The 140,618-nt window shown below is 54.0% G+C and overlaps 4 protein-coding genes across 13 annotated transcripts; 1 reads left to right on the top strand and 3 right to left on the bottom strand.

Annotated features, from left to right (window-relative positions):
• Nucleotides 1–428: 428 nt before the first annotated feature.
• ZC3H18 (zinc finger CCCH-type containing 18) lies at nt 429–49,358 on the bottom strand. Of its 9 annotated transcripts, none has more exons than XM_056360750.1 (20): nt 49,206–49,358; nt 48,490–48,577; nt 39,877–40,478; nt 35,881–35,965; nt 32,946–33,094; nt 32,561–32,653; nt 31,804–31,961; nt 30,153–30,185; nt 28,451–28,577; nt 26,999–27,297; nt 15,621–15,821; nt 14,445–14,570; nt 12,767–12,868; nt 11,154–11,297; nt 9,222–9,374; nt 6,965–7,083; nt 6,150–6,346; nt 4,892–4,988; nt 2,463–2,559; nt 429–1,128 (listed from the first exon to the last, which is right to left on the bottom strand). In XM_056360750.1, the coding sequence occupies exons 3-20, from the start codon at nt 40,462–40,464 to the stop codon at nt 930–932; spliced, it is 2,967 nt and encodes a 988-aa protein (XP_056216725.1). In that variant the 5' UTR covers nt 40,465–40,478; nt 48,490–48,577; nt 49,206–49,358; the 3' UTR covers nt 429–929. The 9 variants fall into 9 exon arrangements, with proteins under 9 accessions (XP_056216725.1, XP_056216723.1, XP_056216721.1 ...); XM_056360748.1 differs by having other exon boundaries at nt 6,959–7,083; XM_056360746.1 differs by having other exon boundaries at nt 6,959–7,119; nt 28,460–28,577; nt 49,206–49,357.
• A 2,062-nt stretch (nt 49,359–51,420) lies between these two features.
• On the top strand, nt 51,421–53,352 carry CIDEC (cell death inducing DFFA like effector c). Of its 2 annotated transcripts, none has more exons than XM_056360769.1 (6): nt 51,421–51,439; nt 51,861–51,933; nt 52,108–52,249; nt 52,342–52,491; nt 52,648–52,832; nt 52,960–53,352. In XM_056360769.1, the coding sequence occupies exons 2-6, from the start codon at nt 51,884–51,886 to the stop codon at nt 53,144–53,146; spliced, it is 714 nt and encodes a 237-aa protein (XP_056216744.1). In that variant the 5' UTR covers nt 51,421–51,439; nt 51,861–51,883; the 3' UTR covers nt 53,147–53,352. The 2 variants fall into 2 exon arrangements, with proteins under 2 accessions (XP_056216744.1, XP_056216746.1); XM_056360771.1 differs by lacking the exon at nt 51,421–51,439 and adding an exon at nt 51,701–51,787.
• Nucleotides 53,353–54,752: 1,400 nt separating this feature from the next.
• On the bottom strand, nt 54,753–89,732 carry ZFPM1 (zinc finger protein, FOG family member 1). The gene is given in 11 exon segments (XM_056360888.1): nt 54,753–55,637; nt 55,639–57,536; nt 57,722–57,871; nt 58,014–58,109; nt 58,448–58,672; nt 58,806–59,018; nt 60,846–60,948; nt 63,237–63,370; nt 72,743–72,832; nt 74,744–74,875; nt 89,513–89,732. Coding segments are annotated over 11 exon segments (3,402 nt in total). The 5' UTR covers nt 89,553–89,732; the 3' UTR covers nt 54,753–55,316.
• Nucleotides 89,733–94,434: 4,702 nt separating this feature from the next.
• Nucleotides 94,435–114,900, bottom strand: ZNF469 (zinc finger protein 469). The gene is made up of 2 exons (XM_056361046.1): nt 114,615–114,900; nt 94,435–110,209 (listed from the first exon to the last, which is right to left on the bottom strand). Exon 2 carries the CDS (start codon nt 110,020–110,022, stop codon nt 97,234–97,236), a length of 12,789 nt encoding a protein of 4,262 aa, XP_056217021.1. The 5' UTR covers nt 110,023–110,209; nt 114,615–114,900; the 3' UTR covers nt 94,435–97,233.
• Nucleotides 114,901–140,618: the final 25,718 nt, after the last annotated feature.

Genomic DNA, 140,618 nt, shown 5'->3' on the forward strand with positions numbered 1-140,618 from the left:
GGCCCCTGCTAATGCTTAACACCAGTGGGATACTGGTTTAACACTGGGCTGCAGGCTGGAGGGCCCACAGGTTCACAGGGGGGGTCAGGGGTGCCGTGCTCCCCCCAGGAGAGACAGCAGCTCTCCCAGCTCCACAGGGCTCCCGGAGAGCAGGAAAAATTAACTACACAGCCCAAAGACAGGGACATGCGCCTTACAGCAAGGGAGAAGGAGGACAGGGGTGCAGAGAAGCGTAAAAGGAAGAACTGGTTATCAAAATACTTTATTTCAGATAAATCCCTCAAAAAAAAAAAAAAAAAAAAAAAAAAAAAGAAAAAAGAACCCTCCTTGTTAGACAGACATCCCCACAACACCTTCAGGGCTCCTTTTAAATCAACTAAAACAATCCGATGCTTAAAATAAAAGACAGGTCATTTTCCCAATCAGACTTTAGTCAAGAATATATATATATTTTTGTTCCTGGGGTGGGAGGGCAGGGGGAGAAGGTGATGTTGCCAGCAGTTCACAGCAGTTTTCGGCTCTCTCATTACACAGTATATAGAACTGCATTGCTGAAGACACTCAACACACAGCAGGGCTAACTAGGAGAATACAACTCAAGGCTAGCAAAGAGGAGAGGGCAGAGAGAAAGAGAGGAATAGTGAGAGCATCCGATGGGGCTGGAGTCCTCTGTGCATAATTTACATGGAACCGGCACCGGCAGAGCCAGGGGCTGGCCCCGCTCGCCCTTCAGGAGCCGGAGCGAGTCGTCACGGGTGTCTCAGGTGACAAAACTTCAGTATTTTTTTTTTTGTGTGGTTTTTTTTTTTAAAAAAGAATCGCAGCCAAAATAAGACAGAACTGCAAAATCCCAAAGTGGCCGCTTTTACACTATTTATAAAAACATGAACAGTCACTAAGGGGCAGAGCGGCGCTCCGCGCACGGCCCACTATACTTTCCCCGGGATTTTGGCCCGCTTGCGAGCGATGGCATCTTCCACCGCCTTGAGCTGCTTCAGGAGCTCCTCCCGTCGTGACAGGGTGCTGGACTTGCCTGCCTTGGCACCCGTGGGGCCCGGCTCAGACGCTTTGCCTGGTACGCTCGTGACTTTGCTGGAGCTCTTGGACTGCGGGGAGAGCTGGCGTTTCCTGGCAGGGAGAGAGAGAGGAGAAGGTGGTCAGACGGTGCTCACCGGCAGCACGCCACGCTGGAAACAAACCCCATTGGCGTCTGCTCCAGTAAGGAAGAATCGCTCGAAGGGCCAGTGGAAGAATGAGACACGAGGCCTTGGGTTGGAAAACTGGCTGAAACAGTAAAAAAAAAATAATAAAAATCAGCTGCTCCAGGGGGAGCAAATCCATTTGGCTGCCCTAGAGAAACTTAGTGAGTCCTTAATCGCCTCCTGCCTGGGCACAGGGCACGTCAAACCCACCACACGACACTGTCAACTCAAACAGCAGCAGGCAGAAGAGGGTCAAGAACCAAGGGCGCAGCCACCACCACCGGTCTGGAAAGCTGAGGTTCCTCTTCTGCTAGAAAATAGGACCTCAGGGCCTGAAGGACAGGGCTGTGGCAGCCAGGGCTAGGTTTTGGTTTGGGAATATTCTGATACACAGAAATTGAGGTTCACTCGTGCCCCAGGCTGGACAGAGGGGATGACACAAGTCCTGCTGGCCACGGAACACAGGGGTGCTGGACAGGGCTGTGCCCGTTTGCTCACAGAGATCCTCGCAGAGATGACACTCGAGAAATGCAGAGCAGCGCTGGCGGGCTGTGGGCAAGGAGGACAGAGGAAGCTTTAGGTGTGCTGCGGAAGGTGTTCCACAGTCCTTCAGCCAAAGGGCTCCGAGTGGAGCACAGCCCAAGGCCCCTGGAGCTACACATCCAGTTCTGCAATGGGATGTTCCCAGCACAACAGTGGGTACAGGCTGCCAAGAAATTGGACATCAGCTGGTCACCTGTCACCAGAGGGGATGGAAAGGAGCTAGTCACTGTTCAGCGGCCACATTTTAACGTCTCACAGCAGCAAAGTGAGCAGCTGAGGATATGCTGGGCTATCCAAGCAGGGGAATCACACACCTGAACCAGGTGCCACAAGGAGCTCGGCAGCAGAGCGAAGGGATTGTACTTTCTTTCTCACTGGCACTACGCAGCGCCAGCGAGAGGCAGAGGCACTGGCGTGACTGAGCTTGCACCTAACCCAGTTGGCTCCTCTTGCTGGGACTGACCTCAAGAAAACCCCCAGGCTCCAGCTCGTTTCTGAGCTGGAATGGCTTAGCCGGTGGCTTCCGCATGAACCCCTGAGCACCTTTGGCTCCTGCCCAAGGAGCTTCGCGTCCTTCCTCTTGCTGTGCCTCCATGGCAACTGGAAACTACGGCCAGAGTGCCTCAGAGCTGCCCCAAGAGGAGGGACTGAACCGCTGGAGAAGTGTGGGCCAGGCTGGGCCTCACAAGAGACCCATGAGAACAAGCAGGCACTGACCTGTCTGTCTGCGCTGGAGAAGGTTTCGTGTTCTGACCTCTCTGTCGCTCTTGCTTGGGTGAAGAGAGTCTCCCAGTTGCCTTCCTGTCACGAGAACCTATCAGGAGAAGAAAAGGTGAGATGTTCTCCTGCACTGCCGAGGTACAGGTCGCTACCTTGCTCAGCGTACCGTTTCAGCAAGCGCATGGACACTCTCCGCAGACAGACCAGACCATGCCAACAAAAGACCAAGTCCGACAGCAGCCAGAAAAGGAACCTACTGCTGTGCATCCCATCTTCGGGGGGAGCAGAAAAGCTAGCCATGGCTGTGCCCCATGGTCAGCTGTACAAACCATCACCCGTGGGGAGCCGCACCGTCCCGTCCCTCACCCTCGGGCTGCTGGAACAAGGCTCCTCCACTGCGCTTTCAGGCCCTGCTTTGCTCGCAAACCTGCAGGGCAGGGCTGGCCCTCACAGACGAGCTCGTGCTCCATTATCCCTTGGCAGATCATCTGGTTTGCGCGGCATCCGAGCTGGCTCCGTGCTGGCCAGGTAACAGGGTGTTTTGGCTTTAAGAGTGCTGGGCGAGTGCAGCTCTGCCGCTTTTGGAGCTGGCTGGGGCCAATCCACAGGTGGCATCACCCCCATGTTTGTTCAGCACAGACCGAACTGTCATGCCCTGCTCAAACAGGCCTGCTGTGGGGACTTGCTGGTGGTGGGAAGGCCACTGGGGTCCTGCAGCAGCATTATCCAGCTTTGCTGGGTTTCCCAGCTGCCGCTATCCCAGCACACAGAGAGCAGCCGGCATGCTTGCAGGGCTCTCTGTGAGCCCTGGGGATGAGCAGAGCAACACGCCCTGCTATACTGCACCAGGTCGGTGATGCTAGAGCCTGCTGACCTCACTTTCAGCAGCACTCCAGACAGTAAAGGTGCTCAGTTCCTCGTAGCAGCAGCCGCCTGTATGTGTCGGGACAGCCCTCTGCTCCTGAGGACTGACACCATGAGAAAGCCGAGGCTGCATACGCTGCAGATCTGATCACAGCAAGGTTACAGAACAGGGACGTGAGACTTGTGGCACAAACACCGACCAGCTTTGTGCTGGGACACTGAAGCACAAGCTGCACGCTGGAGGGTGCCTCTCGCTCAGTCCCAATTCAGTCAGGGGTACACTTGCCACTGGGAGGTGAGGCGGAGTTGCCTTCAGGGCTTGTGCCCCATTTGCTACTGCTTAAAAGTGCTTTATAATGTATAGACAACAAATAAAGTATATAATTGCATCTGCATCTATGTATCTATAAAATCAGCACAGTTTGCTAGGTCGGCCCATTCACTTGTCTGCAGCTCAGCAGTAGTTGTGAACTAGATCCCAGTGAACTCCAACCTCACCCAGTCCCTTCCATGCTGCCTTTGCAGGAGTCAAATGCAACCAAGCTATTAGCACAGAAATTTTTTCTGGCTGGCACCCAGAGTCAACAAGATACACCTACAGCCGAGACAACAGGGAAAACAACATCACGTGTCAATGCTGGCTTGTACGTCAAAACCACGCAGCTCTGGCCGACTACTCCCCCCGCTTTGTTTTTCAGTGGCGACAGCAAAGGCTGGAGCGTGGCGCTGAGGTCCCTCTCAGTGCGGCTGGCTAGCTCGATTTTCCCAGGTGCTAAGCCTGCTGCTGAGGGTTCAGACGCAGGAGAACACCTGGAAAGCCCGTGTCTTTCTAAACATAAAGGGCAGATCAGATTGTGTCACACACAAGTGGGGAAATCGTCTCATCTCGCAGGATGGGTGACCTAGCCAATTACTGCATCCATCCCAGAGCCTCGGCAGCCCGGGCTCCCTTTCCAAGCACTGCCACAATCCTGTCTGTCAGGAGGACTAAGATCCTTTGGGATGCACTGAAATAGAAGGCAGAGGAGGCTTCAGGATACAGCATGGGGAAACCCTGTGACTTCCACAGCCACCTCCAACAACATTACTAGAGAAGAGGTGGCTGCTGTAGGATGGATCGTACCTACAGCATGGAGATGAGCGTGCCATCTCCAAAGCTAGGGTGCTTTTTTTTTTTTTTTTTTTCCTTCTTTTTCTTTTTTTCTTTACAGTAGACTTACACAGACATAGTGGAGCCAAGGTACTCGCAATGTGCACCACAAGACAGCTAGGCAAGGCCGGGTTTGGCCTGCCCAGGGTTGACCTCACCTCGCTTACTTCACAAACCCGAGTGTCTCACCTCAACCATGTTTTTGCAGCAGGCCAGCTAATACGCCTGCGTTATCTGGTGGCAATTGCACGCTCTGAGGTTTTGGAAGGACACATGCCTGCAATTAACCTCTCCAGTGAGTGGACTCTTGCAGCAGAGACTTTCACAGGACATTTGTTGCTCGAGCACTGCCTCGAGCAGCAGAGCAGGAACCCAGCCAGGCCAGGAGTCCCTGGGATGGCTGATGTCTCACCTCTGTCAGGTGACAGGTTCGCCCGTTTGGCTGGAGGAGAGGTCGGCCTGTCTTTGTCTGCTGGCTCGTATCTCTTCCTGCTTCCTTTGTCAGCTGCCTAAAACGGAATTAAAACAGACAATGGATCTGAACAGCCACTTCCTTCTGGGGAGGGAAGCAGGCAGAGATTTTTGCTGTGATGGGTGCCCGCGATGCGCTGGCTGGCTCATGCAAGTGCATCTCCTGTTAAACTCCCTTGTGTACACCAGTCTCAGCCATCACTGGCACTATGCAATTCCCCTACCACCCATCCTCTGGCACCAGGACTAATGGTACGCTCTTTTCAAAATTGTCAGAAACAAGAAAACAGCGGCATTTTGTAGAGTTTTCTTCAGCAGCACCAAGGATAGCAAATGTCAAGGAGGCATCTGGAGCCGTGCCTTCTTCCAGGATCTGACCATGCCAGCTGGTAGTTATGTGTAACTGCACACCCCTCCCCACGGAGCATGCTTCAGACTCGATAAAGGCGCCTCACGTCATAGCACAGGGAAGTAGGGAAAACTGCAGCCTCAGACTGCACTGGGGAATTTGGACTGTCAGAAAAAAAACACATTAATGCTTCAAAACCAGGAACGTACCCACGTGACTGGGGCCAACACCCTGCTCTGGCACAAAACCCCATGAGGCCAAACTCTCCCACATGACCTGGACTGCAATCTCAGCCAAAGGCACCAACCCGGGGAATCTGGCTCAATCGTAAAGAGGAAAAAAATCAGGCTCCCTGCGGAAAGTGCGGCTTGCAGCGGACACCCCAGAGAGGCAAGGCAATCGCCACTTTTACCTCCTGACTCGGTTAATGCCTTGTCAGCAGTTCGCTCCAGAGCGGGCAGTGGGAGACGAGCTCTCTCGGAAGCGTGCGGCAAGCATGCTTTCAGTGGGCAAGGCCCCAGCACATGTGGGACTGCGCCACGCACGGCTTTGCCTCGGTGCTCTGGCTGCAGCCCTCGACAACGCGGGGAAGAGCCCTTGAAGCTGCAGCAGGAATGTGCCCCAGGGGAGCCGCCAACACAGTGCCAAGCTCAAGCCACCACAGGGTGTGTGCTGCAAGACTGGTTCTGTCTGCCGCCCTTCAATCCCACCTGCAGACCTACCCAGCTGAGCTCATCCCGACAGCACGGAGCCTGGAGGTCCCCTTCCGCCAACCCCAAGCCCCAGGATCCATCCTATCCACTCCCTGAATTCCCTGGGTGGAGGGAATCGCACCCCTCCCACTTCTCACCTTATTCAAGAGCGTCAGTTTGATCTCTTTGTGAGCGCTGAAGCCCCCCTGCTGCGACTGGGGGGCTGACGGCTGCTGGGTCTGGAGGAGCTGCTGCGATTTGCTCCCCTGGGTAGGCTTGGCTGATTTCAAGAGCTGAGCAGGCACATCCCGTTTCCGCTTCTCTTCTTTAGCACTGTCTTCTTTTTTTGACTTTCCTGTTGAAACCAGAGAGCACAGGTAGTGACTTGCGAGCGATTCCTTCCACCTGCCCTCCCTTTGGAAGGCAGGGCAAGAGGATGCTGCTCCAGGGACTGGAAAAGCCCACACCAGTTAGCACAGCTCGTGGCCCCCAAGGTTAAAAGATTCAGGAAACCAGAATTTCTGCAGGGAGGACACTTAACATAAAAAACAAAGACAAAAGGCTCTTGCTGCCAACTCTGCTACGATCTACAAAGAACAGAGCAAGAGCAACATGACACTGGAGCTGTCCAGAAGATTTAGCATCATCTCATGAATGTGAAAGAGAACAAGGTGAGAGGTGGAATCAGGCAGAACTCCCAAACAGGAAAAGGGCATCTTTACAGCCAGACATGCAGGTATGGAAGGACGCAAATGTCTATTTGCTCCACAGCCTCCCTTTCTCCATGGGCTCACCCTCCTCAGGTGAAGCCTCTGGGCCTCCCTAGTCTACACCAGCCTCAAGCATCAGCCTCCGCTCAGCAATTTTCCTGAAGCTCACAGAATCACCAAGCAAGCTGTATGCAGGTCTCTGCTCCCCCCCTGTTTTTCCCAGGACCCCTTGGAAAAGAAAGTAACAAACCAGGTACCTCTACCTTTCTTCTGCTGCGCTGGGGTTGGGGATCGGGAGCTGGCTGAGGAAACAGGACTGGCCAAGTCCGCGTACATGTCTTCAGAGTCGGCGCTGCGTACAGAGCTGCTGCTGGAGGAGGCACTAGAGACAGAAGAAACGCTGCTCACGCTCAGGGACCTGGAAAGAGCCAACAGGCCGTTACAGTCACGAATGCAACAAGAACCAGGCAGCGGTGAGACAGACACCTTTGTTTCAATTCTGCTGCGTGGCTGGGATGTCAGAAAGCTGCTAAGGCAGGCAATAACCAGGAAGAGACAAAGGTTATGTGTGTCCTTGGGTACAGACGATATGAAAAATCCCAAACATGTTAGATGCAAGCCTAGAAAATACCGTTTATGTATAAACAGGATTAAGGCAACATGTAAACAGGTCACACTTTCCCCAGGTAAATAAAAAGTGAAAGTAGGGTGTGCGCTATCATATACGGGTCAGTGTTACGGCTCAGGTCAAGGGTTCCCTGGCAATGTTTTTGTTGTTTGGCTCACATTTATTGATGGAGGCTTTAAAAGCCCTGGAGTCCTACAGCCCACAGCTCCTGCCCAGCTCCCCAGGGTACAGGAGAGCCCAGCTGCCTGTTTTGAGCCTGTCACGACTGATAATGACAGGGAAGATGTGCGTAAGATAGCAATCTTCTAATAGTGCCTATAAGATGGCTATCTTCTAATGCATTCACAACATTAAAATTGTCAGACAATCATTACATTAAGGAAGACTTCCTACTGAGAAATGTACCAGACAAAAACACACGGCTACGCATCAGACTTCCCTTCAGGGGCATACCACCACCGCAGCTTTGCTGCACTGAAGCGGCTCCAAAAATCCCAGCTAGCTGGGACCCAGCTGGCAGCGCAGCCCCCGGCATGCAGGCCCTGGCGTACACCGACTACATGAATATTCAGGCAACCTCTCCAGCAGGTTCCGCGGGCCGCATGGCTTCTGTGCTCCAGCAACTGCCCTGCCAGCAAGGTCCAGGCTTCTGCATGACCGAATGGGCTGCGGCAGCTTCAGCACAGGCTAGCCCTGGAACAACCGCAAACTACCTGCTGGCACCCCGACAGAGGTGCGTTCCGAAAGGTTGCATGGACTGCTGCAACAGCGACTGGATGAGCCAGACACTCCTTCTGCAGGAAAGCTCCTGGCTACGAGGTTGTCCCAGCAGACATGGTTTGGGCACACATTATGTTTCCTATGCTTCCTCCTTTCCCACACACCCGTAAAAGCTGCAAGCACAGCCCCAGTGCCACACAAGCAGCACCTGGGACCAGTTTTTCCCATCTTCTCCTCTCGGGCCCTGTACCGCAGGGCAGCGCAGAGCCAGCGTGCCCAAGTGCTCTCTGAACCTCTTGCATCACCCCTACCTGATCTGATGAATGTGACAAGCATGTAGTAAACAAGTTTGTATTTCCGTAAAATAATGCGGATGTTGAACCCTGGAGTTTCATAGAGTTCAGATACGTGAATTACTGCTGGTCAGAGCCAAGTCCTACTTAATCCACTAGTTTTATGCTACAGGTCTACTTTTAAATCTGCATCACGGGAAGCGCTGTGTCTCAAGGCTGCCTGTGAGGTTTCAGGGATTCCTGCACCTAAATAAATGCAAAAAAATCTGAATGAAGGACTTGAAAGAAGCTTATTTCATGACTTTTTACTGGAGGGAGTTAGCTGTTTACAAATCCCACAGACAAACAGCCATGTAACTATTCACTTGGGGCTCAACACAAAAGGAACTGGCCAGGCAACTTTGCCAGCAAAGTAGAAATATCATTAGCTGGGCCTTTTAGGTATTTTCTGACCTACCTCTCCCAACAGACCAAGCATCTTCCCTAAGGACATTCAGTAACAAGAGGTAGTAAAGAGGTTTGGAAGAGAAAAGCTCTATAGCCTGAAACTGTTAACTCGTAAATAAATTAGGATGTGAGATCACCCTAGGTGTAAGATGTTTTGGTCATCATTTAGGTAAAAATGGGCAGTTTGGCACAAACGACAAATTATTTCCTTGAATAAGCCACAAGGACACTACCAATGTTGTACTGCTGTCATGATTCAGGACTTGGGATTTTACCACCACACAAAGAAATAATCTTGTTTCATGTCCTAGTTATCTATAGCTTCTGATACTTGAAGCTAGCGAGAGCGTTCACAGCAAGAAACCACAGCAGTTAAGAATAGTTATAATCTCCTCTTACTTCAACAAAGGTTATGAAGGGTCGAGGCTGTACCTGGATTTCCTGGACCCAGACGGGGAGTGGGAGACTGAGGCAGATGATGATCTGGAATGAGATCTGGAGAGAGAGCGAGACAAGGACCTAGATCGGGAACTGGAACCGCTGTAGCTGCTGGCACTTCCACTGATGCTGCCGCTGATAGTCCGCCTGCAAGACAGCAAATGACATCCTCACCTCGCTGTGCTCTGCTGTGAAACGGGGTTAGAAGAAACTGTTTAGGGATGGTTCGAGCATGATGCTGTTGTCCTGTATTGTATACAGGACTGGCGCTTTGCAAATGTAATTGTTTCAGATGTTCTCCTCAACCTTACATTCCCGGTCCTGAGGAAGCACCTGTTTTCTGAACAGTAGCTGTCTTCTGCAAGACTCAATAACGCCAATGAAAGCCAGGCAAAGAATCAGCTGAAACACCTTAATCCTGTACTGGTCGCAGGAGTAAATGCTTCCTACAAAGAAAAATTGCTAACTGCGTAACACAGTGGGACTACATTGTATTTCAGGCCATAAAAATAACGATACACATTTCTGACTAATACACCAGTACTAACACAAATAGAGCTGTTCTGTCATTTGCACAGCAGGGAGAGTGTAGGGCAGTGGGGTTTGTGTGGGTATAAGTGTGAAAAACAACAACAAATCAAACCCCAAGACTGGAATAAAGAATAAGGGAAGGTGGCTGAAGACATCCAAGGTTATTATTAACTAGTTAAAGCAAAAAGGGAACTAGAACTGATGGAGTTTCTAGGGAAAAGAAATTGTCATCATCAATTTTCACTATGGAGACATAACTGCTCAGCCCAGGCCTTTTCTTTAGCTACTGTGAAGAAACAGGAGACTTAATCCCACGCAAACTTAAGAACTGACATGGGATGAGTCTGAAAAACCTGAAAGGAAAACAGAATTACAGCCGTCTTCAAAACACATTGACGAAAAGCATCATTCAATGATCCAAGAACACCTTCCTGCAGGCATAAAACATTCTCCATCTCCCTGTGTGCTCATAAAAAGAGACATTTCTAGTAAATACATTTCTTACACAGAGAGCTACTGCTTCTATAGACACACAGGTACCATAATTATTTCAAAACTTCTAACGCAAGAAGAATGCATGATGAGTTTCAGCTGTGCTTAGCTGACTGTGTCCCTCCAAGAACAGGCAACGTTACCTGCGTTTATCCTGTAACATTTTTAGGTACAGTACAATAGATTAAGCCTGATAAATGTATTTAAATACAGACAAGTGCTCCTTGTTTGAAAACCATCAGAAGCCCCTCTCATTTCAAACGCAAAGGGAGAAGAAAGGCAACAAAACCAGCAGACAGACAGAACAAGTCACTTGAAACATTCAAACTAGTCACACTGGATGAAGCCAGGAAGAGCAGGCGAGCCGGCAAGCTGTGTACTGGGAACAGCAGAAGTCACAGAGTTTTTCCTCCTCTCCTCCAGTGGTACTGCTAGATGCTGACGACCCAGCTCCTGGTACCACACAGAAAAATACTTCCTGCATAGCAGCACACGTTTAGAGTACACAGGGTCCAAACCCATCACCACAAGCTCTGACCCTCCGACACGTCAGATCTGCTCTCTGGACTAAATGCAACTCTGCTTCCTTGCTGCGTGGCCTCCGCAACCAGTGGCTCTCAAACATGCCTTTTTGTGCGCTGCAGACCCTGCCTTTTAACCCATTTCATGTACTCCCCTTGCTTTATCTCCCAACCAGCCTTCAGAGGTAGGAGCCACTGGCTGTGGCAAGTCACCAGCATTTGCCCTCAACTCCTTCCTTCTCTTCCCATCTCCTTTCTGCCCCGGGAAATGTATTTCTCCTTAATATCGAAGAGCCTTTGTAGCTGATGCTCCTGACAGAACCCCAGGATTTGGTCTATCTTGCAGGAGATCAAGCCTCACTCCACCCCACAGCTCTCTTACCTCCTGGGTGGAGTCCTTGTCTGACGTTCCTTCCTTCTTGCCTCTCGGTTATCCCCTGGTTTGGCTGGCTCTGGTGCAGCTGTTGTGATTTTAGTGAGCGGCTGAGGGACTGGAAGGGCAGCTAGCTTCTTCACAGATTTTTCACTACAAGAATTAAAATTTTTATGTGTGTGATCAGAGTCAGTAGGTACAGGCCACAGACATTCTCGAAAGCAACAAAATGCGCTCATGTTTGTTGTTGACTAAATATTATATAGATATGATTACTGCAGCTACAGGCACTTGGCTATTTCACTGAAACACTCTCAAACAACATGGATTCCCGCTCCCCCCCAAAGGGATCTGTTATCCATATTCTGCAAGTCCCCTTTTCAGAAACAAGTTACTAAACAACAGCCAATTTTGGAGACTTTCAACTTGTAAATTAACTAGTGAAGTAGACTGTGTGAAATCGCCATTTCTTATCCAATTGATTCTGTGCATTTTTATCCAAAAGACATACACCTAGTTAAAATCCGCCTGTCAAGCTTCAGAATCAAATGCACATGGTTCATGCAAAAATTCTCTTTTTCACGCCATCACAGAGATCAGCAAGGTGCAAAAGAGCTGCTCACTTCTGGGCTCAGCTCATTACTGCTCAACAACCCCAGCACTGATGTCACGCCTACTGTTAACTGGAGAGGAGGCGTCTGTCTACATACAAAACCAGAGACTGTTAATTCCTCCTCTTGGGCTTAAGAATATCCGCATTCAACCCCTGCAGAACACAGGATTAAGTGCATGCAACATTACGCAGCAAAAACAATCCCCACACTAGTGCTGGCTGGTGTTGTGTGTTACCAAACCAGCACTGCAATGTGCACTAGAAGGGTGTAAAGACATGACTGCACACGGAGAGCATGTCCTTAAAGGGTTGAACCCTCAGAGTTGAGAAGAAAAAAAAAAAGTGTGCCAATAAAGGCACGAGGAGTGTGGCAAAGGGGACTGTCCCATATTCTGGAGAACTCAGGGGATTCCCATGGTGTAATTTATTTGCAGGTCACCTTAAGAGGTGACATCACTATGGTGTTGTGTCACCCTCCAACATAACCATAATTTACTACGTATTACACGAGTTTGTGAAACAGCAACTTCAAGTATTTTAAAAGAGCAGGAGCGCTGGCATAATCTGCCAAGAACAGTTTCATAGCTATAGCGCTGTTTTAATTTGCCTCCGATGTTGTAAGTAGATGAGGCTGAACCATTTCTTTATTCTAAGGCTGTGCATTAACTAAAGCCACAGTAGAGGAATGAACTAAATGTTCCTATAGCTCCTGTATAAACATACCTGCACACACAGAATGTTTAAACAGGAAATCATGCGTGTGTTTAAACACTCACGTATACATATAATACTTAAGGATATTTGTACAGTTTAACTTGGATTTAATAAGTAAAAATGTCATCATTTAATTAAATATGCAAAGCTAAGCACTCTTCTACGCAGGTCATATTTTGCATATTCCATGTCTTCCTTAAATTGTCAGCCAGGTCAGAAGGGTCTGACTCGGGGACTAGGCTACTGTTTGGAGCCTCTTCTGCACTGTGCTATCAAAGCGGAGAGGAAGCCTTACCCTTTACCGGCAGGCGGTAGTAACTCCCCCTTAGCCTTCGCAAGCGGCTTGTGTGGAGACGGTGTTGGAGAAGGAGATGGCGAAGATGAGAAGGACCGCGATCTAGAAACGACAGGATACAGCACTCAGCTCCGTCTCTGGCACTGCCGAAGGCTTTCCGTGCATTTAGCCATCACTCCCTCCTTCAGCCAGCAACTGCACCCCAGGAACTAGTCCCTGTGGGTCTGAGCTTATCCTACTTTTGTACTTGGACTCTGTTCAACAAAACTAACTTCTGTTACCAGACCAGTGGTAAAAGTAGAAAACAATACAAAACAACAGGGTCGGCTGCAAAAGAAGCACTCTCAGGTATTCCATACCAACACCTGAGGTTTCTCCATACTCTCTGTATTCTCTCCTTAGGGAAAATGTGTCTATTGGGAAGTAAATAGGATTTTGACTTGCAGGTTCAGCATTTATTTCAACCTACTTTATGTTCCTGTTAACGTCTAGTGCAGTTTATCCTTTAAACAGCAGAAAAAAACCAAGAAAAAGAAAAAAGAAAAAAAGAAAAAAAGAAAAAGAAAAAACTTGGGAGAAAGACACAAAAAATACATCTAACTGGATGCCTGCAATTTCTGGAACACAAGGAGAAAAATCAAGCAGAGTATATCAAAGCTAAGATACCAAAGGGCAAGAGCCCTGACATCAGGGCTGCCCAAACTGACACAGCACACCAGATGCTGGTGTTCATGATTCACCCCACTGCCAAGACTGTTTTGCAGCCTAGTACTTCAGAAAGCCAGACACCTCAGTGACTTGCTTTTTCTGAAGAACAGTTAGGCACCGGGATGTTCCTCAATCTCCTCAACCTCAATCTAGCAAAGAGGCATGCTAGTCAAAGCGTGTCACCGATGTCTGGCAGTGTCCTCCAAGGAACTGAGCCCGAGATGAGGTGGATGGGGGAAGGTCAGCCTGCTCCCCACAAAACACATACGTGCTTGTGTAGAGATCGGCTCCCACCTGAGCCTTTCCTAGGGGGAACCACGTCTCCAAAAGCGACACTGTGCACTCCCATCAACTGCATGATCCACTCCGGCTATCTGTGTGATTTCAGCTCTAAAGAGGTGCCTACCTAGGGAGCCAGTTCTCCTACTATGCATATTCCAGACTTGGGAAACTATCTGCAGGGGCAAGGAAGCAGCAGAGTAATAAACATGCCTCTGTTTAATCAGCATGGGACACTGAACTGCTACTTTGAAGTGTGAGGACTATCACAAGACAACTGCTTTAATAAAGAAATGTGATTTGCCTCTTTAAATAGAATTTCCAGCGCAATAGAAGAGAGATGCCAGTAACTTCTTCCAATCATAAAATGCAAATGATGGAAACATTTATCTCAGCCAGGCTTCTACAACTGTTCAGCTACCACAGGCATGGGAAACAGCCCAGCCACAACAGCACGGTACTCGTGGGTGCCAGCACTGGGGAGAGGAGGGGGTGGCTGACATATCTGCTTCGTTCAACAACCAAACCAGCAGGCTGCCTTGCAGTCTATCATATTTCCCTCGCTCAGGAAAGTGGTTTGAATGTTTTATCTCAACAGTTGGCTATCTGCTTTTAAGCAGCAGCAAAAGCAGCTGTTAGCAAGTGTTTGGAAAACAGTATACCATTACTTTCAAATCCAAGGAGCCATTACCTGGACCTGCTGCCTGAGAAAGAGCTGTGTCTTGAAGAGCGACTAGAGTAAGAGCTGTAAGAAGATGATCTGGAACGAGATCGCGAGGAACCTGAACCAGAATAGGTGGATGAACGAGAAGAGGACCTGAAAGAGAAATATTAAAATTCAGCACCTCTTGAGAAGTCCTCTGAGACCAAGGTCTTGTTTCCAGTACACTCTTACCCAGTTTTCAAACAGTGCTCCAAAAGCTACCTGTCTTCTCCTCGGTGACCTGTCAGGACTACAGCCTCTCCTCAGCCCCCCCCCCTTTTTTTAGAGAAGATCCTGTTGTAGCTACCCACTCTGTACCCTTGAACAGGCCTCTGTTCCTTTAGCTACTGATCTGCCATCCCTTTTTGGGAACTCCTTCCACAAGTTTTTATGCCTTTGCACCAGACAATGCCCTGATAGGTCAGGTCACACAGAGGAAAACAGAAAAATCTCAGGTGCAGTGATCCCAGAAAGAAAAGCTATCTACTTCAGGAGGGCTTTGCTTTACAGATCCGTATCTTCAATTCAGCATGTTCCTCATTCCTCTAATACTTTCTTCCCACCTCTTTTCAGTAGCTTCAAGTTCAAGCATTTAAAGAAAATAGATCCAGCTTATGCCTCGGCTCTCCTAGATTCAGGGTACTTCTTTCTGAAAGGTGGTTTTTATCTTTCACCCGTTGGTTTCGAGCTCCACTGCAGCCCTCTAAGGCTCTGTCAAGCCTTCACAACCCCAGTTTTTCCCTAGCAGCATCAGCATGCTCTTCCTGGAGTGGGCTCACCTCATCCCTCCAGCACTCCTAGAGCGAACAGGCTCCAATTTTTACAGCTTCCAGCTCCTTCCGCTCCTATTAAGGACAGTTTTAATCTAGGTGAGTTACTAATCACCTGGACTGCACCCAGGTCTAATTTACCTGAAGAGTGACTTTTCCAAGGACCTGCCTTTTCTTAAGTCTTCCAGAGATCACTCATAGCAACCACAATTATGTGCCCCCTTTGGCTTCCCTCTCACTACCTATATGCTGGTGTCCATAGCTGTTACTGAGCAGCAAGCCTTGAACTGCTTTCCCAAACATCTCAGCATCTTCCACTGACAAGAAACAGTGTGTCAGGAATGTGACATGACTAACAAGGCTCAGACGTGACACGCTCTCTGCCTTCACTCACCTTGAAGAGCCAGAAGCAGATGCTGAAGAAGCAGAGGTTTTTCGGCGCCTACGTGCACGGCTGGGAGAGACAGACACACCAAGTTTCTTTTTGGGGGACTTGGATCGGCGCCAAGGGTCCTTCCATTCATCTGCTCTCTTTGACTGAGCGGTTGTAATTGTGGTTGCCTCCTTCTCCTTCTTTGGTGGCTCAGGCTGACGGCTGGAAAACAAAGAGGAATAAGTAGCTGGGATATATATATTTTTTTTTATTATTTTTTTTTTAATATAGTAAAACTAACAGAAACACAGGCCAGGAAAGATCTCAGAAATTCATCCTTCATACCAGCACTAGCTCTTAACCTCCACTGCAGGATACTCAACATCATTTTGGAGCGATGAAGTGTTAGAACACCTATCATTTTGTACATCAGTGACTGCAAGCCCATCAAAACAGCAGTACCTGCAAGTTTCATGAACTACTTTGTTGCACTAACCAAGCAGTGTGACCTGCCAGCTGATTTCATCTTTGCCTTTTGGCCTCCAAGGAGCAGACACAAGCACACCTTAAGAGGGAAGGGTATGGGAAACCTGGTTCTTCCTACACCTGTGCCAAGTAGCTAAAGCTGGAGCAACCCCAACCTGGTAGGCAGCTCCCAGTGCAATGAAAAAAACTAAAGAGAGCTAGACTAAGGACAGATTTTAAGCGTGCATCTGAAACGCCGGCTCAACACAGCGAACTGCTGCAACCAACCAGCAGGCACCAAGAGAAGAGATTCAGCCTGAATTACTTCTACAGTTCCCTTATCAGAACATCACGTGGGACTGTGTCACAAGTCTCACCACAGCCAAGACACATTGATCTACTTGTAACTCTTACAAAGGGGATGGTTACCTCATCAGCTGAGCATAAAGCAGTTCCTAACGGCTGTTTTATGACTATTACTCTCTAGGTGTTTATAAACACTATCAAACATGTGCTCTCCTGTTGTTAACCATGAAGATCTGATGGTCAGGCTACGTACCCTCCATCTCCTCCCTTCCCTTTTAAGGGCTCCATTTGTGTTTCCCCTTTTTCTTCGGTTCTCTGGGCTTCCCTTCTCCTCTACAGCTTCCTGAAAATAATCCAGGACTAACTTTTCAGCATGTGCACCACAGAGTTCCTTAAGTATTCCAGAATGAGTTTCTTCAGGCCTAGACTTTATTGCCTCTCTTATCTATGGGTGATTTAACTTGGGATTTTTCCTCATCCTTACTCTAACCTGCACCTGACTGTTCGATTACCTGCTTATAACCTTCTACCTTAGGTTTCAGGCAAAGTTCGTGCTTGCTTCAAAGTTTATGAAGTCTGTTGTACTCATCAAATTACCAGTACGATGGCGCGTTTATTCCTTTTCTCAGAATAATGAACCCTCTCACTCTGAGAACTTGGGGGAGGAAAGGCATCATCCACAGCTGGGTTCAGCCTGTACCACCCCATTAGTCACACGACCGAAGCAACCACTCCCCATGCAACTTCCTCTACCTTTTGAGATAAAAAAGCAACCTCCGAGTTTTCTAATAATTCTACGGACTGCGTTTCTTGCCACAACACTTTTTCAACAGACAACAGGATAATTAAAGCCTTTCGCTAGCAGCCTGTTCAGCCCTTTGAAGGCCTCACCAGTCACTATGAAGTCTCATCTCCTCCTTGCTTAGCAGTATTAAAACAGTCTCAACACACTTAAAACTCCTGTGGCCTCTCACCTCTTCCCTGACTCCAGAACTTGTCAACTTTGAAATCCAGTTGAGTATCTTGCTCTTTCCCTATCTTTGCTGATACAGCTACAGCAATTTTACAATTCGTCCCGCATCTATCCCAGTATATACAGAACTTTATGGAAGGAGAAACCCTTCCACATTCACCTCTCCCAGAAATCTCACTCCAGCTTCAGAAGAGGACGCTTACATATTAGCACACAAAATTGCTGACTGCCTGGTAAGAGTCCCAAGCAGGGTTATGGCTCAGCATTATTCACCAGCACCTTCACTTCGCATCATCACCCTTTCCAGCACTGCCCTAACACACACAATTTAACGCAGCGCGTGTTATTTGCGGTGGGCTGGTCTAGTTTTCCATATTACAGCCACAACTATATCTGAGTATCTAATCATGGAGGAAGACCATGACTCTGAACATGGGGCTGAGATAAGACTGGACCTCTTATTTATACTCTGATAACACTAAAGTCACAGCCAGGGTCAAGCTCTCATTCCAGCAGATATAGTACACGTTCATTTTGAAGCCATCTTGACCTCTGGAGTATCTTCAAAGCAACCAAGTGCAAAGCAGGAAGAAAAAGAAGGTTGGGAACAGCCTACACACCTCGCATCAAGCAGCAGGCTGAACAGCTGCAGAAGGGAGGAGGACACCACGTGAGGATGCTCATGAACACCACCAGAGTTGGTCCCCCTCTGGTGCCCCAGCCTGCGTGCTTTGGGAGATGCAGGGGGAATATTCTGCTGGCACAGGCAGGCAGAGAGGCGGTGTCCACGTCAAGACCTGGATAAAGCCTGCTGAGAAATTTTTCACTGCAGCGTCCAAGGTGACAAACGTGAAAGCCAACAATTAATGAATGACCTCGTCCCTCTCCAGGCTCACCTCTCTCCTGCAATACTGTTCAGACAGAAAAGTCTCCTACAGAATTTATTCTATCTCAACCCCCCCGTGACTTGCTCACATTGACCTCCAACAGCAGCACATCCTGGGAGCTGGACCTCAGCTCCAGCCCCACGTGGGAACAACTTACGCTGAACTCCACAGCTTGGGTGCGAGCTTGGAGCAAAGATGACTATGAAAGCAAATCTCATTACTTGCACCTATTACCTGGTTTGATGCAATTCTCTCCCGATGAAGTCACTTTCTGGAGGAAAGGTTTTTTTCCCCAGGAAAACCACAACAGAAAGCCTCATTTCTGAATATGCTCTTTGACTCAGCAGCAAGTAAGTTAGCATACTATAACCAAGAAAGAAAGATGATGTCCATGTCAGGACATTTTCAAAGTCTTTCCTCAAGAGCTACCTGTGTGCCCAACGTGTAGCATCATCAAATAAACCTGTTCAACTTAAAATGAGGGACTGGTATCTGATGCCGCTTGGCTCATCTCCTCCAGTGGAATCCAGGAGTCAGAATTGAAAGCAAGCTGCCAAGACCTGCACCATCCACCTTAGACTAACATCTCAGTTACAGCCTACACGAGTTTCACCAAAGAGACTATTAGAAGTGAGCAGCTCATGAAACAGTCGGTGTTTCAGTTGAATTTTACTCCCCCATACTGATACCGCGCAGTTGTTGGGATGAAAGCGGAGGAAGCCGTAAGGCTGGCAGAGGAAAGCCCACTGAGAGGAGGCAGGCAGCCTGTGGCTCCCAGCCCAGATCAGCCAGGAAGGCTGCCCAGCGCTACATCGCACACGATAGCTGCTCCTGGTGCTGTGCTGCTGGGGGGGTTGAGCGAGGTATTTGATCCTGAGAAGGGGGAGGCTTTCTCCCCACTTTCACTCTTACAACTGGGTAATTTTTTTCCTTCTCATCTTGTGCTGGATCTGGTGTTTGCTGGAGCTCTCCATGTGCCGCCTCTCAACTCCTTAGTTCAATAGGGAGAGGAAAAAAAAAAAAAATACAAGGAGCTTGCTGCTGGGTCAGTGAGTCCGACCAGCCCTTGGCAGGGTTTGAAGAGCCGCCGGTGCTGCCCCACGGTGAAGAGGAGGGAAGGAGAGCAGCCTGGCTGCTGTGGGGTGCGCAGCCACGCATCACTCTCAGCCCAGCACAGTTACCCCAGCCAGTGCAGTCCCTGCTACAGGCCAACATCACATGCTTCAGCACACTGAAAAAGCCATATGCTACCAAAACGTACGTGTGAATCCCTGTCTCCTTTTTCACTAAATCCCGACTTTTAGGAAACATTTCAAATATCTGAGAATTAACTCCCAAATTAGGTAAGCCTATGCCACAAGGTTAAAAAGAAAAAATTAGAGGGAGTAAAAGAGACTGACAAGACAGACCGATCAAAAGCAGCTTAATTTCCTTCCAGAGCCCTGAGGAGCAGCATCCTGCGTCACTAGGGCACGAGCAAGGTCTGCAGAGCTTGGCTATTTCCGAAGCCCATTTTAACCTTAAAATAACTAAATGCTTTATTTTCCAGAACGAACACGTTAATGCATATTTGGCTGGAATTTAATTACAGCAATCAAGCGGAGAACTGAAGCTGAACGTGGCTTTGGCAATGAGAGGAGGAACAAAGGCAGCTCCAGCTGGCAATGCAAACCACAGCGTAGGTCAGCCAGCTCCCAACCGCACGCGTACCGGCTCCCAAATAAACCCCATTTGAAGCACGTCACGGAATTCAACAAGAATTTGCAGTGGGAAAAGCAGAGCCGCACAGCTCAAGTTTTCCTCCTCATGTATTATGCAAATGATGCCAAAGCATTTATAATTTTAGAGGGGAAAATAAGCTTCTCGGGGAAAGTGCTTCCTTCCTTCCCCCTCCCCGTGGGACGCTGCTCCCACAGGTAACGCAAACCTTATCACCCATGGTCACCGGTGACGTCAGCCTGGCTCCAGGGCTACTGTTTTGGCTGGCAGTTACAGCTCAGTTTTCTGAAAGAGGAAAGTCCACTGATGATTTAAAAGCCTTTTCGTCTCTTGCAGGAAAGCAAGTGTTGCGTCAGCAGCACCAGTATGAGTTTTCCTTCGGTGTCACTGGAATTTTCCAGAGGAAGTGGACTCGAGGAACAACTGGAGCCATGTGCCAAGGCAGTTGTGAAGGGATCTGCAACTACTGCAAAATAAACTCCAGCAGCGTGCATGCACACTGGGAGATTTTTCCCCGTCTCTGCACAATAAAGTCACTCCTGTGGCTGGAGGGGGACTGTAGCTCCCAAAAGCCACCTACGTGTGACTGTGAAAGGAAATGCTGAACCCTGGAGCCGGTGCTGATGGATCTTGGTGAAATATTAGCAAAGAATATGCTTTTCTCAAGATGTTTCGATCTAAGGCAGAGTTATCAGTCATGTAAAAAAAAAAAAAAAGAGCGAGAGAAAAAAGATTTCTTCAAAGCCTGATGGGGAGAGGCCTTGAAATTAAATAGTGGAGATACAATCTGAACCTACAGTATGAAATCATCACAGCAGGTAGATAAACATATCTGAGATGTGATCTACCCTACGGGCTGAGCATTTGACGCCTTGAGAGCCTCCTCTAAATGAGAGGTACCTGTGTGCAGCGATTCTGCCCCAGTCTTTGCCATGTTTTAATAAAACCCAGTGTGGGAGATCTCTCCAGTAATTCCATCTCTGAAAAGCCAAAGAAAAACACATTCCTTGAGATCCACATCTGAGTCACTCAATGCCCTTCATCTTGATTTACGGTTACAAAACCCTTCTCCTTTTACTGTGGAGGCAGAACCTCAAGAACCATGAAGACTAACGAAAACTCTAGTCAACAGAAATGCTTTGTTGGAGAACTTTGAAAAGTTCTGCTGATTCGGTTTGCGGAAAGCTTTTATCATCACCAACTTCCCAAATGAACTGGGAGCATAAATGAAAGCAAAGCTGTCTAACCAGGTTCCATTGCTCTGCCTGGAAGCTGCACCACAAAAAATGGGGATGTAAACAAGTTGTTATAATGTTTATCATCACAGCGTTACCATACAGGGCACTCGACTACAAGCGAAGAACTGCAGAGCTGCACAAGGCATGTTCTATATGTGGGGAGAAGGGGAATCCTCTTCCAAGGAGTGCTGTATAGTGTGGCACCGCAGGCAGCATGGCAGACTTGATGTGTGCAGAGGAACAGAGGTCCAGCTCCAGCTCTGGCCGACAAGCCCCGTTTCAGCTTGGGAAACCCAGTGGCCTGGGGCCATCTGCTTCTCCTCACTCACTGGACTCCAAGAAGTTGCCCAGGGAAGGTGCAGACACACCTGGAGAGCAAATCTATGCCTCCTGACAGAGGCCGCTTTTCCCCCTCAGTACCTTCTCATGGATGTAAGGCTAATTCAGAGCGCTCCGGGGTCTTACTGATGCCTGACTTGAATCCAGGAAGAGCACACAGTTGTTTATCCTGCCTGCTCTTCCTCCTGTGGCAGGACAAACAGGAACAAATGAAGGTTTTCTTTTTAAGAAACAACATTTCCACAGGGAAAACCATGAGAAGACAAAAATCCATCGGCCTACTTCATCTTTACACAACAGGATGAAATGTTATTACTACGCCCACCAAAACACCTAGCCCCATTAGAGCAACCACTGCTTTCATACAGAGCCCGTACACTCAAAAAATAGGGAGCAGATCCAGCCAGCGGCATGGGGAGACCACCGGAAGCTGTCAGGAAAGATGACAACAACCCAGGAACACTTAGAATTACAGATTCTTCCAAAAAAGTTCAGTTGGTTTGTGATCACACACATACACAATCATGAATCACTCAATTTGCATTCCCTTACTTTTGCCACTCCTTTATCAACTTCATTCCAACACTTTTCAACTTGTAAGCCCTGGGTAACCTAACATCAATTTTAGACTCCAAGTTATCCTGTTCCATAACGTGCTCACCCCCCCAGAGATTAACAACGACCCATTACAAAACTTGAACTAGCATGAGAAAGCAACGCAAGGGTGAACTCTGCCAAGGGAACACAGAACCTTTTGTCCCAGGGTCTGCAGCATTACAGAGCATCTCACAACGCTACTGCCACCTCAACAGAAGCTGGAAAGCAGCACAGCGCTCCTTGCTGGAAGGGTTTTACAAAGGATTTATGATTTGCTACAGAATAGCTGCCCTTTCTGACATTGCTTTAAATTTTACAGTGTCCCTACTTGCAGGTGTTATTTTTATTTTTTAATGGCTGCATAAGTGCACTCCATCAATAGCCTTTAGCCCAGCTGAAGAAAACTTCCTTCCAAAAATTGTTGTGTGTGCGATAATCACAGGACAGCTTTGGAGCTGCTGTCACCTCCTGTCCAGGCTCTGGAACACCTCTGAGGACAACTGCCACCTCCTCCTCACCCTACTTGGCGCCCACATTCCACAGAATCTGGGGGTCTGTATCACGGGCGACCAACCTTATCTGTGTGGGAACAGCTTTTAGGTCAGACTGACGGACAAACTCCCTCGAGAACTGGAGACGACACATTTCTCACCCAAAGGTTCATTTTGTCATGCTGCTTCTCACCAGGGCCCACAGCATTCCCTGCAGAGGAGACCCAGGCGGGCAAGAAACCAATGCCCGTGTCAAGGACCTGCAGCACGGGATTGCTTCCTCTTCTTCCTCTTCGCTTGGTCAACCACCACCTTGCCAGCCAACAGGGCAGCGATACAGAGTCTGCTGCCCTTGCCAGTGGGTCCAGCTCCTCAGTGCTTTGGAAATACAACCGCTAACAGGTCCCACAACACAAACTACATTGCTTAACGTGCTCCTGAAATGATCCCATTTGCTCAGGTAACTGTGGGATAGAGACCTATGCAACAATAGAAGGATTAAAGCAGGTTACTGTTGCTGTATGTAGGGCTTTTGCTCACACCTAAAGGCCAGCAGCCTAGATAAGAACATCTTGCACTGCTCTAAGTTTCTTCAAATAACATATTTCATGCCCCTTTTTATCCCTGAAATGCTTTGCACAACAGCGAGCTACACTGGCAAGACGGAGATATAAAGCAGAAATTTTGCACTCAGCAAAATCAGTCACAGCCTGGGGCATCAGAACTCGTTCTGGAGATGGGGAGCACGAGGACAGACAGCCAAGTTATCCCTCTAATTGATCATAAAGTGCCCTGGCTTGTTTAAGTGTTTGATGCCTGAGGAGGGGGAGGCACAATTTTACTAGCATTGTGATCTCAGATTATAAACTTCTTGGACTGCTCATCTTAACCTTGGGAAAAAACCAAAACCCAAAGCATAAAGGAGCAATTGCATACTCCTTCAAAAAAAAGTCCAATCCACACATGATGATCCATCCCTACTTGAACCCCAAAATGCTGCAGCCTCTTCTTTTGAAAGGTTCAGAGAGAAACATTTGCCACTGAGTCCATCAGGGTGTACAACCTTTGTTAAATTCTAGTCTTCCTCATCTGCAGCAACCAGTGATGCCAGGCAGTCCTCTGGCTTCTCTGCGTTATCAGCCTCAACTGCTCTGCTGTTGTTCAGAGATCAGATTAAACCTTTCTGCTTTCAATATAATGGAAAGGGAATTTGTTTTCATGTTCCCGGCTCTTTGCTTTTCAAGCTTTCATGCCTTTCAACGCTGCATTCTGTATGTCACAGTTTGTTCCTTCCTCCAGCCTTTACTCGAGGGAGCTTGTACACCGATGGACAGACCGGCATCTACCTGTAATTACAGACATCCTCAGCTCTGCCTTTGGCAAAGCTCGCTGCCGGTTGCACAACCTCTGTGGAGCAGTTTTCCAATCTCCCCAGCTCATTAGTAAGTGAAGAGCAGGGCTGCGTGGGCTCCGGCTGGAAGCGGCGCTGCCTTTGGTGCAGGAATGTTAACGGGCAGCTGCCTGCAGCCTGGTGCGAGCCAGCCCCCATCGCCTCATGACGCCTGGAAAGGCCGGACTTGCCAAAAGCTGGGATCTAGCAATTAGGGAAAGCCCAGAGTCTATTTATAGACCCGCAGGTGAGCACTGTGCCACTATCGTGCCCTGCTGCCCAGGAAGTGCGAGGCAATCACAAGCGTTTTGCACATTAAACCTGGGAGCTATTTAACCCCAAGGTGTCAAACCTGACCCTCTGGAGCATGGCATGAAGGTATCTGGAGAAAAGGTGAGACGGCTCGAACTGCCGCACCACCACGAGGAAGTACAGAGCCTGTCAAAAAGGTTGTGTGGGACAGAACGGCACTGCCCAGAGCCAAGTCACACCGTAAGTGCGACGCAGCCTTCTGGGGAATGCAGCGTACAGAAACCCAAACTGCTGGGTGAGGGACATCTTCTCCAAAGGAAAGAAGTTTAATTAAGCTTTCACTTTTTTAAAAGCTTTTTCAAAACTTATTTCTGCAGTTTTATTTTCTCTGCAAACATCCATACACCTGTAAAGGCTGTGGTAAGAGCACTCATGTTGACACAGGTTTCAGCAGCGGGAACTCAAGTCCCACTAAGAGTACTTGGAGAGCTGCCTTCAACAGCGTAGGGCTTTGGGGTTTACTGGTAAGTACTCCTATTAGTTCCACTCTCCTCTAAGGGGAGATACTGTGTGTAGGTGCCAACCTAAGATTCTTTTGGGGAGATTTTCAAGCTTTCTGCTCAGTGCTAGTTCCCTATTCAACACAAAAATTACGAACACTTCTTGCCATCAGCTTTTAAAGCCTTGCACAAATGATGCCAAAAGCAAAAGCAAGCCCTGCTTGCTGTCCCTCCCTCCCCAGTGCTCTGCCTGACCCTGCAGTCATCAGTGCTTGCACTGCAGGACAAGCCTGAGGACACTTCCAATAGCAGATTCTCCATGATCTATTTCAGAAAGAATAGCAGACTTAAAATTAAAAAAAAAAAAAAAAAAAAAAAAAAAAAAGCAGCAGCATATCAATGACTATTTTTAATCTACTGAGACTTATCTAAAGATGCCTATTTTGGAGATCCAAGAGGCATCCACAGCTCCCTTAAAAGCAGTGCTTATGTCAGAGATGGGGGAGAAGCAGGGAACCCGTATCCACAAAGCATATAACGTCACCACACTGTAAACCCCCCATCTCTCTGCTCACACAGATGGTTACGCAGGGTGAGATGGATCTAAGATTGGCCACCATGACCACCACTCCTATTCAGCAAACCTTGGGCAGCATTAATAGGAAAAGCTCTCCCACAAAGCCCTTCCTCATGACCCAGCACAAGTGTCAAGGGAAGGAGTAACCAGCAGCCTCAGCCTTGTGCACAGTGTCCTGGTGACGGTGACTGTTAATGACTAACAACCTGAGCTGCCCATCAGCTGATGTCACTTTCATCATCGTCATCACCTTCATCACGTGGCTCTGCACAGCCAGATCTCTTCCACCACTAACCCAATGACAGCACAAACCAACAGCAAATGTGGTAATTAAGGTGCACAAATTATGGTTGTAAGTGAAGACTATAATTAAATATAGTATATGATTAAATGTATTCCTATAACCACTCTTGACACTGCCACTGCACCAGAGCACTCACAAAACACCTTCAAACTGTTCTGAAACTGTGACCCCCTCTTGGAAAAAAGGGTCATCATGAAAAATCAGCTTTCCTTCTAGTAATACAAACAAAAAATTATGTCAGATTGAAGACCAAACTCTGCTCTCACCTGGAACTACACAATTCCACATGGCACCTCATTCCTGGCCTTCTTTGCCCTGTTCTTTGGTAAAACACATTTTCCTCACAATCATGATTCTTTCACGTCTTCCTCTAGTGCTCAAAAACCACCGTAGACACCAGGCAGGAGGCGCTCGGATATGCCCTGGGAAACAGCTCCCCTGCACCCCTCTTCGCCCCAACACGCACATAAACACGCTTGTGTATCCACATGTTCAACACGCTGTCAGAAGGCTCCATCTGCGACTCCTTCCAAGACACTGACGCTGCTAATCAGCTTTCCTGCAGATGTCCTTCAGCAAGAAATGTGATACTTTTCCCCTTGCGACATTAGAACTTCCCATAAAACAAGTTCTATATTCAGCTGTGATATTTATACAGTGCTTTACAAATACGCCTAATACACAATATGCTGGTAAGCCACGGCACTTAAATAACTGAAGAGAAATAAAATAGGATTCACTTTTGAAATTCTTAGACTTTTAGTCCGTCTGGTTCAATTTTCTCTTTCACACTAGTCAGAACCAGGATTTTTAGAAAAAATGAGCAGTCAGAGGCAAGGAACACGACCGCCACACTGCAATTCCACTGTTAACACCTGGCAGAGGCTCATTTCAAGGCATACAACCCCTTCACCTTTCTCAGCCTCCTTTTGGAGTTTTACTTAATACTGTCCATGAACTCCCAAACCAGGCCTGGCTCTTGTCAAAGGGCATTTGTCAAGACCTCAAAGGGAGTCGCCACCATATGCAGGACTCTCAGCACTGCGGACACTCAGCCAGCCTCCCGAGAGGTTCTCTAGCCTCACGGGAACAGGGACAAGCTGAACATCTCCACATCTCCAGGCCAGGGGACAGACTGCTCTCCTTCCAGAGTCAGGTTATGCACGCTGGGTTCTTCCTGATGTTTTAGCTCCACTTAGTGGCCAGCAAGGCTCATTTAGAGTTTCCTTCCTCTTAAAACTACCACTTCAGAGTTGTGGATGGAGATCTTCCCCACTCTGATCAGCGTGAGCCTGGTTCTTGATCCACAGCTAGAACATCATCAACTGAAATGTCAAGCCCGAATTCCAGCAAACACCTACCTTGGTAGCAGTGGGGACCGAGGCTTTGGTTTTTCTTTCTCCTTTTCACGGTCCCTATCCCGGTCCCTGTCCCGGTCCCTGTCCCGGTCCCTGTGCTGCCTGTCTTTTTCATCTCTCTTCACTCGTTCTCGCTCGCGTTCCCATTCTTCTTTCCGCCGCTGGCGCTCCTTGTCACGCTCCCGTTCCCGCTCCCGTTCTCGTTCCCGCTGCCGTCGCTCCCGTTCCCGCTCTCGCTCCCTCTCACGTTCCCTTTCTCGTTGTCTGTTCTCTCTTTCCCTTTCCCGTTCTCGCTCTCTTTCCTTTAAAAAGAAAAGGGAAATCATTGTGACACTGTGGTAGCATCTCCTAACAAAGCGGGCAGCTGAGTTTCAAAGTCTTGGACAATAAGCAATTACATACACCCTCCCATGTTGCAGCAAAGTATTGAGATAAATAATCTGGAGCTTGCTGGCCACCACTGCTCGCTGAGCAAGCACAAAGTGGAAAAGAACAAAACACTACATCATATTCATCACAGCTGTAATTTTCAAAAGCAACATTCAAAGATTAGTTTGGCTTATTATGCTTATTAAATAAATGTATTGATGTTTACAAGTATTCACTCTGCTAATCGTGCTTATAATAAGTTAATTAACTTTACAAACAAGCACCATGAAAATAATTGATGGTGCATTCAACAATAGCGAGGACAGGCTTCAGTTTATGCACTGCTTCTGCAGAGCAGCAAGGTCTTTCAGCAAAAGGAAAGCCACTTTTTGGTGGATTTGACAAATACCACTGAAAAGCTCCCTACTGAGCAGGATTTATTATTTTTGCCACTATTCTCAAGGCTCAACAGTTTGCACAAGGGCAAAAGGAAGCGGAGGGGAAGGGTTCGTAGCCTTATTTTCACTGAGCTCTGTAACTTACAGCTGTGCAACACCAACCAACTGCCTCGAGGACTTTAGCAACTGGCTGGGTGCTTTCCTCACCTGATTCAATCAACTGATCTGCACCTCCACCAGCGGTGGACAGTCATGCCAGAGCCTCTGTACACAAAGCACACCTGTCCAAATCTAATCTTTTTCATCTGTCCCAATAACTAACAAGCAAAACCATTCCTCAAGTCAGGCTAGTTCCTGGAAACTCCCTCCCTCTCCAACATTTCCAAGAATGGCTGCAGAATGGCCGTAAGCACTGCACAACTGCCTGGACCGCAGAGCAGCAGCCAGGGCACGTGAAGAGGAACCACCTTCCCATCTCAGACATGCTGCTGCCTCTACCGCACTGAAACAGAACATCCTCCCATCCCTGCACCAAGAGTGTGTTCTGTGTAGTAATTAAATCAAGATGTAACTATAACATTAAACATCTTGAAGAAAAGTCCCGTTTCAACTACTGCACTGGAGCCATGACAAGCGCCAGAAGCACCTGGAACAAAGTTGAAAGGAAAAGCACGGAAAGGGGTATTACCTTACTTACTCTGTAGTTACGGTATGGATCTGGGTCTGTATACTGAACCCTGAAATTCTCATACTGCCCACCACGCCAGAACCGTTCTATTTCATAGTCATAATAGGGATCTGTATAAGGATCAAGCCTACAATGAAAAACAGGGAAGGTTAGAAAGGGAAATATCACCTTGTTGCCATACAGAAACGCTACATATTCTACGTCAGGTCTTAGTCACTGTGCACTGACAAGAAAAACCACGTTCAATGGGGTGACCATACAAAGTAGTTTATTTTCTACATATCCCACAGTCTTTTTTAAGTGAAGCTTATCAGAGAAAAGCACAAACCTTTCTTGATAAACACAAATAAAGAATGCTACAAACCACACTCAGCCTTCAAATCAATGTGGTAAAAACGCAGAAACACCAATTGCTTTTTATACCTACTTCAAAGCCGTGCAAATGTAACAGAACATGTTTTGCCTCATTGATTTAGGGCTGCATTTTCTGTCCATGCACACACCGCTAATCTCAAGCGCCCTCACATCAGAAGTAGAACGGATGGTGGTCTCCTACTCCCCTGCCACCGGAGGAGGTGACGGGTGCATTCCAATGCCACCAGCACAGGACACAAGCTGTTGCTGAGCTTTCCACTGTGAAAAGCTAGCTTCAGGGGCAGGCCAGCAACACCTGCCCCTACACCTGGAATTATTCCATGCAATGAAGGTAACAGCACCTGCAGCTGATATTCTCCAGTGGAAAACAGGTGCTGGCCCCCCAGCACACAAATGAACTGGCAAGCGCATAGCACACCCTGCTCAACTGCAAAACAGCAATTACTTCTAGGGAGGAAAGGGATTTAAAATCCACCCTCCTTAAATCTGCAATGTTTCCTCCATTTGAGGATTTCTATTAACATTAGTTGATGGTTTTAATTCATACACTCAACAATATCCAATCCCTGCCAGCCACCTGGAGTGAAAATATCAGATCCACTGTAAAGATGGAGAGGTGGGTACAGGAAACAAGAAACTTCCAGGGCCACAGAGGAGTCAGTGGCAGAACTAAGATAATAAAGCAAATGCTCCCAAATTCCAGATTGTCCATAATGAGACTCTGACTTGCAAGTAAGAGGAGTAAAGGGCCCACTTCTGCATTTTAAGTAGTGCCAAATAATCTAAAAGAGGCTAAGAGGCAAGTGCTGCCCTTCAAGTCAAGTGGCTACCTGCATTTCTTTCAGTGCTTTTAAATGGTTTAAGATTTCTATTTTTGCTGAAACAGTAAGTCAAGGGAAAGAGTACCAGAGATTCTTGAATACAGATTCAGCAACAAACTTCTGATGCCAACCAGACAACAGTCTGGATTCAGTGACATCAGGTGTTCTAGGAGACACAAAAAATCAAGCTACACCAAAAAGGAAACTACTTTTTAACACACCCTCAAGTCCGAATCTCCCCATTCCCTTCCTGTAACATTTGTGGATTTTTGTTCATTTAAACAAGCATCACCGCTGTGCATTTAGGTAATTCAGTGCTTAAATCCTCAGACAAATAACTGGTACCACCCAAAAAATCAAATACATTCACTCAGTTAATAAACTGCCCACCACACCTGATAGGACAGTGGTCTGTGGCCTAGGAAGTTTTAAAGAAGTGCAATGGAGAAAGGAAAGGAAATATTTTCTTACAGTTGCAACAGTACTGGAATCAAAGACCTGCTTACCCATAGTTAATGTTTTCTTTGATGTCCACCTCCCTATAGTTTTTCAAAAAAGAAAAAGGGATTCATGAACTATTTAGACATCTTCATATGTCACAAGACAGTCCTGAAAGCATTTATTAACATCCCATCTGCACCACCAGTAGTTAGTTTGCTGCAAGGTGTCAACCTGTGCAATAAGGTGTGTGCGTGTGAGGAAAAAAAAAAAAAAAATCACCATTTTCTAGAGTTTACAGCAGCAGCAGCTTCGTAACTTTTGCCTTTACACACAATGAAGATATTTTAATGCCAGTTTGCTTATACATAAAAGTGCTTGAATTTTCAGGAATTTAATTTTTTTTATTACTTCTGTTTAACACTGGCTACATGCAACACTTTTTTCTTGACTATATGAAAAACAAAGTCCTGTACCTAATGCAATTCCTGCATCAGTGAGAGTGGCATAAAACAACTAGAACGCTGATGCTAGTTTTCATATACAAGCGTAAATTAAAGGTACTGCATGGTCAACCCACAGAGCACTGGTGATATGTCCCAGGTGCAACTGAAAATCTCAGAGGAACAGAAGACCAAGATACAGACTTATTCCTACCCAGGAAAAAATTAATATGGGGCAACTGTTCTGTTTCAGGCTGCAGAACTGAGTACATAGCTTCTTTTTTAAAATGAGGAAAGGAATTGCACTCCAGAGCAAATCAGACTACTGAAAAAAGCTTAAGCTACTCCTTACTCCTTTTCAGAGTATTTTTTTGCAATTCATTTACTCTAAAATAAGATAGAACTAAGCCTTACAAACATGTTCTCTGTGTGAGTGGAAATATTGCTGCAATCTGTACATGTAGGAAGAACAGAGGATGTATGAGCAAGAACAAAACAGAGATTCACCTGTATTCCTGCAGAATACAAGCCTCTCAAAGTCTTTTTCCATTCCATTTCTTGGCTCAAGAACTACTAAGCAAGTTTCCCAGAGCTGACTGAATCACCCTCACACCTTCTCCAGCCATGACAGGAGTGTGTCTGAGGTCTCCCAACATTTTATGTGTTACCTCCTTAAAAAAACAAGCACCTGAACACTTAAGTTTGGTGTGTTTGTTTTGGCCTAGGCTATGCCCTGGCAGCTAACAGGTTTGCTTTCTGACCAGCATCTTAGTGAACAGTTTACCTGGGACTGATCAACATGTTTAAGACCAGCTGCTTTGCCAGGGTATTGGCACATAAAGACCTAGCTGCTCGAGACAGTACAACTGCGTCCCTGAAGCTCTTGGCTGTTGAGCACACTCCAATTCTGCAGCCCCAGCTTTAGCATTTTAAAACTCACATGGGTTGGAACAAGAAAAACAAGAGGAAAAACTGTCGGAAGAATGCACTGGTGTGAGGTAAGCAACGCCCAACTAACAGCGTCCTTGAGGGACCAGTATGCCAGTGACATTGAAGGCAGAAAGGTTTAAAGACAACTGTAAAGGAAGGTTGTGTTGAACCTGAGTGAGTGGAGGCGGCTCAGCTTTTAAACTGGTGTACCTACTGCTTCATGGAAGCTGTTTCCATTTTCTGAGGTGAGCATTCCTCCAGTCTGGAGGAACAAGTTAAGACCGCCATAATGCACTGCATTTCCCACCCATCTATTCCATGTAGCAAAACCAAGACTGCATCTTACGCTGGATCTCTGACATCTCTGGTGATGCGGTAATTCCAGTCACGGAAAAACTCGTTTTCTTTGTCAAATTCACGCTCGTCTTCTCCTATAGTCACAGTGAACCTCTTCTCCTCAAAGTCAGGCTCCTGCTCTTTTCTCATAGTTGCCTTTTTCAATACCTGCCATAAAAAAACATTGTAAAGGGAGAACATTTCTGAGGCACAGAGAAATTGCAGTAATAAAAATCCTTCACTTGGAAGTAACCTGCCCTTCATCTAAAGCACCCTTCTTCTGCCCAAGCCTCATGAAAGTGCAGGACACTGGACTCTCCTTGACACAGAAAGTGTAATTCACTACTCCATCAGCCTAGAACAGCAGCAGACAGGAAATAAAAGGTTTCACGCATGCTGACCCCATTTTCTGCAGTGATCAGACACATGGATCCTATATGTGCTAGAGAAACAGGTACTGAAGTAAGGGAGATTGGATCAGCTTAAAAAGTTTTGCTTTATGGAGGGCTTGATTTCAGGGCCACAAATTCCCCCTAGCTCATGTTAATATAAAAAAACCAAACCTGGATGTCAGCTCCTCTTGACTGTGTAACAACTGTGATATACAACAAGACACAGTTAATAGGTTAAAAGGCAAAAAGTAAGGCTCCTTAGAAAGGGCAAGACACCATGTGCCCCAAAAAGAGCAATTCTAACATCCTGCTCCCGATGAAAAAGGCTAGCAGATTCTGGAGACCATCAGCACAGTTCCTGAGGATGGCATTTACCTCTTTAGCGTGCCGGAGTCCTCTCTCCCAGGCACTTTCTGTTGGAGGGTCTGGAGGGGGTGGAGGTAAGATTTCATCAACGACTGGCCCTCCCTGTTAGAAAGGTGAGAAGGGGAAGGAGACAGATACTTGATGTCAGTTTTAAGTAGCAAACAGGTACTCCAGAGATGTATCAGCAGGACATAAACTGCGACACGTGGAAAATTACTCCCCTCTACTAACAACCTCAAGACCACCTTTTTAAAAAAAAAAAAAATCACATATCCAGTTGATGTACTGAATTTTGCTAAAGTACTAGCTCAAAAAAAAATATCTTCACTTCTTCTAGAGCAGGAGACAAAAGCTACATGCAGAAGCCATAAAGTCACAGAAAAGCTATCCGTACCCAAGGGTTGGCTGGCATCAGTGGGTGAGGGCCTATAGGAGGAGCACCATTTGGGGAGAAGGGCTCAGGCTTGGAGATCAAGGAGTAGTTTCCTTTGTCATTGACGCCAGGGTGAATAAATCGACAGTTCATGCCCCAAGTACAGTGACCTGCAGAGATACAGTTCTGTTAGACCCCTGTATGCCTACAGCAAGCATTTATTCAGCCCTGCAACCATTTAAAAGCCATCAAGGAATAATGCTGTTCGAGACACATGACTTTTCTTCTCTACAACTTTGTTAAGATTTACCTGTTTCCATACATGTGGAAAGATGCTCCTGCCTCCCACCTTCCCAGAGAGAACAAATAGATCCCGTCACAGATGGATGAACGTACAAGAACCTTATTACAGAGGGGAGAAGGGAGGGATGGATGCATACACACCATTAAGCAACTGCAGTAATAAGCCTATGAGCTCTTCAAGTCTTACTAATGACAAACATTTCAAGTTAGGAACTTTACCTTTTACAGAAAACAATGAATGAATATAACCTGACAGCAAAGAAAACCTCACAGTGCATCCAAAATATACAGCACTCTGGTGAGGCATGAAGTACATTAAAGCTTTTCTCTCCAGCCAAATCCGCAGGCTTGCCAGCACAAAGCAGGAAAGACGACATCACTGTGGAGTGCGCAGCAGACAAATCTGAAGCTGCTCATTAGCTTCAGGTACCACCCCCAAAATAAATGGTAACATTCAGGGGTCTCTAACAGGATACAAAGCTAATTCTCAGCTTTAATTTAGCTTGCCTTAGAAACAAAATACCTTTTTTTTTTTTCTTTTCTCCTTCCAGCAATCCACTCAACATCAGGCAATATTTTGCAGATTTCCCAGCAGACAACTGCATCAAAGTTGTCACTAATTCTGTGCTAGCTCAGGCATTAGCGCACTGACTTTGGAGGCAAATGGGGAGTTAACACTGCTGTGGCCCAAGGAAGAATCCCTGATCTCAGCTGGCAGGGCAACATGTCAGAAATTCACATGGCACCTGCATCCCTGGAAATGCTCCTCATCAGTCCCAGATTAACCATGAGCCGGTGTTCTAAGTCAGAGGTAACACTGGATGCTTTTGTACTGTAAAAGCATAACACGAGCAGAAATCCCTTTGCACAGCAGCTCAGGGAGCGGCGCATCCTTTCTCGGTGCTTGAGCACGTGTAGGGGCTGCCAGACACCTACACAAACACTTACTATTCCTACTGAGGTGTCAAGGGGAATGATTGCCCTGACAATAAGGGGCTCTGCTACATACATCAAGGTGGCTACACATCAAGCTACTTCACTGGAAGGCTCTGCAAGCTCGTCACTCATGCTACTGGACAGCCACAGCCACGTGAGTGCTCCCCTTCGACACATCAAGGACAAAAATCTGAATGTCTCCAAGGTCGCACGTGAGCAGCACCTGATCTGCCTGGTGGCAATAAAGCCTTTAAGGGGTGAGCAGGGGTGAGTGTCATCGTTATCTGAACCGACGCAAAATCAAAGAAAAACAACTGCGGCAGGAGATTCTGCAGTCTGAACTTTGACTCAAGCAAATACTTCCATGCTGCACGGAGGCGTATGTCACACTAAGGATTCAGGAACAAACACCTCTCCTTGCTGAGGAACTTCCCTGTTCCACCATCATCACCAACACATTCGTGTCTCAGCATAGGCAGAAAATTTGATACCGGAAGACATGCAGGAAGCCAAGTACGTGGTATCTGATGGTCACGTCTCCGGAAACCCCCTAAGCAGCTCCCTACGTTGCACATGCCACTGATGCAAGGAATAAAAGACTACACCCTGTTCTCCACCCTTCTTTTAATTTCAGATTTTCATAAATTCTTTCAAGGGCAATTGTAAATAAAACCAAGTAAATGAGCAAACATTAAATGAGATGAAGCTGAAGGAAGTGGAAGAGAGCTATAATCAGTTTAGATAAGAAAACTTTTAAAACCTACTCTCTATACTAAAAGAGCTGCAGGAGAGCCTAAAATAGCTGTTGTGCAGTTGCACAAACTTTGGGGAATTTCTATTAAGAGACAGCAAAAAACACGTTTTATGATTTCCTACCCCAATTTGTTCCAACTGAGGCTGACAATCCCAATCGTATTTCAGAAATGTGGTCTCTGATACAGTGCACAGCAATCTTCTGGCTTGAGGAAAAAGCTTCTATTTACATGAGGATTATTTTTTTTATTCCAGTTGACCATTTCCTCAGCCCAGTGGAAGTACCGGCCACTGGCACATCTCGCCCTGTCAGGTCCAACATCATCCCTCAAGCACGCCATCCTGCTGGGGTTTTGGGGTTGCTTATGAAAACAGTTATACCTGAGTTGCCAAACCTGACACCACTACACAGGCAACACAGGTCAACAGATGCACTTGCAGGGGCTGCAGCAGCTCAGTGGATGTCAACATACTGTCACATCAGTATTTCTTACAAAGAAACTGCATTTCTAGCCCTATTTTCAATTTTAAAAATTCAGTGAATGAAGTTTAATAAGCGAGCAAGCAAGACGGATATAGGATTGCAAGAAACAACTAGATTTTGGCAAGGCGTGAGCTTGATAAGGACTAACAAGCATTTGCCATTTTTGGTTTCCACAAAATAACCTCTAACCAGTAGTTGATTGTTAAATCAGTCCAAGCAGTTTTATTTCATGCTGTTTAAAAAACACCAGCAAGTTTTCCTTTAGTTGCTTCCACTGGGCTCACCACACTTCGGGCAAAGCCATTTTTGCATATTGGCTCTATGTAAATTCAGCACCCGGCCACCAAGGAACAGAAAGGTAATACTGAGGACACCTGGGGCAGAGTTTATCATGTAGACAGCAGCTTAACGGGTACAAAGATCAAACGACAAAAATTACAGCATCTTTGGTTTTCTCCCACTGTTACAGCATGTCATTACCTTTCATGAAGAATCGGCAGGTGGGACGTGGCCTCACTTTTCTGTCACTGGGGTCTTTAACTTCTCCTTCTTCTAAGTCATCGTCCTGGAACAGATAGACAAGCTGACATTTCACGTGGTGCATTTTCTGCAGCGACCTGACATTTCACAATATGGTCAAATATCAGTCACTGAAAACACACCCTGGAGCAAAACACAAGAGAGAAACAATACAAAGTTACCATAAATACCCAACAGCATCTTCACAATGTGCTGCTACAAACAGGAAGATCATCAGCTTCAGTGTTTCAAAGGTGACTGCAAAACCTTCAGGTGTTACGGATGTCTTTATGCCACAGACCAAAGTTTCAGGCTGCATCATTTTACCTTATATACACTTAAAGGCTAAAAATCAACAGTACAGTGGATTAAGATCTTATACCTCAGTTGAATGAGGCTGGCTGTGCACTTAGCCAACATCACGTGCAAGGCAGCTAGAGGCAGCTTCATGCTCTTTCGAGGCAAATGAGCTAAATTGCATTACCTGTCCTTCCTGCAGGCTAACAGCAAGCACGCCGACAGCCACCGCGGCTCTGCTGGCGTGGGGTAATACTACAACCCTTCAGAGCCTTTAAACTGGACTGTCCCCTGCTCAGCATTCATGTCATCCCTGTTCAGCTCAAGCCAATTCCTTCTGCTCACTAATTCAAAATACACAGCGGTATTCCTGCATTAATGCAATAACCCAGCACAGACATGACTCTTCTATCTGTACAACAAGTTCTGAAGGATGACTGCTATTACAATAGCTAATCATAAAATGCTTTCCCACTATGCTGAGCAACAACCTCACATACAAGTTTTTCAGGAAAAAAGCCATATGTCTATTTCTTCCAGTCCTCTCTGGCAACAACTTGACACCTTTCCTTCCACTCCTCAGCTCCACACAGGAGTTGTGGATCGGCTCAAACAAAACTCTGCATCATCCCCAGGCACAGCAGCCCCAGGAAAAAAAACTGGGAGATGGAGGTTGCTTTAAAGATTAAGAACCACAGGGGATGAGCGTGAAATAAGTCATGAAACACCTCCAAAAGAAAGTTGTTGAAACTTTAAAGTATCAGTCTTTGCCTTTGTTCTCCAGGGCCTTCCTTCCAGCTTTATTAGGCTGCACCTGAAAAGTCAGAAGGAGCTAAAAGGAGGTGGTGATGCAGAAGGCAAAGGCAGCCACAACTAGAGAGCTGTCAGAGGCATCTGGCAAAGAAATCAGTTATTTATCCTAAAAGGCAGCCTGGCCTTCTGTACTATGTCTGGCTGAGCCCCAAAGCAGCCCATGTAGCGCTGTGCTTGTACTGGTAGCTCCAAAGGTGGTGATAACACACCCGTGTTTTGGCTGCTGCTGAGCTTGCACGTCAAGGTTGGCTCTCCAACCTCCCCCTCACCAGCAGGCTGGGGATGGGCAAGGTTTGGGAAGGGGCACAGCCAGGACAGCTGACCCAAACTGACCAAAGGCATATTCCATACCATACGATGTCTGCTCAGATATAAAAGCTAAAAGAAAGAAGGAAGGGGTGGGGTGGGGGTGGGGAGGGGGGAGGCATTTGTTATTTATGACATTTATCTTCCGGAACAACTGCTACGCGTACCGAAGCCCTGCTTCCCGGGAAGTGGTCAAACATCGTCTGCTGATGGGAAGTAGAGAAAAACCCATCTTTTGTTTTCCTTCACTGCTGCACATGTGGCCTTTGCTACTACTTCATTAAACTGCCTTTACCTTGACCCCCCTTTTTTCCCCCCTATCTTATTTTCTCCACACACACACCCCCCCCCCTACTCTGCTGAGGAGGGGAGTGATCGAGCAGCTTGGTGGGCATCTGGCATCCAGCCAAGGTCAACCCACCACACCTTCCCTCCGTCTGCCTCCATTTCACCGTCACAGAGGTTTTCAGCATATGAAACATCTGAAGAGGGAGCATCTGCTGGAGGCCTTCCCTCTGCATGGTGATCGCAGCAACCCTGTGGCAGCCACAGCAGCTGTCTACACAGAAAAGATTAGGAAAGTTATGTACCCTGATCAATTCAGCAGCTGGAAAGGAGGAAAAAACCATCGCTTGACTGTTGACAAACAAAGGATCTACAGAGAGATGGGTTAACAGCTTCTGCTGCATTCCTGTGAGGGCAATGCAAAGAGAGCTCTCCTGAACGAGAACGGATTTAGAAGACTACATATATATTCAAATTAAAATTTGCATTAATATTCCCCTCCCTCCAAGACAGAAGTCTGAAAGCAGAATAAAATGCAGAGATTTAACAGTTTCCCCCAAAGCTGGGGATGGCATTCAATGACGCGTGAATGGTATAACCAGCTCAACTCCGCTTCTTTCAAAAGAACTGTGTGAAGTCTTTGCAAATGCTGTACTTGAACAAAAGGGAAAGTATTTATTTCTGTGAGGTCTCCTTGGAATCAGGCAGCTGGGAACCCTGTTATGAGTTAATGTATGAAAACCAGAGTACAGATTCATCTTGTGCTTTGTAAGGAGAGCACTCCCAAGAATGCCTTAGACTCTAAAGGAAAGCATTCATATTTTAATCAAGAAGCAGGCATGAAGTCAGGACTCCAGGAATTTTTCCCCCCCCCGCCTGGACTCTCCTGCAACACGCTAAATTCCTTCTAACTGAATCAGAAATAGACAAAACTTTTGGAAGACTGTGTTTAACAAAATCACCTGCCAGAATGGGCATGATAAAGAAAAATTACATCACCTTTTTTAAGCAACAGAACTTGTCAAAACACCATCAGAGCAAGAAATACACCATATACGACTCCTGAATAAAAAGGGAGGATGGTGTCTCCAGTGAGGCTCCGCCAGCCTCCCAAGCATGTCGCCAGGTCAGCTACACAGCAACGGGGACTGGAAAGCAACACCATCTCCCAGGTCCAAGCCCTCCCTTCCTTAACCGAGAAGCCCCACCAGTGACCCCATCCACAGGCCATTGCTTCCTTGCCTGGTCACCAGGACATTCTCACAACACTGCCCCAACCTAGTCTAGCCGTGCAGGAGCACTTTGGGCACCAACAGCCAGGAGCAGAGCCAGCTGAGAGCTGTGGTCCAGCAACTTCTCTTTGCACTGCTTTTTGCACTCCCACTATTCAGATTCAAGTAAGGTGTCCACCAGACCAGGAACAGGAGGGTTCCTACCCCTAGAATCGCTTTGCCCTGTCTTCTGCCTGCAAGAGGAAAACTAGTTGTATTAAATACAACTGCTGCACTGCAGTGCTTCCTATCTGAAGGCAAACATGAATAAAGAGTGCTATTTGCCCTAATCACGAACGCAATTAAACCCAGTTTTCAACTTTTCTAAATAGCTGCACTTCTCCTGACCTGTGAAACAGTAGCTACTGGGACTGTGCATTCTTGAACACATCACCCAAACCATGCACAGAGGTTGCCTGGTTAGAAAACCAAGCTTCCAGAAAGCCCAGCACCTTTCATTCCTCTTCCATGCACCCAGATGCTGCTAGAGCCCACCAAATAGCTCAGGGCCACAGGCTTCCTGCACACAGCTGATGCCTCAAGCATGGCAGCCACTCCACAGCACCAGCCTCTCAACCTGAGCTGATGAGACAGCTTATGAACACCTAATCCATGGCTAAGTAATTTGCTGTCGGCATCATTCAAAAGTCCTCTGGAGAGCTAGGCAGAATAGTTTCTTAAAGCACTGGAACCCCTCCATATTCAATGGGAGCAAAGCTTATTTGTGACAGCTTTGACAATATTCAGCACAAAGCTTTTCTACAGTATGTGCTGCTGAATGTCCCAGCCACTGAGTTTAGGACTTGGTACATAGTATGGTCTTACCTCCAAAGAAAGTGTTGTTTGCACACTAGTGACACAACTAACAGATATTCATGTCAAAGAAGAAGGAAAGCATGGCGGCTTAAGAGCCAAACAGTTCTGAAACACAAAGACAGGTCTCTCCCTGCAGGGCTCTGCCCACCTCAGACCAGCTCCTACTTACATCAATTTCTCCATCGTCAATTTCTCCATCATCTTCTTCTTTCTTCTTCTCCTTGAGGGGATCCTGGCCATCCTTTTCATCATCACTTTTGCTGCTGGATTTTTTCTCATCTTCAGGGGCATCATCTCCTTTCTCCTCTTCTTCATCATCCTCACCAGCAGCTTTCTCACCATCCTCCTCTGCAGCAGCAGCACTTGGTTCCTCAGGAACTTCCTCATCATAGTCCAACTCGTGCTCATCTAGTTCACGGGTGACAGAGGATGCTTCATCACCTAGGTCATTTGTCCGGTCTTCCTCCTCTCCTTTGCCAGGTGGAGGGCTCTTCAGCTCCCCAGTCTGCTCGTTGTTGTCAGACTCCTGAGACTTAGTTTCACTTAAGTGGTCTTCTTCATCCGAGTGGTTCTCCTCTTCACCATGACCCAGTCCCCTGGCTGCATCCTCCTCCTCTCCCAGGACGCTGCCTTGTCCACCCTCTCCATCAAGTCCCCGTTCTGAACAGCTCTCCTTCAGGACTTCATCATCAGAAAGCTGCTGGTCCTCTTCATCAGGAGAGCAGGGGTTTCGCTCAGGGCTGTCGGAAACATCCATCAGTACCCAATAGTCTGCAGAGGGTAGAAAACAACACTTGTTAGGGGGAACAAGGTGCGAAATCAAGAAAGGCTCACCCTGAAGAATTTGTATTCTTTTATTTTACCCCCTAAAGAAGAAAAGGTTGCTTGAACTCATGAACATGATTTATTATAGTACCTTCAAGACAGAAATACAGGGTTTAAACTGCATAAAGAACTGATTCCAGCATTATCCCAGACTAGAGTGTACTACCCTTCACATACAGCAACGGAGCTCAAGGCTGAAATTTCATCTACCAGCTCTAATAGGCGAGGCTGCACAAACACTCCCACCAAATCACCATCAGAGATCCCCAGGCAGCCCTCACCCCAGGCACAACGGGCAGTGGTGTTTCCTCTGTGAACAAGCAAGTAAGCTTCAGAACACAGGGCCAGACTGTCAGGTGTATTTTGTAACTATAAGCGCACGACACCACAGATTGCACAGACTCCAGAAGAGGCACAGAAGCACAACTTATGGTGATGCTGGAAAAACAGCCTATATCTTTACAGGGGTTTTTACACTGCACCCCGGATAGACATGAAAGCAAGGGCAGTATGCATTCATGAAAACTCTCGGATTTTTAATCAGGTTTGATTTAGACAGTGCATGTACTGCCATCTAATTTCCACTTGCTTTATACAGTAAAGATTCAAAATTCCTTCAAAGAAGCAGATCAACTTCATAACTGTCTGCATCGTGCAATTTTGCTAGAAGCTCAGTATGAACATGTGCTTGACATGAATATGTTAAAAATGAGACGTCTGCTTTAGAATAAGCATAATAAATGCAACAGAAAGGGAAAAGATGTAAAGTAGGAAAAAACCCCAACCCATACATCTATTTATTTTACTCCAGAAAACAAAAGACAAATTATAGAAGAACCGTCTGACCCAAGGAACCGGTTGAGCTGTCTCTTACTAGGAAGATTACTGGTTCACATCTAGACAAAAGCTCTTGGTGATTAAAAACTCTCACCCTTCAGCTGTGGTCTCCTGCTGCAGCATGTCCCTACCACTATAAACAACGACAGCAACTCTTTCCTTGCCACGTCCCCCTCCCAGCAGTAACCAACAGTGCTTGGCTGCCCCAGAAGTGCCCAAGCTGAGAAAGATGTCTTGACAGGTTTTCCAGCACCGAGGCGGCCAATGCTCGGATAAAAGCACCCACCGAAGTCCTCTGGTTGTACCAGTGGAACAGTTCAACAGAGGCACTGGCTCCTCTCAAGGCAGCACCTTTCCAGGGGACTGAATTAACCGTCTCAGTACGAGTCATCTCCTCCAAACCCAAAGGCCTGTACTAAGCAAGCCTGGGCAGCCGTCAGACAGAAATGAAAAGGTAAAGACAAACCCAAGGCTTACAGAAGCATATTTAGGGCTAAAGAAAAGCTGTGGAGTCACAAATCAACAGGACTTCATCTTAATACGTATCATGTTTTACTTCAGCTGCTCCTAGCTACAACCTCCCTGCAAAGCACATTTACTGCTGGTGCAACAAAAATGTGGCATCAATTACCAGATTTTTACCTGTTATTTTTAAGACCCTTGGAGCAGAAATGCTAAAAATACAAGAGTCTGGTAGCTCCTTTAAACACATGCAGCAATCCTTTGCTAAATAAAAGTTATTAACGCTAGGCAGCTCTCTGCTACTTAACCTTTTCCTGACCCACCCTGTGACTCTGCTATGCTCCTCTGACTGGTTCTGCACAGTAAAGGTGGTTATTTACCATCAAAGAGCAAGAACAGACAGGCAGAAGGCACACCAAGCCACAGCATCCAAACAGAATGCCACGTGCTGTAAACACGACCAAAGCAAATTCAAGCCTTCACAGCATCTGAAACCCAAACCATCTTGGTAATGACAGAATTGGGAATCTCAGTGCTGAAACACAGCAGGAGGGTAAGCGCAGGGAACATGCAGCATCTCTTCTGTATGCTAAGAGCCCACGCCTGGAAATCACGAAGGCATGACAACTTTGTTATCCGTGCTACTCGTCTGCTTCTTCATAAACTTGCAAAGACCAGGGCTGTTGTATTTATGTCTTGTACACTGCCAGATGCACTGTCATCACTGAGATAATAACTCTTGCCTTCACCCTAGTGAAGACGTTAACTGGTATTTCCAGTAAACTCTCAAGATGAAAGTCACATTTGAGAAAATGCTGCTTGTTATACTATGGGAGGTCTACAGAGAAGGAGCTTTAAAAAAAAAAGAAAAAAGAAAACCACTCCCAGAAGCAGTATGCATCTACGCATTCATACCTAACAACTATGCTCTACTTCAAGTCTTCAAAGCCCCACACAGGTATTAGCTAACTGATATACATGAGGATGACCTAAACATTCAACAGGACCCTGAGCAGCAGCAGGGTCACATTTTGAGCTTCCTACCAGCTACTCTGTTTTCTCTGCACATTTGAAGAAGTTGTCTCTTGCTCATAACCAAAGTTTTGATTTTTACTGAAAAGTTAAAATCCCAATTAAAAGACAGCAATTGCCTCCTGGAGATAGCAGCTTTGGGCAGTTAAACAGGATGTAATCCAGAATTATATTCTTACTGAGTATATAAAGGTTGATGCTCAGTTCATAAATGCTTGCACAAATTGTTACTGGCTTTAACAGCAAGTTTATGACAGTGATTTCAATTGTTTAAGAGCCTGAGAAGTTACACTTTGTGTGCATGTAGAACAACTTAGCGTATTACATCTGAAAGGTCAGCCTTACCAGGCCAGTAGAAATATAAAAGCTGTCAAGGGCAGATGTATTCAGGAAATTTGTTTTCTCATTTGCAAATAAGCAGCACCAAAGAAAAAAGCATCTAAGTGAACCAAATGCCCTTCTGCATTCGACATCGAGACCTTTAGAGGCATGGGGGAAAACAAATATGAACGCATTCTCACCACCACCTAAGGTGGTAAGTATAAATCATTCACCTCCACCAGCAACTGTTAAAGCTATTTTAAAAACCCAGGCATCCATCAGTCACAATAATTTCCTATTAATCAGAAACGATAAGAAACAGAATAAATGACAGCCCAATTGAAAAGGGTTCACAAAATCCAGGCGGCCCAGTTTTGGTGTGTACTCCCTGGATTCAGGTAACAGCAAATTTCCCCTCAGCAACAGGCCTTCCATCCTCCCCGTGCCTCTATCTGCGCAGGCCAGATTATTGCAGTGAGAGCCACAGTCCAGCCAGTCTCCAAGGGCTGTTGCTCCAAGTTCACTAGCAGGCAAGAAAAGACACCCCAAAACCAATGAACTGGATTTTTGCTTCAATCTCACCTACAACTGCATGGAAACACCCCAAAGGAAACCCACGATATGCAAGGGTAAAATCAGAAGCAGGAAAAAATAGGGAAATGGAAATTAAAAGAAAACTGCCAGACTAGTGATGGAACAGGACTAGACAGCAGTTCTGCCACATGATGGCAAGATGCTGCTCTAGCAGCCATCCAAAAGTTAGGCTTCCTTCCACTAACTCGCTGCCACAGCAACTCCTCCTGCAATGGGGGAGATAACAGACCAAAAAATACCCCCAAACCAACCTTTTTCCAGCCATTCCTTAGCTCTGTTCAGGCCCAAGGCTCTGAGCCCAGGAGGAGAGCGAGGGAAGAAGGTACAGTATTCCAACAAGCAGCTTTATGGCAACAGCAACGTTACAGAAGTGTGATCCAACATGGGAGAATGCCTTATCACTGAGCAAGTCTGTATTACTTGTAGTCACTCATTTGCAGAAAAAAAAAGAAATATCAAACATTATGACAGGCAAGAGTACCATAGTAAGAGTTTTGTGAAGTGCCAGAGTACTTCACTTGCTCTAGCCACCCAAGTTTCCTTTCAAGCTCCAATGGATTTACTCTTTGCGTGGTGGCAAGTTTAACTCCAGTTTAAAATGCGTGTCCCAAGCTCTGTTTCAGAGTAATCTGCAAATCACAGTTTATCCCAAATCTCTGGAACCCTGCAAGGTTAACTTCTAACTTACAGACAAGACTGTCTGACTTCTAGCTCAGGACGATGGAGCAAGAACCAGGTATTATAATGATACTTCTCACTTAGCAGTGTTTTATCTTCAGAGGTATCTTTAAAATTACAGGCAGTTTAGGCAAAGCTGCCTTTGGCCAAAGCTCCGCAACCTCTTCTATTACAAGACTGACTTATTTGCTCAAAGCATGTCCAATTTTTCCACATGTCTGAAACAGAATAGTTCAGGACAGGTCACCAAGTGTTTCAGACAAGGCTCACAAAACCCTCACTTTGCCAGGCTAAACAAGTTGGTACAGCCTTTCCATTGAGGCGCCTTGGTGCAAACGCAATAGTAGGGCACACTTTCAGCCAAAAGCATGTCATTTACTGTCCCTAGAATCTCTTATGTGTGCCTCCTTGAGTTGAAAGCCCCTTAAAAGCAGCTCAGATGTTCTCACTGAGAAAAATTGAGGATTTGGCAGCTAAACTTTCCAGCCATTGCACCCGCAGTACGCACATGCCACCCTCCCAGGTGTGAGCCAGATGGCACTCGCTGACCCCACAGACAGCAGTCAGGTCAAGCAAGACTTTCCCTCCAGTTGCTCCTTCTGGATTCTCCTGCCTCCAGCCTGCCCCTGTTGGCTTGCAGCGTCCCTGCTAGTGCTGTGAGGCAGCAGTATTAGAGACAGACTACCAAAAATAGAAAGTGAAGAAATTTCCTCAACAAGAGACCTGGGGCTTTACCATCTTGTTTTCAGTATCAATGCCTCTGCATCATGCTCAGCATGCTCAGCTCACCAAGCGGAACTCCACTACACCCAGCTACAACGGAGAACACCTGGTTTTTGCAAACCTAAGTTCAGCCCTTTGGTCACCAGGTATCTAGACATGACAGAAAGCACTCCGAAGAAACATGCCTAGCATCACCTAGATCCTGGATGAAAAAGGCTACAGCAGCCTGGTGTCCTTAGGGGACATTAGGCTGCAATGATCTGCAGCTTTTCTTGGCACAAACGTGTTTTCTCTCCCTGCAGCCCCTCACCTCTCTCCCTGCACGTGCACAGGCTGCTGGAAGAGGCACAGCCAGCATGCTCACTCAGCACACAGCCCTGACTGGCCTCCAAGGCAGCTGCTTCACACACACAGTCAGGTCTGGCAGAAAAGAGCAGCTTTTAGTTACACAATACATAATCAACAGGAGGCAGAGCTGAAGTTTCACGGACTGAACTCTGGAATTTATCAAATTAGGGAATGAAGGATTAACTACTCCTTAATTTGTCAGTGTTTCATGGCTTGCATACAGTGGAACAGAGATGCTCCTTTTAAATTAGGCATTCACATTGCCATCCTCACCTGCAAGGACCTGGATGCAACAATGAAGGGGCCCATTCTGTTCCACTTGTCTTAACGTTACTGGAAAACATTTAAAATTAGAGAGATTCTTCACCCCACTCCCCAGGTAAAAAGGCACTTCACACTGAGGTGGTATTATGGAAATTTAAATTCATCTGCTTCAGCCACATTATAATGTATTTTTTCCAAAGCTTAATGATATTCAAGACTTTTTGTAACTTAAAATATAACATTGAGATGAAAAAGCCTTGACACAGCACTAAAGGCAGTAAGAGAAAAGCCCTTTGCTACTTTAAAGTTGCTTTTTAAAGCTCAACTTCAATATTGCCAGGTAATCCCAGGATAGATTTTAAATAATATTTTTAATCTTACACTTTTGTTAATGATTTGCCCAGTGCAAGAGGTAGGTGAGTCAACACGTTGGAATTCTTTGCAGCAGGTCTGTTTTCAAAGAACAAGCCCAACTTCTACTCTCTTTTAAATGAACAACATCAAAAGGTGCAAAACTAGAATGAAGAAATGTCAACCAGCTTTTAGTCTGATCATACATGTACCTTGGACACTACTCTAAGGCAGTGCAGCCTACACTGACACACATTCTGGATCCGTGGCTCTCAATGCTGCCTGTTGCTGCCAAGAGGCTCAATTTCTCTTTCTTCCTGGTCTATGCTGCGCTGCTTCCAATTAGAACTCATGAAAAGTTTGAGCAGCATCTTCAATTAAGCCTACAAGGTCAGGCTTTGTGTACAACTGACTTGCTGCTGCAGGTAGTGTCTTGGGAGCAGATGAAGTGGAACTCATATGGAAAGGATGGCAGCTTGCTCTAACCCACTGCAGCACCTATACTGATACATACACCTGTGAGTTGAGACAGGATTGGAAACAGTCACCAAGGAAAAAAGTACTCCTGTCAAGCATTATTTCCATTCATTAAATTCCTCCCTCCAAGGCACCTTTATATGGTGCCACAAAAAGATTTTTCCACATGAATGAGGAATGAGGAACACCTTGGATATAGTATGGGAATCAACGGCTCAGATGGTTCCAGCACCTCTGGTAGCAGGAAGGCACCAAGGACCATATAGAAAACTGGAGCTTGACAGAGCCATCAGCTTCAGTCTTGAAATCCTACACATCAGTCAGACGGCAAGAACCAAGCACGTACCCAACTTCTGTACCCCTGAGCAGAGACCTCACAGCTCCTGGGGTGGTCACAGGACAGATATGAAGGAAAGAAGCAAGGAACCTTTTTTGCTGCAGGCAGAAATCTTTGTGACAGAAAGGATAAAAAACACTTTAAAAGCCAAAGAGCTTGATGCAAAATCAAAATGTTTCCATTAATCGGATACGTGAAAACCAGGGGTTAATGCAGACCAGAAAAGTTCTGGAGCATGGTCCAAGTCCAGCCACAAGGATGGGCGAAGAATGATGAGTGATTTGAGGAGAATGAATGGGAAATAGCGCTGACAGGGCAAGTCAGAAGAGAAACAACAAAAAACTGGAAAACAGAAATGAAGGGCAGGAACCACAACAGTGAAAAAATATGGAAGAGTAGTGACAACAGGAAGAGAAGGAAATAAAATGCCTCGTGATCCAGGAAAGGAACATCACATAAAACTCTAAAGACGTCTAGAACAAAAGCAAAGCAGCCAGTCCTTTGCTTTGAACGAAACTACAGTCATTAGCAGGGTTAATTAACCAAAATACACACTTATCTGTCATCCTTGGAGAAGCACTGACTTTGAAGATGCATAGCAAACTTCAATTACCTAGCAGCTGTCAAGGAAGCTTTTAATGCAGAAAACTGAGCTGCCTTTTGGTATTAATTTAAGAGAAGTGCTTGGTGACAGCCATTTTTTAGCAAGCTGACTGTTAAAGAAGGGCTCAGAGAGCTCCAATCCAGAACCTTAACCACTGCTTTCTGTTGGGCAGACTTTGGGACCGAAACCTGAAGAGAAATGGCGCTGTAAGCAGCTGGAGTTTGTTTTCACAGTGTAACTGATTTCCCTGTTGCTGGAGCACACACGGCTCTTCCTGCAGCTCTCCGCTGGCAAATGCTAATTTTGAATTATCAATTCCTCGGTCCCATGAAGAAAACAAGTACAATTATGCCTGTATTCTGTAGGATTTATGGCTAATCACACTCAAGAGGCTAACTTTACTTAGAACATTGAATTAGCAGTGTTGCAAAGAATTGTCTTGATTAGACCGCAACTCTTTTCCTTCATCTAGGCAAACCTTAGGAAGGCCAGGAGAAAGAATTCATGCCTTGGAGGTGCTGCTCTTGCTACAGCCAAAGCAGCACTGTTAACAGTTGTTGCAGAAGTTGTGAGCTACCGGTGGCAGTAAAAGAAAACACTGTTAGTGTGGGTGCCAGAAGGACAGCTCTGAGAAGAGACAACCCTGCTAAAGCAACTCGAGGAGGGAATTTGAACCATGTGCAGCAGCTACGTATTATAACAGTAGCAAAGACAACAGCAGCTCTGAGCAGTGAGCGCTCGCAGCTCCTGCTGCGCTGGGTGGACAACTAAAAGCAGCACTGCATGGGTGATGCGCCCACCCATCGCAGAATGGACCCCCATGGGTGATGCACCCACCCACCCATCACAGAAGAGACACCCACATGCCACTGTGATTCCCCGGCCCTTCTTCCCACTGCGGACCCCAGCTCCCCCTGTGCCTCCCTTACCTCACAGGGCCTCCTGCCAGGCTGAGGTCCTTCTGCTGTGCCCCCCAGGCCGAGGCTGCTGGAGCTCTCCCTGTTTCCACCTGCCTGGCTGGGGGGGGATGACAGGGGGACACGACAGTCAAAGCTGCCTGTACCCTAGGGGGCCGGACAGCCCCCCCAAACGGCAAGCTCCCTCCCCAGTGCCCCCAGTTCAAACCACTCGCTTCTATAACACCCACCCCAAACTAAGGCTGCCCCTTCCCATCCCCACCAGCCCCCTCCACTACCTCGGGCTCAACACCCCCCTCAAGGTAAGGCTGCACCCCCGCCAAAGGAGGCGGCCTCCCCAGAGCACAGCCCCCCACCCCCCCCAAACTAGGGGTTGCCCACGCCAAGTACCCGCTCCCCACCCCCCACTCTGGGCCGTCTCCCCACTCCGCTCCGACCATGGGCTGCCGCCCTCCCTCTCCCCGCTCCCCTGCCCGCAACGGCCCCCCCCCGCGCTGGGCCCGCCCTCCCCATCCCCAGCGAGGGCCGCCCCTCCTCTCCCAGCACCCCCCCCGGGCGCTGGCCGCCGTCCCCCCCCCCTCCCCGGCATCCCCCGCCAGGTCCACCCCCCGCCCCGCGGCCGCTCACCACCCGGTTCCGCCGGCGCCCGGGCCCGGGCCCGCCTCCCCCTCGCCGGCGCTAGGCCGCAACCGAAGCCCGCCGAGCGCGCCGCGCGGGCGGCAGCTCACCTGGGCGGGCGGGCGCGGCGGGCCGGAGCCGGGGCGGTGGGCGGGGGTGAGCCGGGGGCAGGCGCGGGGCGGGGGGGGGGCGGCGAAGCGGCGGCTGCGGCGCGGGACGGGGCCTCTACTCGCGGCGGCGCAGGGCGGCCATGGCGTGACGTCATCCAGGCGCGCCGGCCCTCGCGCCGGGGGGAGGGGAGGGGGGGCAGGAGGGCGCGCTCCCTTTGCCACACCCCTCCCTGTGTGCGCATGCGCAGCTGGCCCGGCCGTGCCGTAAAGGGCACGCGCCCGCGGCGGGCGTGTGCACGTGTGCGCGCACAGGTGCGCGTGGTCGCGCATACATACATGCATACCTACATGTGCACACAGGGAGGGATGCACACGTGTATGTGCATATGTGCACGGGTGCACATGCATGCACAGGGAGGTGCAAACGTGCTTGCACAGATGTGCATGGGTGCACGTGCACATATGCACACACACAGGGAGGGGCGCACATCTGAGGAGGAGCACAGGCATGCATGAACACGTAGAGGTACATGTTTACATATGCAGAGGGGTACATGTGCACATGGAGATAGACATGTGCATGCACACGTGGAGATGCACATACATGCAGGTGGACACATGCAGCTAGATGTGTGTGCACATGCTAGGCACACATGCATAAGCATGGGGACAGGCATGCATGGGGAGGTATATGGATGGGAATGCACACGTGGAGGTATGGGCACGTGCACACATGGGTACACTCACATTCACACATACCCCCACGCATATGCACACACAGAAACGTATGAACACACATGCACTTACATGGATGCATGCATGAGCATATGCACATAGGCACACACAGAGGTACAGACACGTGCAAATGCACTTCTCTGTATGGATGTGCATGAAGATGGACACACACATGAAGATCTGCCTGCATAGGTGGAGGAACACACAAGTGCTCACTCACACATGCACACAAACATGCCGGGACGATGGCTCAGGGCCGTGGGGTGCAGCCTGCCCGAGCAGCCCTGTACCCCAGCTGGGATGGTGCTGCGTGCGCTGCTCCACCTGCTCCCAGTGCCAAGGGGAGCAAGGGCCAGTGGCCAGAGCATGGTCACGGGTCCTCACCAGCCTGCTCAGCACCCTGTCCCCATTAACCAGAGTGTTAATGAGCTACCCTCAGTGCTGCCAGGCTGCCTGGGCATCCCCCATGCTGGGTGTGTGTCCACGGGCCTCCATCCTCAACGCAACTTCTGCTTTTGTGGGAGCCTGTGGCTGGGGCTGCTCTGTGCTCAGCACAGGATGTGACCCCAACCCTGGGGCTACCCAGCAGCCACGTGGCCCAGCTGCCCTGCATCCTGGCTCAGCATCCTCTGCAGCAGCCCCAAGGTCCGGGACCAATGGCCTCACAGTAGCCCCACGGCAACCGCAGCTCACCAGGGAGCCATGGCCGCCCCTTCCCCTCCAGCCAGCTTGGCCTCTCCGCCTGGGCACTGAGCACCGTGCCCCTTATCCCCACTGTCGCAACAGCCCCCTGGGCCCCTTGCTCTCCCGGCTCCCTGACACGGGGCCAAATTCTGCCCTGGGGAGACATCCCAGAGGCACAAAATGCCCAGGAGGCTGCTTACTGGGAGCACTGGGAGGAGGCTCGCTACTGGGAAGGGGTTTACTGGGAACAGTGGGGGGGGGCTTACTGTGGGCAGCCCAGAAAAGTGGTGCTGAGGCAGCCGGGAGGGAGAAGTGGTGGTGAGGCAGCCTGAAGGCTGCTAGCAGTCAGGGCAGGAGGATGCTCCCTGGGGCAGGAGGATGCTGGCGGTCAGGGCAGGAGGATGCTCCCTGAGACAGGGGAATGCTGATGGTTCATGGGGCAGGAGGATGCTCTCTGGGGCAGGAGGATGCTCGTGGTCCCTGGGACAGGGGGATGCTCCCTGAGACAGGGGAATGCTGATGGTTCATGGGGCAGGAGGATGCTCTCTGGGGCAGGAGGATGCTCGTGGTCCCTGGGACAGGGGGATGCTCCCTGGAGCTGTCTGGTGGTTGCCCCCCCATCACCCTGTCACAGCAACCCGGGCAGCAGTGCCAGGCTGGTCCCGCCCCCTTGACTAGCTCCTCCCCTTGTGGCAGCAGGCCAGGGGGTGACTGGCTGAGGCAGGAAGGGTGGGGCTGGGTGGGCGGGGTCACTGCAAAATATATATAAATGTGGTGGGGCCGATCTGGCATGGAGGTGTTGGTACCTGCTGGGGGTGAGTGGTGGTGCTTGTGGTCCACAGGACCCTCCCTGTGGGTTCCTGGCTGGAGCTGTCCCTGGAGCTGTAGGGCTGGGGGTCACTATTGTGGGTGCCCCTGATTCCCAGAGCCCTCGTGGGCTGGTGTGGGGGTGCAGCCCGGTGCTGGTGTCTCACCTCTGCCCCAGCACTGACTCACAGCCCCATGTGCCGCTTTACGCAAGAGCCGTGCTGGCAGGGGGACTCTGCCCGGGCGGCCACCGCCAGCCTAGCCCCGGCCAAAGGGCAGGCACAGCCCCCACGTAAAGGCAGCGGCGCTGGGGTGCCGGCTCAGTGCCGTGCTGGAGCCGAGCGCGGGAGGTGCTGGTGGGTGGGGGTCTCCTGAAGCAGTTCTGGACAGACCACCCTGGCCCAAGGCTGAATCCTTCCTCCTCAGCAGGCTGGACCGTGCTGTTTGCCAAGATGGATTACGCCAAGTCGTTGAGCCTGCGCCTGGCTGCTCCTGTCTCCAAGTAAGTGCTGGAAGCCACCGTCCCCAGGGTGGGGGACATCGGAGCCCTCCCTGCTTTAGTACCTCTCAGCTCCCCGAGTGGATGTCCTGCTCCCGCTGAGTCCTGGCGGGGGCTGGCACTGCCCAGGGCTGGCTGCAGGTCTCAGGACACCCCAATCCCTCCATTCCTCCCCAGATGTGTCTCAGCAAGTGCCTCCATGACCCAGCAGCTGCTGTTGAGCCCGGCCCCACGGCCCCGGCCCTACCGTGTCTGCAACTGGGACCGCAGCGTGCGCAAGGGCATCATGGCGCAGAGCCTTGCCGAGCTGCTGTGCCAGGTGAGCCACGGCTGGTTGGGGACTGTCTCTCCACCTGGGTGGGCGGTGGGCTGGCTGCCCCTCAGCCCTGCTCACCCCCTGCACCTCCACAGGCTCAGAGCGCCCTTCTCGCCCCGGGTCCCATCTCGCTGGTGCTGGATGAGGATGGCACTGTGGTGGAGACGGAGGCTTTCTTCCAGACACTGGAGGAGGGCACGGTGCTGATGGCCCTGAGCAAGGGGCAAACCTGGGCTGCCTCCAAGGTGAGTGCATGAACCTGCTTTATCCTGTCTGCATCCCACGCTGGGATCAGTGGGGAGATGTGATGCTTGCTGGGATGTACCTGGGATGCTGGGTGAAGTGGGACTGGGAGGAGGGTGAGGGTACCACTAGGTAATCCTGGTCCCACTCTCCCCTAGATGTCCGGCTACCAGCTGAGCCTCTCCCACAAGCCCCCTCGGAGGATCGATGTCGCCTGTGTCACCTTTGACCTCTACAAGACCAACCCGCGGGACCTGGGGTGCCTCAACGTCAAAGCCACACTCTATGGCACCTACAGCATGTCCTACGACCTGCGCTGCTACGGGGCCAGGCGGCTGATGAAGTGAGTGCTGGGGGGGGGCCCAGAGATGGTTCTGGGAATGGGGATGCTGCAGTGGGGGACCAGCCCTGCTGCCCATCCCCTCTGTGGGCTGCAACGAGGCATGCTCATCCCCTTCCTCCCTGCCTAGGGAAGCCCTGCGCTGGACACTCTTCACCATGCAGGCCACCGGCCATGTCCTGCTCGGCACCTCCTGCTACATGCAGCAGCTCCTGGATGCCACAGAGGAGCCAAAGGAAGCGGAGAGCAGCCCTGCGCTGCAGAACCTCCTGCCCTGCAGCCTCCCACCCCTGCCCCGCAGGAAGACACTGCAGTGAGAGCTGGTGCCCTGTCCCCCCTTCTGTCACCTCCCCTCAGTTCCTGGGGGTCTCAGCACCCCGCTAGGTCAATGCCCCGGGGGAGGTTGCCATAGTGCCCAGCACAGCCTCTCCTTGCATCCCGCTGCCTGAATGGGGCCAGCTCTTCTCTGTATTATCTGCTGCTCTGTAAATATATTTATTTAAGTAAAGCTCTGCTAACTTCAGCTGTGTCTCAACCCATCTTTGTTGGCTGGGGGGACATCAGCCACTTGCTCTACTTGGCACTGTGGGGCTGTGCTGGGTGGTGGTGCAAGAACATGCAAGGAGGTGACCTGTGGCAACTGCTCCCTGAGGGAGCTGCTGCCTTCCTCCTCCTTGCCACCCCAGCACCCTGGCTGGCATGCAAGGCCTGGCCTGCACCCCCGGCACACAACTGGGACCCCCTCCTGGCACTGCAGGCAAGCCACGGGGAGGGCACAGCGCAAAATCCCCAAACAGCTTGTGGCAGCTCCTGTTCTTGCCCCACTTAAGGGGATGAAAAATGCCCCTGCACTGCTGGTGGTCCTGCTGCTCAGGGCACTGACTGTGCCGTTGGCACCTGGAGCAGGACTGGCACAGAGGGATGCTCCCCTCTTGCCCTGGGGTGGGGGTTTAACCCCTGTCCCCCTTGGCAGCCCCTGTGTGTGGGAGCCCTTGTGGCCCCAGCCTTGCACAAGCCTGTGGGCTGGTGCTGCCCTGGCCAAGCCCCATGGGACTGCAACTGCCCAGCTGCTCCAGGGATACCAGACTGGGAAACAAAACAGAGCCCGTGTGATGCTGGGTTGTGCCGATCAGGCAGCTGGGGGACCGTACCCGAGCGGGAGATAGGGAGCCCAGACTGGGGCCCTGCAGTGCAAGCCCTGCTAGCCAGGGTGGGCAAGCTGAGATGGAGGGGAAGGACTGCCACCCACCTGTGCTGATCTAGGAAGCACTGGGGTGAGCTGTGGGGAGGTAAGAAGCCATGCTCTTGGGGTGCTTAGGGGCACCCCCCCCTCCATGATGCACTACAGGGGTCATGGGATCCAAGCCATGCTCACCTGGGGATGCCACTGCAGGGATCTGGGGCTCCAGTGCAGGAACTGCTGATGTGGCAGAGACCTGAACCAGGTTCAGGGCAGCACAGCCCACCTGTGGCTGTGGGAGTTTAATTAGCCTCATAATTAATGAGTCATCAGCCTGCAGCCCAGCACCAGCTGGAGCCCAGCCTAGGGGCTGGTGGCTGCACGGCCCCGTGGCACAGACGTGTGACACCCAGGGCAAGGTGGGTGCCACTGAAGGGTGCCAGTGACAGCCCAGCCCACAGCACACATGTGTGACAGCCGGGGTAAGGTGGGTGCCACCAGGGAGTGCTGGTGACACCCCACTCTGTGACACAGATGTATGACACCTGGGGCAAGGCGGGTGTCACTGAGGGATGCTGGGGATGGCACAAGCACATGATGCTCTGCCCCGGTATTGCAAGCTGTCCCTGCCACCCCATGGCTATACACACCTGACATCCCCAGCCCGATGTCCCTGACCCCATGGGGTGATGGTGGCTATGCCAGCCCCCGTGGTGTCCCCTGCATGCAGGCAGCAGCCCAGCTTTATTAGACATATTTATTTCTGTACACACTTATACACACGGTTCCCAGGGTAGCTTCATCCTTGCCTTCAGTGCTGCCCCCTTGCAGGGTCCGGTCTGTGCTGGGGGGCACCCACATGCTTACTAGGGTGCCCAGGGCCAAGCCCAGCCACGCTGTACCCCCTCCCCACCCCTGTAGTGTCTACTCGGGGGCAGAGCCCCTCCTGCAGCTCCCTGGCCAGGGCAGGGCCATGTGCCTTCTCCCTGCCTCAGTTTCCCTTTGGCACTGGCCCTGGCTGCAGCAGGGGCAGAGGTGGGGACACCACACAGCCCGCGGGCTGGGGCAGGGCCACCAGCACCGTGCTCCCCCCTGCCACAGGGTCCTTGGCCAGGGGCACGTGAGACCCCCAACCTGGGGTGCAGTTTGGGGATACTGGAGGGACCTGCGGATGCTGAAGCTGCCCCAGTGGAGCCTCCATCACCCTGACCCCTGCAAGAGGGGGTGCCAGCCATTGGTTCCCAGTCCCCCAGCCCCTGCAGCCCCCCCCCGGCGAGCGGTGGGGTGGGGGCAGTGTCGGGGGGGCTTTACTTGACGTGCTCAGCGGCGTGGGAGGAGCAGTAATACTTCTTGTGGGCGATGAAGGTGGAGAGGCTGCTGAACTTGATGTTGCAGAGGCGACAGTACCTGTGGTTGCCGTTGGGCACCGGGCTGGGCACAGCCTTGGCCGGGGGGGTCTGCACGCCCCTGTCCGTGTAGGCAGGGGGCGTGGGGGGCTTGCGGGTGGCTTCCCGCAGTCCCTCGGGGGCTCCAGGTGAAGCGGGGGGCCGGGGTGAGGCGGGGGCCCGGGGGCTGCCGTCCTGACCCTCCTTGCCGTTGAAGCTGTCCCGGCGAAGGCGGGGTGCAGGCAGGCGGGGGGGGTGACGCCGTGGGCAGCGGGGACTCGGGTGTCCTGCCGGCACTGGGTGCTGGGGCATCAGGGAGCCCCTGCCCGGCCACCGGCGGCTTGGCAATGAAGAGCCCGTGGGCGTTACGGAAGTGCTCGAGGAGGTCACTCTTGATGGCCCCATTGAGGGGACAGTAGGGACAGGCAGCCAGGGGTCCCTTTGCCCCCGGGGGTGGCAGGGGACCCTTAGGGTGTCGCTGCAGTGAGTCTGCCCCGGATGCACCGGGGTAGGGGATGCCAGGGCTCCCCGCCGGAGCTGCCCTCACCCGCACACCTTCGGGGTCCCCTTCGCCGGGGCTGCTGGGGCTGCGCCGACCCTTGAGGGGGGCTGGCATGGTCCCCTTCATCTTCTGGAGGTGCTCGAGGGTGCGGGGCTGCAGCGGGGTGGCCGGGCACTGGTATTTCTTGTGGGCCAAGTAGCTGTCGAGGCTGTTGAAGCTGATGCGGCAGGCAGTGCATTCGTGGTAGTCGGCCAAGGGCAGCAGTGGTGCCGGCGTCGGATCCCCCTGCCACCGCGGCTTCTTGCTCAGGTCAATGGGACCATCGGCATCCGGGCTGGAGCGGGGCGAGGGGGCAGCCCCTGGCGGGTCAGGGGCTGGCGGGGGGTCGGGGGCTGGTGGGGGTTCGGCGGGGCGGTGAGGAGCCCCGTGGATCTCGTAGAGCTTGCGGCGTTTGCGGGTGCGGAGAGGCTGGGGCAGGAAGGGGACTTTGGGGGCACTGGGGCGGCGGAGGGGGGGGTCGTGGCGGGAGGCACAGTAGAAACGCTTGTGCACCACGTAGGTCTCGTGGCGGCTGAAGCGGATGTTGCACGCCTCGCATAGCGTCTTGCTGGGGTCCTCGTCCCCCTCGTCCCCTGCCGAGCTGCTGGGGCTCTGGCTGTCCTCACTGCACCGCCCTGACCCCCCCTCTGCCTCAGGGGACCCCGCTTTGCCCCCCGTCTCTTCTGCCTTCACCTCTGATGTGGCGGCCGGTGGCGTGGCATCCTGTCCGGCATCCCCGTCTGCTGCCGGTGTCCCCTGCCCATCGCCTGCTGGCGGGGACAGCAGTGTCCCTGGGGCAGGAGGACCCTTGGGTGCCCCGGGGGGGGCTTTGAGCTTGCGCACCCCGGGGGCGCTGTCCTCGGCCAGGTGCCGGCTAGAGCAGTAGAGACGCTTGTGCACATAGTAGTTGTTGATGTTGTTGAAGGTGATCTCGCACTCAAAGCACGTGGCACCCTTGGGCACCGGTGTGCCGGTGTAGATGGTGGGTGGCACTGCGCTGCCGTGGCCCTGCTTCAGCCGGCTGTGCACCAGCTCCGACATCTTTGCCAGGATCTCCGACGCCTGCGGCACCACTGCGGCTTCGTGGCCGAACACATACTGGGGTAGGAAGACGGTGCCGCCGGCTGTGCCTGTCCCCGGCTCGCTGGGCACCGGGCTGGAGCCTGGCGTGGGACTGGCAAGCTCCGACTTGACCTTCGCCGAGGGCAGGCTGCGGGGGGATGAAGTCCGGGAGCAGGCGTCGGGGCTGCCGCCCCCCTCCCCGGGGCCACCGCTTTTCGGCGCCTCCGCCTCGCTGGCTGGGCTGCTGGCAGGCTCCTCCTTGACGCGGATGGCCTCGCCGGAGGAAGAGGAAGAGGAGGACGATGATGATGATGATGGCCCTTCCCCGTTTTGTGGCTGGGCTGGTGGTGAAAGCTTGCCAGCCCTGGTGTCGGGGGGTGAGGTGGGCGGTGCTGGGGGGCCCGTGGTGTCGGGGCCAGGTGGTGGGGCGGGCAGGGGGCCATGCAGCACCACATGCTGTGGCAGTGCCGGCAGCCCCTCGGGCAGGAACGCCGGCAGGCTGCACTTTCGCAGAGATGCGTTGTTCGTCTGGCTCAGCCCTGCCAAGGGGACAGAGGCACCGTTACCGACATCCCCAGCACAGGCGCTTTCACCCTGTCCCCCTGTCCCCCAGCCCCCCTCCTTGTGGCTGGAGCCGTCTGGGGACACGGCCCTCGGTGGTGAAGCCAGGCTCTGCATGGGTGCTGGCACGCGTCCCCCCGTGCCCACAGCCTGCAGTACCCACCGGGGGCGAGGGGTTTGGCGGCGGGCAGGGCTGGTCCCGGTGAGTACACCTCTCCCTTGGAGCCCGGCTGGCAGATCATATGGTTGGTGACCAGATGGCTGTAGAGGATGTCCCTTGTGGTGGAGATGAAGCCACAGCTGTGGCAAACACCTGCAGGGAACATGGCATGGGGCTGAGCAGGCAGGATGGCACCCAGCAGGGAAGGCAGAGACCCGCGGGGAGCAGGTCCCTGTCCTTGGGCTGTGCTGGAGGGGACAGGGGTGTCCCTGTGGGGACACCGTGCAGTACTCACCGTTCAGGGTGTCTGTGTGCACCTTCAGGTGACGCTCGCAGTTGGCTTTTGTGGTGAAGGCGGACAGGCAGATCAGGCAGACGAACGGCCGCTCTCCTGCAGGATGGATGGACAGGTGGACGCTCAGCGCCGAGGGAAGGGGGACAGGGACCGCGGGCACACCCCAGAGGGCCAGCTGTGCCAGCCAGGAGGGTGCCGACTGTGGGAAGCAGCATGCCCTCTCCACCTTTACAGGGCGGAGATGGGGGAAGACCTACAAGTGAGCTGACCCAACCCAGTAACCCAGCTGGGGGAGAACCTCATCTAACTGGTCAGCTGTGCTGCAGCCCCACAGCCTCCCTGCCCCTCCACCCAGCAGGCTCCGGGGTCCTTGTGCGTGGCTCGGTGTCCCCAGGCTGCAGCAGCGTGCTGTGCCATGCCGTGCCGTGCCATACCGCTGTGGCTCCGCATGTGGATCTCCAGGGAGCTGGCGCTGGGGCAGCTCTTCTTGCACTGGGGGAAGGGGCAAACGCGTTCGTTGGGGTAGGTCTCCTTGGGCTTCTCCTCCAGGGCGGGCGAGCTGGCACTCTGCCGGCTGGCACAGTAGTACATCAGGTGGGCTTGCAGGTTGCGCTCGCTCCGGTACCAGATCCCGCAGTCCTTGCATGGGAAGACATCCTCTGCGGCAGGAAAGGGACACAAGGAAGGGACATAGATCATGTGCACGACAGGCTGGGGACACCCGGCGTGGTCCTGGCACCACAGGTTTCACCATGTCCCCCCTCCCCGTGCTCTCCGTCCCCTGGGACTCACTGTTCACCACAGCGGTGGCCAGGATGGCGGCCATGCCGGCTTGCTGCGGCAGCAGCTGGATGTCCGAGTGCAGCGCGGCCGGGTACAGCGAGTCGCTGGGCTCTGCCTTCACCGCGTGGCTGTTGGGGATGGCTGGCGGCTCGGCCACCACGAAGGCGCACACGGCTTCATCCTCTCTCAGGGCGCGCGTCGTCCGGCACCACAGGGCTTCGTCTGGTGGGGGGAACGGTCAGCACCCACCCCCTGGACCCTCCCCGTCCTGCTGCTGGGCTGCTGCCTGCATGGCTCTGGGACCCCTGTCCCCTCTGTCCCTGTCCCCAGCTGCAGCTGGTGCTTCCTCCCAGCCATAGCTGAGCCCCAGCCTGCCTGGAGATGGCGGTGTCTGCCCGCGCCGGAGCGCTGCTGCCGGGCCCAGCTGCCAGAGCCTCCCCTCGGCCTGCACCGCGCTCCCGCTGCGCCTTGCACCCACGCATGCAGTAGTGCCTGCACTGAGTCCTATGTCAACGACCGCAGTAATGCTCCTGCTGCGCCTTGCACCCATGCATGCAGTAATGCCTGCACTGAGTCCTATGTCAACGACTGCAGTAATGCTCCTGCTGCGCCTTGCACCCATGCATGCAGTAATGCCTGCACCGAGTCCTATGTCAACGACCGCAGCAATGCTCCTGCTGCGCCTTGCACCCATGCATGCAGTAATGCCTGCACTGAGTCCTATGTCAACGACTGCAGTAATGCTCCTGCTGCGCCTTGCACCCACGCATGCAGTAATGCCTGCACCGAGTCCTATGTCAACGACTGCAGTAATGCTCCTGCTGCGCCTTGCACCCACGCATGCAGTAATGCCTGCACCAAGTCCTATGTCAACAACCGCAGTAATGCTCCTGCTGCGCCTTGCACCCACGCATGCAGTAATGCCTGCACCGAGTCCTATGTCAACGACCGCAGTAATGCTCCTGCTGCGCCTTGCACCCACGCATGCAGTAATGCCTGCACCGAGTCCTATGTCAACGACCGCAGTAATGCTCCTGCTGCGCCTTGCACCCATGCATGCAGTAATGCCTGCACTGAGTCCTATGTCAACGACCGCAGTAATGCTCCTGCTGCGCCTTGCACCCATGCATGCAGTAATGCCTGCACCGAGTCCTATGTCAACGACCACAGTAATGCTCCTGCTGCGCCTTGCACCCATGCATGCAGTAATGCCTGCACCGAGTCCTATGTCAACAACCGCAGTAATGCTCCTGCTGCGCCTTGCACCCATGCATGCAGTAATGCCTGCACCGAGTCCTATGTCAACGACCGCAGTAATGCTCCCGCTGCACTTTGCACCCATGCATGCAGTAATGCCTGCACCGCGCTCCCGCTGCGCCTTGCACCCACGCATGCAGTAATGCCTGCACCGCGCTCCCGCTGCGCCTTGCACCCATGCATGCAGTAATGCCTGCACCGAGTCCTATGTCAACGACCGCAGTAATGCTCCCGCTGCGCCTTGCACCCATGCATGCAGTAATGCCTGCACCGAGTCCTATGTCAACGACCGCAGTAATGCTCCCGCTGCGCCTTGCACCCATGCATGCAGTAATGCCTGCACTGAGTCCTACACCGATGCATGCAGTAATGCTTGCACGGAGTCCTATGCCAATGTCTGCAGTAATGCTTCCACTGAGCCTTGCACCAGTGCTTGCCCCAAATATTGCCCCAGCTGCATGCAGCAACACTTGCACTACTGCTTGCACCAGTATTTACACTAGCCGCTGCGTGCTGGGACCCTCCTCCTATCCCCCAGCAGCTGGGGAGGGCTGGGACAGGGGTGCTGGGTCACAGAGGAGCAGACACTGCCCCAGCAGCTGTGGGGGGGCCATGGGTGCTGGCAGGTGTGGGCAGGCACCGGCAGCGGGCTGGGGGCACAGGGATGGAGGGGGGACAGGGACCTATCCCTCCGCAGTAGCACCCCTTCCCCCACCCAAGTGCCGAGGTGGCCATGCCTGGCCCCCCCAGCCCCCCACCCCAGGCACGGGGACACGTGGCACTGGTACCAACCCTTCCTGTAGATCACGGCGTTGGCGTCGGGCTCTCCAGGCACGAGGGGCAGCCGGGACAGCCAGCAGCTCTCGTCCCCCAGCACCAGCGTCACGGGTGGGCTCTGAGGGCAGGGAGAGGGGGTGAGCACCGCGCCTCGAAACGGGCTGGGGTCAGGGAGCCGCGGCAGCCTCCCTCAGCTCATGCCCGGCTCTGCCTTCCCGCATCGCTAATGAATATTAATGAGCAGAAGGGGGGGGGGGGGGGAATTAATCTGCCTGATCCTCCGATGGCTGCCGCAGTAACGATATGAAATCTAATTATTCGTCCCAATATTTCTAAACCCTCCAACTCAGCCTGACAGTCGCAGCCGGTTGAGGCCTTATCACCGCCAGGAGCCGAGTGCTGGCAGCGTGATAAACCCCACGCGCAAGCGCGGGCAGGCGCTCGCACACACGCGTGCACGGCCCATGGTGCACCCGCAGCACCTGCACGCTGCTGCCGCTGCTGCGGGAACCCACCTGCCCCCAGGGACAGTGGGTGGGAAACGAGGCTGGGGGCTTAGGCCCCCCCTGCATGGGAGGCGGGGATGGGTGCTGCTGGTGGTACCGGGCTGAGCTCCCTTGGGGACCATGGTGGCCCCTCCATGACCTGTGCTGAGGCCAGGAGGGAGAGCAGGGTCTCTGCAGAGCTTTTGCTCTGTGCGGGGGGGGGATCTGTGGGTACCTCCTGATGGAAGGAGGTTCCTGCAGCACCCCAGGGTGCTCCCAGCACCCCAGGGTGCCTGCCCCAGCTCCCCTTGGTGGCCCCAGCCCCTGCGTCAAGCCCTTCCTTGTTCTCCCTGGAACAAAGAGGTCAGTGTCTCCACTCTGCACCGGCCCGATAACCATCGGAAACCCTATCTTCTCTGCATCCGCTAGGATGGTGTTATCAGGACGGCCCCATGCCCTCGCTGTCCCCCCGCCATGGGCATCACCTGAGGCCGGGTGGCCGGGGGGACGCGGGGCAGGGATGGAGTGGGGGGACAGCCACAGGGCGAGCCAGCATGTGGGGCTCCATGGTCCCTTGGCACTGCTGGGCTGGTGACGCTGGTGGGTTTGCACACTCTCCTGAGAAAGGCTGTTTTGGGGGAGCCCCATGGGATCAGCTTGGGGGTGGGAAGGCATCTTCCTCCTCCTCTTCCACCTTCTCCTTCTCCTCCATCAGTGCAGTGATGGGCATGCATGGTGCTCCGTGCCACAGAGGCATCAAAGCCACCCGGTGTTCCCAGTTCCCACTAAAACCCCAGGATGGGATAATCTCCACATGGAAACGAACAGCAGAGCCAGGCAGGATCTGGGGGAGACCCCCTGCACCCCCCCCCTGCCGTCAGCAACAAAGACGAAGGGACCCGAGGGCGACAGCCCATATCAGGGATGGGGCTGCGATTCCTTCCTCGCTTCCCCAAGCAGAGATAGGGAGGGAGGCGAGTGGTGGAGGAGAGCAGGGCTGGGAATCATCAGCCGGGCTCGATAAGGGAGCTGCTGAAATGGGAGCAAAAATATTTAGACAATAAATGAAGTATCAGAAAAAAGCCGCGCATATCTTTAAGAAATCAATCATCCTGTACCGGGTGTCTGGACACATGGCGCCAACCAGGAGATAGGGAGCCAAACTGGGCAGATAAGGGTTAATCAAGGATTTAATTCGGCAAAGATAAACGGGCCTGAGCTAAAAAAAAAAGAAAAAAAAAAAGAGAAAAAAAGAGAAAAAAAAAGAAAAAAAGAGAAAAAAGAGCAAGCGAGGGAGGAGAAGGAGGTGGGGATGGAGGCCGGGTGAGATTCTCCAGCCTCAAAGATCCTGGGCTGGAGCTGCTGGCGTGCACCTCCGGGGCGGAAGGGGGGGGGGGGGGGGGGGGGGGGCAGGGGAAGGATGTGACTGGGATGTGCGGATCCAGCACCCACAACACACCGCAGGGTGTGTGCTCGCCCCGGCGCAGTGTGCTCCTGCCACGGAGAGCCACCAGCGCCCCGCGCTGTCTCCTCTCCTGCCCCTTCCCCATGGGCTACAGAGCCCTGGCGCTTTCTAGGCACAAGCAGAGCCCCCTGGGAGCAAATGTGGGGTGGGAAACCCAGAGACCACATCTCCTCTGTGAGGGCACGTGTACCACCAAGCAGCCTGCTTGCCTGCAGCCATGCACAGGAAGGGATGGGAGGGCATGGCCAGCATCCCATCCCTGGGCCTGTGGGGATGCTCTGAGCTTGGGAGTGTATGGCAGGGAAACCTCTTGGCCACCCAAACCACGAGATTCCCAGGGAGTCAGGAGCTCAAGCATGGAAAATCCCTTCCAAACGAACTCCTCTCCCCAAACAACTTGTTTCCTCAGGACTTTCCCTGCCACCATCCCTGGCAGCCCGCGGCAGTGCTCCTTACCATCTCGCCGTGCCCCGGCGATGCCGGCTCGCTGTGGATGCTGCCCTGGAAGGGTCCCCAGGAGAAGCCCTCGGGGAGGCTCCTGCGGGTTCGCACCTGCCTCTCCCCCTCCTGCACAGCCAGATCCAGCTCATCTGTGGGGAGACAGGCACAGCATCGGCATGATGCCCCCCAGCCAGGTCCCTGGCCTGCACCAGCCCCAGGTCCCTGCAGACATGGGCACCCACCAGAAACTGAGTGCTGTGGGGCTGTGTCTGCAGTGGGTGGGTGGGATCTCACTGGGGGGTCCGGGCATGGCCCGGGGGTCCAGGCACAGCACAGTGGCGGAGAGGAAGGAGCATTTCCCATCCCGGCACCCAAAGTTGCAGAAGCTTCAGGGCTTAATGGCTTTGATTATCTGATAAGCCTCTGGTTTAATGGGTTAGATAACATGTTAATACGCTATGAAGGCTGCTCTAAAATGTTTTAACTGTGCCTTTGTCTTTCGGAGCGCAGATAAGATGGCAGGTAACCAATACGGAGATGGATGTGCGCTGGCTGCCCCTTGCTGCACAGCACAAAGGGGCCAGACACTGCTCCCCCAAAACCAAGATGCTCCCCGAGGACAGCGAGCCAAACACTGGGCCACCAGCGAGGCAGGGTGGCCAGGGCACCCATCTGCAGCCAGGAAGGCTCCTAGCTCCCCAGGGTGCTCTGGAGAAGAAGTGGGATCCCCCCACCATCATGCCAGGGAAAAGAGCCCCCCCTAAGGCCATGTGCCCAGAGCCCTGTCCCTCGAAGGCTCCATAGCAGATGCAGCTGGTGCCCAGGTCCCGTGGGCAGGGAGGAGGCTGCGCTCGTTTGAAGGCAAAATTGCTTTCCGAGCTGGGAGCGCAGGGAGGATAAAGCGATCCCATGGCTGCGGAGATTGAAATCTGATGTGTTTATTAGCTGGGCTGACATCTGGATCCTCTCGACGCTGGGGTAAGTTAAGGTGAGTGACTGGAAGTGCTGGGTGGTGAGCACGGGTTGGCAGCACCGGCGATTGCTGGGTCCAACCGCCACCCACGGGTCCCCTCCATCCGCTGAGGAAGCCCTGTGCTGCCAAGGATGTGGCTCTGAGTGACATCCCAGCGGAGCAGCCAATCCCCCTCAGCAAAACCTGCCGGGAGGTGGGCTGGAGAGGCGGTCTGTGAAGGTGTTGAAGGTCCCCGAGGTCTTTGGGGTCACTGGACTGGTCCCCACGCTTAGGCACATGCCACCCTCCATCCCCGTGCCCGCAGCCTTCAGTAGACACAAGGGAAAGATGCGCTCTGCCCGGCCGAGGTGCAGGCAGGGCTGCCTGCTTCCCCTTCCCACACACCTTGGTGCTCTCAGCCGGGGAGCCCTTGGTGCTGGCCCGGCAGCTCCAAAAGCTGCCCTGGCCGCGGGGATCCTGGCTCTGTCTCTAGTTGAGATTTCATCCCTAGCAAAGTGGTTTTGGGAGTGAGCACAGTGCCAGTTCTGGCCACCCTGCATCCCTGGCATCCCCCTGCCTGTGCCCCCACCAGGTCCATCCCAGGATAGGGAGGAGGAGGAGGGCTGGGACATTTGAGGAGCTGATGGGATTTACTCCCAAGCACCAACTGATGATGAGGAGGGGCAGCAGCAGCCCCTCGACTGGCTGCTCCCTCCTGCAAATGAGCCGGGGAGCAGGCAGGGAGCAGGATGCGACGATCAGCGGGGCCTCGGAGCTGAGCTGGGCAGTTGGACCCTTGCATGGTGCACACTGCCCCATGTTTCCAACACCTGGCTGACTCCCGATGTGCTGGGGTCCCTCCAGGATGCAGTCTTAGCATCCCAGGCTGCCTGCCCTCACCCCCTCAGCTCCGGGGAGAGGACAGCAAATCCCCAAATCCCCAGGAGAGCCCCAACAATGGTGGTGGCTCCTCGCTGGCTTTGCCACCCTGGAGAGTCTGGCTACTTTTGGGGAACGGAGCCCAACCGCCACGTCCCCTCCTGTGCCCCCCCTTTTGCCCCTCCTTCCCCCTGTCTCACTGGTAATCAGCGGCGTTTGGGTCAGGAGACCATGTCTCTGAGATAAGAGCGTTCGCCTGACACTTCCCATGTCAGAGCACTTCATCTTCTGTGTATCAAACCCCAGCAGAGAAAACACGCAGGCGCTGATAAAGAGAAAACCGTTCCAGACAGGGGGACAAAAATAGTGTTGCCGGAGCTGGCCCCGCTCCCCGCCAGCACCCGATGGCCACGGCACCGGCCAGTGGCCCAATCCAGCAGTGTCACCCCAAAGATGTGGCGGTGGTGAACCCCAGCCAGTGGTCCTGAGCAGTTCTCTGTCCCAGTGGGTGTCCCTGTGCCCGGCTGGGGATGCTGCCGGAGCCCCTGCAGTACTCAGCTGCACCCACATTCATACACCAAGAAAAAAGAGAAGGAAAACGGTCATTTTTCAAACTAAGCACACGGCATTGCTGTGCTTCTCCCTTTGGCACGAGGAAAATGATGCTGAGCCGGGATGGGGTGACCTGGGAGATGCCGTTTGCTCACGCTGCCCGCACTTGGGAGCAAAACCCAAAGTGAGCGAGCTATGTCCCTGCGTGGGAACAACCACACAGCATGGAGCAATCCCCATTCCTATGCTCCAAAGGTGCCGGATTCAGCCACATCACCCTGCCTGCAACCTGGGGAGGTTGGGAAGAGCTGGTGCCAGCCTGTGGGGTGCCGCAGGTGACCCCCAGCAGTCTCCCTGGTGAGTGGAAAGGAGCAAAGTCCATGGGCGCCAGCCCCGCTCTGGTGCTGCCCTCCCCACGGGATCCCCCCCGGCAGGTGAACACCACCCCGGGTATCTCGTCTGGCCATCGGTCCCTGGCCAGGCGGTGCCCCGCCAGCCCCGCCGTTATGTTATCGTAGGAGGGTTTATCTCCGGATCATTAACCAAATTGGGCAGGGACCCAGCTGTTTGCTTTGGGTTGCAAAGAAAAGCGGCGGAAAGGAGTGGAAAAAAGCCCCTGGTGAGCTGGGTGCACCTGCTCAGCGCAACAAGGACCCCAGTGCTCTGCCTGCTGCTGAAACACGGGGTGCTGGGGCTGCTCACTGCCCCCCCCCAGGCCGGCAGCGCCTGCTCACCCAGCACTGCACCTCGGCTTATCTCCCTATCGAGAGATTTCAAAGAAATAGGCTGAGCTGTGCTGGAGAGCAAAGATTAATCCTGTCATCACACCACGGCCACGCATCGGGCGATCGATGGCTGAGAAGGCATGGCTGGCACCTGCGTCCCCAGGGACCTGCAGGGCACGTGGGGAGGAAGCCTGCGGGGGTCGCATGGTGCCAGTGAGTCATCACCGCGCAACACGGCTGCATCTTCCTCCGGCATGGGGTGAACGGGGTGTGATGATGATGAATTTCCACAAGAGCCTATCCGCAAGTGACCCACAGCACCCTTACAGCTAGGGAAATAAACAGCACCACGGGTGAGGATATGCCAGCTCCTGTGGCCGTCCCGTGTGGATGCTCCCGAAGCGCAGACACATCCATGTGCCCACATCTGCTTTCCCTGCAGGTGGGAGTGAGCAGGAGGGAAGGGCGGCCCTGGGCCAAACCTATTCCATCCCATCCCCAAGCAGCTCCCGCATCCCCTCGCCCCAACTGCATCCCTGTGACTTTAATCAAATCCAAATGAACCGGCTCTGCCCCTCGGCGGGGATCTGGGCTCGGAGGTCCCCGCAATGTTTGCAGCTGCCTGGATACTATCTGGATAAGTACTGCTATCGGGGTGTCACGGGACCATGTCCCAGCACCAGCCGTGCCGCGTGCCGCTCCTATTAATACAGCATTCTGTGCCTGGCCCTGGGGGCTGCCAGCCCTGGGGGCCACAACCCCGGGTACAGCCCCCACCTGAGCCCTGGTGACGCAGAGCCTGGGAGAACGGGAATGAACTGGTGGTCTCTGCTCCCATCCCAGCATGTGCAGGATGTCCCTGTGGCATGGGAGCCCCCAAGGGGGAGGGAGGATGGATGGATTGATCCATCCATCTATCGGTACCCAACCTCCCGTGGCTCTCCCAGTCCTGCTCGGGGAAAGCCGAGCTGGAGAAGCCCCGACTCCCCCGGCAGCCCTGGCTCGGCCCCGCGGTGTGCCCCAGCTGCTGTTTTTAGAAGCAGCGAGTGCACGGCGGAAGGAATAAATCCTGACAACTCAACTAGTGAAATGATGTGATGGCACCGCTCCGATAAGATGGAGGGAGCCGATTGGGAAGAGTCTTAAGCTGTGAACACGCAGCATCTCCACTCTTCACCTCCGCTCACAAAGGGAAATCTCTCCAAAGGGGCTAAGGAGATTATCCCAGCTTTGCCGTCCCGGGTGCTCGAGTAATCAGGGCAGCCTTGGGGACGACAAAGGAGTGAGGAGGGTTTAAATTCAAGCCTTGCTGGGCTGTGCCTGCTTGGGCTCAGCCTGGGGTTGCTCTGGCCGAGCTGCCGCAGACCGAGAGGGAACAGCTGTGGGAGAGCTGGGCTGCCACTGGCTCTGCCCCCCGCTTTGGGGTACAGGAGGGCACCCCACTGCCCCCGCGGGGTGGGAGCTGGGGGGGGGGGAGACTTCTGCCTTTATCGCTCCTGCCCATCGCTTGCAATTTATTGATTTTTTTTTGACAGAGTACAACAGCAAATCTTTATCAGGCTGAACCCTGCCCCTGGTTAATGGAGGAGCTCTGACCTACCCCGGTGAGCAGAGCGGGCACCTCCCGGCGCCTGGGCAGGCCAGGGAGGGGGCAACGGCACCCAGGAGGCGTTGAACCCCAAAAGGTCTGGGCACCCAGCTTGCCAGCTGTGCACCACAGCTGGCAGGCACCAGCAGCAGGGCGGGCACCAGCCGTGCCATGCGTCGCCTGGGGATCGCCCTTCCCGTACGCCCCACGTAAGCTGGGGTGCCCTGCCCCAGCAGGATGCATCCCGGTAAGCCTCCCTGGGATGTTTGCATTCGGGGTGTTTCTATGCCCTGCTGGGATGTGGCTCTCAGGGGGTCCCCATCCCCACATATAAATGGGAGCTGTAAACACCTGCAGTAGCATCAGAAAACGTTCAGGGAGGATAAGAAGGAGGAAAACTTCCTGGCTCCCCCCAGGGCTGCCAGGGGTGGCTGGACCCTTGTGCCAGGGACACCCTGTCCCTGCTCTGTCCCCACTCGTGGGGCTGCTTGGACCCGCTGGCTCTGCCCAGGCTGGTGCCAGGCAGTGGGTAGGGGTGTGCTGGGGGGGCCAGGAAGCCGGGTAGGGGGGAGGAAGGGAGCGAAGGGGCCCCCGGAGCCGATGCAGAGGGTAGATATCCCCTCCGGAAAAGAGGGGGGACCACATGGGGGGGTCACTGCCGCAGTGCTGGGCAGGGCCTATCTGTGTGGGTGGGAGGACCCCAGGGGGACAGCACCTAGACGTAGGAGAGGGGTGGGAGCTCAGCTTCGAACAAGCCCTAAACCCCATCAGTCCTCAGATCCAGAGTGGCAAGGCAGCAGTGACTGACAGCTGTCAGTCACCATGAGCCTGGCAGTGTTGCCCTCAGGGCTCTCACCCCAAGTATGCAAGACATTCTTCTCCTTCCCAAGGGAAAATGGAAGGGAAGATAGGGATAGAGCAGGGGATGCTGCTGGCATGTCAACAGCCCCCAGCACTGCCCGACGCAGCAGTGTCCCTGCCAGGCTATGGGAAATGCTGGTCTGGGTGTCCCCCCATGCTGGCAGAGTCCCCAAACCAGCCTGAGCATCCCTCCACCCCAGCAGTGTCCCCAAACTAGTCTGAGCATCCCTCTGCTCCAGCAGTGTCTCCAAACTGGCCCAACTATCCCTGCACCCCAAGCAGTGTCCCCAAACTGGTCTGAGCATCCTTCCACTCAGCAATGTCCCCAAACCAGTCCGAGCATCCCATCGAGTGTCTCCAAACCAGCCTGAGCATCCCTTTACACCATCAACATCCCCTAACGGTCCTCAGCATCCCTCCACCCTGCCGTGTGCCCGGAGGCTGAGCTGAGGGCAGGGATCTGCAGGTACAGACCCCAGTAGGGATGGGGTCCACTTCAATGTCCCCAATCCAAGACAGGTGCCACCACTGGGACCATTCCCATTCTGATGTCAAATATGCCACTGCCTTTGGTGCCATGACGTGGCTTTGTCGGACGCAAGCCAGGTAGGGGGTTTTCAGGGCCTTGGGGGACCCCCTGACTCAGGGGGGTTACTGTCCCGAACCCCAACTTCTCCCTGTCCCCCAGCAATCTAACACAAACACAACTATCTGCTGCTCAGCCCGGTTCCCAGTGATAAAAAGAAATAGCTGGAATAATTTTTCCCACCCACACATACCAGGGTGGAGGGGAAGGGGGAGCAATGGGGCAGATGCGGCGCGGGGCCGGCCATCCGGACAAGCCGTCCCTCCTCATCATGCCCTGCTCGCCCTGATAATAAACCTTGAGGTTTGCAGACAAACTCCGGGCAGCCAGAGATTATTCAGGCAGGAGTCGTGGCACAGATAAACACAACTGAAGGCGAGCGGGAGGCGAAAGGGAAGGGGGAGGCAGGGGGGAAAGGAAAATAAAAAAAGTCTGCAGTTTTAATTAGATGCACCAAAAAAATAAGAAGTTGCTCTGTCCCATCCCGGTACCCTGCATACAGGACTCGTGGTGAGGATGGATTTGGGGTTCACGGTTGGTGCTGGGAGAGGTGGACCCTGTGCCATGCTCTGTAATTAACCCAGAGTCATCGTTACCACCCAGGAGCAATTAAATAAACCCCAGAGAGATGAGCTGGCAGCGGGACATCGGGGGCTCAGCAAGGTTGAAATCTTGGTGGAGACCCAAATAGTGATGCTGACGTAGAAAAGGGGAGTGACCTGCTCTTTCAGGGAGGGTGGTGGGACACGGCCACAGGGGGACGAGGCAAGAGCCACCCCTGGGTCTGGTCCCATCTGCTCCATCCTTTCCCTACCAGCGACCCATCGGTGTCCCCACAGGGACAAAAGCAAAAAGCTTCATTCCACCTTGCAGAAAGGCAAGTGCCGCCAGGGCTGCCCCGGGCTGCAGCCTCCCAGTGGGGATTCGCCAGTGCCTCGTAATGCGGTTGAGCAGCCTGTCCCTCAGCAGGGCTCTGCTCTCCTTTGTTCCCCTGTCCCAACATCACCACATTTGTGAAATTTGCTGAAGCTTTTCACCTTATCCCTCTGGGAGAATTTGCCTGACTTGGTGAAGCTGGTGGGCAGTGATGGGCACGAGGGGACAGCCCTGGGAGGGGAGCTGGAGGCTGCGGGTGCTCCCGAAAGTCTTCGCTACCACCCTGCTCCTGAGCAAACAAAAATGGGTGGGAAAGATGGAAACCTGAGGCATGGCAGAGAGCCGCTGGTGAGGCTGCAAGGAAGGGCTTGGGGGAATTTGGACAGGATGGATATCCCCTCTCCAGCCCCACCAGAGGATGAAGTGGCTGGCACGGGTGGGCACAAAGCGTGGCCACGCTCCATCCCGCGATCCCATTGGGAAGCACAGCCGAGGTGTCCCAGCACCCCGGCACATCTGTAAAGGCTCCCAAGTCGAGGATTACATTCTCCAGCTCCCAGGGATTTGCATATCAGCCAGGCACGCAGCAGCCCCCTCCAGCTAACAAGGTCATTTCAAAGATAAAACAAAATACTCCTTCTCCTGTGCCGGCACGCGGGGCCAAGGAGCCCCACGGCGAGGTCCTGGCACGCTGCATCCCCGGGCTGCCAAGCCTCTGGCACAGCGATGCACCCCGAGGCAGCAGATTTGGAGACCCACAGGGCAAAACCATAGTGGGGGTGACCCAGTAGCCCCCCAAAAAAGGGCCAGGGGAAGGTGAGACCCCCGCAGGGCGCGAACAAAGGTGCCCGGAGCAGCCCGCTTGCCCCTCCCGTGTCGCGCCGCATCTTCGCAGCTGCCATTGCTGACATATGGCGGATCCTGCCAGATAAAAAAGAAAATTCAGGCTGCTCAGAGTTTCCCTTTTCGCCAGCTCCATCCCTGATAAGTGCAGAGCCTGCAGAGCGCCTGATAGACGGGCTATCGCGGCGGTTGGTGCGAAAGGAACACCCTATCGCTGCAGCATCGCCGGACCGCCATCAACTCCCAGCCACACAGAAATTAATACCACTCCAATTACCAGAATAGAGATGGGCTGAGAGAAGGCGATAATAAAATCTCTTTTACATAAAGAATGCAAATAACCCGCTCTGGCGAGGGAAGAGGGGGAAAGGGAGGCATGGCCAGGGTCGAGGCTTCGTGGTCCCTTTTGGGGAGCCCGTGGTTGACGGTGCTGCCAGGATATGGGGCTGCGCAGTGCCGCGAGCCCTGGGGCACAGGGACACCCCTGGGTTTGGCACCGCAGCCCCTGCCCCCCCCCCCCGGCCCTGCCCTGGGATGCCAGTGCCGGAGCGGGGAGTGCAGCGGTGCTGGGGGCAAAGGGCTGGGGAGCAGATAAGGAGGAGCCGGGGGCGGCCTCGCAGCTCCTTCCTGCTCGGCGCGCAGGAAGGGCTGGGATATCAGCGGAGCCGCGAGAGCTTCCCCTTGGCTGGGGCGGGAAGGAGGAGCAGGGCCATGGCTCCTTGCTGGGCCGTGGGGATTTCGGCAGCTGCAGGAGCATGTGCGCTGGCAGCCGGCCTTTCCCAAGGCCTCTCCATTGCCCAGTCCAAGTGGGACGCTGATGGCCTTAGGGACACACCAGGATCCCCCCCGTCGCATCCATCACGCAAAGGTGACCACTGTCCTGCATCAGGGTCACCCCTTCCCATCACCCGCTGCTCCACAGGGCTGCTCCAAAACCAGATCCACCGGCATCACCCAGCCAGGGGCTCCCTGGGGAGGAGCGGGCTGGGGGCGAGCGCTGCCGGCACCAATGGGGCCCAAAACGCAGCACATCCACACTTGGGGGTGTCAGCTTCCCCCGGTCCCGTCCCCATCCACCTGCTGGGTGCCGTCCCCAGCAGACTGGCACCCACAAACCCAATCTGCACGGCGGAGCCCGACTGTAACCCCATCGGCGGGTCGGTTTGGAGATAGGGTGATAGGGCGCGGGGTACCCACATGGCGTGCCTGGCCTTGTCGGTGCCAGCGGCCCCGGCGCGGAGATGCTGAGAGGGAGATAGACAGCTGTATTTGCTCCTTGGGGGTTTTGATAACCATCATAAAACCACTCGAGCGTCGCTGTTGTGGTTGCCAGGATGTTTGCAAAGTGCCCACGCGAGCACAGGGCAATGCAGGATGGGGTCCAAACCCTCCCTGCGCTGGCAGCGCGATGCCAGCCACGGTGCTGACATCCCCGCTGCTCCTGGCTTGGCTTTTACCATCCCAACAGCAGCTTGGGGGACAACAACCATCATCTCGTACCTCCTTTCCCAGCAGAAACGGTATTTTTTCACTTATTTGCAGCCTGTCTAGCTCCCAGTGCTTCCAGTCCTCCTCATATTGCGTTTTGCAAGAGGCTTGCTCCAGCCCGCGGTCCAGCTGGGATGGAGCAGGATGACTGGCTGCACAGCGGGGACTCACCTGGCCCATTCCAGGTGTCCGGCTCCCGCGCGTTTTCTCCAGGATCCGGCTTCTCCAGCTCCTTCGGACTCTCCAAGGAGTCTCTGGACTCTGCAGCAAGAGAGGGAAGGCAGCAGGTCACGCGCAGGGAATTTCAGAGACTGGCATCCCACAGGGGTCAGGACCACTGGACTAGCACCACCACGGGGTGCAGAAAGGGATTCACTCTCAAGAATGTCCATGGGGGGGTGGGGTTCTCCTCGAAATCCCTGTGTCCAAACCCCCCGGCTGCCCAGCCATGGGGACCCCACAGGATGACTCATAAGGACAGCCAAGCCCACCCATGCATCCTCCCCAGGGATTTCCCGAGCCACCCTCAGACGGCCACCCACCTCCCACCCTGCTGACCCCCCCCCTACTTCTCCGCCATCCCACCCATGGACCCCACGTCACCCGGTTCAGCCCCACTCCCATCACGGCTCTATTTGTGGCGTATTCATAGCAACTTGATAACAATTATTTTCTCCATTAACTGCTGCTGGAGATGCAGCTGATAAGGCCTATCTGCATATGACAGTGTGGAAGATTAGCGCCCAAAGTACATGTTTGCCTTTGCGTCCCGGGCGGATAACCAGCGCGGAGCCCAATCGATCGGCGCCAGAGCGAACACCCAGGGGTGACGTCACCAGCATTGGAGATTATTAATACAGGTGATAAGCGGAATGATTAACATCAAATAAATCAATCACCGGGTATAAAAGTCCTATTATTTTTGGCTATAAATCAAAGTGCCTGGCATATCGATTTTTATCCATCGCGCTGAAAGCTTTAGTGGCCGTTATTGCTGCTCGGCGTTATCTCTGCTATCACCTTTTTATCGAGGCAGGCTAGTGCCAGGTGCAGCTCCGCACCCAGGCTCCCGGCTCCCTCGCCCCCAGCCCAGCTCCCCCATCAGATAAGAGCCGCTCGCTTCTCCCTGCTGCCGAGCAAAGTTTGCCGGCGAGCCCTCCCTGCGCCCGTTATCAGGGTGCTGGCGTGGGTCCCCGCTGCGCTGCCGGGTCGGCTCCTGCAGTTTTGGGGGATGCTTTGCTCCCCGGCTGCTGGCAGACGAAGGCAGCGGGTGTTTGCCGGGAACCCCGCTGCCTGCCGGGGACTGGCCGGCTCCATTAGCCGGTGCAGCCTTGCCCTGCCGCGGTTATCTCGAAGGGCACTGCAAACATTAACTGATTAGGATTTGCCCCCACCTCCACAGGAAGGAACTTAGAGGATATCTGGGGACTGTTTCAGCCCGGCCCTGAAACACAGCCACCTCTGGGGTGGGGCACGGCTCGCACGGCTCGCACGGCGGCAGGCAGGCGGCGTGGGCAGGAAGCAGGCAGCAACGGCCCTGTGCCCCCATCCCCGTCTGCCCCACCGCCGCTGCCAGCACCTGTGGCCTCGGTGGCCGGGGAGTCACTTTGCACCCCACAGGATGTGACTTTGTGCCCCAGAAGGTCACTTTGCATCCCTGGAGGGGGTCACTTTGCACCCCCACATCCTTCCGCTGCCGCCGGTGGCTCAGCACCGGGGCGGGTGAAAGGTGCTGAAAGGGATACAGGGTGACGGAGCTCATTAGCAGCCATCGTGGCAAGCCACCCGCCTCCGGTTTCCAGCAGCCCAGCCGGTGGCCCACCCCAGCATGCTGCTGGCCCAGCCAAGCCAGGATTGCTCCTGCTTGCACTGGCTGCAGGGAGCCCTTCCTTGCTCCCAGCCGGTTGCTCACCATCACACCGGGGCCAGGCTGCCCTCAGCGGGTCCTGCCACTGGCTGGAGGGATGGAGCACCCTGGGGAGACTGGGGGTCTCACGTAACCAACAGCCCAACACAATTCGGGTAGGCAGGATACTTCATTTGCTAATTAACACCATGCACCAACAGCAGAGATGATGCTGGCGTGCCTGGCAGGTTGCTCCGGTGGTGGAACCTGTCCCCGTGGCAGGGGGGACACCATGGGAAGCCCCCTGGCAATGTGGCGAGGCTCACCTTCGCTGCTGGGGGGGCTGGAAGTGTCGCGCTCAGCAGAGCCCTCGTGGTCCGAGGCAGCCCCCTCCCTCTCTGAGGGGCTCTTGTCCCCCGCCGGGCCATCCTCGCCTTCCTCCATTGCTGCCAGGGAACCTGCCAAAACACAGAGGGGGCGGTTAGAGGGGGAGAACTGGAAACCCCTGAGGTTTTTTCCCAGTTAGGAAATGTGGGATGCCAGTGTCTCGGGGGCTGGCAAAGGTCCCTTTCTGTGACCCACCATGAGTGTGGGGCCAGGAGATGCCTGGCAGCTCTGCATACCATGGGAAGGGAGAAACCCCCTCCCTGGCCAGCCCTATGGTCCATTATTAACCTGGGGTCCCTTGTCCCCTGTCAAAGGGAGGTTTGTAGAGCCACCACCTTGCTCTTTGATGTCCCTCAAGGGATGCCGGGTTCCCCCTCAAGACCTCGAGGGAATGAGCCCCACACTTGCTGGGAAAGCGAGTGGGGTCCCCACACAGAACCGCCACATGGCTGTGGCACGGTGAGTTGCCCAGCCTGCTGCACCGCTCTGCCGTACTTACCACCCAAACCTTGCCCCGCACCTGCCCCAAATGGGGTGAGGGACCCCAGAGCCTGTCCCCCACAGTCCCCAGCACCCCTCGCCTGACAGGGCAGCCGTGACACAGCCCCCCACCATACCCACAGCCCCGGACAGCAGGGGATGATGTGGCAGGCACAGCGGTTGCAAGCAGGGCGCACAGAGGATGCAAACGGGGTGCACACGGGGGATCCCCTGCCCTGAACAGCCCTGCCAGCCAAACGCTGCCGTTTCCACGGCAACGCAGCATCCCCATCCACGCTGAAATCAAGAAAGAAAGAGACGGCGGCGCACGTGGCTCGCGCCGCACGAAGCCCAGCCGGGGGCTGCCCGGTGCCCACCCAGCACCACCCTGCCAAGCCCAGCGCGGGCAGGGGAACGGTGGTGACAAACTGTCTGCAGACCTCAGCTCCTCTCTGTGACTCCAGGCATGTATATTTACAGCAGGAGAACAAAGAGCCCATAATCTATACAAAGCAGACAACAATGAGCGTGAATAAAGAGGCTGCCGGAGAAGGGAAGGCAATTTATTCTAATTCTGCTAATTTCAGTTCCAGCACAATTAAAAAGGCTCTGATAATATTCAGAAACAATCGCCAGCTAACAAATCGTTTCTCTCGCTGTAAATGAAACATTGTTAGGCTAATTTCTTCTTTCACGCCTTCACGGCTCTTGGGCTTCTGATAAAGTTAACCCGACTCTCTCCTGCTCCATGGCTTGGCACCTCCAGCCTAGCCAGGGAGGGATGGATGTGGCCAGGGAGGGGATGGACGGTTCTGGGACTGCATGTGGCACCCACCCAGGGGTGCCCCGACCACCCGCACCCTGCCCTGACACACCGAGCCCCAGCCAGGAGAGAGATGGGGATGCCCCATACAGAGGCGATTGTGTAAAACCTGGGGTGTGGGTAGGGCAGCTTCACTGACTGCATACAGGGATGGTGGCTGGCCGGCAGCATCCCGGCACCATGTCACCGCGGTCCCTGGATGCATCCCAGCACCCAGCCTGCCCCACTGCAGCATCCTGCTCCCAGCCTGCCCACACATCCCTGGGGGATGCTCTGGCATTGGTGCTCCCAGCGCTGCTGGCTGCGTGGGTTAAATGAACTACTGGATAGCTTAAAAAAAAAAACAGGAAAAAAAAAAGGACTGGGGGGGGGTGGGGAAGAAAAAAAAAAAGCCAGTGAGGGAGAGGGAGCATGGAGCAGGGAGCTGAGCGTCACTTCTCCGGGATTGCTGGAAGCCCTGCACAGTTATCACCGCACACAGCCTCCCTCGGCTTGCCTGATCTGTCTATTCTTCATTAAGCAAATACGCTGAAATGGAAATGAAAACATAATAGCTATTTGATTTTCGGCGAGATATTTTGCATATTGGTTCAGTGCTGATAGTGGAATTTCATCAACTCCCTTTTTTCATGCTTTAAAACTGAATTACTGAGGCTGGCTTTACAGAGAGGGGAAGAGCCAAAAAATGCTCCCTTCCAAGATACTCCGCTTCGACGATTAACTGTTCTCCCTCCCTCCTTCTCCCTCCTTTTTTTTTTTTTTTGATAACAAGGAAGGATTTCTTCTTTTTTTCCCCCAATTACTATTTTTTTTTAAACTACAGCGATTGTAAAAACTTGCAGGAAGCAGAGGTGATGTGCCCATGTCACCCGTGTGCAGGCTGGGGATGCGGGTCCGGGCGGGCACGAGGGTCGGCATTCCCAGGGCTCTTCCAGTGGTAGGAAAACCCATCGTTACCCAGGTAATGATTTGATCATTTCACTCAAATTAAGGTTCTCCCGGTGCAGGAACAATAAACCTTTTCTTGCTTCTTTGTGCTTAGCCGGTAAATTAAATCAAAGGAAAAAATAATAATATAGAAAATAAAAAGGGGGGACTTCTCCGGGCTGCAAGGAGTGAGACCCTGGCCGCTCTGAAAGCCGGCACGCAGACAAGAGCAAAGCGATAAGAGGCCTCAACAACAGATAGAAAATAGCAACAGCCCCAGACTTTCCCACCGGCTCTGGAGCAGGAAGGGGGGGAGGAGGAGGAGGAGGAGGAGGAGGGGGAGGAGGAGGAGGAGGAGGAGGAGGAGGAACAGTCCCAGTGGCAGAGAGCAGGTTCTGGACTGAAAACGAAGGCTGGGCACGACCCGCCTTCACCATCTGGCGTTCATCGGCTCGCAGCTGACGCCAAAACTGTACTGGGTTTTTAAATTGAAAATGTTGTGCAGGTGGGAGGCCGTGGGTGGGCTCTGACTCCAGTGCCGGGGGCGAGCCCCCGCCTTTGGGCAGCCTCATGCCCCAAACCTCATCTACAGGCGCCTCGGAGCTCACCGTGCGGTGGGACCCCAGGGTGCTGGGCCCCGGGGTCACCCTGTCACGCTGGGGGACCCGGGGAACGTCCCCCGACCCAGGGCTCAGCAGGACCACGCAGGCAGTGGGATGGAGGCTCTCTTCATCCTTCCACCTCCTCCTTATCCTCCACACATATATATACACACATACACAAGCCAGCCCTGATTACACCTTCAAATTAAAAATAAAAAATAGTAATAAACTGATAAGCCCCAGAGCAGCTGGGTGAGGCTCCCCACCAGGTCTTGGGGCACATGAAGCGTCACCACGATGCTCACCCATCATCTCACGACTGGAATCCAGCTCTGGCATCGCCTCCTCAAGGCAGTGCCGCTGCCCCTAAATCTCTTTATTTTCCCCCAAATTTTGCAGCTGTGAGCAAAGGGCTGCAGGAGCGGGCACGGGGCTGGTATTCCCCAAGGAAAGCCACTGTTGGAGAGGGGAGCAGCCACTCCTGACCCTTCCTTGCACTGGCTGCAAAACCATCTCTGGTGATTCGGTGGGGTGCGGCACAGCGCGGGGATTCCCCAGGGTCTTGTAGCAGGGTTATGCCATGTCTGCCCCGCAGCAAGCAACACCCAGAAAGCAACCTGGGCTGCAAATCCAAAACCCAGCAGTATCTGATGGGACACCAGCCTGCCTCTTCTCACCCAATTCTTCCCCAGTACGTATTAAAGTTTGCTTTTTCTGACGACCTCAGATGCCCCCAAGCCAGTTCTCCGAGGATCGGGGATGCCAAGCTCCACAGTTGAGGGCAAACGAGGTTTTGGTGGCTGGGAAATGACGCGGGTCCTCAAAGGTCACGTTATCCCGGGAGTTATTTTTTCCCTCCCCTTTGCTGCTGCTGCTGGGATCCAGCATTACATTGCAATGCTTTCCAAAATCAGGGGTCCCAGGCGAGACACTGCCCCCAGACTCCTGTTCCGGAGGAAAATGGACCTTTTTGAGGCCAAATCAACCCTCTCCCCTATCAGTCCGGCTGCAGCATCCTAGGGCCGGGCTCCCCCTGCGGATATCGGCACATGAAATATCAGCCCCATGCATGGGGCCGATAGCGGCTGGGGCTGGCTCCAGCGGTACCTATCTCTAATATGGGGCCCTTCTCCATCACCCCCAGATAAAACTCACCCCAACCCTTCCCGTGGTGCCCTGTGTTAAAAGGGCAAGGAGAAAAAAAATATGTGTTTGGGGAACTGGTAGATGGAGAGGGGATTTATAATGTATTTGTAATAATTTATTATTAAATTATGCCTAATTTATCCAGGAGAGGGGAATGAAGGCTAGTGGGGGAATGAAGGTAGTGGGGATGCTGTGATTGCTGGTGGGATGCTGCGATTGCTGGTGGGATGCTGCAGCTGCTTGTGGGAGGAGATGCTGCAATTGCTTGGCGAGGGGGGGAGGGGTCTGATAGTAATTTATAATTAAATTTACGAAGTATTTAGGCCTAATTTATCCAAGAGGGGAAATGAGGGATAGTAGGGGGAATGAAGGTGGTATGGGATGCTGTGATTGCTCATGGGGTGGGGCACAAGTGCTGTGAATGCTCATGATGGGTATTTACAATAATTTATGATTAAATTTATAACGTATTTAGGCCTAATTTATCTAGGAGAGGAATGAAGGCTAGTGGGGGAATGGAGGTGGTAGGGATGCTGTGATTGCTTACGGTGGGGGAGGATGCTGCGAGTGCTCACAGGGGGATGCTACAATTACCAATGGGGGGGATGCCCATGTCCGCAGCATCCTGACCACCCCAAAAACGTACCGGGGCTGGCATCCCCACGGCGGCGATGCAGAGCACCCCAGAACACCCCACCGCTCCACCCCTGGGGCACAGCACCCCCGGCATCCCTCCCCGATCCACAGCAGTGCTGCCCCGGGGGAGCCCCCACTTGCAACCGTTGGGGAAGAAAAGAGCCGGAGAGAAGCAGAGCCTGAGAAAAAGCAGCCCTGCTGATAGGGGAGAGATTGGTTTCAGCCGGAGCTGCTCCCCCTGCCAAGTCCATATCCTATCTGCGCGGGGTGCAGTTACTTAACATTCATCACCGCCTGAACTCTGTAACTTTATCAGCGGCCGAGCATGGCGCCATCGCCGAGCCCAGCCATTCCCGGCGCTCAGATAGGGCCGATAAACCGCTGATAGATTACAGGAGATTGTTTCACTTCAGGGGCCGCGATTACTAATACTAATAGCGAGAGAGCCCGCATCATATCAAACAGCAGCTGGGGGGGTTGGGGGAACGGGCCGCGGGGGGCACAGGAAAATAATGAGAAAGAAAATACAGGGACAATGACAATGAAGTGACTTTACGTTTCAGATGGGGTCGATAACGCCCTGATAGATTTTAAGAGAGAAGAGAGTCTAATAGAGCCGTCCCCGGCCCCGGCACATCAGATGGATGGGAGCAGATTGCTCCGTGAGAAGGGGATGCGATGCTTAACATGGTCCTGCCTTCCCGGCTGGCGGGGAGCTGGGGCGAGACGATGTTCAACGTGCGGAAGGGAAACTGAGGCAGCTGCCGGGGCCCCTCTGCAGCCAGCAGAGAGGGACCGGTCCTTACCAGGGGGTCCCGAGGGTGTCCCCCATCCCAATCCCCATCCAAGAGCAGTTTGAGATGTTTAACCCTGTGTTGATCTGGGCAGGATTGGGGCAGCCTGGTGCGAGCCCACAGGCAGGGAGCAGCTGGATACCCCCCCAACACGGAAAGGAGCTCCATCCGTGAAGGTCAGGCTCCAGCTGCCCAGGGGTGTGCAAGGTGGCACGGCCACCACACCTCCTGCACTGCGTGACTTCACGGCTGCTGGCCAAAGGGAGATTTTCTGGGTGAAAATCCCCTCAATTATGGTCCTTTTTCTCCCACCCGGAATAAAGCTATTCTGGTCGGGAATGGCTGGGGGTGGGGGGATGCTCAGCCAGCAGCGTGGCCCTGCAGAGCCCATCAATACCAGGTGACGGCAAGGACAGAGGTCAAGCTCTCTGCTAATCTAGCGACAAATTACCCCAGAGATGCCGCGCTGGAGCCGTCCCCCTCCCCGTGGGAAGCCGTTTCAGGTCTGCTGGGACCATCCCACTGCCAAAAGCTGCTGGGAAGGGAATGGGGACAGATTTCAGCCTCCACTCTGAGACCTTCAGTCCATGATAGCACCAGGCGAGGACAAAGATGGAGGGATGGGGACAGGGGGGATGGTGGACGTGACCCAGAAGGCCACCAGACCCATCACCAAAGATGCTCCAGCTAGGGTGTCCCTGGTGTCCCCAGGGTGCCCAGTGCCATCCTGGACCACCTCGGGCTCTCCTGTCAACACTCCAGCAACCAGTAGGGGCTGGAGGGTGCGAGGGTGCTCCAGTCCAGGAGCAGAAAAGGACCCAGAGAGGGTACAGCACAGTTGGGTGGCCCACCTGCCAGAAGCAGGGTGGGCTGCTGGCACCAAGCCCGGCAGATGAAAGTCACCAACAGCAGCTGGGACAGCACTGTCCCCAAAACCCCCACCACCACAGCCCCACCCCACCCCCCCCCACCCCCCCCCCCCCCGGCCTCGCTGCCCTTGCCGGACCAGTGCAAGCACCTGCTGTGGCACAGCCCCTCCATCGCCAGCACCTTCACCTGGCACCCCCAGCCCTCCTCTTCCTCCAACTCCAAGCAGCGTGGCCGTTCACACCCAGCTCTGCGGACACAGAGTTTGCCTCCGTGCAAACGCGTGTGCCTGCGCTGCCTCTTTTTATTTTTTTGATTTTTTTTTTTCCTGTTCTTGGCATTTTGGTGGAGTGAGATAAGAGTAAAAAACAACAGAGCTGCTCGGAGAGTGAAAAAGGGAGATAGATAACGCAGATACCGACTCCTACACAAAACAGTCCTGGCTTTATCACTGCTTTTTATCACAGTTCCCCTAAAAAAAATAAAGAGAGCAGCCCAACTGGAATGGGGCAGCACATTAAAAAATGAACTTTATACTGTTTGCTCTTTAGTTTTATATTTAGACGAAACAAACTTAGATTCTTGCGGTCGATACCTTTTCCAATGCAAGGAACCAAAAAGTCTGGAAGCCCCATTTGCTCCAGTGGGGACGAGTGAGGAAATTCAAACATAATTTTTAAGCCCGGATGGGCCAGCGGGATGAGGCTGGTCCCAAAGCATCCTGCTGGACCAGGCATCATCCAGCAGCAGAACGAGTACAGCTCAGGCTAGAGATGGGTGTGGAATGGTAGATGCTTCCCAAGCATCCCTGGGCCCTGCCAGGCGGCTGCCAGCCCCTGGGAACAGCCAGAGCCCATGCGACAATGCTGCAGCCAGCACTGGCATCCCGGCCATGTGGCATCACTGCAGCTGGCAAAGCCAAACATCCCTGTGATGTGATCGGGTCCCTGGCAGCTGAGGGCAGTATCTCCATCCCAGTGCGGGGATGTGACTGCATGCACGATGCACCCCATCCACATGGCTCCCAAAAATTCTTTGCCCACCACAACCCGTCACCCGTCCCCGAAAGCACAGCCCCGGTCGCAGGCTGGGGAGGGGTTCTGGAGCAGAAAAACCCCAACCCACAGGGCATGGCCAGAAAGAGGGAAAGGAAAAAAAAAAATAATAAAAATGGACTGGAGGTTTTTCCCTCCCCTCGCACTCCCTTCCCTACCTTCTTTTTGAAAAACATAATTTATCTGTGTATTATCAAGAAATCCAGACACTTTAATCAGTGAGCTATGAAGTCAGTATTTCCATTCTTATCTAGCGGAGGAGTGGAAATGGAGAGCAGATAGGCAGCTCCGAGCCGGTCCGTGGTGGGGAATGTTAATGGGAGGAGCGGCAGAGCCATTGGCTACCGAGCTGCCGCTATCGCTGCCATTATCGGGGCGTTATCGAGGCAACCATCGCAGCGCAGTAATGGGGCCAGTTCAACTTTCCGCATTATCATAGGAGCTGGAAGTAGCATGAGAGGCCTCAGCTGGGAGACAGAGAAGTGAGCGAGCGGCCAAACTTCCCGGCGGAGCAGGGGGGGGAAGCTAAAAGCAGCTTTTCCTCCCCGTAGTCCCCTGAGCTGGGTGATGCGCAGGGTGATGCTCTCCTGCTCGGGCATCCTCCTGCACATTCCGGGTGCTGACCCTGAGGCACATCCCCAATGCCCTGCACGTGCACCCTGGGTACCAACCCTGCTGAGCATCCCCAAAGCCCTTGGTGCCGACCCCGAGGTGCATCCCCAAAGGTCCAGGCACTGACCTTGCTGAGCATCCCCAAAGCTCTGGGTACCGACCTCACTGAGCATCCCCAAAGGCCCGGGCACCAACCCCCAGCTCACCAAGGACAAGAGAAAACAATGCATCTACATTTCATCAGATGAACAAATTAGAGGAGCACATTTCCTCCACGCGCTATCAAACGGGAGATGTCAAGAAAATATGTTGATGTGAGAAAGAGGAGATAAAGAATTATTTTGGAGGAAAAAAGCCGTGGAAGGCTCTTATCTGGAGTGACTCATAGGCACACACTCCTTAACCCCACTGCAGCCCAAGGTCAGCAGTTACATTCCTTTCGGCATTTCATCCCTTCCAAAAAAACATGTTGCTGCAGGAACAATGCAGAGCCTTTGCCGGGCAGCCATCGGAAGAGGGAACTGTATTACCCCCGAAACACTTGAACTTTCCTGATAAAATAAGCAGTGGGACAGCAGCTTGGCCAAGCCAGAGCGTCCAAAAGCCCTGAGTCAGGCAACAAAAACAGTCATGGGACGTGTCACAGAAAAAAAAAAAAAAAAAGAAAAAGATATATTGGCCTCCTGCTCCTATTCCTGCTCTTCTCCAACAGTGGGGAGCCGATTTCTTCTCCGCCCAGGAAGAAAATTCCATGCCCTGGGCACAGCCATAGGAGTCGGAGCCAGAGCGTGATGTGGGGCTGGCAGAGAGGAGCTTTCCACTTTTTCTTCTTAAATAATAAAATCTTAAAAGCACAAGGTTTCTCCGCTCCTGCCATCTCCCCCACTTACTCTGACCAGTGCTCAGAGCCGCTCACATCCCTCTTGCTGGGCAGGCTCGGGTCCCAGTGCTAGCCTGTGCTGCCGTGTGGAACATCTGGGCTGGTTTTCTCTCTGCAGCATCACCCTAGCCAGCATTTTCCAAGGCAAATAATTTATTTTAAAACAGTTAGACGGACAGCATGCATGGAAAACATCCTCTTCCTTTTCCCAGAACAGGTGTATGTGACCCCAAATTCACCAATCCCAAGCAGGGCACAGTGGCTCCTTCCCCAGGTTGTGCTGGCCTTGCCGCTCCCAGTTTGGGCAGCGTTGTCCCTTCTCTCCCAGGGATGCGGGTGGTGTCGACTCCACGGCTGGCACAGGGCTGGGAGCGTCGCACAGCATGGCATGCCCCAGGGATGCTGCAGATTGTGCGTGTGGACACAGTGATGCTGGAAGGCTTGGCTCCCCAGTGACTTGATGCCATGTTGTCTTTGGGATGCTGCCATCGCTGGGTGGCTCCGCTGACTCCCTGGGGAGGGACGGGGCTGCCCCTCTCCAGGACCCACGGATCACCTGTGCCGTGGCACTATCACCTTGCACAATCCACTGCAACACCCGTGAGGAAAGGCTTGCTTTCTTCCCAAGCCCTGATTGCCGAGCTGGCCGGCTCGCAACTTGGCGAAAGGGGAACCTGCAGCTTGTTAGGTGGCCTCATGATTCACGATGGAAAATAAGACCTTGCCCAACAGCACAAGTTCAGATCCAGAGCCGTAAATCCCAGCTGGAGGTGGCTTTCCTGCTCTGACATGAGATGCTGGGGATGGTCCCCACGGTGCAGGCATCACCATGGCTTCACGCCTGCTCAGGGAGGGGTCAATGCGGGGGTGTCCCCCAGGGTTGCAGGAGGTGGAAGAGCGGCAGCAGACACAAACCAACCCAACCCCAGCACCCACAGGCCCTGGAAGCAGCCGCCTGCCAAAGCTGCCGCAGCCTTGCTGGCGCAGCCGCCAGTACCTTCCCGCCCCGCGGCTGCCGGCAGGGACGTGTGCCGGGGCTCTCAGCAGAACAGGTTTTGCCGTGCTGCCAGGTACCCCACACACTCACCCTTTGAGCATCCTGCACGCATCCTCCCTGCCCGATGCAGAGATGAAGATGGCCAGGGCGGGCCATGCTGGGGATATACCCCAAGCAGGGTCCCAGAACGGGCTTGCAGGATGCCCTGGGACATGTCCCACAGGCAGCAAAGCACGGGGCTGGCGGCATGGGGCAGCCCAGAGCCCTGTAAATGGATGTACTGTTCCAGTGAGATGTCAAGGCATGCTGTCCCACTGGTCACCACCTGCCGAGCACAGTGTCAACCCCTGTCCCAGACACAGGGCCTGTGGGGATGCTCACACCTGGACCACTGGTCATGGAAGAGGAGAAAAACTTCTTCCAGCGTCTCCTACAGCTGGTCCAAACCCTCCACCGAGCAGAAGCGTGGCTTCCCTGTGGTGCTGCTAAGTTACCATCAGGAAACAGCTGGCGATGGCTGAGAGAGCTCACCACGGCAGGCTGCGGCTCTGCCAGATGCATCCCACCAGCACTGCAGTATTGCCAGCCCAGCCTGGGTCACCCCATGCCTCGTCCCACCGTTGGGGACCACGATGGGTCCTCACCTCTGGGAGCCCCCAGTGTCACCCACAGTGCATCCCAAGAGTCTGGCAGCAGCTGGGATGGGCAGAACTGCTGCAGGAGCAGATGTGCCACAAGGCTTTTCTGCCTGCACCCCTGCCAACACCAAGCCATCACTTTGGGATGCCACTCAGTCAGGGCTGGCAAATGCCTCGGGGGGTCTTGCACAAGAGGGGAGGGGCTGGCAGGGAAGCAGGCAGCGTCAGTGGGTGTAGCAGACATGTGGGACACAGGGATGCCACCCTCGGGATGCCAGGAGCCCAGCATGGGGAGGGGGCTGCAGTGCTGAGGCAGCCCCTGAGGAGGTGCAGAAAATACTGGTTTTGGGAGCGGAGCTGGGAGGCCCTGCCAGCACCCAGCTCATCTCTGGGGAGCCATCAGCAAACCCTCCCCACCCCACCGCCCACCCCAGCCCAGAGCATCCCTTCCCTGGCAGGTGCGGATGGGGAAACTGAGGCACAGAGGCTGGTGGTGATGGAAAAGTGCAGCATCATCGTAGTGATGGGAGGTGGTGGTCGGGGGAAAGCAAGTGGAGGCAGTTAGTCACCTGCACGGACCGAAAGGAAAGGAGCGAGTCAGCAAGCGAAGGGAGCGGGAGAGCAGCGGGCAGGAGGCGTGCCAGGAGCATCCCACGCCACCAGCTCACCACGCCGCAGCTAAAAATAGACACCGAGTTGGCCACTGTCATCTTTACAAGAAACGCAATTTTCCAAGCCCCTGAGAAGGATGGCTCCCACAGTCCAGCAGGCACCACGACCCCCCTGCTCGGCACCACGACTCCCTGCAGGACCAGAGAGCCGCTGAGCTTACAAAAGAGGAAAGGAAAAAACCAAAAAACAAAAGCTGAAAAAAAACCAAAACACCCAGCCCAAACCACTTCATCAAGAGGCGGCAGGGTTTAACAGAGCAGATGCACTTGTTATCTAACACCATCTAATAGCAATTAAAGAAAATCCACACACAAAAAAATATGACAGTGCTTTTGCCACCCTTCCCCAGCCCCTGCGCTTGCTGTGGAGCAGAACCGGAGATAATGATCAAGAAGGAAAGTCAAAGCTCTCATCAAACTAATGCAACATCTGCAGCTGATAACAGGCACTGGGGAGAGCTCAGCTCTCAACGCTTGTTTCACAGCACACATGGGGGGGGGGGGGGTAACACCACACCTTGAGAAATGAAAATACATACGCAGCTGCCCCCCATCAGATAATTAGAGCACCTGCATTAATCACATTTGCAATGGAACAAATTGCTGGAGCCCTTTCGCCTCTCTTTGCTGTGTTTGTTGTTGTAGCGAATCCTGCTCAGGTCTGGTGGGGAGAGATAAGGGGTCCTTATCTCCCCTGGCAATCTCTATCAGGATGGAGATCAGGCCTGGGCACTTATCAGGAGCTCAGATCTGCTGTAGCTGAAAGCAGAATAGAAAGGAAAAAAAAAAAGGGGGGGGGGGGAGGAAAAAAAACCCCCACCAACAGGCCCCTGCAACTACTACAAAAATGTTCACTTCCAGTTAATTTTGGAAGGAAAAAAACCCCAAAAGAATAATATCTATATTAGAACAACAGAGGGAGAGGCACATCAGCAAGATGAGATCAATCTCCCGCTTATCAGTTTCCCCCATCGGAAGACCCGGCGCTGCGAGTGCACGCACAGGCAGCTGCCAGCAGCCTGGCGCATCAGCTGTGTGCCCGCGCTCCCATGTTTGAAGTTAATAAATATAACAGGCTATCTGGGTTGGAGATCAGCTCCTGCTCTCTATCAGCCCCTCACATCTATCTACCAGCAGAACAAAAGACAGAGGGGGGAGAGAAAAAAAAAAAAAGAAAGAAAAAAAAAGAAAAGAAAGAAAAACCAAAACCCCTATAAAGCAGCAGCAGCTGCAGGGAGGTTGCTGGGTTTTACAGCCACGGATGGAGCGGGGGGTGAAAAGCAACTGTCCTCCCCGGACAGGTACCCTGCAAAATTAAATAAATAAAATTCTCTGGGTGTTTTCTCCGCTATTGGAAGCCACCATCTAGATGCAATCGGCTTTCAAAGCCTCACCACCGCGTGCCAGCGGTGCTGTGGGCAGAGCGAGTGCTGCCGGGGAGGGGGACTTGGAGGGACCCTGCTTCACCGGTACCCCCAGACCCCTCCATCATTACATTGCTCCAGCCCAAAAAGCAAAGAAGAAGGTTAAAGCAGCCGGTTAAATATAGTCCGGTGTCTGATCTTTGTCTTATCGCTCTTGGCAATCGCCCGCTCGCCCAGCGATCTCCCCTGCGAGCCTATCTGTGCATCGCATCGAGCTTTCAGAAAAAACAAAACCCAAACCCCAGAAGAGACGAAGCCAGAGCAAGAACATAGCGTCACCCAGGAAAATAAAATCAGCAGATACCAATCTGGAGGAGGTTTTTAATGCTCCAGCTGAGATGATAAAAAGGATAGACTTTGTGGAAACAGGTCCGGTCTGTACATGAGAGGAGTCTGGTTACCGGAGCCCTGATTCATGCATACCTTCCCTCGGCGGGCAGAGCTGTCGGAGGCAGCGGCAAGGCGCTCTCGCCGCGCTCGCCGGCTCTAATGACTGTTTTCATGTTGACACATACAGGAAGGGTTCCAAGCTTTCAGCTTTTAATCAGTTTTGGCCATCGCTGGCGGCCTGAGATCAGCCTCCCACTTTATCATTTCTTCACATCTCTGCAGAAAAGCAGCAGAGGAAGGAGGTACGAGCCGCCTTCGCCCAGCCAAGCTGCCACGGCCTCATCCAGCCCCGTTTCCCCCCTCCTCCACAGCACCCAGGGCCACACTGGTGGGTGCTGGGACCAGGTGGGCACCCCAGCATCGGCGTGTCCCCCATGCGCAGCTGTCACCCACAGCGGTGGCGTTATTTTGGTGGCTGCGACGCTCCTGCGCGCTTCGCTCAACGCTCCCGGTTTAATGAGCTGGGGTTAGCCAGGGAGGGATCGCTGGGCAGCCGGGCTTTTTGCCGAAAGAAAGCCGCAGAAGTTGGATAAAGCTAAAGGAGAAAACTATCACCACCACCAAAAAAAAAAATAATAGGAGGCAGCTGGGACTATTTTTAACTCTACCAGGGTAAAAGTCTAGCTGAGCTTTATCACCAGAGCAATCACCCCAGGCAGGGAAACAGGTAGGTGCAACTCAGCCTTGCAATTATTTCAAGAGAAAGATAAAGCTAGATTATCACATGGTGGCCAGCCTTCCCTATCCTCCCATCTCCCTCTTATCGCCTGCTTCCATCGACTCGAGGGGAAAAAAACACACGCACATACACACACCAGAGAGGAAGGGAGAAGAGCCAGCTCAGCCCGTCACCGAAAAACTTCCAGCACTTTGCAGAATTTCTCAGCACAGCCGGCACATCCCCACCGGACTGAAACCAGATCCCAGCCAATGGATGGGATCGATGGATGGGATCGTGGGGAGCGTGACCCTCCGGAGATGGCCGCTCGGTGCGGGGAGACACGGATGGTGGCCGAAGGCCTGCGGGACCCCCGGGGGTCCCTCCTGCTGTCAGCCCTGGTTGTCACGGCCCCATCCCCACCCGGGCTGCAGTGCGAAGTGGGAGCCGAGGGGCCCCCAGGCAGGGCGAAGGGTTGAGGCCAGGATGGCCGGCGGGGACGATGGCGGTCCGCGGGGACGATGGCACACGCGTCCGGTGGCACCAGCGGGGGGTATCCGTGCGGAGAGGGGAACCCCTGGCAGGGTGACAGTGCCAGACCCAGGGCTCGGGGCTGCTGGCAGGGCTGGGGTGCCCGGGGCGGGACGGGGGGGGTTGGAGTCCCGCGGGGGGTCTGGGGTGCCCCTCGCCCTGCTCACGGCGCTGGATGGGAGGCAGGCGGGGGAGATAAGATCACAATTTCAGGCCGTCCCGACAGAGCGATGTTATCAGGACGGGACTTGCAGAACGGAATATTTTAAAGCCTTATCGGGGCCCCATCGGGAGCCGGTACCGGAGCCACCGCGTTGGCGGGGGGAGGCGACGGGCAGAGGGAGGCGGCGGCGACGGAGACCAAAGCGGGGCGGCCGGTAGCGGGAACGGGCACCGACCGGGGCCGTCCCGGGGGGGTACCAGAGTGGGGGTGTCAGGTAGTACCGGGGGAGGACCGCGCTCCACCGGGGGCGGGGGTGCTGGCGCCGAAGGGGTGGTGCAGTAAAAAAAGAAAAGGGCGGGGGGGTAGGACAGAAAAGCTGGCGGCAGCGGGGGGGCGCCGGTACCGGACACTCACGTTTGATCTGCCGGGGGTTGCTCTGTTTCCTCCTGGACATCGCTCGGCGAGGGGCGAGCCCGGCGCCCCGGCTGGCGGCTGGGCGGGCGGCAGGTGGGTGGCGGCGGGCGGGCCCCCGGCTCCTCGCATGCCCGCCCGCCCGCCCGCGCTGCCGGGCCGGGGCCGGGGCCGGGCCGGGCCGTGCGCGGCGGAGCGGAGCCGCCGCCGCCGCCGCGGGATTTTCTCAATGGGGCGCCGCGGCGGCTCAAACCCGCGGAACGTTCCACGGGGGCGGGGCCTGCCCCCGCCGCGCACCGCCGCGGCCGCCCATAGGCCACCGCCCCCCCCCTCAGGCCACGCCCACCGGATGGCGTAGCCGCCGCCGCGGCGTGGGGCGGGGCGGGGCAGGGCAGGGGGCGGTGCCCGCCCCCCCGCTGGGGGGGCCCGATCCCTGCGGGGGCGCAGGCGCCGTCCGCCGCCGGGGTCCCCAAAGCTTTGCGAATGTCCTCAGCCCCATTTTGGGGTGACACGCCCCCCCCGAGGGCCCCGGCCCCCTGCCTTGGGACCGGTGTCCCCCACACTTGGGGGTCCTGACACTGCCTTGGGGTCCCCAACCCTCATGCCTGTCCCCAAACCCTCATGCGTGTCCCCGACTCCCACTTGGCGTCCTCAAGCCTCCTTTGGTATGCCCAAGCTGCTTCCTTGGGACCCCAACCCCCTCTTGGGGTCCCCAACCCCTCTTGCATGTCCCCAACTCCCACTTGGGGTCCCCAAGCCTTCTTTGGGGTCCCCAGACCACTCCCATGGGACCCCAACCCCTCCATGGAGTCCCCAAGCCCTCCTGCATGTCCCTAACTCCCCCATTTGGATTCCCAACATGCTCGTTTGGCACTCCAGTCCTCTCTTGGGGTCCTCAAGCCCCTCCTTTGGAACTCCCAACCCCCCCTTTAGGGTCCTTAAGCCCCCTTTTGGGACCCCAACCCCTCCTTTGTTGTCCCCAAACCCTGCTTTGGGGTTCCAGTTGTCCTTTGCCCCTTCACACCCCTTCTGGAAGGTCCTAAGTTCCCACAGGGTCACCAATCCCCACTTCTGGGACCTCAGACCTCCCCACTGGGGTCCCACCCCCCACGTTGGAGGTCCTCAAGCCCTCCTGTGGGACCCTCAAACCCTTCTGAGGCCCCCCCCAAACATTTCTGTGGGGTCCCTGGGGCCTCTCTTTAGCATCCCAAATCCCTCTTATAATCCTGCTGGTTTGTAGATGGATGGTCCAAAAAGTCCCACCTGTGACTTCCAGAGTCACTGTGACCCTGGCTGGGGAGGACGGACAACGGGGGTGCTGGGATCCCCCCTCAGCACCACCCCAGCCGCATGAGCCCATCCTCGCCACGAGCATGCAGCCAGGTGGTGATTTTAGGGCTAATTGTGGGGTAACCAGGAGCTGCTTATATTTTGGGTCTGTGATGGGAATATTCTGTGAAAAATCACCATTTCTGTCACACCTGACCCTCAGCCGTGGCCAGTCTCAGCTCGGGGGGGGGGGGAGGGGGGCGCACGGTTACCGACACTGACAGTTGGTAGTCCCCAATTACTGATGCCATTTTTTGATCAGGGGGGGAGCGGGGGGCTGGTGGGCTGCAGGGACACAGCACGGCACAGCAGCTTGGCTGTGTCCCCTCTCCATCCATCTATCCCTTGACGTGGGGTGTGGTTTTTTTTTCTTTCCCCCTCTTTTTCTTTTTTTTAAAGGGTTTTTAATTAACTTCCTGTTCCAATGGTGGGATAATGAGTTTTAAGCAGCACATGATTCCAGTAAAGAGGTCAAGCCAGCAATGAGGATGTCAAAAGAAATTAAGTTAGGAATTAAGAAGAGTTCCAGGGGAGAAAAAAAACCACCAAACCATCGAGGGAGGGAGATGCTGCCAAGGACAAGGCTTTGCTCACCCCCCCGCTTGGCCGCCTGCCCCCCAAAAGGATCCTGACGGCGTTTTTCACCTCATTTGGCCCCGAGTCGCAGCCTTCCTGGAGACCATCACACCCCAGGGCAGGCAGCTCTGCTTCCAGAGCCTTCCGCTTCCCCACCACCGCTCACGGGTGTGCTGAGCTCCCTGCCACGGCTTCGCAGGGTCGGCCTCAAGGAGGCTTGAGTGGCCTCTGCTTTGCGTCAGCCGTGATGGGTGCTGGCTCCATTCGGGCCTGGGTGATGGGGAGCCGAAGCTTTTGGGGGGTCTCCATCCCTGCCGGCACAGCCGCGGGTGTTTTGGGGTCGGGGCAGTGCTGCAGAGCCAGCGGGTTCCTCCAGCACATGCGTGGCATCGCCCGCTGGCACCGCTCACAGCACCCAGGTTATTTACCTGGTGTGTTTGCCTACACTAAGACAATTAGACAAACCATCTAATTAAATGCAACACCATTAACTGCATGGACCTCGGGGGCTCGGCGGGAGCGGACACACACAGGGTGCCCAAATTTCCTCTCCCCAGAATGCAGCAGGGGGGCGTTGGCTATTCCCAGCTCTTTGTGCTAGCAGCAGCAGTGGCAGCATCCCTCGAGGGACCAGTGGGACAGACCCCAGCCACTGTCACACCCTCGGGGGGCTGCAGCTCGCCCTTGCTGTAAGAAGCCAAAAAAGCCTGGATGGAGCCATGGGGTGCTGAACACCGGCATGCAGCCCTGCCCCGGGAAGGGGGGCCCAGCTACAGGGAGGAAACAGGTTGCAGTCCTTCCCTGCGCACATTCCTTGCCAGTGTCCTTTTAATTAGCTTTTTGGCACCATCCCAAAGCCTCTTAGATCCCCCTAGGCCTGAGAATTTGCAGTCACATCAAACAACGCTGGGCCAAGGGCCGGATCCCCAGCGTGGGGACGTCCCATCTCCCTGCCCCATCATCCCGCGCATCCCACCCCGGCGTGCGGGGGACCCATGGGTGCCCCTGCATGGGGACAACCAGCATGGTGCCGGTGACAGCGGCATGTCTGGGTGTTTCCCCTCCTCTGCCTCCGATCCCGTTGTGTTTGCAGAGAGATTGTTATAGGGTAACAGAATAAATAGCGTGTTTTCCCGAGGAGTGAATTACACGCCTGCAGAGCAGAGATAATGTGCAAGCAGCCGTTTCCCCCATTGTGAGCGAGGTGACATCTTTTTATGGAGCTGTGTACATTTGTATTAGTGCCAATTAATCTGGGGTGATATTATTAGAGACGCAGGGAGAGGAGGTGTCGGCGGAGGAATGTAAATGGGAAAAGCTAAGGCACTGCCTCGGCCATATTTCACGAGCAAGGGGTGGGTGGCAGAGATGCTGGGTGCTGCGCTGAGCACCCTGAGGGGGTCTGGGTGCTAGCGGGACCACAGGCTGCCCAGCTGGTGGCATTACCTACTGGCACAGCTCCACTGGGGCTGTAGAAACAGCTCTTTCCAGATGCAAAAAGTCATGTTTTAAGGGTTTTTTTTTTGCTTTTGTCCCAAGAGGGAGGAATGGCATCTTGGTGCCCCTGACCATGGGTAGGCCCTGCCACCCACCCAGCAGAACCTGGCCCTGGGTGCCACTTGTCACCTGTTTGTGGCTCAGCCCCAGGCAGCTGCTGGAAGCCCAGGGTCCTCTGTGGCTTAGGCACGGCTTGGGCACGGCTTGGGCATGGCTTGGGCATGGTTTAGGCATGTCCCTCCGCTGCTTGGGCATGGCTTGGGCATGTCCTGTGCAGAGATGTTGCTGCAGGGCTCCCCAGAGCTGCAGTGGCAGTGCAGAGGTCTTTGAGTTAAAACAAATGATACAAAATGATGCTGGATGCTACTGAAACCCAGTGGGAATGTGCGGGTGAGCAGCTCTCGTGCCCCACATTCAAGGCTGGGATTTCTCAGTGCTTATTTCCTTCTCCCCATCAATCTCCCACTATAGGGGTGATGCTCTAACTCACAAAAGGACCGATCCCCTCGTTCCTGGGGGCTGAGCTGCAAAACTGGGCTGCAGCTTGAGGGGCATTGCTGCTGGCAGGATAGGAGTCCCTGGGCAGGTGCGTCACTCCTGCATTATCTCCCCAGTTCCCCCATCCCCACACCCTGCAGCCACCCAGGCTCAGGGCTCCCCTGCCTGAAGGCAATTCAGCTTCAGGGATGCAAGAGCCTGCGGGTGCCTGTGGTCCCTGCCACGCACATACGACCAGAGGGATGTGAGCACCAGGGTTCCAATTCCTGCTGTGCATGGAACGGCCAGATTTGACTCAAAAGCAAGAAAAAAAATAATAAATCTTTAGCCCCTGCTAGCAGCATGACAACCATGGTGGATCCCGTTATCCTCCAGGCTTTCTGGAGAGGCTTAAAGCACCTCCAGCTCGGAAACTTGGGTGTGCAGCTGAGCAGAAGGGCTGGCTGGATTTGAGGGGGCTTGAAGAGCGAACAGCAGCTTGAGGAAAATTTAGGGTGGTGGCAAGAAGCCAAGAAATCCCCTAAGGGGCTCTGTGCAATGCCAGGCACCCTCCACTCAGACCCAGCCACCCTGCAACCCGCTGGGGTCAGCTACAGGATCATTCCTATCCGCCGAGGGTGTGGACTGGGGCTGCGGATGGTGCAGCCCACCCGTGCTTCCCAGTGGGGTGCAGCCCTGGGACCCCTGGGCATGCTGGGTCCAATGGGTGCCCCCCTGTGCCACCAGCACCCCCCAAGCAGCGAGTTAATCTGCAGCTGGGAGAAGCTGCCCAGCTTTGCCTTCCTTGCTGGAATTACGTTGACGGGGACCTGCAATCTTCCAAGTGACAAGCACTGCCGGATTAATGCGGGACTCAGCAAACCCAGGGGCTTTAGGGAGCTGAGGGGAGCTGATGGATGGGGGGGTCACCCACCCAGCTGGTGCTGAGACTGCGGGAGGGGGATGTGGGTGAAAGCAGGGGGGAGAGGATGGGGGACACACCCCCCCCCCCTCATTTAGAAGGGAAAGAGAAGAATTAAATATTTCAGCCTTCAGAGCTGCAGGGACAATGGTAGCATCTCCCCGGGGAGCAGTGTTCAACCAGGAGTGGTACCCAAGGCGAGCACCACTCGTGGCCCGTGCTGCAAAGTGGTGGGTGCTGATTTAGGACGGTGCCCCCCCACCCTGCCCAGGGCCCCGGGGATGGGTCCCATCCTTTGCAGCAAACCTGTGGCTCATTTCCAGGTGCCTGGCTTATGAAGCTGGAGGTGTGGGAGCGCTACAGTAACCACCAGGCATGAAATACTCCTCTGCCCCGTCGGCTTGCTGCCCTGGTGAAATATAGTAGAGGGAAAACATAAAAGTCCCATTTCCAGCTCCATAATATTTCCTGCCAAAACAAAGTAAAATGTGCTGCCTTAAATTTTCTGCAAAATTCTTTTGAGGTTATTTTTTTCCCTAAATTAAGCCATACTAATTATTTTCAGCCACTTTATCTCCACTCTGCAACACACCAGGAGGGTGCAGGCGGCAAGCATTTTAAGCCTCCATAAACAAAAGAGTAGTTTGGAAAATAATTCTATCAATTAATCAAATTAATCCTGCAGTTTTAGTTACAAGCCCCAAGTGGCAAGGATTCTAGCCTGCGGTTAGGAGCTATCTCTCATTGACAGCATTTAAATATTATGATTGCAACAGTAATTAAAGAATATAATATGCCCAGCTTTGTGTCAGCCTTCTACCTTCAGACCTCAGCACTGTGCTGGCAGAGGTCAGCTTGAGGACAAATTGATGATGACTAAACTTGGCCATCACCACCACCAATTGGTGATGAGCAAACCGCCCCATCGCTGTCACCAACTGATGATGACCAAACTGGGCCATCACCATCACGTTGGATTTTTTTTTCCCCCAGGACAAGACACTCAAGCCATGAGTAGGACTTGGCCAGGATGCAGGGAGGAAGAGGAGATGCACAATCACCTTCACCATTGAGAAGCTCCACGGCTTTGCAAATGACTGAAAGGTGACAGCAGCCCCACCAACGTTCTCCCACAGCCACTGTCCACAGGACACCACGATGGCGCACAGAGCATCCGAGCATCCAGCTGTCAATCAGAAACATCATCATTCGGTCAGAGATGTGCGTGGGAGGAGGGGACCGTGGGGGTATGGGACAAAACCAGGGAGGAACATCCCACAAACATCACGCAGACAGGGAATTTCTGTGAAAATATTGGAATATATTTGAAAAGATTAATCATGTATGATTTTACAGTACCACCCCATATTTTCATCTCATACTTTATTTAACAATATTAAAGAGGCACTTTAAAAGCACACATACAACATCATAAAACGGCGTTTCCTGCTCTCTCTGCTTCTCTGACAAAATATCAAAATAAAAACTTTTGACAGAACACATTGCACCCAAGGTAAATTACCTACAATATTTTTATACAATACAAAGAATTGTAAAGATACATATTAACAGAATAAAGCCTCTTTTTTTTCCTTTTAAATCTAAAACAAAACAAAAAATAATTGCAGGACAGACGCAAAGTACTCTGACTGTTCATATCACATCAGTGCATTACTTCACCTCCTTGACTTGGGAGTATTTCAATAGTATTTTAATTATCCTCCATGTCCTTGTTTGCACCTGAGATTTCTTTCCGGATTCAAAAGTTCGGTTGTATAACGCGCTTGTTTAATGTGACGTAACCTTTTTGTCACTATGGAGTACCAGCATACAGGATTTTTTTCCTCTAAAGTTGGATTTTTTAAAATTTTTTTTCCTGCTTTGTTTTCTTTTACAGGTAACGGCTACTTCCTAACGGTTCCCTTTTATTTTTCAATCAAGGAAGTCTGTATTCACATTACAAAAGAAGAATAGCACCAGTAACTGCATAGTAAAAAGCGGATACCTATATAGCCACTAACTCAATACAGTAAGATAGTTTAGAAGTGATACTGTTGAGGGCACTCGGACAGTACCGGTTTGGTGCGGTAAGTTGGCACAGTTTTGTCGTTGCGCAAAAATTCCCCTCACAAACAAAAAGAAAACACACGCACGCACACACCCCCACCCCACCCCACCCAAAATATCAGAGTTTGTCACAAGTGTCAAGGTGCAGTTTGCTCGCGGTGGCGGCTCTCCTCTGGTTACATCGTCCACAGTGGTCACAGAGCGGCAGCATCCTCTGAAGGGCTCGGGCAGCCCCAGCAGCCCCAGAGCTGGTTCGTTATTCTCTTGACGATGTAGAAACAAATTCATAGGGATGGCTGTCAAAATATAGGACACTTGATTCTTAATTTAATTTTTTTTTCTCCCCTAATTGTATCATCTCTTAGGCCAGCTCCCAATTAAATGAATTGTACGGGATTATTTGTGCAAAATCTTCAAAAAAAAAATTTGCTTTCTACAGTGTACTGCACCTTATGAATAAGACGTCTACGGAATGAAGTTCATCTCTTCAAGTACTTTGTACAAAGATAACACAGACACAGACTCAAAAGGGTCTGAGATTTGCAAGTATCCTTATAACCTCAGCACTTCTGCAATAAAGCAATTGCTCTCGACGATTCAGTCTGCCCAAAGCGATTACAATTTCAGTTCATGAAAATCATCAGCAACATCAAAGTTCTAGCATTTGCATGATAAATCAGGTGAATTAAAGTAGATTAGTAGACACAAAGCAAACTATTTCACAGAGGCTGCAGTGCAAGTTCATTTAAGCTAGACAGAGAAATCATGCTACACAAACGAATTTAATGCTTTGATAATTTTTCCCTTGCAAACCCCATGAAAGCAGCTGAGGATCACCATAAGTCACTTCCATAAATTATTCTGAAGTATCTCTTCTTAAAGGAATTTTAAAGCTAGTTAATTTTTGCCCAAAGAGTTGGCTTAGCAGGTTGTTCTGGGACTCGGCGGTGCGGTAGCTGGATGAGCCGGCCGGCTTGGCACCGCGGGCAGCACGCGGGCTGTGCAAGGAGCCGTGCGGGGACGGCACCGGCCCCTTGGCCAACACTTGGTGGAGGCTCTTCCCCAGAATGGCCTTTCTGCGTTTCATGTCCCCGTTGGCATGATGGAGCTCCCCCTTCTTCTGATTGTAAGTGTCCAGGACCATCTTCTTCAGCTGGGAGCCTGTTTTGGGCTTGGGTACCAGTTTGTTGCAGTGTGCCTCCCTCCTCCCAGGGGAGAGGGCAGAAGCTTCGGCGTTGCTCCAGCCGGCGCCTTTGAGGTCGCTGGTGCTCTCACTCCTTGCCGGGCATGGGGTCCGGGCTTTTTTCTTTTTCCCATCTCCCTCCATGTTCTCCCGGGAGCCGGAGCTGCCCCGGTGGCTCAAGGACTTGTGCTCTTTCCTCCTCTTAGGGTGAAACTTGCCGGCGGCTTTGCTCGGCTCCACGTGGCTGTGTCTCATGGTGTTGCTGGACGCCTCGCCTTGGGGCTGGTGGCCAGTGGATTTGCTTGGGTTGCCACCTTGCTCCTTGGTGTCAGTGCTACTGTCCTTGGCCTCAGGCACGGCTTTCTCCCTCCCCGAGATGGGTTGCTGAGCCTCCTCTGCACTGCCATCAGGGCTGCCCATGCCAGGGGCAGCCTCACTGCTGGGCTGGCCACCTGCGGTCTTCTTCTGTGGGACCGAATCTTTGGCAGCCCCGTTCAGGGTGGGCGATGCCGTCCTGTCCTTCAGGGGCAGGGGGTGGTGTGCAGCTTCTGGAGATGCGGCCTTAGAGGCACCTTCACAAGAAGAGGCATCGCTGGCATTGGGGCTGCCCCATCTATGGGTCTCCTTGGCTGATGGAACCTCTGCCTGTGGGGAAGGAAGCTCTGAGACCTTCTTGGCAAGCTGGAGAAATGGGATCCCATTCACGGCATCGCTGGCTGCACTGGGATTTTCCAGGACACCCACTATATATTCATCTTTGTTGCCTACGATTGCTCTTTTATGGGCGTCGGTGTAGCCACGTTTCTCAGTCAGGTGTGGAGGAGAGAGTTTTTGGTCTGTGGCCTGGTTACAAGCCAACCCAGCAAGGTCAATGGTAAACTCAGGCGAGTCCAAGAAAGGAAGTGGTTTCCCATCAAATGCTCCTTTCTCCAGCTCTTCGATAGACAGGGCAGCGATATGGCCAAGCTCTGGGCTGCTCGCCGCAGCCTGTGGCAACGACAGGGAGAGGCAGGGTGGCGGAGGCAGGGCATCAAACTGGGATTTCTCCATCTCTGCCAGGAGGTCGGAGAAGTCACCCACCAAGTCTTCTGTTTTCACAGGGGGTTGGGGTGCTCCCGGGTCACTGGGAGTTGCAGGGAAGGAGGCGGTGGGAGCCTGCAGGCTGGGGCTTGCAGCCTCTGCTAGCTGAAGGTCACTAGTGTGGTCCAGGTGGACCGGCGAGCTGCATGGGAGCGAGCTGCTGTGGTGAACAACCTTCCTCTTCTTGCTCGGTGGCATGCCCTCCCGGAGAGAGCCGTCCTCTTTCACCTTCTCCCTGCTCTCCCTAGAGGCAATGCCAGGCCTCATGACCCCTCTGAATTTGAAAGTCTTGTTGCTTCCTGCCAGGTGCTTCTCCATGTGCCGGTCGTACTGCTCTTTCTTGGAGAAGGTGTAGTTGCACATGCTGCAGATGAAGGACTTCTTGATAACGTGCATGACATCTGCACAGAGCTCGCAGGCATACAGGGTGGTGTGCTTGATCTCCTGCTCCTCCACTATGCCATGCTCCTGGCTGAGGTGGTTTCGCAGCTCCTTTGTTTCCTGGTAGAACATGGGACACTTGTGGCACAAGTAAATCTTCTGTAAACTGTGCACGACTAAGTGCCGCTGGAGCTTGAAGGGTTTGGGAAACTGTTTGCCACAGTGATGACAGTCCCTGGAAGGGTCCTTGCAGTCTGGGTGCATGGGGACAGATTTCGGGGTGCCTTCGCTTTTCGCTTTGTGCTCTGGAGACGGACTGGTGGATGCTTTAGAGGAGCTGGGTGCAGGTGGCTTCACCTTGACGTTGCTTTCCAAGGGGTCTTTCATTGCCTTGGCCTCCTGCTCGAGAGGCAGCTCCTTGGGGCTCTTGTTCTCTCTGCTAAACACATGCTTGCTGCTAGGGTTGGCGTGCCGGGAGGACCTGCTGGGCTTCCGATACATGATGGTGTTGAGGAAGTGGGTGACAGCAGCATTGTCCTCACCAAAGCAGGCTGGCAGGCCCATCACGGACTTCTGCGCTTGCCCCTTGCGAGCGAACTGGGTGGCGTGCTCCCGGAGATGCTCGTTGTACATCCAGACATCAGAGATCTCCTTTAGGCACATCCCGCAAGCCCACAGACCTGCTTTGTTTTTGGCGTGCTTCTCCTTCAGGTGGTCCCTCAGCTGCTCCCGGGAGCTGAATTTGCGCTGGACACACATGTAGCAGGTAGGTGGAGGGGAAGGGTTATGGGAGAGCTTGTGGAAGTCCAGCTCCCCCAATGTCAGGAACCACTGGAAGCAGACTTTGCATTTGTACTGCTTGTCTTTGGTCTTGATGGTTAGCTCACTGCGGTTTTTCCCCAGTTTCCCATCTTCTAGCTTACTTCTGTGCTTGCTGTGCTGGCCCGGCTTCGGCTTATAGCTCACAGCATTGTCCTCCTCCTGGCCAGGAAGGTCTTCACAAGGGCTGAAGAAGCACACGTCTCTCATTTTCAGCTTTGCATTCAGCATCTCGATGTCGATGGTATGAAACTCAGGAGAGTCTGAGTCTTCATTAGCCTTGCCATCGTAGGGCTCCTCCGCCAGCTCAGGGGGCTCAGAGCTTGCTTCTCTGAGTGAGTGCTCATCCTCAAGGTCCATCAGAGGCTCAAACATGTCCTCAGCAGAGAGGCTTTCTCCCTCCTTCTCCAGACTCCCCCAGATGTTCAAGCTGGGGATGTTGTCCACCTGGCTGCTTTGGCACAGGAAGGTTAGCATGTTGTCTTCCAGGTCAATGTCCTCCTTCCCTTGGTCAATCTCGCAGCCCGATCTCAGCGCAATGCTTCTAGATCCACTGGGAGCGGCATCTCCGCTCTTTGCCTTGCTGCCGTGACACATGTTGAGCATTAAGGCATCGTCAACAGAGATGGTTTCGTATTCGCAGGGGTCCTTGGTGACACAGAAGGAGCTGTTTTCACCGAGGTCAGAAGCTAATCGGATCGTGAAGAGGTCGACAGCACCCGCTGGCTGGAGGTTTACCTCAGTGATGGGCTTGGGTTTCTTGCTGCGCTTCCCATACACCCGTGTGCACTTTCTCCGGACAAACTGGTCGTCCCGGGGGAACAGCTGGGAGAATGTGGAGTCATCATCAAACAAGCTCTGGAAGTCTGAGACGGCCGTGCTCTCCATGCAATGCTCTCTGCCTGGTGGCATGTCTGCCTTCACCCATTGCTTTGGCTCTGCAGGAGGAGGGCTGGTCCCTGCCGTGGTCTGCAGAGTGCCTTGCCCAGGAACATTTTGAGTGGCTGCTGAATGACATGTCTCCAGCGGCAGACCGCCTTCGGCAGGAGCCGTAGGACCCTGCGGGGCATCACTCCCGTTCCCAGAACCACTGCCTGCCCCTGGACTGTCTCCTGTCTCAGCATCCACCTCCTCTGCGCCATCAGTACCACAATGCTGCTCTTTGCCTACCTTGCCCAATCCCTTTGCCACTTGCTTCACAAACCCGCTAACCCACTGTTTGCAATCCTGTGTGTCTTCCACTCTGTTTGGATCTTCCACCTCCCCAGGACAGGCGACTGTGCTCGCCACTGACCCTGACCCCTTGCTGACCATCTCCTTTGAAGACACCATCCTGTCACCCAGATCCTCTGCAAGTTCAGCTGCACAAGAGGACTGTTTAGCTTTTTGAGAGTGCTGGGTTGAGTTGGACCTATTTTGCTCCTCTGTGGAGATGCAACCACCTGGCTCATGCAAGCCCTCTGCGATCCTGGGCAGACCAGAGCTGAGGACAGCAGGGGGAGGACCTGTGCTCTTCTCCAGCTCACATGGACCATCGGGCTCAGTTCTGCTGGGAAACACCTTTGCTTTCCTTCGTCTCGCTTTTCTGTTTAGCTTCTTTTCAGAATTGCTGTTCACCTCTCCGGGACCTTTGCTTTGGCTCCTTCTGCCCTTTTCTCCCTTCCTGGCTTGCTGTCCTGTGTCCAGCTTCCCAGCTGCTGCCTTGCCTGCTCCCCTTGTCTCCAAGCGCGGTCCCTTTGCCTTCATCTCCCTCTGGAGAACACGTGTGTGGTGCAACTCCTGGGACATCTCGAAGGAGATCACACTGAGGTCACTGAGCACTCTGCTGACCACTTCTTGCATCTGCGTGCTGGGCTCTTTCTCCAGTTCTGGGCATATTTTCTGGGAGACGTGTTCAATGTTGGGGGTCAGCATCTGTGAGCTGCAGGTTTTGTCTTTGACTGATGTCTTCAGGCTCCTTGTGGGCACCTTTTGGGCTGCTTTTGATGTCTTGTCTGTAGGAATCAAAGCAGACCTGGGAGTCTTGCTGGGCTGTGGTACGCCACTGCTCTTCACCTGGTGCTTGACAGCTTTGTGCCTGGTCAGGCCAGGTTTGGACCGAAAAGTAGCTGAACAAATGTCACAGGTCACCGGGAGCCCATTTGGCTTCTTTTCATTGTGAAGTTCAGTTTGGGAAGGGTTTGGAGTACTGTCAGGCGTGTTGCCCTCTCCTTGGCCCATACTGTTTAACACACAACTCTCAGCTTCTCCAGCCCTATTGCTTTTGGGCTTCTCCCCTTTTAAACTCTTTCCTACATTCTCTGTGGTTTTGGAAAGATCAGGTCCCACCTCTGCTGCCTCTGAAAACTTGTGACCATTTAAGTCATCAGGACCAAGATCTTCAGTCCCTGTAAGACCTCTGTTGACACTAGCTGGCACCTGCTGAACAGCAGAACCATTGCACAAAGCCTCTGGTTCACTTTGATGCACATTTCCATCCTCAGAGCAGCTTTCAAGCCTGTTCTCTTGGTTCAGGTTCACCTCTCTTTCTCTGATCGGCAGAAGACCCGTTGTGGTCTGGGCTGGGTAATTTTGGGTTTCTGGAGGAATGGAGTTGATGACTGTATCTGTGATAGTGCACACTTGGTTTTCTTTAAAATGAGAACTTGACAGCCCAGCGCCGGTGCTTTCGGGTACCTCTTTCCCAACACCCTTCTGGTCAAAAGGTGTTGAGCAGGGAAGAGAGCAGCCCTTCCCGTGTGGTTGCTGGGCACCATCCATCTCCAAGGCAGAGCCCACCAGACGATCAGTGTGCAGCAGAGCACAGGGTCTTGCTGTCCCTTCTCTTTCAGGTGATCCATAGTTACCGTCGGGGAGGTGATGGTGACCATCCTCGACCGTCTCCATTGCCACGGCCCCACAGTGATGCAGTAAGGGAGGAAAGGTGGGTGCCCTTTTCCATGTCCCTTGCTCTACCGGGCTCACGGAGGGGTGATGGACACGATGGCTGTTGGCCTCAGGAGGACACCTCTTCATGGTGAATGAACTTGATGCATTAAGCAGGGACACACCATATTTCTTCTGACCTGAGAGCTGAGTGCCAAAGCTGGGGACCTCTCCTCCCTCAGCCCCACCGCTTTGCAAACATTTAGGGTGAGAAAAATTGGCTGGCAAGGGCAGGTTGGCTGGAGATTCGCCTGTGTAATGACAGCCATTGAGGGACTTCTTGCCATTTCCTTCTCTGGGAACCTTTGCAATGATTGTGCTGGCTTTTGTCTCCTGCACCAAGTGGTGGTCCTGGTGGGGATCCTCCTTGGAGGGCCTGGGGGAGCTGGTGGGACTTGCGGGAGCACTGCGCCGGGGCTGTGCTCCCTGCCCCACCTGAATCCTTTCCAGCCTCTCTGCTGCTGCACTGCCCAGTGTTTCTTCCTCGAGCAAACTATGGCTTAAATGCGATTGCTCATGTTTTTTAAATGCCAAGGTTGCTTTGGTTTTATCTTGCTCTGGCTCTTCCATGAGCTGATAGGCTTTCTTTCCTTGCCCTGGCAGTGGGGTCACCTCTATGTTTTCGAGTGGCAAGAGGTCATTACGCTCTTGGGAAACACCATCTGCACGGATATTAATGTCATTCAGTTCCGCGTGTTCATTTGCTAAGTGCTGCAGCTCCGTTACATTATTTTGCAGCTCTGGCTTCACGAGCGTGGATTGTTTTGCATGGTAAGAGCCGACTGCACTGAATGACTCCAGCTGCTCACATCCACCAGAGAAAAGCACGGCCTCTTCTGCTGGGGCAGCGGTGTTTTCCATGTTGCCTCCAATGAGGACATCCCCCTCTCCTTGGTCAGGGCAGTATGTCCGACTTTCCCCCTCCATGGCACCACCACTCTCCTCTTTCTGCTCCGGCTGGATGCAGGTGGTGGCAGAGGGGTGGCTGGGGGCAAGCAGCATGGGGAAGCACGGCATCAACAGCTCCTCTTCGTTGCTCTTTACTGTTCGGGCAACGAAGAGCTGCAGCTGCTGCAGAGGGTTGGCAGCTGTCTCCTGGGGTGCCAACACCTTCTGGGAGCTGCAGTCGCTCTCCTTGGGCAGACTCAGCATATCGAACAGGAGCACTTTCTGCTTGCTGGCTTTGTCACTGGCTCCAGGGGCTGGATAGGTGGTGGGGCTCTTCCTCTCCTCCGTTTCTTCTGTCAACGCAGACCCATCACCATCCCCTTTGAAGTCCTCGGCACTTTTTGCCATTTTGGGTGACTCGGGCCTGCTTAAGGGTCTTTCTTCTGTATCTGGGACCTCTTTGATGTGAGGCGAAAAGGTGAGATCCAAGCCCGGAGTGGGACCCTGCTGAAACCCAAATTCAGGTTTACAGTTTGGAAGATGGGCATCAAACTTCTCCAGCTCTGCAGCACCAGTGAAGCTTTCATCTGCTTTCCCCGGCACAGGGAAGCTCTCGGCACTGCACTGGTGTGGCAGGGATGGCAGGGGATCTTTGGTCACTTCTGCTGCCTCCAGGATCTTGGGGAACACGGAGTTGGTGACAGCGGGAGGGCTTTTTGTCATGGGCTCTGTGTAGACGGGAGCCTCTGTTTGGTCTGGTGTGCGTGAGCCAGGCAGACTTTTGGAGGAAGACCCATTTTCCATCTTTCCGGGGTCACTTTCCTTGGTGGCCATGGCTCCTCGGAGCTGCTCACTGTTGTCCTTGGAGCAGAAACGGTTTGCAGCGAGCGGGGCCGGCGTGCATATCCCTGCCTCCAGCGACCCCAGCTCCACCGGGCATGGCCAGGGCTCCCTGGGTCTCTCATAGTCCCCACGGGTGCTCGCAATGGCTGGCTTCTCACCTCCCAGCCTCTCCCCAATGCAGAGGCTTGAACTGCCCAGCTCATCTGCCAAAAACAGTCCTTTCTCATGGCCTGTCTCTTGCTCGACTGGCAGTGGTGGGAACTGCTCAGCCGCCTGTCCTTGCAGATGGGCAGCAACGTCTTGCTCGGGTTTCTGAAGGGCAACGGATGCCTCATTATCCAGCTTGCTGGTTTGCAGTTGATTTTCCAGCTCTGTGACTAATCGCTTGATCTCCAGCTCATCATCTGATATGTTGTTCATAAAAGTCACGTTATAATCTGTTATCCTGTCTGGTAGTGGCAGGGAAAGTTGGCTGGTAGGGACAGGTCCTTCCTCAGGGAATTTCTTGGCTAGTGGCTTCTCCACTGAAAGGCTCTGGAACTGAGTCATGTCTTCTGGCAGCATTGGAGCCACCTCCTCCATGAGGGACCAGTCTTTCTCCGGCATGAACGGTGGATACGGTTGCTCAAATGGCAGTGGCTTGCTGGGGGGATTGCCAGGACAGGTGAATGTTGTCACATAACCATCCTTGCTCGCAGAAACAGTCTCGTACAGTGGTGGATCAAACTCGGTGACAGGAAGCTCTCCAAATATTGAAGAGGAATCAAAGCTGAGAGGGGAGGAGACCTTGCCCTGCGGCGTTTCTGCAGCGTACGGGGAGATGCTGGCATGCTTCTGCTCGAAGGAGCTGGCATTGATGTCATCCCGGCATAAGTACATGTCATCCATGTGTGAGGAGCCCAAGGCTGGGGGCTTTGAGAAAAGGTTGTCATTGTAGTGACTGGGGGGGCCTTTGGGATCGAAAAAGGAGTTGTCACTGCTGACATATGTATCTGGTGCCTTGGCAGTGAGCATCATCCCCACTGCATCCCCCCTGTACGGGGCAACCGGTGTGGGGTAGTCCTTCCGACCGTCACACAGCCCGTGTGCCTTCAAGTATTTGATGCCCGCTTCCGCATAGGCGGCACTCACGCTGCCAGGACTAGCTTCGTTATCGCCGTGGGATGTAGGAATTAGCTCTTCTGCATGGTACTTCAGCCCGTCGCTCGTGAAGGGGGAAAACTGATGCCTCTGGTTGACCATGGTGAGCTTGGGTGAGTCCTGAGACTCCAAGGTGGGTTCTCCTGCCTCCCCCATGTGATCTGCTGCTTCTTTGGGCTCTTCTACCCCCTCCTTACAGGAGACCCCAGCGGGGCTCCTGCCCGGGGCGGCCGTGCTGGGCAGCTGCCTTTCCTGGGGCTGCGGTAACAGTTCCTCCTTTCCACAGTCCATCACAGCAACATCTCGTTCAGTACTCGGACATGTCCTGGAGCCTGCTAGCAAAGGTCTGGCTGAGCCAAACCGCCTGCTCCCCCTGGGAAAGTCCTCTTTGCTCTTCTGGCTCTTTTTTGGACTCCTGTCTTCGGGAAGGCTGAGTGGAGTCCTTGGTGCATGTGCCGGGCTGCCCAACCGCCTCCTCCTCTGCGTGCCTCCCTTCTCGCTGCCCGAGCCGGCGCCATCAGTGTGGGGTGGGCTGGTGCCCATCTCGTTGGGCATGCTACTGCTGTGGTTGCTGCCAGTAGATGACTGGCTGCTTCGTCTTCGGACTCTGGAAGCACAATCCTCTTTCGTGGCATCCTCCTGGCTCGGGACCCCCCCATGCTCCAGTGTATCCCTTTTCTGACTGTCCCTTTTCCGGCTGTAGCTCCAGGCTGGGTCTTTCTCTTTGACTCTCTCACTTCTTCCTGGGCGTTTCTTACTGAAGTTGCATTTGGTCCTCCCGATGAATCCCGTGCCACGCTTCTTCCTCCCCCGGAGCTTGCTGCGCTCTGCCCTATCGTCATCCGAGTCGGAGACATAGTCGTACTCCTGAAACTTGCCCTCCTTGGCAGCTGGCATCAGCCTCTCGGTGACCTGGGGGCACTGTGCCTGCTTGCTGCTCTTCGCTTGCAGTTTGTGCAGCTTGTTCTTCTGCTGTACGATCTTGTGAATGAGCTCCTTGCTCCACGTGCCACTTCGGGGCTTCCGCTTCTTCATGTCCTTCATGGAGAACCGGGGTGGCTTGGAGCTCTTGGTGGCAATGCCTGGTCCCACCTCACCCTTCACCGGAGGCTCCTGGCTGAACTTCCTAGGATGCTTTTGGCTGGAGGTGGACTTGGAGGAGGTGGTGGACGCTGGGACGCTATTCTTCCTGCCCGCCCGCAGCCTGGCTGTCCTCTCTGCTCCTGCTGCCCCGGGATCTGGCTCCTGGGCTGCCAACCTCTGCGCTGCCCTCCGCTTGTGAAGGTGCTGCTTTCCTGCCCCTCTCTTTGCCTGCTCCGCACCCGGGTGGCCATCTTCATAAAAATGGCCAGCCTTGGGCTGGCCCACTGCCTTCTCTTCTGCTGTTTCCTGCTTTGATTTGCTCTCCGAGGCCAGGGCTTCCTTCGCCTTGTGGGACATCCCACCACCGGCTGCCTTCATCCCCGTCAGCTCCTCATCAGCAAACACATCTATGAAGCTGCTGTCTATCTCTGGGTTATCTGACTGGTATCCCATGCCGTTGAGAGCTTCGGTGATCAAGCTGTCCAGCTTGGCATCATCGATGTCCAGGTCCGAGGCAGTGAGCGGCAGGGAGCTGGTGGTGAGGCCATTGAAGAGACCGCCCTTCAGAGCATCTTCCTTGCCCTCGCTTTTGCTTTCCCCATCCAGCAAGAAGTCATCGCTCTTGTTTAATGCCAACAAATGCGCCTGGTGGTCTGGAGAGAGCCCCAGGCTGGGGGGTTTGGGGGGCTCTGGGGGGAGTGTCTTCCGCCCCTCGGCTGCCCGGGGAGCATCCTTGCCCTCTCCCTGTAGAGTGGGATGGGAGGCGCAGAACTGGCGGTGCTGCAGGAAGGAGGAGAGGTTGCTGTAGTTCTGGTCGCACTGCTTGCAGGTCAGGAGCACGTCCAGCTGGTCCAGGCTGGCGCTGCTGAGGGAGCTGGCCAGTAAGTGATGGGAAGAGTATGGTGGTGGAGGCTGCTCCCCGTCCAGCCCATCCGAGCATCCTTTGGCCACCTCCACGCCAGGTTTGTGGAATGGGCTCGCCGGGGTGCATTTCAGGAGGTTGTCATCTTTCAGGGCATCAGGAGGGAAGTGGAAGGACTTGATGGAGTCTGTGGGGTGGTAATGAAGTGAGCTGTTGCTCAGGATGTCAGAGGGGTGGAAGGTTTTGTTGCTGTCCTTGGGATGGCAGGGGTGCTGGAAGAAGGGAGAGGGGGTCAGCGCTCCGGACATCTGGCTGTCTTCGAAGCTGGGGTTGAGCGGGCTGCTGGACATGGGGGAGAGCGATGAGCAAGTGCTGCCGCAGGTGGGGTTCGGGACAGGGGATGGCAGCGGGGACTCACAAGGGGAGGCAGCTACCAAGGCCGATGGAGGCAGGACCAGCGCTGAGCCTGACGAGCTCCTTGAGGGAGGAGGAGGAGGACCTACTTGACCCATGCTGTAGAAGAGGGTTTTGCTTCTTGAGTCACAGGCAGGAGACCCCGGCTCCTTCCCACTCTCAAAAGAGAAAGCGCCCGTTGAGTTGGGGTCTCCCCTCTGGACCCCAAGGCTCTCTCCCGACAAGAGCTTTTTGCCGTGATACCCTGGAGAGTTACTTACAGGGGGCCCTTTTGGGGCTTTTGTGCTCCCCTGCCACTCTGACGTGCCCAGCGGGAAGGGGAGCTTCTGGCTGGTGATCTGTCTTGACAGCTCTAGCCTGTTTTGACCCGGCATTGCAGAAGTAAGGTGTACTTGCTGCCAAGGTATCCTGGCATTTTTCTGCCTGTGCTGCCTCTGCTCGGGGCCAGACTGGCACTCGAATGAGAACTGGTTTCCAACAGGGTTTGAATAAGGTGCTGAATTCTGGTCCATGGGAGAAAACGCCTTAGCGGCACCTTCCCAAGCTTGCACAAGCCTGGGGTGGGTGGGTGCCGTAGTGGGAATGCTTGTCTCGAAAGGCACGGATCCTGTGCTGGCACTGCCCGCGGGAGAACTGCAATAGGCTTTGCTCTGAAAGTGCACTTGGGAGAGAGAGTTTGGTGGCATGTTCCTTCTCAGAGGGCTGCTCTGGGCCAGCAGCTGCGGGCTGGGGACACTGTCTTTCGCTGAGGCTTGCCTCTTACCGACTGGCTTTGGCATACTAGACGAGTGTAAACTAGACAGAAAAACAGCTTGGTTTTCTTGGAAAGTGCTTGGGTTTTGGTCGATAGCACCAGATGACGAGAGAGCACCATTGGGGTCAGCGGGATGCTCGCTCCTGCCCTTGCAGCACGGCAGAGGGCCGTGGTGCGGGGCTGGCGGCGGCAGCGGGTGCAGAAACGGCGGCGGTGGTGGTGGAGGGGGCAAGCCATACAGCCTGCCCTCGGGGGACACGCTCTCGTAGGAGCTGCTGCTCAGTGCCTCCTCTTGCCACTCTCTGGAGGACGAGTGGAAGGCGAAGGTGCCGTGAGCCAGCTGGCCGGTGGCAAGCCCAACGTCCAGGTACTCCTGGCTCCCCGCATCGCTGCGGTACGGCTCCTTCCCCGCATCATGCAGCAGCTGGAAGGGGTACTGGCAAGGCAAAGCCCCCAGACCGTGGGCGCTGGCTTTGCCACCCTCAGGGAAAGAGCTGGGCTTCTGCACCGAGATCCCGTAGCTAGCACCGGCAAAGCTCTTCTCCGGGGAAGGCCAGGAGTCAGTCCTGTTCGCCTGAAACTCTAAATAATGTAGCTGCCCGTTGGTGCCAGGGCTCTTGAGGGGGATGCTGGCAGCGGGGGGCTGCCCTCTGGGGCCGTGGGAGGGGGTGGGCTGTGAGGTATAGTTGGCGGAGGTACGGCCAGCAGCAGCATCAGGGAAGCAGCGGCTGAAGCCAAGGTCTTCTTGCCGGAGCTCAGCCTCGCGCTGGGGGATGCTGGGCACGTGGAAGCGGTAGCTGCCAGCCACAGGGCTGCAGTTTGCCTCTGGCTTCTTTGGGGGGGTCACCTTCTGCTGGGGGTAGGCGATGCCAATGGTGGGGTTCGGCCGGGCGCCGGTGATGCTGAGCCGGTAGAGCTGGTGGTGGCCCCGCTCCCCCTTCCCCGAGCGCCGGCCGCGTTCGCGGGCTCGACCCTTTCCTGGGGGGGACTGGGGGCTGCCCTTGACCTCTCCCCAGGTGCTCTCATTGCCGAACTTGGGTTTGCAGTGGAGGGATTTGAAGTCGATCTTCCCTGCTTGCTGTGGCCGGATCACGGCTTCCCGCTGGCTGTGGGGCTCCTTGTCCTTGGGGCCGGGGAAGGGGGACGTGCCCTCCCCGCCGAGCACCCTCCCATCCTTCTCCCCGCAACCTTCAAAGCCAAAGTCCTTGTCGGGGTCTTTGGGGCTGGCCTCAGTATCCCCAATGGTGTAAACATGCTGGGTCTCTCCAGTCATGATACCGAGGGGGAGGGAAAGGCTAGAAAGCCCCGGTTTCCCGTCCTGCTGCGAGCTGCCGTCCCTCCGTCACGGGCATGGTCCTCCTCTGGTGGGCACCTGGGCGGCGAGAGGGGCAGCGGCTCCCCGGGGCCGGGGCGGCGCGGGGTCCCAAGCGCCGGTGGGGCTCTGCCGCATCGTTTCAGACCTGCAGAGGGGAAAAGGGAGAGAAAGGGCGGCCGTCAGCTGGGGAGGGGGACAGCGGAGGGAGGGGGATAGAGTTTGGCCCCTTTTCTTGGCGCTGCAGTGAGGAGGGGGATGGAGCAACGGGCAGTGTGACACACATACAACCCCCCCCGCCCCCACCCCAGCAGCTTCGGGGTGAAGCCCTCCAGCTTTTGGCTCTTCAAAGGATGCTCGGAGCATTGCACCTTTGGCAAAAGCTGCTGAGGGAGGCACTTTTTTCCTCCGGGGAAGCTATTTCTGGGTTACTTCTTCGCAACATAAGCAGAAAAAGATGACAGAAGAGCTCCACCTACGGATTAGCGGGAAGGGCTGTCGGGCCAGGCTGGGAACGGCTCCCTGTCCCCATGTCCCTGTGTCCCTATGGTCCCATGTCCCAGCTCCCGCGGCCAGAGGGGTGCTGAGGTCAGGCTGTGCAGCAACAGGCTTTTGCTCTACCACAACTCCCCCCACACCGCATCCCTTCGACCAAGCCACTGCTCTGAAATGCAAGCCCTTTCCCCAGGGAAAGGACTTGAGCTTCTGCTGCCTCTGCCTTAACTTCAACATCCCCAGCCCCCCCCCCCAAACTACCCCCGCAATTTTAGGCACCGTTAAGTAGGTAAAACCGTAAAAACTGAGTCCTGAATTTACCAGTTGATTTTACAGCTCAGGGACCTCAGGGCATTAGACATGAAGCACAAGTCAAGCGCAGCCTTTTAAAAGGTACCACCAGGATTTTAGCCCCAGACACAGGCTATATTAAAAAAAGAGTAAACCTCTGTTTTAAAGAGTCTCTTTAAAAAAGTCTGTTGGAAACAGAAAGGGTTTCTTTTTCCTCCCTCACTAGAAATGCTTCCTTACTGTCTGCTGCAGGGGGCAAAGGCATGATACTGCTGGGATCTGGGAAGGGGGGTGACCTGGCTGCAAAGCAGTGTGAAATTCAGCATATTAGTCTAATCCTGGGAGTAATTCTAGCAGCTCCCCAGCCCCATTTGGGGACCACCTCACACTGCACAGCCTCACCATCCCTGCCCAGCAGCGATCTGAGCAGAAAATGAGAATTTCTGCAAGAAAAGGGGAGTGACCTGCATCTTTCCAGGGTCTCTGCAGCGTGCACGGCTCATCTCTCCATTCAGAGCTGATGCTTTGCATGCGCACAGAAGCTGGGGTGCGCACCTAGTGCTCTGCGATGCTGTACAGTGCATATGCATTAATAATATTATCGCGTATATATCGAGATAGCAGAGGCACGCGTATATATCGAGATAGCAGTGGGTGCATCCCCACCACTCCTTCTGCAAAGATGCTGCAAGACTTTGCAGGGAGGGGCAGGCAATGCTGCGGGGGGCGCTCCCTGGGGTCCCCTCTCTGGTTTGAGCTGCCAGGCTTGAATTCCTCCACAATTTCACACCCCGCTAAGTGAAATGAATCCTGGGCTGATACGGCCGGACCCTATCGTGCTCGCTCCCCGCGTGCCGGCCAAAGCTCACACACGGCCCTTTGGCATGCAAGGGTTTTGCTTGCAAAACAATGCACCACTTATGCCTCTTCCAGCCACAACTGCAAAGCCTGTTTGCTGCTGTTTAAATTTGCAAAGGCTCCTTGCCAAGATAAAATACTCAAGGCCAGCGCTCGCTACATTATCACAGTCAGTGCTCTTTCAGCCACATAAAGGAGCCTTTTTTAATTTTTTTTTTTTTTTTTTTGTAAGGAAAGGCTCGTTTGTGTATCCGTAAAGCTGCAGGATTTGCATGGTGAGGGCTGGGGATTGCTGGTGCATTAGTGCGAGTGCCAGGGGAAACAAACACTGAAGCTCCCTGCGCTGGCAGAGTGCTGGAGATGGGGAACACAGAGCCGGTGGCACACAGGACCATCCTGCTGATGCAGGGGATCTATGTGCCATGCTGGAATGCCTGGTGCTGGTGGCAGAGCCTGGGCAGGAGGTGGGCATGAATTTATTCCCTGTGAATGATAGACAGTACATGGGAATGAGGGCAAGGTGTAAATTAGGGTTTTGTTCCCCAAAACCCTGAGGTTTGTCTCCATGCTGGGGCTTGGGGGTCCCTGTCCCTGCGTTGGGGTCCCTCCCGCTGGCTGCGGCCATGGTCCATCACCATCTGCACACCCAGAATCGGGCCCTGATGGCTCCGAAGCCCTGGGAGCAGCACGGGGAGGAAATCTGGGGCCTCTTGTGAGGCTCAGCCCCTGCTGCTCCCGATCGGGCGTTCGATAAGGAGGGCTGGGTGTGTTGATTTAAAGTGATATTCCTCAGGCAGCTGCCTGCATCCATCACCAGAGGGTTTACGGACCCAGCCCAGACATAGCCCACCCCTTGCAGAATGGGAAACCCAAAATAAAATGAAAATAGGGACTATTGAATCTTTTTTTTTTTTTACAGGCTCTCAGCCCGCTCCTTAGTCTGACCACGGGACCAGCTCCTCTTTGGGTTACCTCTGGTACCGCTTCTTGGGTTTTAATGTTTCAGCTCCTGAAAGAGGAGGTGGAAAGGGATGAGACAGGGGCAAAGGAAGATTATGCTTTAAAAAAAGAAGCACGTGATATTTATTACCAGGCTGCTGGCCACAGGGAGAGTGATCCCCACCTGCAACTGTGTGCCCTGTTGGGTGTTCAGCCCTTTCCTCATCCCTGGAGCATCCTCCCACACCAGGGCTCACATGGGGCCAGCTACAGCCTCCTGCTGTGGCTCAGGGACACAGGGACAAGCTGAGCAGTGACGGCAGGAGCCTGGCAGGCGAGGCAGAGCGCAGTCTGCTGCTCTGCGGGGCAGGTCCCATCCTGCCGGGAGCCCCAACGTGCCAGACGGGTTGTGATTCACCACCCCAGCTTTCTGGCACCCCGAGCCAAGTGGTTCAGCTTTTCATGCCTTGAGAGCTGGTTGTGCCCGAGGAGCCGAGCCGAGGGTCCCCTGGGGCTGCCTGTGCTCCCTGAGCTCCTCAGCAGTTATTCCTGCAGGGCTGTCCCAGCACACATGTCCCGAGGGACCGCATCACCCCCAGCCCTGAGATCATCTCCTTCCCAAGAGAGAAGAGCCCTGAATCCCACTAGCGGGATGCTGATGCACCTCAGCCAGGACCCTGTATGGGGTCCACACCATGAAGACCGAGGGGACCACAACGTCCCCACTGTGGGCAGGGCAGCAGCAGGTGAAACGTCTCCCCAGAGCAAAACCCTGCTCTGGTGGAAACAGCAGTGAGGGGAGAAAATGGTCGTGTGAACAGCAAAAAACCCACACCACCCAACAAGAAAACCCCACCAGCTGCTGAAGCAAAGGAGGAAGATAGGGTTGAGACGGCAGCACTGCTCACGGAGCGACAGGCTCAGCCCTGCCTGGGCTCAGCGGAGCATCACTCCAGGCAGAAGGCAGAACTCCTTCCCTTCGGTGGGGAGCGGAGGATAGCCTTGCTGGGGCACTCGGCAGAGCCGGGTTCAGCGCTCGGCTCGGCCTCTCCCTTGCATGACCTTGGGTAAGTCAGTTAATCACGGTGACTCAGCCCTCCATCTGTAAATCAGGCGCGATAATGCTTCCCCTCGCCTATCTGCTCTTTGTATCGTCTATTGAGATTAGCAAGGCAGGGACTGTTCTTGCTGTTTGTATGTACAGTGCCCTGTCTAGCGAAGCCCGGATGGGGCTGGGAGATGTGCAGGGCTGGCTTATTATAAGGGGCTCTGGTTGGGTTGGGGGTCTCGGGGCTGTGGCTCCAGCTGGGGTTCAGCATGGGTAGGCTCACAGGCTGCCGCTGCAAGGTGAATGAAAAACCATCCCATGATGGGGCTGCTGTTATCTGGGTGGGTATCGCGGCTGGACGCACTGCGGGCTCGCAACAGCAGCTCAGCGACGGGCACGGGAGTGGGTGGAAGGAAAAAAAATCAATATGCTGGTTGCATGGCACCAGCCAGGCAAACACCTTTCGCTACGGCTGGCAGGAGATGGGGGGGGGGGGGGCATGTGGGGGTCCCACAAAGAAACTCCCTGGCTCTATGGGCTTTTACTGGCTCTATGAGACACGGGGATGCCTCTAAACATGCTTTGGGTTTTTTTCCCCAAAAAGGGGTGTTTAACCACTGCCTAAAGGATTTAAATCCTACCCAGGTGGGTTGATCTTACCCAGCGTGGCTCTGGTTGGGGCTGTGAAAAATCCCTTCCCCTTGCAAACCGGCCCCTTCTCAAAACCCATGGCCTCTTTACACTTTGTCTCTCATGGCTGGGTTGCTGCGGGGCCAGGAAAGCAGCCGGGGAGGTCCCCGAGCATCCCTGCAGCTGGGGCTTGGGGGGGTCAGGGGCATCCCCTGAGCTTGTCTGGGATGAGGAGGAGAGTGTCTGGCTCCCAAAAATAGCATCCGACCCTGTGCTGTCAGCTGGCCCATACCTTGGCACCCTCCGCCGCTCAGCTACTGCCGGGACTCACTTTCACCTCCCATGAAATATGAATTTCTTGGCTGCAAAGGAAAGAGAAAAATATGTCAGGAATCTCTGTTTGGCTTGGCTGCCAGCACTGCGGCACATGGGGAGCGCTCAGCTGCCAAAAGGAGGGGTTTCCACCCCAAAATGCTCTGTCATGGCCACCCCCAGCTGGGTCCCCCTGGGTGGGTGGCTTTGGCCAGGTGTGTGGTCATAGGGTGCTGTGGGAGTGAGGAAACCGGGGCATGGATGGAGATGGGGTCCTGCCTCCCCCTCTCCTGCATCCCAGCTCCATCCCCTGCATCCCAGCTGCTGAGTCCTGCAGACCCCATGCTTTGCAGGGGCTCATTGCAACCGCGGTCAGGATATGGCCCAAGAGGCAGGAAACAGCCTCATCGGTGGGAGGAGGAGGAGGAGGAAGGGGAGACTGAGGACAGCCAAAGCCACAGCCCTGGGCACGCTCAGGGTACTGGCCAGCCTCCGGCAGGTGCTGAGCACCATGGCAGGGCAGCCGCCAGCCTGCTGCCAGCCAGGCCTCATCCTGCACCCTGCACCCAGCATGAGCCCAGGTGCCGCCCATGCCAGCCCTGACCCTCGGTGCCCCCCCAGCTGGGTGATGACGTGCCGGTCCCTGCGATGCCTGTCGAGGCACAAGCAGGCAGGCAGCGGAGGAGCAGCCCACCTCCCGGCGGTCTCCATCCTGTACCGCGCTGGATCAGGCCATGCTCCTGAAACCGCACTTGCTTACATTACACCTTGGGAGCGAGTTGGGAAAAAGCTGTTTTTTCCCAAGTTTGGGAAAAGAGAGGGGATTTTAAGGGATTGCTGTTACCTCCCTGCCAGCCCCAGGTCCAGCCTGGAGTTAACCCATGTTTGCTGCTCCCCAAGAGCGTGTGGGTCATATCCAGACACATCAAACCCTGCTCTGACATTAACCCATTTCCCGGTCAAATCAAGAGAAAAGCAGGATGAGGGGTCTGGTTCCTGCCCGGGCATGATGCAGTGGGTGGGAGCATCTCACTGGGAGGGATGTCACACCTCCCTTGCCAGCCCTGGCTCCTGCCTGTCCCCAGGGAGGGAGGCTGGGGCTGGGGACTGAGGCTGGCTCTGTGCCCGGGCACCGCTCAGGACCAAAGGGGCAGGTTTGGGGATGGACAGAGGCTCTTTCTGAGAAAGGATGGGTAGAGGCTGGAGCATCACTTGGGCAGGAACCGCAATGAGAAAGAGCTGATCCCTGGTGCCAACAGCTTGAAAAGGACCTTGTAAGAGGGGCTGGGAAAGGTGCTGGGGGTGTGCAAGCGCACGCACACACGCACACGCACACGCACACCCACACACACACCCCCACACACACCCCGACACCCACACACAGACACACACACAGACACACAGACAGACACAGACACACACAGTCCTGGATGGTCTGGTCTGGCTGGGTCAGGGCAAAGCGTTGTTTCCAGCAGATTTTTCTGGCCCAAAGAGACGTTGGAAAGTTATTCAGAAAGTTTGTTTCTTGCTCATAACGGTCCAAAATTGATTTTCTGGATCTGAACAGCTTTGAATTTCCAAGCTGGTGATAATCCAGCTTTCACTCAGGATCCAGATTTTGCAAACAGTCCTAATCCTTCCTCGGCTTATAATGCGGAATAGTGGAGGAGGGCAGGTCCCCAGGTGGGCACGGCCGAGCCCAGCAGCTCCCTGGGCACCCCACGAGATGTGGGGGTGTTGCAAGCTGCCATCTCGGTGCTGTGCCTGGGGTCCCTCCCGAATTTTTATGCCACCCAACCCCAAGGTGCTGCGAGAGGAGGCTGCATGTGGCAGAGGGGATGCCCCACAGGACACGGCACAGAGGAGGTGGCTGGGGTGGAGGGGAGAGAAGACATGAGATACAGCTCAGCCCTGGCTGGAGGTCACCCCAATCTAATTTCTGTGTGAAACGGCACGGATGGATCAGGGTGACCTGGCAAAGCAAACCCCCTAATTCCCTGGCTGGGCGGTTGCGGGAGCTGGGTGTCAATCAGCTACAGACACCCGCTCCTGTCCCATCCCCAGCCACGGCCATCAGCATCCGAGTCTTTTCCAAAGGAAATAAGATGCCCGGTGATGGAGAGCGGTGAGCCTCTCCCAAGGTTTAGCTCAGCTTCTTCTCACCCATCACGAAGCAGGAAAGGCAGCTGGGATGTGCGGGGCCAGGAGCTGCCAGGTTGGAGCTACCCCAGGGAAATCCGGGCTGGGGCCACACATCCTCAAGGAGGGAGCGATGGCAGAGCTGGGACCTGCATACTCCTGCCCCCGCCACAGCGCCGGGGCTGCTGGTGAGGTCAGGGTCAGCTCCCAAAGTCCCCCCAGAGCAAGGGGCTGGCCTGGCTCTAGTGTGTTTTGGCATGGGTGAGCAAAGCCCTTCAAAGCTGCTGCTTCCCTAAAAATCCAGAGGCATTAGACATCTGAGACCTCCTCCCCTCCCGCTTGCCGAGCCCCCGAGACTGCGGCGGGTTTAATCTCCCCCAGGAATCAGCATTGGGGCTGGGCCTGACAGCAACATCTTTGTAGGGCTGTAATAAAGAATGACTTATTTTGACATTTATTTAAGAAATATTAATCTTTCATTTTCCTTCTAAATGCTCCTGTTTGCTAAGGAACTATCTGTTACCTAAGTGCTCCGATAAATCTTCTAAGGTAAAATTACATGTTAGATGCTGCCAGAAGGGTACATTTAAGAATACTTCCTAAATTATCAACTGCATTAATCTTAATTACTTCGGTAAAAGTAGAGTCTGGCATTAGGGTGAACTAAATTGAACGGGTGTTTGTTTGTCTTTATCATATCACATATTTGAGATCATTTAACAAAACGCAGATAAAAGGCATGTGGGGCAGCGAGGTACAGAGCAGCTGCCTAATGAAAACGATGGCTCCGGATGACAAAGAGCAGGCAGGAGGGGACCACAGGAACCCTGGGGTCCCCGACATGGCAGGACCTGCCTGGGGCAGGGTGGTACACAGGCAGAGGAGCACGGCAAAAACCCAAACCCCCCCCCAAATTAACTCCTTAGATATCGTTTTGAGTGATAAAAGCAGAACATTGGAAGGATCCGGGTCCCACCACATGCTGGGGAGGCAAAGGGCTCTGGGTACCAGCACATCCCACATCACTCCGTGGGTGCCCTGGCAACCGGCCCGCATCCTGCCGGGGCACAAACAGACAGAGTGGGATGCACTGCAGCCTGTGCTCAAGTTTTTGTTGAAATTTGGCTGCTGTCTTGCTTATTCAGAGAATCGTGGTGCGCCTGAGTGGGCCCAGGTCCTCGCTTTGAAATGAGCACATCGCTCGGTATTTTAAAGCACAGAAATGAAATTAAGCATGGGATTAAGTGCTTTCTTTCACTGGAGCCTTGGAGAGGTATTAAATATTGCTGCAATGAAATCTCACCATCTCCCCAGGCCTGCATGACCTGGGCAGATTCGTTATCAAAGCAGAGTGAATTTGCATAAGCCAAAAGGGAGGATTTTCCTCTGTTGCTCACTTTTGTTTTTAAATTAACAAAAATTTGTCCATTGACACCCTGTGTGTGAGATGCTGAAGGGGAGCTGGTTGAAGAAGGGGAGGAATTATTCTGCGTATTGCCAGAGATGCAGATAAAGGATGGATTTTGGGGAAGGGGAGCGCAGCAGCCACATCTTGACTGTCCCCAGCCCTGGCTGACCCCCTTGGGCATCACCAGAACACGGCACGCCAGTGTCCCCTGTCACCATATCCCCCTCGACCCACTTTCCTGGGATAGGGCCCCACTCCACATTTCCCTCTTAGCCTTCTGTGACCCCCCAAAAAGGAAGAAAAAAGCGAAAAAGCAAAGGCAATGACACCATTCCCAGGCCAATATCACATTTCCTTCCTCCTGGCGGAGCCTGGGTCTGCTCCAAGCTGCCTTCCCCTCTGCTCCCGCTCCCAGCCCTGGTCAAACGGGGACAGGAAACCCGAGAGCAATGAGCACATCACTGGTATTTTCACCCAAGCCTCATTTAGCTCGTTGTCCTTTTGGCATCCTTCTCCTCTCCTTTGCTCAGCAGCACAGCTGCCAGAGTGGCTGCTCAGGGATGGGGGGGGCCACGGCAGATCAGGATCTGCCCCACGTTCATTTGGCCAGTTCTGCCTGTGGGCAGGCACATGCACGCATACACGTATTGCTGAGTGCAATTAATTGGCTCGTTGCAATTAACGCAATCAGAGACTTCAATTGGGGTCAGCTAGATGCACGTCAGCGTGCGCATGAAACCAGACCTCACACATCAGGGTGCTGTGCGCCCCCCACCCATGGCGAGTGACGGAGGAAAGCCACTGTCCTGCAGGTCTCGTCCTGCTGAGGACAGTGATCCCCACTGACACCGGGCTGACACTGGGCTGACCAAGCCCCAGCAGACAGACTGACCGACCACCACCTCTCTGGGGGAGGCTGGTCTCCACAAAAGCAGCGAAATCTCATAATTCCTCCCCAAACTGCTCTGCCTTAAGGGCTGTGGTGGCCCCCGAGACTGATGCACAGCCGGTGTTCAGCAGGCGGAGGGAGCGGCATTTCACACCAGGGCTTAGACAGACCATGGGTGGCATGAGGAGCACGGATAGCACAAGGAGCACGTGTGGCACGAGGAACATGGGTGGCATGAGGAGCACAGGTGGCGTGAGGAGCACGGGCAGCACAAGGAGCACACATGGCACGAGGAGCACGGGCGGCACGGGGAGCACGGGCGGCATGAGGAGCATGGGCGGCACAAGGAGCATCATGGCACTGGCCAGCAGCCCCAGTGCAGATGCTCTGAGCGCACCCACCAAGCTGGTCCAAATGATCTTGTCACCCTCCCAGGCTTCTCCCTGAGCCCAGGCAGGAGGGATGACCCACAGTGGGAGCCCCCCCAAGCCCATCCCTGCTGACACAGGCTCCTTATCTACTGCAACCCACCTGGCACCATCCAGAGGAGTCCCAGCTGTCCCTGGTGGTACCCGACGGCCGCAGCAGCCACCCCACCCTGGACAGCAGAGATGCTCCTGTCCAGCCTGAACTAGTTACTGCAGGATCTGATAGGAGGAGACTGCTGCTAGATTTGGGGGCTTTTAAGCTGTCAACTTTCCTATAATTATTAGCAATGTTTTAAATAAGCTCTCTTCTGAAATTTGCTTCTGAAAGACAAGATTAATGAGCATTTCCTTTGGGGATTTATTGCACTGTTAATTATTCTCTTCCAGAAATTTGGTTCAGAATATTATCAGCTTTTTTTTTTCAATTAAAAGTGATTATAATTTGCTCTGTATAAAAGAAAAGTGGATTTTAAAAAAAAATATATATATCCCCGCTTCCTGATTAAGTATAATAGTCAAGTGATGAAGATAAAAGTAGCCAGTGGCTCTGGCAGGCCGCGGCGTGCAGACATGAACTTGGTGTCCCCCCGCAGCTCCATCCCTGGTCCATCCAGCTCTCGGGATAATGCCGTGCATCCAGGCCGCCTTGCAATTTATGGAATTTTCCTGCAGAGGGAAGCAAAGGTGTCTGCAAGCGGCCGCCCGGCGTGGTGCCAGCTTTGGACAGGGGGTTCAGGAGGAGAAGGCTGGGGTGGGGAGACCCACCGATGCTGCTCCAGCAGCCTCCTTCTCCCAGAGAATATTTGGCCGAAATTCCAGGGCTCGCGGTGGAAGCCAGAAGATGCTCCGTGGGAGATGGCTCCCAGTAGGAGCATGCAGCAGTGAGATGCTGGCAGAAATGGTGGTTTCTCTTTTCACTGACAAAATGCCTTTTTGCACCAGGAAAGCTGTGGGGTCTGAAGCAGGGGCAGCCCTAGAGGAAGGGGCTCGGGTCCCTGAAACACAGCCCGGGCCAGGCACCAGCGCCTCACGGCTCACGGGCTGTTTGTCCTCCCCAGCAGACATTCCTCGTGTGTCTCCCAAATGCAAAACATTCAGAAAATGCTCCGAACACAAATGCTTGCTTGGTGGGGGATGGATCCAATTACACCCAAGGCACAGCGGGGAGCAGCCCCATGCATGGCTTTGCTGGAAAACCCCCGCAGACTGCACAAGACCCCGAGACCACGAGACCACGTCCACTGCAAGGTTTGCTTTAACCCCAGACTGTCCCTGCAAAAGTCCCGCTCCTGGGCTTGGCTCATAGAGAACAAGCAAGATGCTGAGCTCAATGCAAAAGCTGCCCAGGAGACGCCCTGTATCAGCATGTCCCTCGCTGGGCCAGGCAGATTTGGTGGGTCCCTGGTGGAGTTGTGGCTGGGGTGACCCATGGGTGCTGTCTGTGTCCCCGGGCACACAGACCGCTGGTGGTGATGGGATGCTCTGGGCTATGCGGACGTGCTTTGGATGCCACCTACCCTGAGGAGCCAAGGTGCTTGCACTGATGCCTTCGAGAGCTTCATACAGCAAGCTGGGATCACATACCCCTGCCCAGATGCCCTGGTGAGGGACATATCACAGACCAAGTGGGATAAAGGGGTGTGCAGCCCAGCCTTTGCAAGCACAGCGTGCACTGCTCATCTCCCAGCGCACCTTCCCTCTTCCTGCCCGTGCTACCCATGCCTACTACATGTCAGCCCAGGGCACTGGGACCTCCAACTGCAATGCTGTGGGTATCCTCATCATCCAACCCCCACCAGCTGGCATCCCCGTCTTGCATCCTCCGCAAGCTCACACGTGCATCAGTGACATCCCTGCAGAATCCCCACCACTCAGGAGCAATGTTGGCTCTGTGCCCTCCCACGGGAGCCCCGGTGCTTGCAGCCGCTGTTGTGCAGCCACCCCCAGCTACCTGCAACCTGCAGCTACGGCGCAGACGCTGCCACAAAACCCCCACGGCTGCATCCTTCCCCATCGCTGCCAGAGAGCAGGGACCCCACCAGCCTCTGCAGCAAGAGAGGATTTTAATTCCATCCCCTTAATTTACTGCCTGCTTACTCCTTTCCGTAAGTGATGTGCTATGCTTGGCCACCGAAAAACCAACGGGTGGGATGCACCCATGGGTACCACATCACCACGGGAGGCAGGCATGGGGCTTTTGTGATTTTGATGGGGAATGACCCAGTTTGCCTTTCTCCAGCTGGGGCCAAGCTTGCCATCGCCTCCAGCACATTGCATGGCATTTCCCTGGGATTCACAGCCCTTCGGAGGCAGGAGGTATGTGACACGAAGGAAACCACAGCATGGGGTCAGGGGTTTAGGAAAATGCTCGATGCTCAGACTCCAGCATCACCACAGCCCCTCGCCAGGACAGTCCCCAAGCTCTGTCATGCCTGAGCTACAAAATGCTTTGCCCCAGTGTCAGGGCAAAGGTACGGTGGGAACATTGTATTTCAGGCAGCAGGACCCCCAAAAATGAGCTGCCCCAGTGCAGCCCCCTCCTGCCCTGGCTGGCTGCAGACGCTGGCGCTGAGAGATGCTCTCTGTTCTCAACGGGAGCAGAAACGTTCAGGGCCAAGAAAAACGTGTGGAGCTATAAAAAGGCTGGTGAACAGAGGGACATTCATGGCGAACTTCAATCAGCCGCTTCGTAAAGATGCTGGTCGCAGTCGGGCGGGTTACATGGCGCTGGCAGCCCCAGCGGGGAGCAGCAGGAGGGCTGCCAGCTGCAGGCAGCACCCAGGGTGGTGAGCATCTCGATCCCCTGTGCCTGCCAACATGATGTAGATGCGTCAAAGCATCAGTGATGTAAAAGTGGGATGGGTTTGTACACCCTGCTGGTGCATCCCTGGTTGGTGGGGTGAGGAGGAGCTGGACCAAAATCCATCTGTGTTTTCCAGCATCTCTCCCAGGTGTCTGGTCCCCTCTGGTCCCTCTCTGGGAGGGTGACAGCAGCTCATGGCTGTGGATACCCTCCTGTGCCACAAAACCTCAAAGCTGGGTGGTTGCTTGGGTCAGGTTTGTTTGCAGGTGCCGAACACGAGTCCGGCACATGCCTGAAACTTCAAAGGGCAAGTAATGAAAAGCATTTTGCCGACGGGTTTCCAGGCACATGCAGACCTTCCCGCTGGTCCAGCTGCTGGGTGGCAGATGTGGGGACACATCCCCGTGCACCAGCTATGGCAGGAGAGGGCATGAGCCAGGTGATACCAAGGTGGAGAAAATCCCCCAAGAGGCTCCGTGTTATTTCTTCTGCTTTTTTTTTTTTTCCTTTTCTTTTTCACCAGGCACCATCCATGAGCGAGTGTGGCTTAATAATGCCAATATTCATTGCCTTGACAAGCCCAGGCTCTGTGTGCTCGGGAGGCATGTTTTCTCCAGAGACATACCGAGCGACAAAATCCCCTTCCTCATGCTGATGTATTTTTCTTTCATCAGTCAAAAAAATTAGCAGAGGTTATTTCAGAGGGCTGAAGAATGGCATCCTGCAAATATATTCCTTTTGATGGTGCTGTGTGAGGTGGAAAAGCACTCAGCGTCCAAGCCCATCCCTGCTGTGCTGCTCTGGGTACCAGTCCGGGACAACATCCCTCCTTAGCGTGTGCTTGCAAGGTGCAAAGCGAGGACTGGGAATTTCCCTTCTGCTTCAGGGTACGGTTTTCAGGCAGAGCAGGGAGATGTTAAGCCATTGTCCCAGGGAGACCAGGTGTGAGGAAAGGATGCTGCTGTCTTTCCTGCAGGGAAAACTCCGATGCAGCTGCTCCTGGGCTGAATCCCAGTGGTGAGGTGATGCTGCAAGCAAGAAGTGGCTGGCAAGCACAGAAATGGGGTGGGCATCTGTCCACTGCCCCAGGCGGGTGGCAGGCAGCACCACCGGGGACCGGGCTCTGTGTCTTCCCGTGCATCTCTTCCCTTTCCTCATCTTCGGCCACTGAAGGAGGAATGAAAAAGAACACCCTTCCACCCCCTGACCCTCTGGGAGTCTGGAAAAAAAAAGTGTATTTTTATATCCTGGCTGGAAAACTGAATTTTTCCAATCAGTGACAATTTTTTTCAGAAAAAATCTTGCTTCTGAAAACCAGGTGAAACCCACTCATTAGTGGTTTCTCATCAGACCCCAGTGGTGCACAGATGCGGGTATGAAAGGGGAAGGGGTCAGGGCATCACTCCCCATCTGACAGGCCACACTCATTCTGGGATTATTTTTCCTTCCCGCAGAAAGCATCCCAGACAATACCTAATCCAACGGACACCAGAAACTATTTATTTTCCCTCAGCTATTTAGCAACGACCGAACCAGGGCTAATGCAATATTACCAAACCCCACATATTTTTACAGTGAATTCACAGACCAAGAGAGTTTTTTCCTTCACCTGGAGATTTAACGCTGCTGGGAGTGGGCAGGAGATCTTTGCAGGGGGATGCCGGGTGAGTTATTCACGCCGGTGTGGGGATGGGGCTGCAGAGCAAATAATTTTGTCCATGTCTCATCTGCCCCACTCCTTTTTCCTCTGTTTTCCAGCAAAACGTTGCAACTAATAATTTTCGCACATGGTGCGAGAGCTGCCGTAAAGTGGCTGCTTATTTCATTAACGGCCGCCGGCTGCTATCGGGTTCAGGGAAGGGGGTGTTGGAGAAGGGCTGCCCGCGCCCCGTGGGGTATCGCTTTACCCCGCCGCTTCCTGCCCAGGTGAACCCACACAAACCCGCCTGTGTGATGGAAAACATTCGGGACCCGAGACACGTTTCCAACCGAAAACACAGGCTGCGATTCAGCTTCACTCCCCTGCCTTCCAAGACGTCCTCCTTTTAACACAAAAAGTGGCATTTATCTCGGGATTCCTCAAACCCACAGTATATAAAAAAAATAATATATATACATAAAAAAATTAAATATAGGTCTTGGCCTCGCTGGCCATCGCCGTGCCCGAGCTGCCCTTCTCCCCAGGGCAGGCAGTCGGTGCCCCTCAGGTGTGTGGGAATGTCAGGGGGATGCTCCCAGAACGAACCACCCTGCACAAGTGACCTACAATAACAAGCCGGCAGTAGGGTCAGCCAGAGGGAAATGGGTTCATCATCCAGGGTCCTCCCGAAAAAAGAGCCGAGTCGGGGAGACGGAGACATGGTGAGAGGACAACTCCCTGGTGCCCACATCTGCTCCCGGTACATCCCAGCATCCTGACACCCAGCCTGCCTTCCTCTGAGACACCCTTTAATCTTCCTCGCCACGTGTTTCTAAACTGAGAGTTACAATGATTGACCACAGCAAGATTTTGTCTGCTGTTTTTTTCAAGTTGGTTTGCAAAAACACATTATAAAGAGGAAAATATGCTGCCTGCCTCTGCCCCAGGACAGGGCCAGCGAGCACGGCGGGGGCTGCAGGGGATGTGGGGATTTTGCCTGTCATGCCTCACCAGGACCAAGCCCAGGCAGAGCTTGGGGGTTACTTTTCCCTTTCATCGGATGCCAGGTTTTCAGCCCAGGATTTATACGGTCAAATCCAAAATCCCTGGAAGGCAGGGCTTGGTGCAGTGGGAACAGAGATGCTGTCTTTACCCTGCTGCTGTAATTATGCCACCAAACTTAGAAAGCAGCGGAAGAGCCGTATGTAGCACTACAATTAGGAGGCTGTTTAATTGCAGTGCAACTGTGTATTGTTTTCCTCTCCCTGGCTCCAGTTGCCAACAACCAGCTGAGCATCAGGAGCCACATTGCAAACCCAGGCACACCAGCTCCCTGGCACTCCACGCTCCTGCATCCTCTGAGCATCACTGCCATGGTGATGCACATGGCTGGAGAGCTCTGGGGACAGCAGGCCTGGCACCCCAAAGGTGACCTGTCACATGGGTACAGCCCTGCTGGGTCAAGAGCAGCAGGCAGAGCTGGCCAGAGCAGCCAGCTGGGGAAGGAGCCACCAAAATACACATCTGCTTGATGCAAGAGGCTTTCTTTGAGCAACAGGCATCGTTCCCCTTGCTGGGACACCCCTTCTCCTGCCCAAGGCATTCTGGCTGGCCTCAGGAGCAGCCAGGCATGATTTCTCCCCATCAGCCCAGAGATTAAAATGGATATACGCGTGGGAACCTGTAGCAGCAATGGAGCCGACATGGGAGAGCAGCTGATTTATATCGCGTTGCCCCTGCAAATGCTGTGCATAAATCTGCTGCTTTTCAAGGCAACGCGTGAAGCAGAATAACTCCACTCGACTTCGCTTTATCTCCTCACTGTGTGACTCATCCTCAGAGCATCAAGTTGAGCTTCCTACAGAAAAGTGACAGATGTACACAGCCAGCAGACCAGCTTCACGCTGGGGATTTCACAGCACCTGGCAGGAACGGTGCCACCACCAACCCCATTGTTGTATATGAAGAAAATGAGGGTCCAAGAGAAAAAAACCTTGTTGCTCCCAGTCCGACGCAGGCAGGTGCACACTGGTTTGGCCAGAGCCAGTTTGGGTCCCCTGCTTTTGCCCTCAATGTTGCCACATCCCTGGGGTCTAAGCTGGAGCAAAGACTCCCGAGATGCTCACCAGCCCCAAGGCTGCAAGAAGCTTCTGTGGATTTATCCAGTTGCAGCACCAGGAGGAGGGATGCGTGGGGAGACCCAGAGCACATCGCCGGTGGTGGCAGCCTGGCTGGGGCTCTGCGACTCCGACATGGGGGGAAGACAGAGCAGTGTCTGGCAGCTTCTGCAGGACAGCTCTAGGTTGATGGCGCTGCTGAAAGAAGGGATGCTAATACTCAAATATCAGGTTTAAAGCTTTCCGTTAAAGTGGGAGCAGATCTGGGAAGGAAGGCCGGGAGAGCCTACAGTCCCCACCAGGGCTGGGGTCTCCTCCAAGCCTCTCTCCAGCTGTTCTCGGGCAAGGCCCTTTAAAATGAGCTGGCACAGTGATTTAACGCTGACATGTCAACATTTCAATCCTAGAAGCCCATGTAAGGTTTAGCAGTTGGCAAACGGGGCTGGGCATCCTCCTGTTGTGAAAGCTGAGATGCCCAATGCACCCAGTGCTGAGTCCTCTGCTCCCCATGCCGGGGCTTTGCCGGAGGAGCTGGACACATCTCCCACAGCATGTAGGAAGGCAGCTCCTCTTGTTTTCACAGCTGATGTCAGGTCTGGAGAGGCTGCTGTGGAGCTACCAGGGAGGAAATGCGGCAGAGGGTCGGTCGGCAGCTGTGGCCGCCGCTGCCTGTACCTGGGCTTGCCCTGGACCCGTGCCGATGGGGAGGCTCCTGGATCTGCAGCACAGGGGGATGCAGAGGAGGATTTCCAGGGATGAGCTGCTGCTCCAAAGCCCTGCCAAGCTCTGCATGCTCAGGAGCACGGGAGGAACAGCATCATCTCTGGGTGATGTTCTAGCAAGATATCAACTTCAGAAGCCGCTTGCTTGCTGGTTTGCTTAATGGAAGGCACTGCGGGAGTGTAGAGCACCAGCCAGACCTTGGTCTTGTCCTGGGATGTCCTCAGCCCTCCTTCCCCAGGCTGTGTTGCATGCACAGCCTACGAGGGAGGTTATTTGGAGGTGGGGATGGAGAGTGTGTGGCGGGGACACTGGATGTAGCCAGCAGCATGGACATGGTGAGAGTTGCATGGGCAGCTACGAAGGCAAAGATGTCCCAGCAAAGCCCAAGCATGTGCAATTACCCTGGGCAAGGATGCTGCCTGGGGAAAAACCTGGCTCCAGGGAAAGGCTAGAGAGCCTCTTCCCTACCTTCCGTTAGTGATCTGCTCTCAGTAAAGTCATGGGCAAAAGGAAATATATATATAGTTTTAAAAAAATCATACAAAATATAAATATATATATAAGCAAACCCTCTGGCTTTCCCTTCATTGCACCCTGCTGTTGAACGCTTCCCAGAAGGCTGCCGAGAGCTGAAGTGAACCCAACATACGCCTGTCCCCAGCAGCCAGTGTCACAGTGCAACTGCCATCGGCTTGTCCCCCTCTGCAAAAACAACAGGCGAAGAAAGAGCACTTTTGTTTCTTCCTCCTCTATTGACACAGCTGGGAGGGCTGGAGCTGGGGGAGGTTCCTCCTCTGGAGGGCCAAGAGCCTCCGCACACTCACTTTGCGGCTCAGGCAGAGCTGGAAGAGGCAAAGCTCCTTTGCTCACCTCACACAGGCTTGCTGGGTGCAGCCAGAGCATCCCTTGACCCGTGCCTAAGCAAGGTGGCACTGGGGAAAGGTGTCACCCCAGCTGTTCCTGGTGGGTCCCCTCCGAGCTGGCAGCCTTGGGAAGGATCATTCCCGGGATGATGGTGATATGCAACCCCAAAGCTGCAGCTGCCAGCGCCATGCTGTGCAAACCGAGTCCAGTCGAGCTGCCGATTGCTCCTCCCGCACCCATCCACAGCCAAACCAGGGATGCTCCTATAATCCCGGGGGATTTGCACCGGGGGCCACTCTGTGCCAAGCTCCCTGCACACATAGGCCGTTAGCCTTTGCTTTTCCCTGCTCTGCAGCATCTTCCCAGCTCGGCTGGACATGGCACGATGCTGGCACAGACGGATGCAGCGGCTGAGCCGGTGTGTGCCTGCCGGTGAGCCCGGCTCCCTGGGCAGCCCTGTGCCGCTCTGCTTATAGCACAAAGGCACCGACCCCTCCTCTCCCTTCCATTTCTGCTGGAGAATTTACTGCGCTGGCTTTCACAGATGTCCAGTGCAGCTATTGTATTGCCATTTATTCTAAGCTCCCCAGTCATTGCTGTAACAATGTGGCAAAGAGATTAATAAACCATAGAAAGGAGCTCTGTGTGTCCCTGTAAATAAAACCTCAGGTGTTGCTGTGCGCGTGTTTGCAAAGTGCCATGATTAGCTGGGATTCTGGGAGGAACCTGGTTCAGTGTCTCAGGGCAGAACGTGGTCTCCAAGCCATGCATTTAAGAGCATGAAGCATCCTGCTCCACAGCCCCTGTAAACATCACCTCCAAGCACCCCTCTCCCGGGATTTTGCCATGGACTTGCATGGAGCTGGGGTCGAATCCGGCCACCCGGCCATTGCGTGATTGGTGGGTTTGCTCCTCTTTGCCTCCGGCCTCCAAGGCAAAAGACAAATGCAAAGTGCAAAGCATTCCTTTATCTCCCTGCCTCTAGAACGACAGGCAAAGCAATAAAATGCATTTTTTTATAGAGCTGTAAATTTAATTTCCTTTTAAACCATTTGCTTTCACTTATAACTCAATGGAAATCCTGCGCTGCTGGCAAAGCCACAGCATCCCTGTCCTGCCATCAACGTATAGAAGCAGAGGGCTGCAGTTTTTGGATGAGCTTAAAAGTTGATGGAAGGGAAGATGGGTGGGGGAAGAGAGGAAAATTCTTAAGGCATTAAGGGCCTATTTTCCATCTTCCTCGTGAACCTTCCTCAAGGGAAGAGCCTGAGCTGCTTTATGGGGGCACAACTGAAGCCGTCTCTGTCTGCAGGACAAAAGTTCAGCCCTAGTCACCACTGTGAAGCTCAGGATGCTGGCTGTGAGAGGGAAAAAATAACAATTTTCTGGCCTGACAAACCGCATGGGGCTTTAGATTTGGTGCTAAGAAGCAAGAAGCAGCGGTGTGGGCTCGTGTACATGTCCATCATCCTTACACCATCAGGAAACCAGAGGAATATTCCCAGCGAGTGAGGTGGTGGTGCTGGGATCACCCGCCCTGGGCACGGGAGATCAACCTTGGCATGAAGCGGTGGGTGGGGGGCGTTGGGGTTGATCTTCTGGAGCAGGACATGGATCAGGGCAGAGCCCGCTGCTCAGCCACCTCTCCTGGGAGCTTCTCGTTAGTCTGTCCCTTGATGGAGCTGGTAGGAAGCAAACAAACGGCTGCCTCCGGCGGGCTGTGGGGTGGCGGCCCCTGGTGAGGGATGCATGGTGGCCCTGGCAGTCTGGGGTACGTGTCACTTGGTTGTGGGTCTACCATGCCAGGGACCTGGATCTGGACCACTGCTCTCCTCCAAACCCCCTCCAGCCTTTGCACAGGAGGTGTTTGCAGCCTGCGCCCGCAGCAGTTGCTGTTTGGGGAAGGAGTGGGGCCAATGGATGGTGCTTGGTGCTGCACAAGGATGCTTGACCCATGCACCTCACCCCAGGGCTGTGAGCATCCTCCACCAGCACCCAGAGCTGGCACTCAGCTGTGGACATGCTCTGAGCACCCATTTTGTGTCTCCTGCCCAAAGAGGGTGGCTGCATCCCCATCACCTACCTGGCACCTGAGGACTCCTCTGTCCTACTTGGGCTCCTTGTGAGCTCTGGATGAGTGGAACTCCCTGGTGTGGCAAATCCCAATGGATGGAGAGGCCATTCCTGATTGTCCTGGGCAGATCCTCTTGCGCTTGTGCTTGTCCTGTGCTACTCGAAGGTGGCAGGCTGCTCACTGGGCACTGGATCTGCGGGAGAAGGGAGTAACCCAGCTCAGCGGGGAACGACTGTGTGGAGATGCTGGTGATAAGCTTCAAGCCACCGCCACAGGAACATCACCCTGCCACCCTGAGGTATCCATAAGTCCAAAGAACAGAGCAACTGAGGAGAAGCTCCAATGGAGAAGCCATTCCAGAAAGCCATCGCAGGGATTTCTGAGAGCCCCCTGGCCCGGCTGGGAGGGGGATGCTGCTGCAGGGGGCTCCCACCAAAGCTCTGCAGTGCTGCCCCTGCCAAAGCCAGCACCCCTGAGGGGACAGCAAGAGGAAAGCAAGCACCCATGCATGCTGCCGTCCCTCCTGCCTGCAGCCCATCCTCCTGGCTGCCGGTGGCACTGCCACGATGGGTAGGGCTGGGTGCTCTGGCTGCCAAACCCTGACAGGTGCCGCACGTCGAGGGATGCAGGCCACCTTCTCCCTGCCTTACAGCCTATTATTCTGAGCTCTATTTCAGCCTGCTTTTTTAATCCAGTGATGAGGAATGAGGACAAAAAGGCTCAAGACGTGTCGATGGGGGGTCTTGGTGTCTCTGCCACTGCCTGTACCAGACTTTATCTCCAAGTCCTCCTCTCCAGCCCGTTGCCTCCTCCAGGGATGCTCCCCAGGCTGGCACAGGCTCTCCAGCCATGCTTCAGGGTACCTGCCTGCAGCCAAGCACCCAGTGTCCTCCTCGCCCTGTGCTGGGGGCAGAGCTGCTTGCGAACACCTGCAAACACCTTCAAAACCCTTCGCCCTGCTCTCCAAACCTGCATCATTTCACCTAATATTCAGGTTGTTCCGGGGGACAGAAGCCCCTCTTCCTGCTCTGTGTCTGTGCAGCACCCCAGCACGACATGCTCTGGACTGTCAAAAAATATCAGTTTATAAACAAGCAATAGCAGTTACACTTCAAGCCCAGCTTAGGGCATTGCACGAATCAAGCTTGATTCATCCCCACATCCTTGGGAGGTGGCTGTGTGACCCATGGCACATGGGTGCTGCTCGTTAGCAACATGGGACTCATTTGCAAACTGAACCAAGCCCGTCCACATCCCCATTAATCCACTGAAGGTGAGCAGAGCTCCCAGTGCCGGCTGCTCGAGGCTGGTCCCATCCTGGAGTCATTTGCTGCTGCTTCAGGAAAGCTTTGTGCTGTTGCTTCCAGCTGGATCCACGGCACCTCCGAAACAAGACACGAGGGTGCCTTTTTGGGGTGAGATTTTGGGCAGGCAGCCGTGGAAGCAAAGCAGAATGGAGTTTTACAACGACCCAGACGAATGCAACCCTGAAAACATCATCCAACATCCACGGTGTGCAGCTCCTCCGGAATCAGGACGTGATCTGTTTCCACTGCCCCAGGTCACAGCGGCAAGGCCAGATGTTCGGAACAGCAGCGGAGCACTCAGATCTTACCCAGGCCACAGCCCTGGGCTCCTTCAAGCATTACATCTCCCCGCGCAGGCTGCGAGCTATGATCGTATCTCTTCTGCAGGCTCCCAAGCCGGGGTGCAAGCAGTCCCAGCTGAGCCCTTGGACATCCCTCGGTGGCCATGGTCCTCAGGTCTGAAGTCGGGGTGACCCATAGCAAAGATGCACCTGGTGCTGAAGGTTTAACCTCCCCCCGAAGTTTAAAGCACAACGTGAAGCCCACTTCAAAGAGCTGCAGCTTCCTACTTGATAACATCAGGAGTCTGGATCAAAGGCTGCATCCTAGGAAGACCAGCAAGGGAAGGGAAAATAAAATTGCTTCCTCTAGAGCATTCCTCACTGCTGAAAATCAGCTGCTGGATTAGGAAAATTAGACTGTGTTAAAATTATAGACGATGCCAAAGCGTGCTTCTCTAATGGCTTCACAGGGTTTGAAAGCGGTTTGCCAGCAGAGGGAAGGGGTGGCAGCGGGTCTCTGGTGCTGTTTGAACCTGGTACATCCAGCTCTGCCCTGTGTGGGGATGTGGCTCCCGGCTTCTCCCATCCCAGAGGGAACCAGAGCGAAGGGAAGGCTGCACGCACCGCCTGGGATGGAGCAGGCAGCTGGGGACAGAGAGGCACCCAGCCATGCACAGGGACCCACGACCCAGCACAGGACGTCCCTGGCAGGTTTCAGGTTTGGGAGCATCCCTTGACCCCGGTGCCTCTTGGCAGCTGGAGGCAGATATTCCTCTTTTTAAGGCCGCTTCCCGGCTTCCATGACAGCTACAGGCACAGCCACAGACTTTGCAATCCTCCCTGCTTTTAAGTGTTCCCTGTTGGCCGGTCCCTGCTGGGTTTGATATCAGCACTCTGGTATGCTGGCACTGGGATCTGGACTTCGCTGGAAGCCATGCTGGAGAACAGCCTCATCTCATCCTCCAGTTCCAATAATCAGATGAGGGAGCAAACTTCACCCAGTCGGGAGCTCCTGGCCGGGGCACCGTGCAAGGCTGGGCTCTCCAGATGCCCAAAAGCCATCGCTAGGTGCAGATGGAGAACAAGCTGTCACCCTGGGATGTCCTCATCCCTGCTTACCCAGCACCAGCCCCGCAGGACAATGCAGCATGTGGGGAACTCTGCCCATGGCTCCTCCAAAAGCACTTGGTCCTGCGAGGCTGCTGAGGGGAAGGGGCACGGTGCTGCCTCCTCTGCGGCTCGCCTGGCATTTCCTAATGCATTTTGCAGGATGGTGACCATGCCAGCCCACCGGGAATCTCAAAGTCCCAAGAAACAGCAGCAAAATGGACAACTGCAATAAAAAGGCAAAGCCGACCAACATGAGAATAAGCCATGGGCAGTGCTAGTGCCCTGAGCTGGCCCCGGACAGAGGTTTTCCTCCTGGCTTTGCAAACACCATTGCTGAGAGTCAGGGTAAAAGCAAGCCACCCATTTCATAAAGCAGGCTCAGACCACACCACCCAGAAACAATCCCATTGCACCCACCAGCAAAACCCCAGGACCCTGCAAAAGCTTGCGAATGCCCCATGCCAGGTGCTGCCCAAGCCCTGCGCCACATGGGTGGGCTTTGCACTGGCTGGTCAGAGCAGCGCCCCTGGCACCAGGGACCATGTGCAACCCCAGAGGTGTTTGGGATGCTCAGACGCCCCTGTGTGACCCAATGCTGCCAAGAGCACGGGGAAAGGGTGCTGGAGATAAATCAGGGGGCAAGTGCACCACGAAAGCACGTGCTGTGTGCCCACGCCATCAGTCACTGCTGAAACCTCGCCTGCTAACCCATCCTTTCCTCTGCCCTAATGTTCTGGGATGCATTTCCCAGATCCCTGTCCCGAGCGCAGGCAGGGGCTACAGCAGAGCCTGGACCCAGTGGGCTACAGCTCCTCCTTGCCCTTGTGCCCCTCATTTTGCATCCTGCAGCACGTGGGGACAGCGGATCCTTTCTCTGCCCTCCGCCTCCACGATGATTAGTGCCTTTCAGGAACTTTTTTTTTTTTTTTTTGGCTAGCTGGCCCCAGATGAATAGCTCTGGGCAGAAGTGAGCAGACAGCATCCCCTGTATTCCACCCTTCCTATGAAAACCAGATGCCACGAGTACGGTTACAAATCAAAGCTGACAGGGGGACGAGAGGTTTACTTAGGAATTGAGAGAGGGCACGAAACCTTTCACAGGGGGCTACTGTGCAGCCCCTGATGCACAAACCCCAAATTGTACCGACCCTCCCTCCGCCCTGCTGAGCCTGAAAAATCCCGACGATCATCCCCTTCCTGTTATTCACGCTTTCCATCAGCTTTTCTAGAAATGATAACTGGATAAGGGGTTGGTACCTGAGGAGACTTTTACTTTTGTTAGTTTTAACCCATTGCTGCTTGCATGTATAAGCTTGTTGGACGGCGCGGGGCACGAGCGAGCCTGGAAGAAAAGCCCTGCTCAGAGGTGAGGCAGTGGTGGCAGCATCCTGATGGGTGCTGAGCTCTAATGAACTGTCAGTTTGCAGAGGGAGAGCTGATGAAACAGCCGGGCTAATGTTTAGTGACAGCCGCAATTTACTAATCCATCCGAGAAATAAATAGGAGCCGTGCGGAATAAAAGCGGAGTTCAAGCCCAGCCCTCACCGGGGCATTCGCAATGAAACAAAACGTCAGGTTTTATAAATGACCTTTTCTTGTAAGTCCCCGGCGAGGCCCGGGAGGAAGCGGGGGGCGGCTGCTTGGGGAAGTGCTTGGAAAGCTGCAGAGTCAGGAGGCTGGTGCTGGATGCGGCCGCTGCAAGGTGGGACCAAGGCTGGGAGGAGTGACAGGGAGAGCATCTCCAGCCTGCCCGGCCAGAGGACCACCATCAGGGTGCGCATCCCCCACGCCTGCAGCACCCATCAGGGTGTGCATCCCCCACGCCTGCAGCACCCATCAGGGTGTGCATCTTGCATGTCTGCAGCATCCATTGCGATGTGCACCCCCCACATCTGCAGCACCCATTGCGATGTGCATCTTGCACATCTGCAGCATGTACCGAGGCGTGCAGTTCGCATGTCTGCAGCACCCAACAAGGTGTGCATCTCCCACGTCTGCAGCGCCCATCGCAATGAGCATCTCGCATGTCTGCAGCACCCAACAAGGTGCGCATCTCCCACGTCTGCAGCGCCCATCGCAATGAGCATCTCGCATGTCTGCAGCACCCAACAAGGTGTGCATCTCCCACGTCTGCAGCGCCCATCACAATGAGCATCTCGCATGTCTGCAGCACCCACCAGGGTGTGCAGCTCCCGTGCACTGGGATGTGCAGCTGCTGTTTAACCCCGGAGCTGCAGAGAGAAAGTCTCACCTTAGACCTGTCACAGGCAAACAGGGCTAAAACTTTGACTTCCAACACCAAATAACGTTCAGGTGTGCCATTCCTGGCCGCGGGGGTTTATCCAGCCCCACCAAGAAGCCATCCTGGCCAGGATGCAGGGCTGCGCTGGAACATCCTCCGCAAGCCGGGCCCTTGCATTGCTGGTGCCACCATCTTGGGGCTGCTCATGCAAAGCAGGGTGGCTTTTGATGCTGCAGAATTCCCCAGCTTGCTCCTCCTGCGAGGCAGGGCTGCTGGCAGCAACACCCTGACAGCCATGGGAAGGATGTTATATTGAAAAATCCGTTGGGATGCAGGCTGGATCCACGCTGTGCAAGCCTTGTAACTGTCCCAAGGACCTTGCTGTGAACTCGGGGTTGTGAAACTTTCCTCGGCTGACATTCCCATCCGGGGAGCTCTGGCTGGCTGGCTTGTCTGAGGAAGGATTTCTCTCTACTGGAAAAAGACATTTTTCAGAGCAACCTGCCTCTGCTTCCCGACAGCCCTTGCTGCCGTCACAGCCCAGGAAACATTTCAGCTTGGGTAGTCGAACGGACTGCTGCAAACAGTTGGCAGCAAAGATCGCTCGGACTGTGGAAGTGCTTTGGGATGAAAAGTATGTGATAAATTAAGATTACTACTCTTTCCTCTGATCAGCCAGTCACTGGTTTCCAGCACGGCGCTGGCCAGAAAAGCCTCACCGAGGGATTCTGGCCTCGCCCCGAGAGTTTGCGGTTGAATGAAAGCAGATATTTTACACCAGCGTCCAGAGTCTGCTTTGGGCTCTCAAAGTGACAGCAAACTCACCACAGCTTTCGTAATCTCTTCCAAAATTAATTATCCCCGCTTCTCAAAACCTTCCTGCTTGAATTGCTCAGCCTGCAGCTCTGGCAGCTGCGCCGGCGATGCTGCAGTGTGTGCAATGGGAGAGCCTCCACCACCAGGTACCTTCCCTCTGGGCAGGTATACTGCACAGGATTCTCACAGTTTTTGCACTAAAACAGAACTTAAAGCTCATCCCCAGGCTCTTGCCTGCATGACAAGACTGGGGCTCATTGCCCCAGCTTCCACAGGACTCGGGCACTTCACTGTTGGAGGCTTGTGGTGGGTTACTGCTGTGCCAACCTGCATAGCATCACCAGGCATCCGCCGCATCGCTTTACGCTGCTTCCAAATAAAAAAAAAATAATCCTGAGGAGCAAAAAGCAGTGAGCTGAAGGAAGGGATCCCTCCAGAACACTTGGGGAAACACCCACGTTGCTCACAATTCCTGGCTCATAACTGCCTTGCTCGCAATTGACTTGCTTGCAATTTGCCTTGCTTGTAATTCCTTGCTCACAGTTCCTTGCTCACAACCGCCTTGCTTGCAGTTCCTTGCTTGTGATTCTTTGCTTGCAACCGAGGCGGAGGCAGCTGGAGGCTGGCAGGAAAGGGGCTTCAAACTTGCAGCTGGAGGGTGACAATGCATCGGAGCCAGGTGCAGTGCCCCTTGCACGGTGGCAGGCAGGGACCTGGCACCACTCCCTGGCACGCAGCGTTGTGCCGGAACAGCTGGGGAATGCGAGGTCAGGATCGCGGGATTGCAGCTCACCCACTCTTGCCCTGAGCAGGTTTCAAGGCAACAAAACACCAGTGCTTGACTCACTCTTGTGACCCTTGTCACTCGCAGTGACAGCTAGAGCAGGTTTTCATTAAAACCTTTGCCTCCTCGGGATGAGATTCTTCAGCTGCGGTGTGCGCAGGTGAAACAGGGCTTGGATTAATATAAATAATACAGCAGATGCAAAACGTGGTGACAAGCTCTATAGGGCCATGATGGGTTGCTGCCTCTCCTTATGCCCGTGCCCCCATCGTGTGCTGAGTGGATGGAAAACAACCCATCCATACGAGAGCTGCCAGGCGCCACGCATGCACCCCCCGCTGCTCTGCCACCGGCCGGGCAGCCCGTCCCCTCGCTGTGGCACGACACACGGCACTGAAACCCAGAGGGAGAAGAGGCCACCGAAACACATTCAGAAGGGCTTTCTATGAAATAAAACACTGGTCTTTGTGGAAATGCTACTGGGATGCCCACCACTTGCTGCAGCGCTAGAGCTGGGGGGAGAATATGATGGAAATAGGGTTTATTACCCATAAATGCAGGTGTGAGCAGCTGGAGCTATTCAGTGATTTTTGTCAGATGAGAAGATGGATGAAAAAAGCCCGAATTTTCCATTTCAAGAGCAATGCCCCACCACTGAATTTAGCTCTTTTTTAATTTCCAAGAGGATGCCAACAGGATGGATGGAACAGAGACCCTGGGCACACAGGCACTGCGTGCACAGCGCTGGTAACGTCCCGTGCCGTGCTCGGTCGTGCTGCTCATCTCCCCGTGCTCCCTGCACCCTTCGGTGAGGGCCAGCACCATGGGGTTGCACCCCGAGGGTGGGCTCCACAGCACGTCCTGGCAGCACAGCACCACGGTGCTGGGCAGTTTCACCAGGGAGACGTGGGAATCCTCCCTGTCACCATCTCCCTCCCGCGCCTCTGAACGCCGGCCAAGGAAAACACCATTGTGCTGGGAGCAGACAAGGAGCTGGTGCCAGCGAGGTCCGAACAGCCGGCTCATTGTGTCCCTCCGGCTGCCGGCTTAGCTCAGGGTTAGGTCAGCCTAAGTGTGCAGCTTTGCACTTCAAGCCTTCATCAATGTATAGAGGAAATGAGAAACATTACACGGTAGGGCTGGTTTGCATGGAAGGCAAATGTGGAGAAGGAAAATAATCCTCCTTCCCTGACACGATGCTCTGCCAGCGAGCGCTGGCCCAAACCAGGAGCAGAGCTGCTGTGAAACGCAGAGATCAGTGGGACGGGAGCAATGCCACGGTTGCTGCTTCGCCTGCAGCCAGTCCAGCTCCTTCCAGCCCACCCCCTCCATTCAGCACCACATCCCCCAGGTCACCAGGATGCACAGGCAGGGTTTGGGGGTGCTCCCACCCCAGCGTGCTCCTTCCCCTCCACTTTTGTAATCCATTTGCTGAAGAACAGGCATCCCACCCGAGGCAACTAACCCAGCCCTTCTGCTGTGCCCTCAGGGGGCTTTTCCAGCTTCAGAGGGGTGGGAAGGGACACCCCAGGTGTGGGCTGGGACACCGGGACCGAGGGAGCGGTTCCTGACGGGCTCCCCTTTCAGCTTCATCTCCGGAATCACCTGAAGCGAGGTCATTTCGGTTCAGCTGCTCAGGGCTACGTGAACTCCTGGAAACCTCCACCAGCCTCGTAAGCTTTGCCAGCCCAAGCTGCCTGCTGGGCATTTCCTGCAGGTTTTACAAGGTCTTTTAGAGAGATAAGAGCAAGTGCATCCTTGGCATCCTCACATCTCTCCCCTGTCAGGTTAGACACCAGGTTTTTAGTGAAACCCACAGTCTGGAAGTTTAAAGCACCCACTTCTCCCTGCTTCCACTCTTGGAGCAGCGCAGGCTTTCCAATAGATGCTCCGAGGTGCCCACATCCCTGCTCTGGGTAGGAGTGGCTTGTCCTTGCACCCAGCCAGCCTCGCCCAGGCAAACACCTCCCAGCCCTGCTCACTCTGCTCTGTTCAGCGTCCTTCCCCCACGCCCCTGGCAGCCATGGGAGCCCCAGCCCCTCTGCACGGACACCTGTGCCGGCTTCCCCCATTGCCCCCCTCCCATTGCCCAGCAGGGACAGGCGTGGGCACCAGGAGCCCGGTGTACTCACACGCGTGTGGAGCACCGCGTGTTCTACCGGCAGGCTGTCAGTAAGTAGCATTGCTCTCTCCAGTCCAAGAACTTCCCGGGCCCTTGTTTTGGTTTCAGCAAAGATAAAATGTCAACATTTTTAGGCACAGAGGGACGGCCGGATAGCCTGACCTGTCAACATCTAGAATAGAAAACACGCTCGTCAAGTACTCGGGATGAGGTTCTAATTACTCCCCACATACCAGCCTGCATAAATACAGCAGAACAGTCCAAGAAAAGCACACTTCCGAGACGAAGAGTTTTTCCCGGAGTTACGCACGGTCTCCTTTGCCCTGGGAGCTGGGTTTCATCTCCAGTAGGTAGCAATTTGCTTCTGCTGGGTTTACAGGGCTTTATGGAGGAGCCCCAGCCCAGACAGCATTTCTCCACAGAGGAAGGGAGCAGCACCCTCTGTGGTGATGGAAACAGCGATGCTGAGGGACGCAACCCATGGTGGGAGCACCTGAACGGTGCTGGCATGGCCCTGTGGGCCTTGGGGCCATCGGCTGCATTGATCCCAAAGCACAGGAGGATGCTGTGGGATGCTGACCTCTCACTAGATCTCATCCTCCCTGCCTTTGCTTCTGGGAAAGACGAACGGGGAAGAGATCTGATCGCTTGTTTCACGCCATGAGTCAAACTCCCTCATCTTCATCAACAACTTTCAGGCTTCCACATGCCCATCAGGCATCACAGGCGAAGAGATGCTACCTCAGAAAAATGCAACAAATTTGCTTGAAACAAATCCTCAGCTCCCAGCCTCATGTCCCAGCTCCTCAGAGATGCAGTTTCTGGTTCCTCACAATAAAAACCCCCTCTTTAAATCTTCCACCTTGACTTTGGACAACCAGCCCCCTCTGGGCTGGCTCCAGGCTCCGGGGAGGCAGCTTCTGCCTAAATCCCTGGCAGCAGCGATCCCGTGGGAAGGGCCCTGCCCGCGCTGCCGCTGAGGGAGGTCGGGGCAGTGACGAGGATGCTCCGAGCCAGGGCATGTCAGTGCTGCTGGGTGGATTTGTGTTTGTCTCAGCTAATCGCCGTGAGAACTGGGCTCTCTGCTGGAGACCTCCTCTCTCCCACTCTGTATATTATGATTTCTGCATCGCCAATGGGCAAGGGAGAAAATAAACTCTGTCAATGCTTAGAAAAACATTCAGGGGAGCAATATTCCTCGTTTTAGAGTAAAAAGACCCTAAACCACAGCTGGTCCAGCCATCGGCTCCAAGGACACTTGACCATGCGTAGGACAAAGGTTGGGCTGAAGGACCAGGAGACTCCTTGGAAGCTAGAGGAGTCCCAGCAGAGACTGGGACAGGGTGGGAGGACACCTGGATCTGAACCAGCGCCGCCTCAGTTTCCCCTCCAGCTTTTCCCTGCCATGGATATTCCAGTTATAACATCCCAGACAATAAAGCACTGCCTCCCGAACGGCACTTAAGACCACGAGGGTTCAGGTGAGCGCTTCCATGCCGTTCCCAAACGCCCTCCCAGGGCTTTGCTTGGCAGCTTCAGCCTCGCCATCTGCCAATTTGCACTGCTCAAGAGAAGGAACGCAGGGCTGCGGCTTCATGCAAGGCACGGACCCTCTTCGGGAGAGTCTCGGGGGAGCAGCGGCGGTCGCAGGCAGCAGCCGAGCCTGCAGCGGCGCTGGCCGGGCTGTTTGAAGCCTCGCATGGGGGACCTGCCCTCTGCAATCCATTTAGCACTTGGCACCGCTCAGAGGGCTATTTTTAAAAGGTATGCAACTGTCCCAGAAACCCAACTTTGAAGTGTGGTTCAAGGCTTTGTTGTTGTGAAAAGAAAGGGCTTTTTTACGTTTGTAATTAAATGCAAACACAAGTGAGTTATTGGACCGGAGCCAGCCAAGGCAGGTCAGCTCGGCTCTATCCATCAGGGCTGGATGTTATTCTGCTCCGGTTTCACAGCATGCCTGATAGACCGCCAGCCTTCTCTCCGCTCTATAAAATGCTGTCGTTTGCTGTCAAATAGAAAAATTTGTTTCCTACCCACTGATAAGTACTGGGAGAGCACAGGGTTCCTTCCCACTTTCTGCAGCCCAGCGCTGGCAGATGACGATTGTTCCCTCAGCCTGGGTGGGGTGGGCAGGGGACTTGTTAAAGGCAGTGTCAGTTGTGATCCCCAGCAGCAGGGAGGGGAGGTCGCCCTGAACCCCCCCTGCATCCTCTCTGTGTGCATCCCTGCTCCCAGTCT

This window comes from Falco biarmicus, chromosome 15 (assembly GCF_023638135.1).
Source record: "Falco biarmicus isolate bFalBia1 chromosome 15, bFalBia1.pri, whole genome shotgun sequence".
Lineage (NCBI taxonomy): Eukaryota > Metazoa > Chordata > Aves > Falconiformes > Falconidae > Falco > Falco biarmicus.

Coding starts and splice junctions, on each gene's coding strand:
- ZNF469 (XM_056361046.1), bottom strand. CDS start 110,022: ATGACTGGAGAGACCCAGCATGTTTACACCATTGGGGATACTGAGGCC.
- CIDEC (XM_056360769.1), top strand. CDS start 51,884: ATGGATTACGCCAAGTCGTTGAGCCTGCGCCTGGCTGCTCCTGTCTCC. Junction 52,250..52,341: donor TTGCCGAGCTGCTGTGCCAG/GTGAGCCACGGC, acceptor GCACCTCCACAG/GCTCAGAGCGCCCTTCTCGC. Junction 52,833..52,959: donor GGGGCCAGGCGGCTGATGAA/GTGAGTGCTGGG, acceptor CTCCCTGCCTAG/GGAAGCCCTGCGCTGGACAC.
- ZC3H18 (XM_056360742.1), bottom strand. CDS start 40,464: ATGGATGTTTCCGACAGCCCTGAGCGAAACCCCTGCTCTCCTGATGAA. Junction 2,560..4,891: donor GAACCTGTCACCTGACAGAG/GTGAGACATCAG, acceptor TTCTCCTGATAG/GTTCTCGTGACAGGAAGGCA. Junction 1,129..2,462: donor TCTCCAGCGCAGACAGACAG/GTCAGTGCCTGC, acceptor TCTCCCTGCCAG/GAAACGCCAGCTCTCCCCGC.